This window comes from Meriones unguiculatus, chromosome 20, assembly GCF_030254825.1.
Source record: "Meriones unguiculatus strain TT.TT164.6M chromosome 20, Bangor_MerUng_6.1, whole genome shotgun sequence".
NCBI lineage: Eukaryota > Metazoa > Chordata > Mammalia > Rodentia > Muridae > Meriones > Meriones unguiculatus.
Window position 1 is genome coordinate 49,279,655 of NC_083367.1, and position 144,179 is coordinate 49,423,833.

Here is a 144,179-nt window from a genome sequence, read left to right on the forward strand (position 1 = left end):
ACCTAAAAATGGAAATAGAAACAATAAAGAAAATACAAACCAAGGAAATCCCAGAGAAGGAAAACTTAGTGAAGAAAGCAGAAACTACAGACATAAACATCAATAACAAGAGATGGAGGAAAGAATCTCAGGTATAGAAGACACAATTAAAGAAATTGATACATCTGTCAAAGAAAATGTTAAATCTAAAAAATTCCTGACACAAAATATCCAAAAAAAATCAAGGACACTATAAAAAGACAAAACCTAAAAATATCAGCAATAGGAAAAAAGAGAAAAAGAGAAGATTCCCAGCTCCAAGGCCCAGAAATATATTTTCAACAGAATCATAGAAGAAAATTTCCCCAACCTAAAGAAACAGATGCCTAGAAACATATGAAGCCTACAAAACACCACATAGATTAGACCGGAAAAGAAAATTCTTCTTCAACATAATAATCAAAATACTAAATATACAGAGCAAAGAGATAAGATTGAAAGCTGCAAGGAAAAAAAAAAAGACCAAGTTACATATAAAGGCAGACCTATTAGAATCACACCTGACTTCTCAACAAGAGACTATAAAAACCAGAAGGGCCCTGGGAAGAAGTCATGAAGACCCTAAGAGACCACAGATGTCAGCCTAGAAAAAGCTTTCCATCACCGTAGATGGAGAAAACAAGATATTCCATGACAAAAACAAATTTAAACAATATCTATGCACAAACCCAGCCCTACAGAAGGTAATACATTTGTAATCAGTTTGCAGGGCAATCTCTTTTGAGTCCATACAGGGGAACTGTTTAGCAATGTGTGCCTAGCTTTGACTTTCCGCAGTGTGGGTGTGCACGCATGTGTGTGTTTCTGTTAATCTTTCCTGGCAGTGATTGTTTCTCATAGCTTTCTTATCTCATTTTCTTTCTGTAGAGAGAATATATTGTATATTATGGATGTAACACCTGTCAATAAAATTAAAAACAAACAAACAAAAAAGACTTATGGCCTATAGGAAAGGGTAGAAAAGAAGGAGGTTCATCTGGTAGGCAGAAAGAATTCTGAATAGACCCAGGCCTGGGAGATTTGCCAGGGAAGATGTGAGGAGGATAGAGGCATGGTTCCTGAGCAGAGGTAACCAGTCATGTGGCAGAACATAGATTAGAATAAATGAGTTATTTTAAGTTATGAGTTAATCAGATAAGAGCCTAGCTATATGTCCTACGTATTTGTAAATATATTTTGAGCCTCCTGAGTCCTTATTCCAGGAGCTTGGGCCCAGGAGGAAAAACCACCACACATTTTTCTTCTGTTTTTTTCCTCCCCATTCTCCTATATTTCTAACTTTATAGCTGGTAATTTTGAACTGACAGTTTTCTCTTACTTGTTGTAAGTTCTCAGTTCTTAATTTTAAATAGCAGATGAATAGATGGTATCATTGTTCTCTATAAATAAACCAAGTTAATTTTACATGTGGTATCACACCTGAATTCTCTCCTAATAACAATAAAGAAAAGACTCTTCTTTTCCAAAGCACAAATCTTTCTTTCTTTCTTTGGAACTTCGTTAGAAATACCATAAAGTTTCACAAGCTGTTTCCTCTGCCCTCTTTAGTTATCTGGATTAAATTCAACCCTATGCTGTGTTTAACCAACCAGGGTTCGTAGAATGAGGTGCAAACATAGATGGCCATTTATTGCTCATATCTTTCAAAGACAGCTGAGGCCACATCGAAAGTTTACAGTTCAGAATGGTCAGACTAGGGATTCATCATGAAATATAGGTCTTCACTTGGCATCTAAAGTGTCCACGAAGGATTTGAAAACAGAGACAACTATGAAAATCACCTCCATCTGTCCATGACATAGGGGCAGCATTCCTCAGGGGAAATTTTACTAATTTACAGTCAGTTCCAAGGATCCTACATTCTGCAAGTTCACACACACGGTAGGTAGCTCTCACTTAGAATATGGTTTTTAATTTTATGAAACCACTGGACGCCAATTTCTTTTTTAGATCTGTATAAAAAAAATACTAACTCAAAGAAATTGAGGGAGCCCATTAGTGTAAGGCCTAAAAGAGAATCTTTTCCTTTCTACCACCATTTCGTACTTCCTAATAACTCTCACGCAGACTAGATTCATATAAATGCATGTGAATTTTCAATAATTGTCACACTGGAAAATACTTTACCTACATCTTTGCAGGAAGGTAGCCTGAAAGGAAGGTCTGCACTTCAAAGACTAGGTTAACTTCCTACAAGGAAAATTAAAGGTCAAATTAAAGGTGACTGATCCAGATGCTGAAACTGCTGTTTTGTACACAGATACAGAATATTTCTAAACTATTGCTGTTAGGTAAGCAATTGCTGGGGATGCTACCCACACACAGATGGCTTTAAATTTCCCCGCTGCCTCAGGGCCCACAGGCGAGATTTTAAATTTCCCATAGAATGCCTGCTGAGAGAGGCTGTCTTGCAGAGGAGGGGTTTCAGTCGTGTAGACTTCCAATCAGCTGTGCCATGTGCACACAGAGAGTTTCAAACCAGGCCAGAACAGCCTTCCCACTGTTATGCCTAGTTCGTGAGACCCCCAAAGACCACCAGGAATCTACTCCGTTGCAAATACATGAGGCTTTATTGGATATAAGGTCTAGCCTGGGGTAGCAAAACTTCCTGTGGATGCAGGAAAGGAATGCGACAGGACAGCCTAGGGGAACAGGGGTGAAAAACAAGGTGAAAACTACGAATTACATGCCTTGGTGTTACATGATTGGGTAAGAAAAATTGACTTTTGAAATTATTGGTTTACTCTTGGCACCAAGACCACAAACAGTTCTGGCCTGGCTATCTGGGCCAGTTTCCTAGCAACTGTATCTCTAATGAGCAGAAAAAGAATTTAGCAAAGCTGGCTCCTCCCTGCAGGTGGCTGGACATGCCTCCACCTGGCTGGCCTTCCCTCAGGCCTGTGCTCCAAATCCCAAACCCATACCAACCCCCCCCCCCCATACACACAAAAAAAACCAGTTTTCAATTCTTTGGTCTCTCACCACCAGCAAGCACCTGATCTCGCTGTGCCACCACAGTTGCACACCACACATGGCAAGCTGCCATGTTGATTTTAAAATAAAAAGCCACGCCGCGTGCTCGCCCCTCCCCCACACCTGCAAAACTCCAAGCTACACATTCTAAACACCGGCTCTTGATATTTCTGACCTACAGTGCTACTTCCAAGCTTTTAAAAATCTTTTCTTCCTGATTTCTGTACACTCTGCTCTTCATACATACATACATACATACATATTTTTTAATGCTGTAAATTCTTATCTAATGATTTATATAATTTTCTCATTGGGTTTACATTTATAAGGTCTTGTTTTCTAAAAATGGCAATATTATTAATCTATAGTATAGCCTTAGACTTTTATAAGCTATGAACTTTTTATATACTAAATCATACAGAAAACTGTTATGCTCTCACTTTAATGGACTATATTTATGACTTTTAAGGCTCCAACTTAACTGGGAGAAAACCTAAAGTCCTAATATTTGATGGTTAATGAATGCAAATTAACAGTCAATCATCTCATAGATGATCAAGTCTTCTAACCTTTCCAAAAATAAATTTATAGTCCTGCAGATGCAAACGTGATCTCACTGCCATCTTTAATAAACAGCTGAGGATGGTCTTTGAGTCACCACACAGGAGTTGCTAAAAATAATAAGAGAGGAGCCTTCCTGACAGGCTAATCTACAGCAAAAACTATGCTCCAGACCTTAGCTGCTGCTCTGAGGCTGTTGGCATTCCTGCACAGAAAACAAGAGGTCTGCAGTGCCCCATCCCACCGGGGTATAGCCAAAAGTCAACTCCGCCAAGTGACTGTTTCAAATGCAGCCAAAGGGGACGCTGGTATCCCAGCTGCCTCAACAAGCCATGGCTGCCTGCTGGTTTTGGAAGTCAAAATGCTCCCATGCAGGCTTATCCCCTGTGCCCAGCCATGGCAGCTCAACCAACACAAGAGCCATAGACACTTCCAGCCTTCCAGCTCCTTGGCCTGGTGGAGGACAAATGGTTCCTAGATTCAGTGACCTCCACCACCATCGCCCAGCCCAGGGTAACATTGCAGGTCTGTTTTGGCCTCACAATGGGGTCCCACAGACATATTGCCAACTTCTGTCTTGGGAGACTTCAGATGCCTTCTCAGTTCATATGCAGGAGACCAGGCTTTAAGCCTGAGTCTTAGAGTTGCTATTGTCAGGCCTAGACACAGTAAGCCTTGTTGTCAGACTCAAGAAACAGGTCTCAGATGTAACCTTTTACCATCCATTTAGCTAAAGGACAATAAATGTTCTTAGCAGTCTCACCTGTACCTCTTGGTAAATAACTAGATACAGGAGCCTAAGAAAAATGTTGTTTGAGGGTCTAAGAAAATGTTTTAAGGTTGGTAAATGCAAGTTATAAAGGTTGCAAGATCTAATGTGATTTAAGGTATCCTAAATACGTAAAAATGCTTAATGTTTCCTCCTGTAGCTATGTTGCTGTTATATGGACTGTCCAGAGCTTTTGCCTCTATCAATAGAGCTCTGATTTACTAATCTAAATTTAATACAAAAACATTCCACTATGCCACCCACTATCATGGTTCCAAGCTCAATATTTTAAATCTCCATAATATGTACTTACACTAAAGATTAAGATCAAGTGAGCTTCCCCTTCTACTTTATGAAAGGCTTCTGCCTTTTCAGAGCTCACCTTAAAGAATGCTTATGCTGTTAACACAAATATGTATGCCTACTGCCTTTTCTACAATGTATTATTTCAGTGCAAATTACACTTGTGATGCTAACATGTCTAAAGTTTTATCTCCTTTGTAAAACTTGAAAAGGTAATTCTTGTAAGCTGCAGGAAATCCACTTGAATCTATCTCTCAGGTCAATTTCTACATTTATTGCCTATCTCAGAGGGTGGGATTCCTCCCCGTTCCCTGGTTTTGGGACCTCCCTTTGCTGGCTACTTGATTGCTACATGCCTACATCCAACATCAGATGATTGATGAGTCTTCCCTTCTGGTTGGTATCAATTCCTGGCTACCGATTGCTACAGTCATACACCCAACACCAGCCATTTGGTGAGTCTTCACTGCTGGTTGGCACAAATGCTTCCTACGGCTCTCACCAACCTACATCCAAACCCTTCATCTAGGACCTCCTTCTCCCTTGGATAAGATCCTTCCCTCTACTGGCATGGTTTCTCTCCCTCCCTTTCTCGTGTGTCCACGAAAATCCTAGCTAGATAAACCGAGTGTGCTATGGGCAACTGTGCCCTTGGTCTCTGGCCAACACTGATGAGCTATTGAAACAGATTGTACCAATCTACTGAGTCAAACCTTGCTCTTGGGATGCCTTGACAGGTCACCGACTCCTACCTACCCAATGGGAATAGTCCATTCGTCCATTCCTCCATATTCTCCTCTGGGATGTCTTCTGGAGAATTTCAGATTTCTATACCAAGTACCCACTTTAAGGGCCTCTAAACTTACTACACACTTCTGTAACCAAATTTTGCCCCAATTTCCTTAGATGACAGATCCAAAGCAAAGCCTTCTTAATTACTACCAGTGATTGGGTAAATAGAGGTTTCCTCAGGTAAATGGAGGTTCCCATGTTCAAGTGTCTTTGATCCAAACCTTCCACCTGTTTGCTCTCCCAAAAGTTTTAAATATACACCTAAAGAAATTTTCTCTATAACCTACTTAACTTTGTCTTCTGCCTATAAATATGTTTCAGTATCCTGCCAGACACAGATGTTTCCTGTATCCACAGCAGTGCCAAAGCAGCTACCACAAGTTTTCTAGTCTGACCTCACAGACTTCCATCAAGCTGGACCTGCACTTTCCCTTCCAGCCATGGATGTTCTTACAGACCCTGGATAGCATCAAAACAGCCTGTTCTTTCTGGACTTGGCCAGCACCTCAGCCTTTTGACCTCCCTACAGTGCCCCCAGTGTCAGCAGGAAGTAGCCAGAAGAGAATCTATGCCCAATATTCATTTATAATTAACAAAAGGCTAGAATGGTGTGCTTCATGCCCAGGACAAGTAGCTGCAGGTTCTCCCAGCATTCCCCCTCAGTCTCTACCTGCTGCCTTGCCTGGCTGGCAACTCTCTACTGGCAACCCTCTACCCTGAACTTTCCAGGGCCCTGGCTTCCCCTCCTCCTCTTGACCATGTAATCTGGACAATTTGTTGCTATTATTTTTTTCTCTCTCTTACCCCCTTGCATGGCAACCAAGAGCTGCTTCCAATGAACCTAAATTTATATACTTTAACTTGCCTTGCACGAGAAACAGCCCAAGTTCCTAATTTTTTAATTATAGAAAAAGGGAGGAATGTTAGTATTTAAACAGCCTGCTTCTGGGTTGCCTAGCAAACTATGATGTCATCATGTGTCACCTGCCAGGTAGCCACACCAGGCAGGCATGGTTGAGTTTCTCTTTAAAAGGATCAACCCACCACTTTGTCTCTCTCTTGCCCTCCCATCTCTTGCCCTCTTCCCTTTCTCTGTCGGGCCTCCCCATCCCTTTCCCCTATGTCTCTCTCTCTTCATCTCCATCCAATAAACCTCTTTCATATAAAATCTGCTGTGCACATCATCATTTTATTTGGTACTACAACATCATTTCCTGTGAGAATCAGAAAAAAAAGTGTGCTTTTTCCTTGACAAGTACAGGCCCGAGAGAATAAAAAGATACGCCCTGTCTCAGGTGAGCACAGCCAGGGCCTATTGTGGAGTGGTAAGTGGTGGGGTGGATTGGGATGCCCTCCCCACTGTCTTCCTCTTTTAGAGACAGTGTGTGGGTGGGAGGAATACTTTGATAAGTAACTTGGGAAGATGCTGAGCAGCAAATCACTAGCCTGCCTCTTAGGGACCAAGTTCAAGGCAGTGCTGTAAAAAAGATGCTGCTGAAGGCTGCCTGGGAGGTCCTGCCATGGCTCTACCCATCACCATGGTAACAGAGGCACTGTGGTGTTTATTCTGGAGATAACGCCTCCACTTCTAAAACTGTCCAAATAATTCACTGTTAAGGGGCAAGTTGGACTTTAGAACCCATTGGAGAATGTGAACCTTGGCTCCATCCTAGCGTTGGGTGACTTAGGAGCTTGAAAGCCACTGAGATTCGATTTCTGCATGTGTTTAGCAGATTTTGTTACTGGAGTGAAAGGGCCAACACAGACCCAGCACTTGGAAAACGTAAGGCGTATACAATCAGGGAGTACTGATTTTCAGCTCTCAAGGTCCAAGCTGCTGGACCCTTGATTAGCTCAAAGGAAAGGAAGTGAATGACGCCTGGGCTTTAAAAGATGTCTAATATTAGTTATCAGCTTAACACAAGCGCGGGGAAGAACAATGGAAGAGTTTCTTCTATCAGATTGGCCTGTAGGCAGGTCTGTGGGGGCATTTTCTTGAACGCTATTTGACGTAGGAGGGCCTAGCCCTCTGTGGTTAGTACCATCCCTGAGCAGGTAGGCTTGGGCTATATAACAAAGAGCTATAAAGTGAGTCAGGCTGTAACCTGAAAGCAAAAATCAGCCATTTCCTCATGTTCGTTTTGGTCAGCGCGTTTATATCTCACACACACTCACTCACTCACTCACTCACTCACTCACTCACACAGGCTGCTACTGCACTTCTCAGGCTTTCTAAGCATAAGTCGTCCAACTCAAGTTTCTCCTGCTCAAGGAAGCCCTTGTAAACTTCAGACTGCATCTCTATGTGCTTTGGGGGAGGAGGGGAGGCATCAGACAGTTAGAAACGAATGTCTCTTCAAAGACTGAACCCTGCCTCTCCTTAGGCTCCACCCCCACTATTTGTGAAACTCTGTTATTGTACCAGTTTATCTCCAAGTGTAAAACTGGGACAATAACAGTTTTCAAATCGAAGTTTAGTGAGCCATCAAACGGTTATCTGGGGATTTTCTGGGTCAAGTGTCCTTGGGATAATCTTTAGGAAGCACTCACAGAGGGCAGGAGCTAGGACGCCTCGCCTGAGGTCCCTGCCGACTGGGTTCAGTAGTGCTGGCCTGCAAAGTGAGTCTTAACTCTTAAAAACCAAGGCTTAAGTATTCTCCCACAACGCAGGCCTTTTCTGATGGCCCTTTCTTTCCCACGGCTGGTAGGAAGGCAGGGACCATACACCCGCAATATTCCGAGGACTGGGGAGACAAAGCCTCTTCTGGATGGTCCACAGAGTGAGGCCAGGACACCAACCATCCATGTGGTGATTTGATCTTCACGGGTTTGAGGTCAGGCAGGTACCTTGACTCTTTCTAACGCAGGTACAGTGTTGCTCAAAATATAAAACCTGGATCAGCAGGGAGGAGCCCTAAGGTAAGGGGAAAAAAAGATAACCAGCAGCCCTCCCACCTAGCTCCCCGTCGGTCAGTAAATCACCGACAGGGGCTCAGCCATTGTCCTGGCCAAAGGACCTCCACAGCCTGGAGGCCGGGCTCCCCGGTCTCCATCAAGGGTTGGGGTGAAGTGAAAGTGCTTCCTTCCCGGTCACCGCGAAAGCGTTTCTTCCTCCAAGTGCAGAGCGGCAGGTGAGGAGGGAGAGCCGGCTCCGGCTAGGGAAGAGGCGAAGTTTGCCTCCCCGGCGGGGCGGGAGGACAGGCGGCGGGGCCCCGGTGCTGGGGAAGGCCGGTGGCGGAGCGGCGTGGCGCGGCGTCGGCGGCGTCGGCGTGCTCCTCCGTGCGCCCGGGCGGCGCGGGCGCGGCCGGCGCTCCTGCAGAGGGAGCTGTGCGCCCGCTCCGGCGCCCGCGCGGCGACTCCGCTCCCTCTTGCCGCCGCTTGGGCCCGCCCGCCGGGGAGGGGCTCCCGGCCTGGCCGACAGCGTCTTCCTGCTCGGCGCGCAGCCCCGCCGCCAGTCCGCCCGTGCGCGCCGGCCCGCCCGCTCGCCCGCCCGTCCGCCGCAGTCCGCGCCCAGCCTCGCCCGCAGCCCCCCGCAGCCCGCGCCCCGCTCCGGCCATGCTGTCCTTCCAGTACCCCGACGTGTACCGCGACGAGAACTCCGTGAGTACCCCGCCCCCGCCCGGCCCGCGCCGCCCGCGGCTCGCCTCCCGCGGCCCCCGCGCCCCCGCGCCCCCGCGCTCCTGCGCCCCGCGCCGGCTCCCCCGGCCTTTGTTTGCGGAGCCGGCCCGGGGTCGCCGGGACTCCTCCTAGCGCCGGGCGGGAAGGTGGCCGCGGCCCACGTGCCTGCGACTGTGGTCAGCGCCGCTCGGCCCCAAGGACGGACCCCGGGCAGGCACGGGCGCCTTGGGGGACCGTGGGCAGACCAAACGTACCCACCCCTGTGCTCCCAGGTGGAGAAGCCTCCTGCCTTAAATATGGTGGCAGGACAGAGTGTGTGCTGGTGTGTGCGCGTTGGAAATGATGCAAGATTTTAAAACAAAAAAGCAAACTTTGAGAACTTGGAATTTGCAAGTCCTTGGAGTTGGGAGCTCATTCATTCCACTTCAGGATTGCCCTGTCCCCGAGTCGGTTGCTGGGCGTTGGTTGCTGGAGTTCAGATAAGGAAACAGAGTGGTGGGGAAGGAGCAGCGGGCCCACAGTGTGCTGAGGCCATCCAAGTTTTCTTAAGGACGGAACTTAAGACGGGGTGGCTGGCCTTTTGCAAAAAAAAAAAAAAAAAAAAAAAAAGTTTTGCCCACTGGGAGTTAACTGTTTACCTTAAGCTTCAGGTGAACTCGAGGTAACGTCAGACCCAGTTAGTGAAATTCAGAATTTTGGGCAAACGTGTGTGTGTGTGTGTGTGTGTGTGTGTGTGTGTGTGTAAATTAAGATTAGTTTGGCATTTAAGAGGTGGATTGAATCCAAACATTATGGCCCTAATTCCTGTAGCCATAGCCCGATTTCTCAGGTTACTTAAAATGGAATCATAGTAAGAAATATTTTTGTATAATACCGTTGTAAAAAAATTTTTTTCTGTTTTACTTTGATCTGCTTCATGCCAGAAAGTGTACTCTGAAGCACATTCCAAGGTAAGGTAAAGGCTCAAGCGTTTAAAAACTGTACTGCTTTCAAATGACCTTCCGAGTATCTCCCCTGTGTTTACCAGGGACCATCTGGTAAGCATGTTTCTCGGTCTGTTCAGCAGCTTGCTTATTGAATGTGCCCTAGTCATTCACAAACCCCTCTTTAGTAAAGTGATCCCGCTGGAGTGAAGAAGGGCACTGGTTAATCCCCAGAAAACCTGAATGATGTTCTGTTGGTGGCCCTCACTGTCTGGGTGACGTCGGGCAAATCTCTTACCCGGTACAGGCCTCCTTTCTCACACATGGACTGTTTAGGGCTGACGTAGGACTTGACTTGCTAGTGGAAGACTTGTCATTCAGATGGCCTAGCTCTGCAGGGGGTCAGATGCAGAGATGTGGAATTGGCTTGACTCTGAATCTTGAGTGTCTTTTGGTTTTAAAGCTAGCATATATATATGCTATATATGTGTGTGTGTGTGTGTGTATGCATTATATGTGTGTACATATATATATCTACCATTTTGTGGTTTTGATCACTATTGTCTTAGAGTTTTTCCTTTCTCTCTCTTTTTTTTGAACCTGGGAGTGGAGTGAGGGTAGTGTTGGTTCTCGCTTAATTTTTTTTGTACTTCATTCTGTGCCAGTCTTGTAGTTTATCAATGTTTAACAGTCCCTGAAAGGGTCAACTAGGGGTTTTATGAGTTTTTTCTGAAAGTTCACACACAACTGTAAAAAGATTTAGAATTTAATACATTCCAGTTTCTTCTCTTGATACCCCCAAGCCTGCGGCCTTGGCTTAGGTGGGGCAGCGAGGTTCAGCCTGGTTTCCATGGAGTACTTCTGTTGGCCTGCTAACCTTCACAGGTGCCATTTTCCTGCAGCAGGGTTCTGATACCGACACCTAGGCTTGACTTCACGCATTTGCTCGATTGCAGCTTTTGGAGGGTGGGTTTGGTCCCACAGAATGTGCTGGGGATTTCTTTAGTTCTGTCTCCCATATGAGCATCCTTCAGCCATGCTTGTATGTTCCCCCTAAATGTGGAGTGGGAACATGAAGCCCATGTGTCTTCATGAGCACAAATTTGAAAGTGTGACCCTTTTTGTGCAATGCCATTTCGTGCAATGCCATTGGCCATTCTGCTTATCTAACAGGTCAGGAGATTTAGGCCTCCTACAGGACCCTCAAGCCCTCATAGGAGGGTGTTGGGTTGGAGGAGGACACAGAAAAGGATGGAGCTAATTTCTGTCCGAGGGAGAAAATCCTGTCCTAAGTGAGCCTGAGAGCTGGCTGTCTAAGGGAGAAGGACGTTCTTGACCCTGAGATTAAAAATAAAGCCATCATCGTGCAAGTCTGAACAGCTGTGAAGTTGAATTCGCTTGCTGGCTAGCAGGAAGACCTTCATGACTACACCATCCATGGACAGTCAAGCTTAGAGGCAGCTGGGGAAAGAAGCAGACCCAGGCTTGGTGGGTCCCCAGCCTGCACTTATTCTTAAAGGTCCAAGTGCATTAAGGGACAGCATTAAGCAGCCTTTTGGGGAGGTGAAGGGAGGTCTCCAGGCCTCCATCATAATGAATAAGATGTATGTATCTTCTAGTCAAGGCTCTGAGACCACTCTGTAAATTCTTATACAGTGGGTAAAAAAAAAAAAACCAATGAAGAAGACATTGTGGACTGTGGGATTGAGACTGGGGATTGAGAATGGGAATGTTCCAGAGAATCCATTCCTTGTTTTGGGTAGTGTCGTCATGACAACTAACATGTAGTGCAGGGTCTGGAAGACAGAGCTACTTGCATTCTGTTACAGACCATTTGGGAGCCAGTCTGGGATGTGAGGCACACTGGTTCTGAGTTCGAGCCCAGCCATGTATTTGCTGGGGTACATTTGGTCAGGCCTACTGTCTAGTACATAGCAGAATGTTAGATCCACAGACTTTGGGGTCAGGCATGGATGGGATGTACTCTGCTTAGTAGCCATCAGACTTAGATTGCTTTAAGCTCTTTCTGGCTTTAGTTTCCTCATCTCATAGCCAGGTTTGGATAAATTAATGTGGGTGATAAGGTGGCATAATACTATCTCACAGTCTTCTGTCTGTGCATAGTAAAATTCATTGACCTTTGTTCTTGTTAACCTCTGAACTGTATTTTGCAATTTGTAACATGGAAATATCAACAACTTTTTAAAATTTGTTTACTTTTATTTTATGTGCATTGGTGTTTTGCCTGCATGTATGTCTGTGTGAGGGTGTCAGGTCCCCTGAAACTAGCCATAGATCTTGTCCCCACGAGTTGGAGACACTGTGCATTGGTTTTTACATTGTGTCTTCAGGCATGATCTCATGGAGCGTGGTGAGGAGCAAGCCTGTTTGCTTCTTCTTCCAGACCCCTTCCCTGGTCCTTGAGGACAGGTCTTGGCTTTGAGTTCTCAGAAGCCTTTATTTCGGGAGCTCTAGAGGCTCCGCCCAGGCCCGGCTTCACCAGCTTGGAGCTTTCTGGGAGCAGTTTAGTTTCTTCAGGTGTCAGGGTAGTCTAAGTGGGTGATGGCATTTGTGCTGTGTTGTACATGATAAAAGACGATCTCTGTAACGTGGTTTAAGCATGTTCTGAGGTGTGTAGATCAGCCTCCATACCTGGCAGCAGAAACACGCTATGAATTAGAAACTCGCTTTTAGTAGTTCAGGCTCGAAAGCAAAACCATGCTGTCGGGAGCGGATTTCATCACTCAAGCTCAGCGCACGTGTGTGTGTGTGTGTGTGTGTGTGTGTGTGTGTGTGGTGGCTCCCTTTCAGATGTGTTCTTCTTGTGAGCCCCTGCATTGTGTCCCTCTGTGCTTCGCCCTAGCAACAGAGTTTTGAGTTTCTTTAGCCCAGCAGCCAGCCTTTGTTCCGTATTGTACAAACAGAGCCCTTTCCCATTCTGACCTTTCATCTTTCTTCCCTCTCTAGCTAAAACATTCTTATCAGGAAGAGTTGCTGACACCTTTGAGAACCTGCCAATTTTGGTTCATGTGGTAATTTGGGCTGACATGTTGCCAGTGAGCCGATTAGTATCTATCTGGCCCTTTCTAATTTCACTGTCACATATAAATATGGATATTTATGTATATGGATATTTATGTATATGCATATTTATGTATATGCACTTACGTATATATGCACTTATGTATATATGTAAAATTATATATATATATATATATTTCAACTGAGCTTGAGTACTAATTACTTAAGACCTCATTTTGTCTCTTGCAGGTACAGGATTATCATGGACATAAAATTTATGATCCTTATGCTTGGCTTGAAGACCCAGACAGCGAGCAGACAAAGGTAATCCTGGCTTAGAGTAATTGATAAGCCACCTTAGCGACCCACTCACCTGCAGGTGTCTGTAGCTGGAGGTTTTGCTTCCTGTGCCTACTTGTATTTCTGACTTAGAACAGAGTGCACCTGTGGGCACCCCAACTTTTTGTTAAATGTTTTGAGGAGGGAAAAAACAAGGAGAAAACACATCCAGTCCAGTCCCCAGAGTGAATAGATGTAAATAAATGTGGCTTGTTCTGACCCTGATGAAAAACATATCTGGAGTGAAAATACTAGAAGGAATGAAAGAAAACAGATTATGCTAGAGGAAAAAAAAATACGGCAACAAAGGAAAAATGTCTTAGTATATCTTGGGGTGGGGCAAAGAAATAAAAATCTCATATATTAGACAAACAGTAGTTCTGATAATTCAGTGCTGGTTTTAACACAACAAAGAAAAAAAAAGCTAAATTGTAAATATAAGAGCATTGTTAGGTTTTGTGAAAGTCCGGGCAGAGGGAAACTCTGAGAACATAAAACTTCCTTTTGTTTTGGAGAAACATTTCAGGGGCTTGGCTGACATCTTATTTCATTAGCAAGCGTGGGCTGTGGGACTGCTCTTCTGTACAGTGGAACTTGTCACTTATATATATGCTAAGTAGTTAGGCTCTCTTGGGGGGACTACTATGTCTGTAGACCAGGCTGGCCTAAAACTTAGGGACCAAAGGCATGTGCCGTCATACCTGGCTCTCAGATTCATCCTAAGTCCCTCTGCTCTTTGAAGTATAGCCACACATACTGCTTTGAACGTTGAGAACACGGGGAAATGGCTCATCAGTAAAGTGTTTGCCACACAAGCATAAGGACGTGGCTTCAGGTCACCCTTGCTCATGAAGCTAGGGGTAACCTGGAGTCCCAGTGCTAGGGAACTGCAGACAGCAGGATCCTGCGGTTTTGCTGGCCAGCCCATCGAAGAGAGGCAGTAGACACCCATCTGCATAGACATGAGCACACAGAGAGAACACAAAGAAGAACACACATACGTGGACTGTTCCTAATACGCCCTTTGTCCTGGTTAGTCTTCGTTAACTTGCCATATACTAGTCACTTAGGAAGAGAAAAAGAACCTCAGCTAGGAATTGCCTCCATCACGTTGGCCCATGGGCAAGCCTAGGGGACATTTTTCTTGATTGTTAATATGGGAGGGCGCAGCCCTTCATGGTTGGTCCCATCCTTAATCACTAGGGCCTGGGATGTATGAAAAAGGTAATGAGCAAGCCAGGAAGCAGTATCCTCATGGGCTGGGCTTTAGTTCCTGCCTCCACATTCCTGGCTTGAGTTCCTGCCCTGGCCTCCTTCAGTGAATACCGTGTGCAACCTGTAAGACAAATCTACCCTCTCCTCCCCACAAGCTGCTTTTTGCCACAGTGCTTATTTCAGCGGTGTAAAGCCAGCTAGGAAATGCCATTTCACAAAATTGAGTGTCTCCAGAATCCTAGCATATATTTTTTTTCCTTAAAAATATTTTTTAATTAAAAATAAGTGTCATGCCATATAGGACATTTTCAGGACAGTCTCCATATTCTGCATTTGTCTCATGGGCCCACAGCACTGTACGTACATCAGTGTTTCCTGGAGAACGGAATTCAGATTTCCAAATCTGCTTACATTCACTAGAGAGCCCCAGCTAGTGCAACGGGGGTCTCCTTGCTTCAGCAAGAAAGGAAATGGAGTAGACTCAACTAGGGAGCGTGGGGCATGGCAGAGAGGGAGATCTCTGACCAGAGTTCATGGCCGTCTGTCGTCTTCCCACAAACGGGTCTTGCCCAAGCCAGCTTCACCTGTGTGATTGTGCCTCTCTTCTCTGTTCACCTGGGTTCCTTCAGCCTCCTTTCTGCCCTTCATTCCTGGAGTAAGCACTCCTCTGTCGTGAGCTTTTTTGTCTGCAGTCCTCCATCCTTTTCCCAACTCCTTTCAAGGAAGACAAAATTCTCACGGTTGAGGATGAGTGACCTTGGACTTTCACGGTTTCCCCTAAGAATTTCCGGCACATCTTCCGGAAAACCACCCCCAATGAAGTGATGATTTCTTTGCCTGAAGCAGCAGGTCTACCGGGAGTTTCTCCAGGCTCTGATGCTGCTGGTTGTCTAAGTAACTTAGTGACCTCAGACTGACCAGATGCGCTTTGCGTGTTGATGAACCCAGGCTTCTGCTGTCCCTCCATTTCTAACGACTGGTCCTATGAACGATAAGCCACTTATTAGTGGATGCCAAGCTTCCAGTTAATAGGTGAAACTTTGCTAAGTAGTGGTGTTACAGTCAGCCCTTGATGGATGCTAATAATGAATTACTATTTTCACAGCTTAGATTTATTGTGCGCTTACTGCGCGTCAGACACGGAAAGCGTTGCCTACCCTCTGGTGTTTGATTCTTGGACTCTGAAATAGATCCCTCCCCCCGCCCCCGCATTTTACAGTAAAGAACTTGAAGTACTAAATGTGAATTAAGTGACTTGCCGAGGTCACCTTCTGGGATTTTCCCAGGAATGGATTCTGGCACTAGAATTGATTATCAAAAATAAAAGTTGATGCCAGGTGGTAGTGGCACAGACCTTTAATCCCAACACTTGTGAAGCAGAAACAGGCAGATCTCTGAGTTGGAGGGCAGCCTGGTCTACAGAGTGAATTCCAGGACAGCCAAGACTATAGAGAGAAAACAAACAAACAAACAAACCGAAACAAAAAAAGAAAGAAAGAAAGACTTACAAAAAAAAAATTACTGTTGGGTTGTATCAGCTGTGAGGATTCTGGCGGTGCCTACCAGCCTCCACCTCTACAGTCTGCTTAGACGGCAGCAGCAGCTACGCCTGCCTCTTCAGACACAGCTTCCTTGTTGCTCTCTAAAGAGGCTTGGTACCGACACAGTCTACTGTCTTTCTTGGAAATGAATGGGAAACCAATTGGAGCTTTGTTTTCTTTCTTTGGGGAAGGGGTTATAGCGGATGGGGCACAGGGTCACGTGTGTCTATCTGTCTTGCTGAATCTAATATTTATTGAGTTGGTTCGATTGCTTGGCCAACAAGCCCCAAGCATCCTCCCCTCTCCGCCTCCTCAGCACTGGGATTTGGGACTGTAGGGTCCATCACCACAGCCAGCCTTTTATGTGTGTGCCTGGATGCCTGTGTGGCCAGGACCTTACCAGCAGAGCCATCTCCGAAGCCCACGAAAACCAGGGGCCATCACCCGCTAAGCAGATGCTGCACCAGCTAGCTGCCTTGTCAGCCCCTCTGTGCATTTTAGAAAGGCAGCAGGAGTGTCTCCTCCTGCACAAAACAGCAGCAAAAGCCAGATCCTCTGATTTTCACTAAAAACGGTCAGAAACAAGAAGCGCTCGCAGCTTTTCTGCACTGAGTTCTGCAGTAGTATCAGTAGTCTGTGGTTTAATCTACTGTTTCACGTAGGTTGTCTAGTTCTGACTGTGCTGGGCACTAAGGCTTCACCCTTTCTAAAAGACTAAGCAGAACAGACTTATAATGTGGAAAACTCGGTAACCTGGTTGGGGTTTAGAGGAGGTTGTCCTGGGTGGCCACCTCTTGAGCTGTCAGTGCCGAGTACCTGTTTCATACAGGCGCTCTAGACTGTAGCTCACATACACTCAGTTCGTAGTCTACAGTGGAGGAGGGGAGGGGGGGCTGACTGGGCTCCTAGGAGGCCTCGCTTGGCCTGCTGGCCATGGGCCCTCCTAATCTGAGAGCAGACAGGTGCCTACCCTGGTGTTGTCACCTTAGCAGGTCAAAGGCTTTGGGGCCCAGTACTCTGTACAGATCCCGTTGGTGTGATAAGACATCAGGTTTTTGGGATGAAATGCCTGAGTCCCCCTGGAAGTTGGCAAGGAACTCCCCGGTGATTTGAAAATGAGAGTCAAATCCTCTCAGTGGCAGTGGTTCTCAGCAATCGGCAATCGGCAGTGGTTCTCAGCCTTTCTAGTGCTGAGACCCTTGACAGCCATAAGATTATTTTCATTGCTACTCTAATTTATTTCATTGCTAACTGTAGTTTTGCTGCTGTTGTGAGTCATGAGTACGCACACACATAAAATAGCCTGTGTTTCCAGTCACTCTTCTGCGCCGGCGCGCAAACCAATCTCCATGTTCCTGGATATGCTCGCCTTTCCCCTCTGTCACCCTGCCCAGTGCTCCTTGCTCAGTGTATAGACAGACCTTGATTCACAAGATGATACTACAGTAGGGAAAGCAGGATGCACCAAGTGGCAGCGGTAGTTGGGGTTTTCAGTGTAGCTTTTCCTCAGCTAGTGGTGGAGTGTAGTGCTCTGACCATGGCAACAGCCATGGCACCGAACTGCCCAGCCACAGTGAAAGGATGGTGGAAGTCAGCACCAAGAGTCTCCGATGCATCATGTTGCTAATACTGTGCTACTCAGTAAGCTGGGCCCAGGAAATGCAGTTTTGACTTAGTTTGTTTTAAACTTTCCGTGGGTTTACCAGGCGGTAACTAAGTCAGGGAGCCTCTGTAAACCACTGTCTTAAAGATCAGAGGCCAGTGCCTTCAGAAATCAGTATGCTGGATGCTTGCATATTCTGTAAAGGGCTCCTCCGTCCTTGGCTCTGCCTGGCCCCTCAGGCGTCTGGAGATTACATCCCTTGCTTTCATCATCTGTGAAGCATCTTGGGCTACTGCAGGAGTAGTAAACTTGTGTTTGTTCTCCAGGGAGCTGGTAGTAGTCCACAGGGCACCTTTTATTGCTCTCCCAGGTAGGGATAATTGTCTTAATCCTTGGGCTTGGCTTTATAGCCCTCAGGTCTAGATTAAAGCAGCGTCTGTAATCTCATTCCCTTGTGCATCTTATCATGTCTTCACCTTTCCAATCCACTTTCTGAAATTGATACTGAGATGTACCTAGGGAAAGGAAGCATTTACACCTTTCAAGGGATAGGCACTTAAATTCTGATTGTCAAACCAGTCTCTGATTGGGGACAGTCTCTGGGGGATTGGTTGCTGGAGGAACCAAATGTATAGTCAGCTCCGTATATCTGATGGCTTTTTTTTTCTCTTGAAAGCTGTTCCTGGCAAAATGAGGCTACGGGCTCCATTTCCCTTCTGTTTCTCAAGAGAATTCTTAATAGGAACCAGAAAAAAAAATCAATACAAAGTATTGTGTGTATAGTTATCCTTTCTAAACAAGATAGAACTGCCAATGTTTCAGGGAATGTGTAGTGCAGAGTTCCTTTCCTGGAGCACCATGTACTCCCTCTTCTCAGCCTCCTATTGAGTGAGCTGTTTGGGGTTGCCCCTTAAACTTGCTGGCAAGGGTCTGAACTAGGACAGACTGCCTTCCATCCTGGGGATGAGAAGCCTGTCATTGTCATTTCTTCTTTATTTTCTCTCTCCCTTCTCCTTTCCTTGTCTAGGACATTTAAATTATCCACAGTTTCTTTAGTTTTGCTCCCTAGTGGTAAACCTAGCAGGAGTTGCTGTTTGTGTCAGCCTGGCCTAGGTTTACCAGAACAAGAGCTTTTCCTAATGGGGTCCAGAGCCAGGTGAGCAGGGATCTCTCTGACCGCATCATCCCACCAGGCCTCTTGGTGTTAGGTTGCAGGAAAGGCAGTGGGCTGGAAGCCTGCAGCTTTAAACTACGAGGTAGGTGTGAGGCTGGCTGGGGGCATTGAGGCACACAGGAACTCAAAGCTGGAGGCTGGGTTTGATTTACTGTGCTCTTTGAAGACTTCATGACACATGGAGATGTTTGCTTTGTTCCTCCAGTCTGTGAGATGCTTCTGTGTGGTGGAACAGAATGTTTGCTAGATGACCTAGAAGTTGGCTGGCACAACTAAGCCCTTGGTTTTATTTGTACTTTTATGACCAAAGAAAGCTATTAAATTTAGCCATCATTTTTTTTATAACAACAAATAAATGAAGACTGGGGAGACAGTTCAAGGGTTGAAGCACTTGTGTACAAGCGTGAGGGTTGGAGTACAGATCCTCAAAACCCGTGTGAGAGCAGAGTAGATGTGGTGGCTTGTTTATCACCCCAGTGCACAGGAGGCAGAGGCAGGGAGTCCGTGCGGCAGTGGTTCTCAGCCTTTCTAGTGCTGAGACCCTTGACAGCCATAAGATTATTTTCATTGCTACTCTAATTTATTTCATTGCTAACTGTAATTTTGCTGCTGTTGTGAGTCGTGAGTACGCACACACATAAAATAGAAAAAAATAGAGAAAAATATGTTCATTTCATTTAGCTGCGAGGTAATGTCACCCGTGTGAGAAGGTGTGCATGAACCTCCATTTAACATACACAGCGAGTAAACTTAAGATGTTGGCAGCCGAGTACTGTAGCTTATGGGGTACGTGCCTCCCAGCCTTGCATTTCTTCACCGAGTCAGCGTTGAACTTTAATGACTAAATTTCAGCTGCAGAATCTAGCCAGAGTTTCCTTTCGAGCTCTAGATTTTTCACAAAAAGACACATTTTGTATGTCTTGATCTCCACCGTCGTAAACCCATTTGAAGACGCAGTGACGTTGTTTTAAAGTGTGGCGATTAAACTAGGCCAGTGGTCACCTCTGTCTGGTGCCTCCCTTTTAATTGGTACATTGTGAACCCCTCTGGCCATGCCGGCCTATGACATGTACCCATTCATTAATGTCTCGTGGCAGGATCTGGATGGGGAATCCACACTGTACGCTGCTTGCTACCCTTTCAAAGGGAGACGGAAAACGCCTTAGGTAAACATGTCCTCGCAGGCTCCCGGTCTTCTGTCTCAAATATCTCATTACCTCCTGTGGGAATGTGCCGCCTAAGTTCCGTTTGTAAGCACACTTTACCTAAATCCACACTTGAGATTATGTATTTAGGGTACAAATTTCTTTTGATCTCTTGCCGGCATAGTTGTCAAAAGTAGGAGGAGGTTGCTGGTACCCAGTGATCCCTTCCAAGTCCTCGCCTTCCCTGTTGGCTCCTTGCTGTCTCAGTTTCTGTACCAGCATTTTTTAGTTACTTGGTTTTGTGTGTTGTTATTGCATGTGTGAATGTGTGTTCTGGCCATCAGACGCAGGGCATCAGGATTCTCTGTGCCATCTCAGTGGCCTCGTGCCAGAGTTTGGGATGGAAGCGGTAGAAGCTGATTCTGGCTGAGTGCGGTGAAGGAGGAGTTAACAGCAAGGATTGGAAGGCAGCTACAGGGATGGATGGAGGGCCACACTTGGCTCGGGTAGACTTGATGTAGGAATTCTCACTTTACACCCACCACTGCTGGGGCTGTTTGCAGAGATTCAATCCTCTGCCTCTTGTTCAAGTAAATGAGCCCCCTGGTCAGACAAGCTCCAGACAAGCGCTTCTCTCTTGGCCGGTAGGAAAAAAGTGTGGTAGGAACCCAGGACACTGGTTCCTCTGCTGGCAGGACAGATACCCGGAATGTTTGTTTTTTTAGGAAGGAGGGGAAAGTGGGTGGCAAATGCTTCCAAGGCTCTCTGATCTCATTGTCTCAGCCTTCTCCACCCAGCCCCTCACCTTCCATTCCTCCGTCTTCAGCTCTTAGGTCACATATGCTGTGGTGTGGAGTGTACCAGTGGGGCATGTCCGTGCAAACTTGCACTGGAGAGAGACTGCCTTTGAGCCCTTAGAGGTCAGTGCTGAAGGGAAGCTGAGGCCTGTCTTGAGTGGAAGCTAGGACTCTAGTTCGGTTTGGTTTCCATCAGGCAAAGCTCCCTGGTAGAGAAACTGAGCCCAAGGCACTGGTAAGGAGTTTAAAGACATTGGCACATCGTTTTCCCTGTAGGCATGTATTCAAGGTTGGTTTGGATGATCTGATGTGTGCGTGTGTGTGGTGCTGTCATCAGGTAACACCTAGGGCTGGATTTGCAACTTAGTACTAATACATGTACTTAGCCACTCCTGTCACCCAAGGAAGAAGAACTAAAAAGTCAAGTGCAAAGATAACTGACTCTTTTTTTTTTCTCCTTCCATATTTAGTTGCTCTTAATCCATTCTCTGTCACCATGTTTATGGAGAACAGCTCTCGTTCATGGAGGTCACCAAAGCCGCTTCTGGAGCATCCAGCCTTGGTAGAAATATCAGTTCCCACGCCTACTTTTTAAGATCCAGAAAGCCTGGGAAACTGAGTCGGAGGATGCGGAGACGTGACTGGAGGAGGATAAATGGTGCCTTAGGTTCATGTAGGGCCCACTTGCCAGGCACAGCAGCTCCGCTCCTCCTAGCTCTTCTTTTATATATGGCGTCTTTGTAAATCACAGCCAGCGTAAGGGAGTGGGAGGGAGGGGGGAGGGTCTACTTTTTCTCACTGGGGAAGCCGAAGGATCGAAACACTTGTGGGACTTGGAGGTGACCTGAGCGTTCAGACGTGAGCTGTTTAATCACTGAGTCTCCGTCACTCAGGTGTGCCTCCTACAATCTTTGTTCTCTTCTGTGCTCACAATAGGCTGCTTGTGCATCCAGAAGCTTACGAGCTTCCCGCCTGGTCTTCCATTTCCTCCAGATTTTTCCTTCTATCCCATGCCCTTCAGCAACTCAAGAGCAGAACTCATACAGATCTTGGAATCTGGTTATTCGCGTGGTAAAGCGTAGTCATTAAATGAGCAACTTTAAAAATAAAAACCGGGTTGGATTCTAGCTCCACAATTTTAGTAGTTTGTGTGGTCATGTTTTTAGCCTTTTTAAGCTTCAAATTTCTTACCTTGCAATTTGAAGAAAGCCACCTCATGTAGTTGTGAAAAATTAAATGATTAAATGGTTTTGAGTCATTCATGAGAATCACAGGCACACAGCATGTGCTTAGCGAATGCTCAGCATTGTACTTACAGTGGGCGGCTTATACCAGCCTGGGAAGTATCCGTTTCTCAGTGATTTGAAAGACCTCTGCAGAGCTGTGTGGGACGGGTCCGAATAGTATGGTTAATTTAAGCTGAGCAGGCAAGCCTTCCTTTCCCTAGCTACAGGCCAGGTGGATTTCACACTGATCCTGCATCTGAGGAGTGGATACTCCGGTTGGCCAGCAGGGGTCAGGCGTTCTTTTCCAAGGCACCTAGAAGAAACGCGGTCCAGCCACATCTCATGAACTTTAATTTATAATCCTCCCCCTCTCTCACTCACTCATACACGTACACATGAGAGAAGAGGGGGAGGATGTTTCCATGCAGGTTGCATGCATGTGAATGTGGAGGTGAGGAGTTGTCACACGTGTTCAAGCTTTCCACCTTAGTTTTTGAGACAGTCTCTTACTCATCAGTTCAACGAGACTGGCTGGCCAGATGCAAGCCTTCGCCTTCCCAGCCCAGGTCCTTGCACAGCAATCACTTCACCGAGCCCTCTCTCCTGCTGCACATCTTTATTTTCCGTATATATGTACTGTATTTTAGGTTTGCTGTTGACATATCAGTCATTCAGGAGAGAATGGGTCTTTTGTGTCATCTTTTTTTAAGACAGGGTTTCTTTGTAGCCCTGACTGTCCTGGAACTCACTCTGTAGACCAGGCAGCCCTCACACTCACAGAGACCCACCTTGCTCTGCCTCCTGAGTGCTGGGATTAAAGGCCCGTGACACCACAACTGGCACTCTCTCATCTTTTAATAATTAGGTATTTAGGATTGAACTTTAAATGTATCAGACTTTTGGTCAGTAGAGCCTCAGAAATAAATGAGATTAAAATTTTAGCTTTGAATAGGCAACAAACGGTACTAAGGATGATGCTTGACTGTACAATCAAACAAGGGTTTCTCTTTACTCCCTCCTTGATTGACAGTAGCTAGCCCCAGGGAGGAAACAAGCTGATACACCTATTCAGAAACAAACAGAGCTCTGGAGGAGACCTGACTGGGCTGCTAGGAGGCCCCACTTGGCCTGCTGGCCATGGGCCCTCCTACTCTGAGAGCAGGAGACTGGGATTGTCATTTAGCAGGTCAAAGGCTTTGGGGACACTGCTTGGATCAGCTGCTGCTTAGGGAAGAGAGGGCTGTGGGCCCAGAGAGGAAAGGCATATCACGTAGTTGAAGACCATGACAACAGTCAGTGTCACAGGAGAACAAGCTTTGCTTCTTAGGGGCCAAGGCTTCCATGTGGTCTGACGCACGGCTCACTTGTGTTAGTGTTCAGCAAGGACGGAGAGTGAAAGATCCTTTTAGCGGAGTAGGCTTCTCACATTGTCTTGGCAGGTGCAGCAGTCTGTGCCTCCTGCTTCAGTCTCTAGATGTGTTTCCTGAAAAGCAGCTTGGCTTGGCCTACTTGCAGGCTTCTGTGACTGCCCTCAACCCCCACCCCCAGGTCCTGAGTCCCCTGGCCTTGGGGGGGGGCTCTGCCACCCCTTGACCTGTTTTTGTCTGAGTGTCCCTGCCCTAGGAGAGGAGCTGCTGGGCTCTGCTAGAGCAGATGGGATCCTGGACCCTCAGCTCTGCACTCTGGCTGGATTGTGGTTTCCTGCCAGGCCCTGCTGGGCAGCAGCCACTTCCTCCAGAAGCTTGCTAATTATGTTAATCACTGGGTATCTGCAGGATGGAGGCCTTCCACAAACACCAGGATCTTCAAATGCTCAGGTTCCTCGGGTGAAACGGCTGGTGTTGTGTTTGCACCTCACCTGCGCACGTCAGCCATTCCCAGATTAGTTAGGGGCCGTCATACAGAACTTTGTAAATATGTGTTGTGTTGTTTCAGGAATAATGACAGAGGGAGGGGAAAAAACCTTTTCTACTACAGATGCAGCTGTCTTCTCCAAATCCTTTTGCCTGGTGATTAATGGAGTCCAGGTGAGGGTGCGGAGGGCTGATTGTTTATACAGCATGATGCTCCGATCTATGGCATGAGAAGCGTCGTCCTCACTGGGCGGTGGCATTTGAAAAGTCAGGACTGACCCTTACGTGGAGGGCATGGCTCCAGGACCCCCTGGTGACTCAGTGGGCTGCAGGCTGCACCTGCACGGCCCACCACCCTGCTCTGGAGGTGGCTTCTCCTCCCCGAGCTCTTCTGTCCCAAGTCCTGTCCCTCTCTGTTGCACATCATGTTAGGTGGGGGCGGTTAGTTACCGAGTTACTGCGGTCATCATGCTGATTCACCGAAGTCAGAATTGTAGTGTGTCCTGAGTCTGTCTTATTTTAGTGAGCTGCATTTTTGCTTGTGCCTTGTCTGAGAAAGACAAAGTTAGAATGCATGAATTCAAATAAGGCGGTCAGTAAGTGATGGGATCAAGGTCTCTACTCCTTAACATGTCTTTTTAGTTGACAAGTAGAAAAATCACTTGTGTTTATAGTTTCCATTCTTATTTGTGTCTTTAGACCAGCATCGCCCCTGTACCACCACTGCCCACCACCCTGACCTCTGACCCCCGATAACCTCCATTTTTCTCCTGTCACTGAAGATTCCGTGTCTATGTGAGATGGTGGAGTGTTCGGCTCTTGGTCCGTCTTGATGAGTTTTTGTATGCACTCGCAGTGTGTTGGGAGACAGTTTGAAACACTCCCTCTGAAGGCAGGAATGGAAGCAGAGGCTTCAGCTCCCAAGCGCAGCCGCTCTTACTGAGGTAGCCATGCTGTCATTTAGTTAACGATGCCCATCACCAGCTCTACCGCAAGAAAGGGCGTATGTGCCTGATGTACTGTGAACTGTAGTCACGGTGTGTGTGGCAGATTCTAGAAATTAATCATCATGTGCAGCTTGTACTCCCTTCCTTCCTGTTTCTCTCTCCTCCCTCCCTTCCTCTCTTCCTTAGGGTCTCTTGTTTTTATTCCCTTTAGAGGTTCACCTGCACAGGCAGGCTGTGTTCAGGCCTGCTGAATCTCACTGCAGGCCTGCTGTCTCTCACTGACTTTAACACGTTCTGGCTTAACAGGGTTTGAACTCTCTTCACTCAGTCAAGTCAGTCAGTCATGTCATGACCTTTTTAGGGTTATTGTTTTCCTCTCCATATCCTCATCCATGGCCTCTCTTCCCCCAGCTTTGTTCGTATTTTCAGGCCGAGAAGCCGGAACTATTACGGCTGTACAGTATAACATGTGTAATTAAGATAGCAAAAGGACATCCCAGGGAAGCCGTCACAGAGCACTTGCACCCGCCCCCATGAGACTTAGGAAGAGGGCTGTGACGAAGAGCTTGGCAGCTTTAGCTTTTCAGCACTGTTGGGTTTTTGCATCTCCGCATTTGACTTGGAAGATGTCTTTAAAAATAGTGCTCTACTGAAAGTAACGGACCAACACGTGTGGGTGGGTGGAGGGGTGACCAAACTGGACTTACTTTAAAATTCCTTGTAGCATGGTTCGGCCTAGAGTACCAGTTGCAGTGTATGGAGAGTGTCATACACTCTTTCACAGTGGGGGCGTCTGTTCCAGTCATCACGGCAGGGGAGCGGGGCAGAGTGGAGCATCCCTGGTGGGAAGTCGGGCATGCGCCAGGATCCTCAGCCCGCTGGGAGCCCAGACTGTTTCCTTTCTTAGAATATCTTGGCAAGGCCCTCAAGAAAATTGCCTTCAACACCGCCAGCTAATGTATACTGTGCCCATTCTCTGTTTCCACTTGCAGGCTGGGCCTGCATCCATTCCTTTCAGAGTCCAGTTGTTCTACCTGGCTTTGCGTCTAACCTGGACCACTGCCTTGGTTGCCTGAATGGCTCTCTCTCTCTCTCTCTCTCTCTCTCTCTCTCTCCTTTTGCATTCCTATCGTGTGTTCCGTAGCAAGGAGGGTGATCTTTTCGAAAGGTAACACATTTCCTGTGTCCTTTGCCTACTCCGGGCTCATTTGTACTTGGATGAAAGGTCCCCCAGCCTTGGTTGCTGCCTCCTCTCCTGCTTGTCCCAGCCTGCTCACCTTTCTCTTCCTCATACCTATCAAGCACTTCTGTTGCAAGGACCTTGCCTGCTGTTGCCTTGGCCGCCACCTCTCCTGGACCTTGCCTGGCCCCTCCCCAGCTCTCGGACCTCAGTGGACAACATTCTGTCTTTCACCAAGAGCTTCCACACCTGGCCACCTGATTCAGTAAATGCCTTCTGTGGCTTCAAATTCTGTGACAAGTGTCTGTCCATTTCCAAACCAGGGTTGGTTTTGTTACAAAATACGACAAAGATGTCACAGCAGTGTTAGATCATCGTTCTGAAGATTCCAGTTTTTCAGTTCCAGCCCTTGTCTCATATCGAGCCTGCTGGTAGGCAGCAGGTCCATAGCCTTGAGCATCAGCCTTGCTCCACTAAGTACCTCTGTGTGGTTTTGGAGCTGAAGTCTGTGCAGCCCTAGGGCTGGTTTTGTGTCTATCCCTAATAGAATGTGCCCCCTGTGATGGCAAAAAGAATTTTGCGTCATCACCTATGCCTTCACAGTGCCAGGGTCTATGCTGGTATAGAGTAGGCCCTGAGGAGAGCCGCATGGATGGCAGAAAATCTCACAGTTGCCTCAGGCCATCTCTACATACAGTATGTGTCACTGTCACACATTTCTATCGTTAGTGTAAAGCAATCCCAGCCTCAACTATATTGTTATTGTAGTCAACTATATTATATCATATAATACTACATATTATAACATAACCTAATATAATGGTATATTATAATATAGTAAAAAATAATCAACTGTTGAGTCAAGTTGATGCTTGACTTTGCCAGGTGGCTTTACCGCCATGTGCTTCTGTCTCCCTGCCTTTGAAGCAGGCATGGTGTTCCCTTCCATAATTAAATGAGGTCATGTTCTTGGATGCACTCTGATCTCTAGACTGCTGCCGCTGTGTGGATTGTGTAGCCAAAAGCAACAACCAGTTTCCTCCTTCACACTGTTAGTGAGATCAGATGGGGTTAGCAAACTGTACCGTGCCGCTCAGTAACTGTTTAGTCATCACAGTCCTGCAGCCCTTTCCCCATCTCCAATTCACTCTTTCCCTGTCCTTTCTTTTTTTCCTTCTTTCCTTCCCCCTATTCCCTTTCTTTTCCCTCCCCTCCCTTTCCCTCTTTGTCCTGTTTTCTTTCTTTGAAGTACTGGATATCAAGCCCAGGGTCTCAAATGCTAGGCAAGTGCTCGACACGTGAGCTATGTCCACCTAGCCCTTAACCACTCCCCGCCCCCTGACCCTTTAAAAATGCCTCTAGGAACTGGAGAACTGCTCAGTGTGTAAAGTCTTGCCACACAACCGCAAATTCAGGTGTCCAGCACCTATATAGAAAAGCCAGTCGTGGAGGCTCACACCAGGAAGCCCAGCACTGGGGAGGTAGAGGCAGAAGGATCTCTGGGGCTTGCTGGCAGCAGGTCTAGCTGAATTGACAAGCTACAGATTCAGTGAGTGACCCTGTCTCAAAAAAAAAAAAGATGGAGCGCAATTGAGGAAGATACACAGTGTTGACCTCTACACAGACACTGTTGTGTGATAAAGCCAACAAACAGGCCCACTCACGACAGACCAAGCATGGACACCACCTTGATGAACCAGGAGTTTCATTGGGGTCACAGGAGCAGAAATGACTCAGTGACAGCTGCACCACCAAAGCCCACCCCTGCACAGGTGAAAATTCATACTGCTCAGCCTACAGGCAGCCCAACAGGTTGGAGAAGGTCCTTTCCAGGTGCCTCAGCTGGTCTAAACCTCTTCCAAGTAGCTTGGCTGGTTTCTGCTTCTTTCAGGCAGCTGGTCCTGGTCTGATCTTAGACTAAGTCTTTGCAGCTCATCCTATCTTGAATCCTTTTTTTTTTTTTTTTTTGAATTAGAGTTTCTCTGTGTAGCCCTGGCAGTTCTGGAACTGGCTCTGTAGTAATCTGCCTGCCTCTGCATCCAGAGGTCTGGGATTAAAGGCATATACCCCCACTGCCCAGCTTGCCTTGAGTCTTGGTCGCTGTGTTCCTCTGGGATTCTTCTTTGCAGCTTGGCCTTGCTTACTCTGACAGGGAGGAGCCTAGTAAATCTGGTCATTTTCAGGGACTTCCTGAAGATCCTGTTTGGTTGATGATTATTAATATTTAATATTGATTTTTCTTTTAGTTAAAGAACAGTTATTCCTAAACCAGCTGTACACCCAAATCACCACACAGAGACTTGGATTTATTTAATTAACCTAGAGCACAATGCTGGGCAATAATTACTCCATCCTAAGCCTCCAAGCCTACGTAGCTTCTTCCTAGTCAGATTTTCCACATTATACTTGTTATACTTGCTTTTTAGTCATAGCATAGATCCCATTCATCTCTCCTGGTGTTTCCAGGTCCTCTCCTATTAGATCTGTCTTCCACTCCTTTCTCCTCCCCCTGGACAGGATGTCCCACCCTATTCTCTCCATCGCTCAGCATTGGCTGGTTGTTTTTACTAGCAGTACAGAGAACAAATGGTGGCATGTTTACACAAAGATGAGACAGGTTATGCTTAGAATAAGCATCATAAGGCAATGTCCGATGGAGACCACATAGTAGGGTAGAGAAATCAGCATTTGAACGAACAAGGGTAAATTGTATACAGTCCACAAGAACATTATACCAACACCGTTTAGAGATTTCCTGCAGAATGGATTCTTTTAATCTAGGAAAAACTGTTAGACAATACATGAACATGTAGTACACGTATCTACACACTCATACCCACATACTTATCTACATATATGAATATGTATACACATATATACATATGCACATAAATACTTTCCTTAGTTCAAGGGTCTTCCAAAAACAGAGCAGTGCAAAATCAGTCTTTTATGAAGCAGCGTCTGATTCTTAGCCCAGAGAGCTGAGCAGGGTTTACTGGGATTAAATTGCCTCATTAGCAATAAACAGCTGAGAGTCATATTTTGAGGGACTCAGTTTTATTTTCTGTTTGAGTTATGTTTCTTGAATTGCATAAACCTTGCTAATCGCCACGTTCATATGCTGCATTCGCCTCCTCTGAAGTCATAAACATAATGAGCTTGGCACTGCTTCCCCCAGCATGAGATTGTAGTTCTCCAAAGCGCTGCTGCTGGTTTCCAGAGGGAACCCAGACTTATCTGTCCAAAATAGCACTTGACGCCTGGATGGGCCCCCACAGTTTGAGCCGCAGCCAGAAGTGACTGAAGGCGACTCGGTTGTGCCATCCAGCATATCACATGCTGAGTTCTTTCCTGGCCTTCCCCTAGCTGCTTACCTATGTGTAGACATCTGGTGAAACCCACTGAATATGGTGCCAGCACAGTCATACCTGCTTTATCTCAAACAACACTCACACATGAATTTTACGACCAAGACTTTCACAGTGTTCAAAACCACCTGTCTAGGGTAATGGGCTCAGTGACTGAATCAAAGTGCATTCTATGTATGTATGGAGAAGCCGTGGGGAACCCCATTTTCTGTACAATAAGTATACGCTGGCTAAAAACGGTAACGGTTACAGGATACAACTGAGTGTGAAAATGAAGCCCTTCTCCTGCCTCCATCCCCTGGGTCTCCTGACTTCCTGTGCTCCTTCTCCTCTCCTTATAAACCATGCTTGTGCGACTGGAGAGATGGCTCAGCGGTTAAGAGCACTGAATGCTCTTTCAGAGGATCAGCACCCATGTGGCAGCTCACAACTTGCTGTAACTCTAGAATCTGGCACCCTCACACAGACATACACGTAGGCAAAACGCCACTGCACATAAAGTGAAAATAAATTAAATAAAAGAAATGATTGTTGGCATTCTTAGTCACTGCCACTTCAGTATTTCTAAGTAGTTTTCAGTTGCACGTTTTGGTGGAGGTCTCTGATTGGAGCTGACACAGAGTGAGGTTTTAGATAGTATGAGAAAGCAAGGTCATTAAATAGTGCCTGCTTTTTTCCTTCTACATTTGAAACTGGACCCGTGGGGATTTATAAATATGTATTATTGATAGGATACGACTGATGTACAGTGTATTTTTTTAAGAACGTAGATTCAAAAGCCAGCTCCACCCCTTGCGTGTACAATGGTGGATAGCTTTTCAGAACACTTCAGGTGCAGTTTTCTTATATGTAAAATGGCCTCATGAGAGACTCTCCTTGGGCTGCAGAAATGGCTCAGTGGGCGGAGGCACTTGTCGCCAAGCCTGATAACCTGAGTGAGTCCCATCCCTAGGACCCATGTGATGTAAGGGGAGAAACATCTGCAGTTGTCCTCTGATATCCACACAGGTGCTGTGGGCTGAACACACACACACACACACACACACACACACACCTTGTCTAAAGACGAGGCTCTAATGAGTTAGTATTTGCCCTGTCCCATAAGCATTAGGTGAGCTGGTGCCATGAATAGTCTGTTCTTAATTGTCAAGAGGAAAGTTATTTTGTGTTTCTATCTTTGAAGTAGGGTCTCTACCTGAAGCCCATGCTGATAAAGCGTAGGACTCGGGGACACACACACACACACACACACACACACACACACACTAGCTTTGAAGGCACTGTGGTTCTCTTGCTGCAGTGTCCCGAACGCTGGAATTACAGACACAAGGCATCACACTCACCTTCAAAGATAGGCTTTTGCTGATGTACGCTAAAGAGTACTGTTTCTTGTGGGAAATGTTTTTATTTGATTTGACTTTTGTCCTTTTTCATCCTCTTCAGGCTTTCGTGGAGGCACAGAATAAGATCACGGTGCCATTTCTTGAGCAGTGCCCAATCAGAGGTCTATACAAGGAGAGAATGACAGAACTGTATGACTACCCCAAGTACAGCTGCCACTTCAAGAAAGGAAAGCGGTACGTGAGCCTGCTTGCATTCGTTTTCTTTTTACTCTGCAGCTTGATTTAAAAAACAAACAAACAAATAAAACCAAAAAAACCCTGTATATGTGTTTATATTTGTCTGTGTGTGAGAGAGAGAGAGGTGGAGAGACAATGCACATACATCAGAGGTTGATATTAGCTTTCTTCCTCTTTCACTTTTTATTCCCCCCCAGCCCCTCCCTTTTTTTTTTTTTTCCCTGTTTTTCATTGAGACAGGGTCTTTCTACTTAGCTCTGGCTGTCCTGGGATTCACTTGTGTGGGCTAGGCTAGCCTCAAGCTCACAGAGGTCCACCTGCTTCTGCATCCTGGGTGCTGGGATTAAAGATGTGTGCCACGGCTCCTAGCTTCTACTCCGTTTTTTGAGATAGGGTCTGTCTCAGAATCTGGAGCTTACCAGTGTTGAGGGTGTAACATGAACCACAGTGCCTAGCTTTTATGTCACTGTTGGGGATTCCAGTAAACACCTCATTGACTGAGCTGTCTCCACAGCTACCCTGAGTGCAAGTCAGGTATGGCAGCTCACACCTTTAATCCCAGCCCTAGGGAGGCAGAGGCAAGTGGGTCTTTGTCGGTTAAAGGCTAGCCTGGTCTACATAGTGAGACCCTGTGTCAAACAAATGAAGTACACATTTGAACTGGCCTGTTTATAAAACAGAAGTGATTGTTGTGTTTGAACACAAGAATAATTTTTTCCTGCCAAGTGCTGTCCATATTCATAAAATAATGGTTAAGAAATTTGGCAATGATACAGCCTGTGAAGGGAGGTTATGGTAAATCTTTGTTGCCTGTGGTTACTTGGTGAGCCTGCGATTCTTAAACAACAGGGAAGATTTGTTTCCACCTAATATTATCTTTGGCTTGTAGTACTTGAAAGCATTTTATTATAGGTGCTTTTCTCCTATCCAAGAGTGGGCTACAAAGCAGAGCCTGTGGATTTAGCCCTCCTCTTCATCTCTTTCTGTGCTTTGTCACTTGAGCATAATCTGCTGTTCTTTTTTTTTTTTTTTTTTTTAATTCTCTTTGGATACACCATTACACATTTACTTTGGAATTTCTTAGACCCTTTGCCACACCCTGCCCAGCACCTGTTTTCATGCGTTGAACTGGAACACAATCCTGCCCATTTGTTCGATTGTTCGCTGAGCATGGTGACTGTGGCCCTCAGAGCCTGTGCACACGCCCTTCTCTTTGCAGAAATGTGCTGACCTCCACACCTGGCAGCCAGCCAGGCTGTGGAAGCAGACCAGAATTTTACAGTAGAAGATCTGCTTTCTTCCTCATTTAGAAGAAATAGTCACTGCTTTATTTGACTGCCAGGGTTATTTTTAGCCAACTGATCTCTGTCTGTAGCTCTCATACCAAACTACAATAAACTACTTGCATACAGAAAGCAGTTCAAGTAGCAGATTGTCACAGAGGAAGCAAGGGACTTCCATGCTCATCCTCCTGTCTGCCTCAGTGTCATTGCAGCTGCTTCTTTCTGTGTGGATGTGCTGTGAAATTTGCTTCTTTGTGTGTCTGATTCTTCTCCACCAATAGAAAATGCCACAGCTAAATACAGGGAATTTCTGTCCCCAGGTATTTTTATTTTTACAATACAGGTTTGCAGAACCAACGTGTGTTATATGTGCAAGACTCCTTAGAGGGGGAAGCCAGAGTGTTCCTGGACCCCAACACTCTGTCGGATGATGGCACAGTAGCACTCCGAGGTAAGTGCTGTGCATCCTGGCCTGCGGGAGTCCTTGCATAGTCAGCCGCTTGACAGTCCAAGCAGGGTAGGGACCACATTGCAAAACAGATGCACATGCCGTGTTAGGAAAGCCAACTTTGTACACTGTATGTAGAACACATGAATAATCACATTCATCTTTCTCACTCTGATGGCATGAAGCAGAACTGGAGACCCAAGTTAAGTTCTGGGATTTGGAAGTGTTGCTGTTATTTCCCACCACATCTGAGACCTATCTGACTGTAAACACTTAACCCTCTTGCAAGAAACTTCAGCAATGCAAAGAATGTTCCAGTTATAAATGGGGAGGGTGATCAGAGTAGTAAAATCTAGGCCATTGACGGTCTGTTAGAACTAAAATCAAAACCCCTCAACCTTGTGGAATCGAAACACTTGGAACCCTGATCCTGAAGATGCTGCTATACTACCTGAGTCTAAACGCTATAAATTCTCATGTCTGTGTTAAATATGCTCCCTGTGTGGCTGCTTCTGTGGGCCATAGAGAAGATAAACCTTGGGTTGTGCTATGTAAGCAAGAAGGAGGTCATTCTCAAGTCTTGTGCCTTAGTAGTTATATAGTTAATTACTGCTTAGCATGCTGCTGTTCCTAATGGAAGCAGCTCAGCATCTCCTGTACTGTCCACAGGTCCATGCTAAAGCCCGATGCCCATTTGCTTCTCTAGAATTGTGAAACTGGAACAGTGATGTTTATTGCTCACAGGGCCCCATTTCATTGGATCTGTGTAAAGACCTTTTTGAAGACATCCATGCCATTTCTAGCTATGCCCTGCCCAAATAGGCTTAGTATATAAATGCTGGTATGTATGGAAGTACCAGCTGTCTTGATACAAGTAGAGTAGTATTTCCATGAACCTGAGCTCGTGGTTTACAGTGAATTCAACGCTAAGTTGCTGGCGCAGTCATGAATCCTGTTTAAGAGTCCACACCGTTTTCGCTCATACCTGTCTCTCAGCCCGTGCAGGAGGGCTGCAGCCAGTGCCTCTCCCCCTCTCTCACTGTGGTGCAGCGCAGTGATTTCTTTGGGTGTTCACTCAGACAGGGTCGCGACGGCCGCAAAGGCGAACTGCGCATGAGACCTGGCGTATGATTCCTTCCATATAGTTTTGATCAATAATGATAATGATTTGTTTCATTTTTTTTCCCTGAAAAAAATTTCAATTTATGTAGAAATGAGCCAAACAGTTCAGTGTTTTATATAATAAAAGGTGAATATTCTTCCTCTCTTTTAAGACTTTTATTCTACATAATCATGTACATACTCATAGTCATATAGATATGGTTGTGGATGTTATATAGGGCTTACAAGTGATTAGTGAGTATGTTAGCCAATTTTAAAATAATTTGCTACTAACTGAAGGTCAGTGGTAATTATTGAGCTTCTTACAAATTTTAGATTCCCAATAAGATTTAGCAAGCTTCCCGGGAAACCACCCGTGTCTGAATCTTGTCCTACTAGACAAGATTATTATAACTATAGAAGATATTATAACTATAGAAGCCAACACGAGAAACCTCCACAGGATGGGAATGTTGTTGGGTCCCCAAGGAGTCGGCCCTGGCATGGCAATCCACAGACCGGCTGCTTTCTTTCTCTTTTGGAACATGCACAATGCGAACCTTCCTTGCACGCCCTCAGGCCATATTTAGCTGGGCCTGTGATGTCATGGTGTGGCTATTAATCCCTGAGTGCCGGTAATGCACCGAGAATGAGGCCGTGAAGAGTGATCTCAAATGCTCTGGAGTCTATCCCAAAATGACTTAATGGCTACAGTTTAAATTCTGTTATATGCTACGTCTCATAATCCAGTCATTACTATAAAAGCAGATTTCCCATACTCACTCCCTTTACAGTGTAAATAGAATATGCTGCATGCCCCAAATGAGCTGTGCTTTTAACTGAGCTACCCATTGAGTTATATAAATATTTCAAAATGGACATCTTAATGGACAAGGCTTCATTTTATGAAGGAAGAAGTATGGCCTGAGGGGGTTACAGGAGCTTGGCATCATACTGGCACTTCCTTCCCCTTCGGCTGAGCCCAGGTTTCTCTCACTGCTAGCTTCGTATTTCCCCGTTGCCTCATTTGGTCTCCACGCTGTGACAGGCAGCTGTGACAGTGTGGATGACGACTGTGGGCAAGGTTAAGGGCTATATCCGATGGTCGCATCTGACCTTCTCCTGTGCCCCATAGGTTATGCCTTCAGTGAAGATGGTGAATATTTTGCCTACGGTCTGAGTGCCAGTGGCTCAGACTGGGTGACGATCAAGTTCATGAAAGTGGACGGTGCCAAGGAGCTTCCTGACGTGCTCGAGAGAGTCAAGTTCACCTGCATGGCCTGGACGCATGATGGGAAGGGCATGTTCTACAACTCGTACCCGCAGCAGGATGGGAAGAGCGATGGTACGTGAACACTTCCGTGAAGTGCTTCAGTGAGGCGCGTTCTTATAAAAGACTGCAGCTTCTTGAGACTAAAAGGGGGGCTGAATTGATTGGTGCTGCTGGCCGTACTGGACATGTCCAACCTTTCCCCACGGCGACACAAGTGCCGATGTCTGTAAACCCATCAATCAAGTTACAAAACGTATTTAAGAGAGAAAAACCTTACAGTGTCTCTCAGCTGTAATTTTGCCGCTTTTTGTTTTTCCAATTTTTTATTTTTTTGTGGTACATAAAAGCCTCTCAGACTGTAATGGAGGGATTTGTGATTGACATAAACAGTTCATACTGTGCTTCCTCCTGGCACTCCTGAAAAAAGTGAGTGTTCTTAAGCACCATAAAGTGTCTTTTTTTTTAACATTTTTGGCATTATCGTTTATTGCCCCAATAGCTCGGTACATTGTCACAATGAGAAAGTAAAGTTTTAGTCTCATTATAGTCTTCAAAATCAGCAAATATATGTGAATCGCTTGCTGGTGATGGGCAGCCGAGGCATAACGTTTGTAGAAATAAACAGAATTAGTAAAGGTACACATGCGTAATTAGCTAATCCACAGTGACCGTCACCATCCAGAGGCTGTAGTTTACATTGGGTTTACTCTTGCTGTTGCATATTCTGTGCACTTGGGGTGTTTTGTTTTGTTTTGTTTTCATTGTAAAACAAAGCCTTGCTGTGTAGACCTGCTAACCTTTAGGTTGGCTACAGTGCTGGAATGACGTGTGCATACCACCATCCCTGCTAGCAACAAGTCCTGATGTCAGTATCAGTCTTTCAGCTTTGTTCTTCAGCTTTGTGCTGTCAATTGTTCTGAGTCGTTTTGTCCTCCCTCCTTGAAAATTTTAGAACCAGTTTGCTTATGTTTTCGTTTGGCTTCTATTGCTGTGATAAAGACCATGACCAAAAGCAATTTGGGAAGGAAAGGGTTTGTTTCATCTTACACTTCCAGTAATACCCCGTCACTGGGGGAAGTCAGGGCAGGAACTCAGGGAGGAACTGAAGCAGAGACCATGGAGGAACACTGCTTACTGACTAGCTTGTTCCGCATGGCTTGTTCAGCTTGCTTTCTTACATACCAAGGACCACCTGCCACAGTGGGCTTGGCCCTCCTGCATCAGTCATCAATCAAAATCAGATTGCCTGTAGGCATTTTTGCAGTTAAGGTTCCTTTTCTGAAATAACTAGATTGTGACAAAACAAACAAACAAACAAACAGAAACCACCATGACAGTCCCTGTCCACAAACTAACATCCTGGCATCCTGGCATTGCATCTTAGGGTCAGGTTGAGAGAACTAACATGTTGATAGCACTGAGCTCTCCTTCCGTGTTCATGGAGTATCTCCATGTGTCAGTTACTTCATTTTTTTTTTTTTTTGGATGCTTTATAATTTTCCTTAAATACCATGTAGTACTTTGTTAGCTTTATGGTGAATTCTTTCACTTTGTTGGTTGCTAATGGCAACTTAATTCCTCTCCTTGTTTGTTGCTGGCGTGTAGGAGCATGATTGACTTTTTGTCTTTTAGCTTTGCGTTCTGCAACCATATACTTAACATCCGAAATGTTCTTAGGATTGTATAACGGAGGTAGAGATTCTTAAAATTGTCTGCTGCATCTCAGTAAGCATCTTTTGTTCTTCAGGCACAGAGACATCCACCAATCTCCACCAAAAGCTCTGTTACCACGTCTTGGGAACGGACCAGTCGGAAGATATTTTGTGTGCTGAGTTCCCCGATGAGCCTAAATGGATGGGGGGAGCCGAGGTATCGTATACTGTGAACTTTTGTCCTCAGGGACAAGTCTTATGGATGCAGCTGTTAATATTCCTGATGTGTGAGGTCAGTATAGTAGTCTTCTAGAACGTTCCCCGCTGCCCACAGGTGAGTGTGAGACAGAGAAGAGCTTCCTCTGTGTGCTTCCCCCATGTGATGACTGCTCCTAGGCATTAGACACTTCCCCACTTTGTAAGTATCCACACATCCCTCGGGAGGGTCTTAACAGTAATGACTGAAGTGCCGTGCTCCTGAAATCAGGTGGCCATGTCGCCTCCTGTGTCTTGAGAGTCAGCCGTGAAGGAACTTGGCGTTTGCATAGTAAGGTCGGAGCTCCTGCCTATGTACTAAGGCATGGGTGTTAAGGGTAGGAGACGAGCTGGGTGTTTTATTGAGAGTGGGATGTGACACCCCACTGTGGGCAGGGATCCACCGGGGCACCCCGAGGCACTTCCCTTTGCTGAAAGGCAGGTGGGACTTCAGCAGGAGAGGAATATTTGAAAATTTTAATTGTTATTTCCGAGTCCGGTTGGAGGGAGAGAAGAGCCATGACAGTGTTTTGTCCTTGTGTCTTCTTGTGTAGTAGTTTAAGTTGTCCTTCATTTCTATAGAGCAGGAGTCAGCAGATCGCTGCCTCTCAGCCTAACGCGGCCTGCTTTTGTATAGAAAACTTTCCTGGAACCAAGTCACGCCCAATGGCATTAGCCAGTGGTCACAGAAGTCCCTTGGCTAACCTGGAAATATTCCCCGTCTGGCCAGTCTCAGGAAAATTCTCCAGATTTTAAAGGAATATGAAATGTATCTAGAGGCCTTATTCTGTTTTCTTAAAATGCATTTTTTTCCCTGTGATTTTTCTTCTCCTAGCTCTTCACTATACCAGCTTTTCCTGTATAATTACTGTCATTTTTTTTTATGTTTGTTTTTTTATATCTCTCATCTCAGTAGACTTTCTGTCTTTGCTTCCTGTGTACTTATGTGTACAGATAAGGCACATTTTCCACCTTCATCTGAATGAAAGCAATTGGGAGGTTATATTACCAAAAAAATTGAAATGTTAAATCTCACATATCTCTCTTTACTTGGACAGCTGTTGATGAGGGAAACTTAAAATAGTGTATTTTCAGGTTCAAATTTTATTCCCCCTGGCTTTTTGTAAAGTAGAAAACTTACTGTCTTAGAGAAATTTGTGAACTAATAACTTCATTTTGCCTGTTTTTGTTCTGAGACAGTCTGGTGTAGCCCAGGCCGACTTTGAACTTGATTTGTGGCTCAGGATGAACCTGACTTCCTGAGCTTGCTGCCTCTCACTCCACAGTGCTTGGCTGATGGCTGTCTGGCTCTACAATAGACTTGTGTGGTCCTGAGGATCAAACCCAGGGCTTCATGCGGGCTAAAAAATCTCTCTACTTGCTGAGCTGCAGTTCAGCTCTCAGGTAATCTATTCTAATCAAGCTTATTTAGTTGCTATGATTGCAGGAACGTTGAAATTGAGTGCCAGCATACCTTAACCAAAGAATGGCAGAACTTGGCACTTAGCTGTTTGCACTGATCTCTACCTGCAACTGATAGAAGCAGCTAGGTTTGCACTGATTTATTTTAACTTCAAAATATATAGGATGATAAATATATAACACAGTTTCCATGGAATCAAGTATACATTTATATCAGTTTACAACGGTCACCAGTTTGCAATCATCTTGAGGACTTTTTCACCTCACAAGTTTGGAACTCAGTGCCCATGAAGCCCCCTCATCTATCTTTCACCACTGCCCAGCAGCTGCTCCTCTGTTTCCTGTCCCTTTGTATGTGACCGTTCTGTGCCCCTCTGTGTCCTTCCGTGTCTACCATGTGGCACTTACCTGGCCCTCAAAGTTCATTGTACTGAACACTTGCCTTACTTTCTGAAACCGAAAAGATTTGGCTTTGTGTATTTACATTTTTCTTCATTCATTCATTCATTCAGGGACACCCTGAGTGTTCCCTGTAGTTATTACCATGCTGCTGCTGTGAGCATCTAATGTTACAGAGGGGAAGTAGCTCATGTACACATTTAGCACATGTATGATTAATGCCATTAGCCAAGGAAAAAGAAAGCCAATCTTCAAGCCAACCTGACTGCATTCGCCTAAGACTTAACACAGTCTAGACCACAGCCTTGAGAGCGAGTGGCTGTCTCAATGCGTAGACAGCGTCAGGCACCATCAACACGCAAGCCGTGGATGGACGGATGACATCCCAAACTGTTTATATCCCTAGCACGCACCGTGCAGCTTGCCTCCCTCATCAGTAAGAAAGAGGCCATCCAAGAGTGGCAGTAAATGAAGGGTGTTTGTGTTCTGCACAGAAGCAATAAGCTGAAATAAGTATATAAATACATGGGCAAGTAGAGCCATTTTCCTTCCTGTCCTCGGGCTCTGAGAGTCTGGATGCTGCATTCAGCAGTGTCTCAGTGACCGGATGAGCTTGCTGGCCGAGAAGATGGTATGAGAGAAGTGGGGTACATTGTTCATCCTTGGGGATGAGGCTAGAAAATGCTGTAGGGCAGGCCGGAGCTGCCTCCACCCTCCTCCCTTTGGCCTGCTGTTGGAGAGTGTGGCTTACCTTCCTTCTTATGTTTGGGGCCTCTGCCTTGACTGCTTGGACGGGTCTTTATCGCCTTGTACGCAAGAGAGAACTTCACTTTATAGTCTAAGTCCCACTGGTCAGTAACCTTCCTTTTCCAGTGCTCCCTCTGCTTTTCCAAACAGGCCTCTCACCTGGAGCAGGGAAGGTGGATTCCCAGAGGGAAGTAGCCTGAGTGTCTGGCTGTTGTTGCCTTTAGCGACAGTCACTAAAGTCATTGCAGTCCAGATTGAAACCCAGTCTCCATGTGGGTTTTTCTGGCCCTGGGTCTTTAGGGTGTCAGGTGAGGTGAGGTCTGGAAGGCTGTGCTTCTAGTTTTAATATCTAAGGTAGCCATGAAGGAAGGAATTAGAGAAAAGGGTAGGGTATGGCTTGAGCCATCTGCTTGGGTTGGTTTGTCTCGGTTGTTCGGCATCCCTTTATGGCAGGGTTCCCGTTAGTTCCTGGGGGCTTAGCTGTTCTTCCCTAGCTATCCATTCATCTGCCCTGCCAAGCTTCTGTTTCTTCCCGGGGTATTTTTGTGAGGTTCACACCTCCACGCTTTTCAAAAGGGATCTTTCAAAGTGACAGACCAGCCACTCTCCTGATGCCTCCCAGCGCTGGGAAGCCTGGCCTGCTCACCTGCCTCCTCCTCACCTGCCTTCCAGGGACCTCGGGCCACCTCTCCTTCACAGTCCTGTGCACCTCAGACTGCAGTGCCAGTGGGGAAAACTTGAAGGGGGGTGGAGGTAGGGGGCTGGGGCATAGCACAAAACAGCTGTCATTTGACTAGATGGGAAGATGTCAGCTGTTCAGTATAGTTAAGGGACACATGGCTTTTTTAGGGTAGGTCAGACCACCCCCCCCAATTTAAAAAAAAAAAAACCTTCCTTATTTTGAAGTCATTTCTGAACATTTCAGGTTGAAACAACCACCAAAACCCAAACAAAAAAAATCTAAGAACGCAAACACACTGAGGTTGTGTTCCCAGCAGGGGGCGCTGCGGAGCGAGGATTGTGGAAATGGATGAAGTGGGAAGGATGCGGACAGCTGGGTCCTACACTAGGGAACTAACTCTGACACACCTTATTCTTGAAAGCTTTTTTTAAATCCTGAATCCTGATATTTATCACATTTCGCCATAAGCTATTTCTATACTTCAGGTCGTGTTTCTGCCCCACTTGTGGATCTGATATAAACCCTCAGCTCCTGCTCCAGTGTCATGCCTGTCTGCCGGCCTGCTGCCGTTATCCCTGCCGTGATGGTCATGGCCTCACCTTCTGAAACTATAAGCTAGCCCCCAGTTAAAGCTTTCTTTATAAACTGCCTTAGACACGACGTCTCTTCACAGCAATAGAACAGTATCTAAGGTACCTAGGGACACTCCAGTGGAGAAAGCCCTTTTTCCCTTTCCCAGCAGGTGTCAATTGCAAGTAAGTTTCTTGGTGGGACTTTTGTCTACTTCTCCTTTTTCATGCTAGGATTGTGTCTGGTTTCGCCTGTGAAGGTCTTGTGTCCTGTCACAGGCTGTAAGTGTTTCAGCCATCTTGTGTCACCCACCACCTCCAACTCTTAAAATCTTCCGACTTTTCTCTGTCTTCTTTTCTCTCTCTCTTTCTCTCTCTCTCTCCTTCCTTCCTTCCTTCTTTTTTGTTTGGTTTGGTGTGGTTTGGTTTGGTTTTTTGAGACGGGTTTCTCTGTGTAGCCTTGGCTGTCCTGGACTCACTTTGTGATGAGGCTGGCCTCGAATACTCTGAGATCCGCCTGCCTCTGCCTCCCTGAGTGCTGGGATTACAGGTGCGCTCCACCACACCCTGTTTTCTTTTTTCTTTCTTTTTGGAGAGAAAGAGATAAAGAACATGAAGTTGGTTGGTAGAGATGTGGGGGAAGGCTCTGGGAGGGATTGGGGAAGGGCAAAGAATATGATCAAAATATATTAAATAAAAAAGTTTGAATAAAAATAATCGCAATTTTAATTAATTTTGAGAACTCTATACATGCATTGATATATTTTGGTCACATTTACCCACTAATTACTTCCCCATCTTTCCCCCACTGCCTCCCCCAACAACTGCATGTCCTCCTTTTTTTAAAGTAGCTCACTGATTGAGATTTTTGCTGCCCATATGTTCATAGATGCGACATCCACCATCCACCAGAGTGTGGTCGACCTACTTAGGAATGCACCCTGAAAGAAAAGTGGCTTTCCTCCCTTGGAAGCTCTCAGTTGTCAGTAGTTCCTGAGTTAGGGGTAGGAACTTGATCTTATACTGGTTTTGTGCTGCTGTGAGGTCAGTGAGGTCATGAGTGCTGTTGTGAGTTCATGAGTGCTGTTGTGAGTTCATGGGTACAGCTGTGAGGTCATGAGTGCTGTTGTGAGGTCATGGGTGTTGCTGTGAGGTCATGGGTGCAGCAGTCAGCCGTGTCCAAAAGACACTGTTTTGGTCCAGTCCTCCACTACCTCTGCCTCCTCATCTTTCCACCCCTCTTCTGCAATGGCCCCTGAGCCTTAGGGAGGTAGTGTGATATAAATACTGCATTTGTGGCTAAGCATTCCGTTGAACTTATGCTTTAGACTTTGATCAGCTGTGACTTTTCGCATTAATCGCTATCTATCCACTGCATGCACACACACACAGACACACACACACACAGACAGACACACACACACACACAACCTCTGATGAGGTGATGAGGTCTGAGAGCTGCACTAATCTGTGGGGTTAGAGATAGGAATTTAGAGGGCAGTTTGACTGTGTCCATTTACCAAAATGTAAGTTCTCCTGTGAGTCCTATGAGTTTCCCAACCACTGCTTCTTAGAGTATCAGGCACGCATCTCTTCCTGAGGCATGACGTTAAATCCAGTCAGAAAATGCTTGTTCACCCCATATCATGCTTGCTGCTGTTGCACCATGTGCATTTCTCACCAAGCTGGCTGTTAGCGTAGCCCAGGGCGCGTGGCCCCGCAAGACTGTTAATGGCCTTTTTACCTAGCAGACTGCACAGCACCTTCCAATTACCTACTGATTACAAGGGGAAATCTCTGCAGGGTGACTGGGAAGACAGAAGACAGAAGGGCTCAGAAACTAGAGACCTACATGTCGGCAAGCAAGAGGGCCAGGCTGCACCTTACAAAGCAATTCCATTCCCTAATGGAGATTAAGTGTTGCCTTTCTGAAGTGCTTGGGGCCCGCATCCTTCAGATCGTATAATACTTGCACGTACCTAATGAGACACTGTGGAGATGGGACCGAGTCTGGTTTCTTTTCCTGCTGCTATAATAAACACCAAGACCCAAAGCAACTTGGGGGAGGAAAGGATTCATTTCATCTCCCTGGTTATAGCCAGTTGCCAAGGGAAGTTAGGGCAGAAACTCAAACAGGGACCTGGAGCACAAACCTTGGAGAGCCCACTTTCTGTCTTGCTCTCTGGCTCATATCCGGTTAGCCTTTCTCATACACGAGTTAGCAATCAAGAAAATGGCCCACAGTGCGCCAACAAGCCGACCTGGTCGAGGCAGTTCTTCGGTTGATGGCCCCTTTCCCTGATTTGCGAGGTTGATAGCCCTCTGAGGACGCCAGCTGATAGTAATGGTTTATAGCACTTGCACAGCTGAACGTTATTTTTTAATGTGCTTGCAACAGTCCCTTGAGCTCAGGTGTGGCATTTTCCTACTCAGGGTGTCATATGTCAGCAACCCCTATCGTACGTTTGCCACGGTGCACATGTGGAGCTCAGAGCACAACTATCAGGAGCTAGTTCAGGCCTCCCATTCCCAACCAAACTCAGGTTGTCGGGCTTGCTTCTCCACCTACTGAGCCGTCTTGCCAGCTCAGATTTTGGAGTTTTAAACTAAAGATGATCAACCTGTATTGTCGCTGGAGGGCTGGTTGCCCACCTTTCTCACTCAGGGAGGAAGGAGAACAAACGGGATTCTTGAATCACCACGCCTGTCTACCAGGAAAGAAAAAAACTAGGTGGATTAGTAACATAAGTGGCTATGGGCTGTCTTGGGCTGTATTGTTCTACTTTGTCTATTTTTTTTGTTTTGTTTTGTTTTGTTTATTTGTTTTTGCTCAGGATGTTCTGTTGTATCAGTTCTAACTTACCAGGCAACGTATGAAATGGTGTTTGGATGGACTGGTTTTTCTAGGCTGTACTGCACTGTCTGGGGAAAGGGAAGGCTGGCTAGTCTGACCTAAGACTGTCTACTTGAAATGTGTAGGTTGCTCGTGCACACTTGTAATCGTGGCTGCTTGTATGCCTGCCGCTTCCCCAGGAGTCCTGTCTGAACACTCACCCAGTGCATGTAGTTTGGCCTTTAGAAGTTTTCCTTAATTGAGTGTTGGAAACACACTCTACACCGAAGCGCTGATGTTATGATTCAGAGCTGCTGTGAGAAGAACCCGGTAAATTTGGTAAAGATTGCCGCCCTGAGAGGAACGTGATGAACTGTCAGCGCTGCTAAGATCCGCTTCCCTGCTTCTGACCACTTCCAGTTCCAGGCGCCACTGCTTTCCTGGCACGGTTTCCACGCACAGTTCTGTTATTGTGACACACAGAAGAAAGCACTGTCCTTCTCTTGACGAGATGCCCTGTATACTCAAGTTAAAAGTAAACTCACTTGCCCTCCTTTCTAAGCAGATCAGCTTTAGATTTTATGTCCATGTCTGGGCGCTAACACTGGGCTGTGTGACTTCTGGGGCCAGGAACTACACAGGTGCCTGTGTTCTTATCATGTGATGAACATGCCATGAATTAACGTATGGTGAATGCTCACAATGTTGAGTTTGCAGAAGTGGGGGGTTGGCCCTGTCATGTGAAGGCCAAGTAATTTTGTAGAAGAAATGATCAGGAGGCCAAAATGGTGAAGCATTTTCTGTTCACTTCTCCCTTTACTGTGAGGTTGTGCGGGAAGGCTTGCTGCTAGGCAGTTGGGAAAGCCCAGGTACCCTGATCGAGGTAGTGGTAAGACTGGTAACAGCAACATTCATCAGATTTCAGCTTTTCCTGATGCTGGTAGTCAGAAGCGAACAGATTGATTTTTAGAAATACACAAATGCCCCGTTCTCCAGACGCACTGCTCTTATTAGCATGTTCATAGTGATGGTTGTCTCTGTCGCCTCTATTCCTCAGTCCAGTCTTAAGGCAGGGCTGCTGTTCTCCACGTACAGCAGCTTGACTGAGAGTCTTGTCTAAACCACCCTTACCTCCCTGAGGCACTGACGGAAAGCATTTATAAAACTGTTTATTTGTCACTAGATGCCCCTGATAGGTGCTGATCTCTTTTAAGTCAGTGTGTTACCAGGTTGGGAGTTCCTGGGAGCCTTTGTGTGTGTTGGACCAACCTGTGAGAACCTGACAAAGTAAAGCAGGAGAGACGCGCTGTAGTAGCCTGAAGTGTTTCTCTGGTAACCTTTTCTAGCTGCGCTGGAGCATGGTAACAGTGTCCACAGTTACGTTTGTGAATAGATTTAGATTATTGTGGTTTTTGTTGGTGGTGGTTGGTTGGTTGGTTGGTTTGTTTGTTTTTCTTCCATTTTTAGGTTTCTTGAGATAGGGTTTCTCTATGTAGGCCAGGCTGACCTCGAATTCAGAGATCTGCCTGCCTCTGCCGCTCAAGCCCTGGAAATAAGTGCGTGTGCCACCACTGCCAGGCTCCTGTGCTTTTTAAGGACTCTCCAGACCTTCTGCCCTGGTTTTTGATGAATGTAAATGAGTTTGGCATTGGTAGCAGCCAAACTGTGAAGGATTCTCTGGTGTGCATAAAGCTTGCCGCTGGTAGGGAACCACAAAGGTGGAGGGAGGAGCATTTTCCCATCCTCTTGAGCCCTGTGCTGAGGGATGCTTGACTGTGGTATCCTGGTAGCTGCATAGCAGAGGTTGGGGGCTTGTGACATAGCTGCCTCACAATCCTTACTCAGCTTGAGTGTGTACTTTATTAGCGATTGATACCCTGGTTCTTTACCTGCTGGCTCTTATTTCCAGTTGATTCAGAACCCAGGGAGAAGTGACTAGATACCCAGACTGGGCAGAAGACCAGTGGCCATGGGCTTTCTTATTATACATACAGTATTTTCGGGGTGTTAATCAATGTCTAGCATGCTGCCAGATACTATATCCTATGCCACAAATTTAATGTGTATGTTTTCTAAACCCCTTCCTTCCTGGGGAGTGGAGATACCACGGGAAGGTGAGCTTTGGTGTTGCACTAAACAGGTCTTAACCAACCATTCAGAGAGCTCTCCATCAGGCTAGCCTTTCAGCCTTGCCCTAACTGGAGAGGAGGAGGAGTCAGTGTCAAGACCTTTATAACCTGTACTAGCCAGGCATTGTATCCTTTAAACACTTCTTAGTAGAGTGTTTGTCTTCCCAGTGATCTCTAAAAGAAAAAAAAAATCATCTTTAAAATTGCCTTAAAATAGTGTAAGAAGCTAAGCAACTGATGTACTGAATACTTATTAATGGAGAAAGGTGTCTTTTTTCTAATCTGTACATTCTGAGGAAAATAACGTATACCTGATTTTGAGACTGCCAGTTTGAACATTGAAAACACAGAGGTGTTTCCCGTTAGGCGAAGTGTTTGACTGAATTGTGATGATCACGAGGAGGAAGAAGCCTGACTGAACAGGTGACCGCGGTGTGCCCTGGGACTTCTGCCTTGGGTTAAATATGAACTGCTGAGAGTATTAGTCTGTTGGTGCTGGGGACAGCTCTTGGGACGTGCTAGCAGCAGCTGCTGGCCAAGGTCTGGTGCTCTTGCGCGGATGTGGCTGTGTTGACTTTCAGTTGACTGAGGCACTGCAGCTGGAGTAGATGTCATCTGTGATTGATGTGGCGTGGCTTGAAGCAGCTGCGCAGAGTCTGGATGTGTTAAAAGGACAAGAGCGCAAAAGCGTGAACTAATGTTGAAGAGGCTGCTTTGGATGATATTTGATAAAATTATAATTGTGGATTACCGAGACTTTCAGTATAGGATGGTTTTAAAAGGTGGGACTAAAATCGTTAACATTAGTTTCTTAGCTTCCTTTATTAAAAGCTGAGGAGAAATAAAATCTATCCCTGTCACATAAATATGAAATGAAAAAGAGAGGCTCATAAGGAAATTGATTTTGAGTTGTCATAGTGAGTCGTAGCACTCAGTAAGTGGAGGCAGGAGGATCAGGAAGGAATTGAAGGACATCTGGTTGCATAGTGAGTTCAAGGCCAGCCTAAGCCACATGAAGTATATTCTATATGTATAGTAGTATATTATGTATAATATACTCTATAATATAGAATATATTATAGTATCTATTATATATGTATTATATATAATATATATTAATACAGGCTAGGAGTGTTGCTGATTGGTGGGAACATGCTTAGCCTTGTGAAGCCTTAGGTTCAGTTTCCAGAAGGACAGAGAAAAAAAAAAGGAAAAGGCAAGATGAATAGAACGCTAGAAAGAATTGATAGTAGTAGTGGTTTTTAAAACTGCAGATTCTCAGATTGGATATTGAAAAATAAATTATGTTCCATTTAGTTTCAACAGGCCCACTGGACAGTAGGCTATTTTTCACTGTCCACACCGGTGTGTGTGGTACTGGCCTCAGCTCCTGCCCTGCACAGCTAGAAAGCTGAATGGAAGAGAAGAAGTAAGACAGCAGTTTGCAGAACTTGTTATCAGATGGTTGGGAGTGATGCACGAGAGAGGTTATTCCTCCAGTTGCCCAGCCTTCTGCCTCGAGGTGTTTTAGGGAGCCCAGCACAAGGATGAAGAACTCTGAGCATTTCATTCTCACAGAAGTAAGGTTCCAAAGAGACTGAAGCTACTGGAATTTGTAGAGCAAAGTGTTGAAGGTGGGAATTTCCTATGAAGTGTCCCAGCGATTTGCTTCAGGGTCTTTTTGTGGCTTCAGCTGTTTATCAAGAACTGTATGCATTGAATGAGGTTTCCTAAGTCAGGCTCAACACGACACCCAGGAGCTGTTAACTACTAAAAGCTCGACAAGGAGGAGTGACTCACGCTGTGACAAAAGTAGCCAGGCCTTATGAGCACCTATGTTATTCAGTGGAGTCCCTAGAGAGCTCATGTTTTTGCAGTCAGGCTGCAGTCGCTAGCCAGCAAGCCTGGATGGAGCTGGTTTGCCAAGAAATTAATTGATTCAAAACATTTTACAGGCAGATTAGAAAGAGAAAAAGAAAATCCGGCCAATGTTCCAAGTGCCCTGAGTCCAATTCAGAAGTCACTACATGTTTAATGAAGCAGAATGATGTGACTGAAAGCCAGCACAGTTCTTAATCATAGGAATAGATTCAGAAATGGCAAATGAGTTAGCAAAGATTTTTTTTTTTTTAAGTTATAGAAATGATGTACAAAGGCTTTTAGAAAATGTTAGGCAGGACCAAGTGAAGCTCGTTGTCTATTTGAAATGCCAGGATAGAGATGAGGGTGTTCTTAAAATGTAAATGAGGAAAAATGCAAAAGAAAGTTATGTTTAATAAAATATCTAAACCCTCAGATCCAAGAAGCGCAGCAAATCCCAGGCACATTATTATAGTAGAGTCTGTTGTAATCAACCTGCAAATAAGTGAAAGTGACGAAAAGAAATATTAAAGCCTCCAGATTAAAAACCGAACACTTGACATATGGACAAAGTCAAATAAAATGACAGCTCCGAAGCAGGGGCCTACCCCAGTGTTCATTTTAAAACTACAGGCCTTCACCACGTGTCCTGTCTTCACTGCTAAGAGCCCTTCATGTCATTCATGGCGTGTGTGTATGTGCGTGTGCGTGTGTGTGTGTAATATATGGCATAATCTGATACTCATATGTTTAACTCCTTTTTAGTTGTGACACTTTTCTGAGTGATATATCTTTAACATACAGAAACAAAACTTAGGCTTGAGCTTGTACATAGATCTTTAGACTATGTCTGTGGAATGACCAAATTAAAGAATAAGAGTTGGAAAAAGTAGCAGGGTTCTTTTCGGGACCAAGAGCCAACAGTGTTTGTATGTGTTCATAAAGACAAAGCGTTTTAAGCAGTTGTCCCGTGACTATGGCATCCTGCCAGTTCTTTAGCCAGCATAGTGAGCTAATGGGTTGGAAACTCTGCAAAGGGTTATACTTGAGTGCTGAGCCCTGAGCTGTCTCCTGTTCTCTTGAGGCCTGTAGCTGGTTGAACAAGGCGCAGCTTCAATATGGAGGGAGGTGTGCTCTGCCCCGTGTCCGCTCATTTAAACACAACCATACACTGCAGGCAGGAAATGGCATAAGTTGGTACAACCATCTAATAAAGTTGAGTATATACACATCCAAGGACTGATTACTTCTGTTTTAGATCTATCACCTGGGAAGCACTGTAGGTTAGATGTATTTAAACTTTTTTCTAAAGCATTGCTTGTAGTGTGAAGAAAACTGAAACAATCTAAATATTTAGGAGTAGGTAGGGAGAAGGCTCAGTTGTATGGTATCCCCAGATTGCACATATCGTATGCAGCAGCTAAAATGTATCAAGTAGATTTATATAGGTCAATGCAAGCTCCTTGCCGAAAAGGTATTAGTTATGGAAGGACATACTCATACCAGGCCCGACAACTCAGAAACACTCTATCACTTGTTGAAGTAGATTTTTATCATGATCCTTTTCACTACCTATGGGCATGTTTGTTCATACTTGAAATTTCCAGAAGTCAGGGCTCTTCACCTCTGAGATCGTGTGGTAGAGTGGACTAAGGCAGCATATAAAGAGCCATTCGGTAGAAATGTGCAAATGTAGCCCCGGACTTGATATTCTACATACACTCTGCTAACCCTTATTCATTTAGAGCCATAACTGGGCAACCCATGAGCAGACCTAGCTGTCAGATGTGTTAGTGTTGGGGATGTCACATTCTTAGACAGTACATGAGATATTTCAATAAAAAATATCTACTTTTCTACTTACCCACGTTCTTTTTTTAAAGTAACTTTATTCTCAAGTCCTGTGTTTGGAGTAAAGGCAATGCGTTTGAAGTTTACTTTTTTCCTCAGTGTGTGCTGTAGTTGGACATAAAATGTCCTCTGCAGCCTCTTGAACATGTGGTCCCCAGTTAGTCATTGCTGTTTTGAGAGGTTGTGGGTCCTTGAATGGATGTGGCCTATCTGGAGGAAGTATGTTACTGCGTCATGGACCTTGAGGTTTGTAGTGTTTCCTGATCCACTCAGATGTAAAGAAGCTTCTGGAGCCAAGACTTCTTTGTCATGGTAGCCTGTATGTAGCCTCTTAAACCGTGAGCCCCAATTAAATCCCTTTCTCCTTCAAGGTGATTTTTTCCAGCTCTTTGGTCACAATGATAAGGATAGTAATTAATGCGTACTTAACAGTCTGCTAAGGCTTATGCACTGTTTTTGCCTCTTCGTAGTTATCCGATGATGGGCGCTACGTCTTGCTATCAATCTGGGAAGGATGTGATCCAGTAAACCGACTGTGGTACTGTGATCTCCAGCAGGAATCCAATGGTATCACTGGTAAGTTATTTTTAGACCTATACAATTATCCCAGGATACTCCATTAAAAGGGTGGTATTTTTAGTCTGCCAGTTGACTCTCAAGAAGCCTTCCTTTCTATCACATCATCTCAGTTCATACAGATTTTCCTTTTTGTGCTTTGCCATGTAAATAAAGACAAATGAGATGAAGCTGGCCCTTAACTTTGCATTTTCTGAGCGGATTGAGCATAAGCATGTCTTCTGCATTTGCTTGTGATGAGATTCTTTGTGTTAGGGAGAGGCTGGACTATTGGTCTGTACTGGTTTAGAGTCATACAGCTTAAAGTCATATAGAATGCAAACTGCCCCGGGCAGGTGGTTAATACAGATTAACTAGTAATCATCTGATGATCCTTCCTGAGTTGTGTACACAGAAGCAGGGTGATTTTGCTTTCTGAAGCCACATTTGTCATCATAGTGAGCACAGAACCAGTCTCTTAAAAATTGAGGGCAGCCGCCAGGTGGGTAGTATAGGCCTTTAACCCCAGGACCGGGGAGGCAGAGGCAGGTGGATGTCTGTATCTGAGACCAGCTTGGGCTCCTTAAAAGGTGGTCTCTTGAGCTGACATCAGACATTAAAGCTTTTCAACTCCATAATGTTGATGTTTGACCAGCCCTGAAAATCTGTCACCTAAGCCGGTAGCCAAATGAGGATGCCTAATGAACTCATTAGGGTAAAATAATGATATCTCAGAGACACTTCACATGGGTTTTCAAAATTCTGTAATAATTTACTTACCTCGTTAACAGTACCCAGTGTTCTGATGCAAAGATACTTCCTTTTGATTTAAACTTCTGAGCAAGGTCCACATGCTGTCATTCTAGCTGTCACAGCACATTTCGCCATGTGGCAGGATGGTCGGGAATTTATTATACTGTTGCCATGCATTTAAAAAGGTAGTGGCATTTATTTTGGTCTCAAAACTACAGCTATCCATCAGTGTTCACTTTCTCTGTAAGGAAAAGCACTGCGGCAGTTTTGGAGTCTCTGAATAGTGGAACAAGCCTCTTTAGATTGAGCCCACATGAAACAGTGTTGCTGTCCTGGAGCTCCACCCAGGTGGAAAGGATTTGGGCTTCCCCTGCCTTATTAAAATTCCCAGTTACAGTGTTCCTTCTCAAGAGAGAGCTGCTGTTTACAACTTCATCATGTCCAAATTACTAAGTAGGCTGATGCTGTTAAAGGATGCAAGCTAACAAATTAAAAAAATACAAATCGCTTATCTTAGGTAAAGAAATTCCATGTCCACACATGAGTACGCTGAGCTGCCATTGCTAGCCCCGCCTTACTGCCAGAGAGCAGTAAGGTAGAGATGGCTTGTGAGGTAGATGGTTCATGGGTGTGTGTAGGATAGAAGAGAGGTGGGGTTGGGAGAGTACTGTTGCAGGGAGTTGGCTTGTATGATTGTGGGAAGCATTCTTGCAGATGCGGGCTCTGCGGGGCCAGCTGTCAGGAAGAACAGGCAGGCTGATGCCATAGTCCCCAAATGCAGCTTCTTCTCCGGCGAAGTCTCCCCTCTAACCTTTTGACTTTTCAGTTGTTGATCAGGGCCCACCCATAGTCAAGACCTGTGTCCCTCGCCTTATTACAGTCACAGCTACAGTGCACCATGGCTGAAACTCTTAAGTTACTATGTCTGATTAGCTGGCCAGGTCAACAGTCCTTGCTCCTGGGAAGCCACATAAACAGCAGTCGTGCAAATGGGTCTTACGACACTGACCTGAGTTCACGGTTGTCATAAGGTTACTGAGCTGGTCGGTTCGGAGGTCACTGCAAGCAGCTCATCATTCCCGTATGAGCTCCAGAAGCAAGCCGACCTCCAAGTGAACATCAGGGCGGGTGATCTGAAGCTTCAAGCTACTTACCAGTGAGCCTTCTGCAGTGACAGCTGCCAGTTCCTGAGCACTGCAGGGCCTAGCGTCCTTTTTGTTGTGTTTAGGTAGTTTTTTTGAGATTTAGTGTTTTAGATGTTTGGGGGTATTTTTATGTGTCTGTTGCATCCCCAGAACTGGACTTCTGGATGGTTGTGAGCCACCAAGTAGTTAACTGGGAAGCAAACTGCAGCTCTCTGGTATAAGAATGCTCTTTACTGCTGAGCATTTCTCCATCCTCTTTTTTTTTTTTTTTTTTTCTTAATTACTGTTTCACTAGCCTCACATTTGTAGATAACAGAAACCACAGTAGTTGGGATTGGCCCACTGGACCACTCAATTTCATGCGTAAGTTCAAAAGTCAGTTGCAGAGGACACTTCTAGAGGCATCTCGTTTGTTATTTCCTTAGTAGTCACCGGTTCACCGTGAATCAGTCATATGATTGCAGCTATTTAAAGAAGCAATACAGTTGTTCCCTGACATCCCCGTGACATGGATTCCAGGACTCCTGGCAGCCACCAGAATCCACCCACCTGTTATGTAAAACGATAGCGTTCTCCTGGAACCTCCCACAGCTATCTGTCTGTTTCACCTCATTTCTAGACTACTAATAAGAACTAAGGCAGTAAGAATGCTATGTAAGCAGTTGCTGCTCTGTCTTGTCTAAGGGTTTAGTGACAGAGTCTTTCAGTACAGATGCATATTTTTTTTCTTTAGTGTCTGTTCAGTCTGGCTTACCTACAGCAGTTAAGAGGTGGCTGCAGTATGTGTGCTCAGCCCCTGAAGTGATTAAGTCAGTGTAGGCTCTAAAAAGAAGACTCGGTAGATGAGATAGTGATTGTTAAGTTACTTACATAATTTGTTTTAATTATAACTGAGTATCTTGATTTTCTCTCTCAAGATATCCATGTCTCCAAATGGAAAAATAATACCTGTTTCACAAGGTATTATAAATAGTGAAAATGGAGAGAATGGGGCTGAACAGGGTTTGGGTTCCTGCGATACAGAGGGCTCTGTCCTTTCTCCTCCTTTTCCTTGACAGAAGTGGGTCTTTGACATAGCAACGCTTTGGCTTTAGATAACAGAATAGTAGGACAAGGACACACTTTGAGGTGTTTTACTTGTTTGTTTTTAACTCCTAATTATCAAAGTTACCGTAAATACAGGTTTTGGTTATTAATGCGTTTACTACAAACCCAGATAATTCGTTTAGTACACAGTCAGAAGAGCTGTGTCTCTGCCGGAAGTGGTGGAAATGGTCTCTGGCTGATGTTCAAGCTTGTGCCAGCTGGCAGGAACGAATACCACCCTCTAGCTCTTGATCTGCTCCCCCACCTTTGCCATCCTGTTTAAAAGGAAGAACAGATATTGAACTTGAATGTCCTGTTTACCTTAAATATTGGTGAATTAGTCAAGACTATATGATGACTAAAAAGCACATGGGATGTTAAAAATCCCCTACTTCTGTGTTAGGGAAACCTATATTCCTCTTGATGCACTTAATGCCCTTTCGCTCTGATTTTAACCTTTCCCCTTCAAGGGCAGGAAGAACTATTAAAATTAATTTTTTTATTAAGACACTACAAAATTGCCTTTCTAAAGAATGAGTACCACCCGGGCCTTTAATCCCCGCACTCAGGAGGAGGCAGAGGCAGGTGGAGCTCTATGAGTTTGAGGCCAGCCAGGGCTACACAAAGAAACCCTGTCTCAAAAAAAAACTTAAAAAAAAAAAAAGTGAGTAATTTAGCTGGGCAGTAGTGGTGGAACACCAGCACTCAAGAGGCAAAGGCAGCCAGATCTCTGAGTTCTAGGACAGCCTGAACTATGCAGAGAAGTCCTGTCTCAAAAAATAAAAAATAAGTAAGTTCACTTCAGTGATCTCCCTGAGCCTAGACCTTGCTGTCTTCTGCCCCTTTATTTGTCTGTGCATGGCAGGGTTTGGGGTCAGGGCCTGAACAGTGCTTGATGGTCTTGTAATAGCTGTGCACCAGCTTGTGGAAGATGACAAGATCCTTTTATAGGCCCTATGCCCAAATAACCTGTATGATAGGCCTTCCTCCCTCTGTACCGCCAATACAATTTACATTTGTTCTAGGTTTGTTTTTTAACTTTCAAACCCCTTTATTATGTCATAAAAATTGTGTGTTAATGCATATAACCCAATCAATGGTTTGGGGGAAGCCATCATTTTTAAATTATTGGTTATAAAGCCTTTTTCTAGGAAAATGGCTGTATGCCACAGTAGAGGCAAATCAGATTTTAAAAGATCATTGTTAATAAGGCGTTCTGTTCAGAGGCTGCCACATTCCGTTTTCATCACTTGAAGAATGGTGGGGTAATCAGGGTATCAAGTACTGTATTTGTCATGTTTCCCGGGGCCAGGTTCAGAATTACAAATACAGATCCCTCCTTTAGTCAAATCAGGCCCTCATCCCCCAGTAGCACACTGTGTTTGCTCTACCCAAGGACACAGCTTACAGGCCCGATTTGCTTCACAGCACCCTTTAAAGACAGAGATGTATTTTGAGGAAGAGGGGTGGTGGAGGAGGGATAAATAGCGCTAAGCATGTTTTTAAAAGCCATAGAAATTATGTTATCTTATCTAAAATAATGTGTGTGCAGCTTAAATGAAATTGCACCACGGGGTAATAATGCCATGTCCACAAAAATCGTAGACTGTCTAACAAAAATCCTAATAAGAGCCATGAAAAACCTCCCTTTGAGTTGTTGGCCAGAGAAGTCCACAGGATTCCCAAAACAATATCTCGACCATGGCTGTTGCCCACGGTTGCCTCCCCGAATTTTAAGGTAAGTACTTATGGATATAGGACTTGGAGGAGCAGCGCTGGCCCTGACTCAGAAGCTTCTTCCCTGAGGACTAGCTCTCGTAACCCTGGAAGATGCTGTATAAACTGTCAAGGGAGAAAGCAATAGTCCCACCCGGTTTTTTATAGCTTTTTTATATCTTTGAGCCACAACGATGATCCATATGGTAAGGTGTCCCCAAGGATGCAAAAGTGTTACTTATGTCTTAGCAGTAACCGACAGCCATCTGATTGGATTTAGGGGTTGGGCCACTCGATAGGCCCATGTCTGGTACTGTAACCTTAGGCAACTTTCCATGGCTAGTGAGGCCCTGGGACCGAGAGGAGAACTTACGGCTGCCACTTTATCAAACCAGTGTGATTTCCAGCTGCATTCTAAATAACCCTACATTCGGAGAGTAGTGTGGCTCTTACACCTCATTAAAGAAGCTTATTTTTGCAGCCAACAGACCATTACAGAAAACCACAACTGGTCAGAATGCAGAGGATTGCTAGCTGTAGGGTGCCTAGCTCCAATTGATAGATCTACAACACAACCCCTACATTTAAGGCTCAGGGAACATTATCAAAGAAGAGGAAAAACGACATTTGCCTTGAGATTGTGTCTTCTGTATATGACAGAGAAGGTATACCCAAGAAATCTCAACAGTGTGGCTTCTTAAATAAAACCTAAACAGTGACAGTAGCTGACATGACCATGCTGGGAATCTCTGGGCCCCACCCTAGATGAAAAGCTTTAGGCAGTTAATTACTGGTGAGAGACGGGGAGTCAGTCTTCCCGGGGACGAACCCATACGTGGTTATAAAATACCAACTAGTGAGCCTTAAAAAGATATGCATGCAAATGACTAGACTCAGCAGGATATGTTTATGTGTTTGTACAACAATAATAATTAAAGAAAAAGAGGCCATGACTTGAGTAGGAGCACTGCAAGGCTTAGAGGAAGGAGGGGGCAGCATGTAAGTACAACAGACATATATGAGATTAAATGAACTAAGACCTGGGTTGAGGCTAGCATAAGGAAGTCCTTCACACCCAGGCATCTGAAACTTCTCCCCCTCAGCTACAGTATAAGATATCACCTCACTCCGTTATCCTTGGGACGTGGCAAGCTTTTATAGTTTGCATAAAGTGTAGAAGCATCTTAGTTCCTATTAGAGATTTTCACACATTTTTCCATGAGATGTAGTTAGTATCACTAATGCCTTATTTTTTTTTAAAAAAGAAACTGAAGTGTGTCCATAAGAGGATTTGTTTTAAGTTACTCTCCACCCAGTAAACAAATCAGTCCTCAGCAAGAAGGAGGCTTTACAAAAAGCAAAGTTAACTTTATGGTGGAGAGGTTTGGGAATTGACTTCTAGTGGCCTCAGGGTGAATAATGGGCAAAACTGAAAGGGTTAAAGAATTAAGCCATGTTTCTTTTGAAAAAGTAACTTTCCTGTTGTCCGTGTTTAAATCAACAGGGTTCTTACTTGTAAGTAGCAAAAATGAATGAGCCCCCTTGGGGCAGGCAAAATCCACCCCCCCCCCCCTTTTTTTTTCTTGTTTGCAAATTGCTATTTATTTTTTCTGTCAAAGCCCTGGAGCACAAAGGGATTTCACAGGCCTCCTTTTGAAATGTTCTGCCTGGTAAGGCCCTGACCCTCAAACTGTTGTCTCAGCAGCCTTTCATAGTGATATTTGCACCTCGTGTTTATTGCTGCTTTTTTATTCACTGTAACAAAGAACTAGGATCAACCTAGATGCCCAATTTGATAATGGTATATTTATCAAATGGAAAACTCTACAGCTCTAAAGAAAAATATAGTCACAAAGCATGCAGAAAGTGGGTGGACTTTGTATATTTGTACAGTCTCTGCTACAGGAACCTAGCCAGTTACGGTATGTACATACTATGTGTACATGGACATGGATACACTATAACATGCAGAAAAGCGAGTAAGAAGGGCTGAATATTAGGGGATGGTGTAATGGACACAAATAAGAAAGAGGGTGTAAAGCTAATTGTTTTGCTAGTTCTAACTCTGTCGTGGATTTCTGGTTTGGGTGGTTTGGTTAAATATATATATAAGATACATTGATGGCCACAGTGTAAAATAATTGTGAAGCCTCACAGCTACAGCGTGGCTGTTCTGACAGCATAGAAGTTCACTGTGATATATAGCCTTCGGGCCTGGGTAATTCTGTGTGTGATGCTTTTTATTCAGCCTTATTCTGAGGAGCCGCAGACTCACAGTAGACATTTACAGCTGGAGTCAGCTCTTCACAAGGTGAGGACATGCGCAGGCTCATCTGAGGTTTCAGCATGCAGCAGAGCCTGGTTACTTGAGTAACTGTTGCCTCTCTGCTGGCTTACCTGTGTGCACCACAGAGCCAGAGGATTTTCCTGCAGTGTCTTGGATCTGGCTCATACTCCAGTGATGTTGAGCAGGTTGGGGCTGATATAAATGCCACTGTCCCAATGACTTTTTCAAGCAGAAACCATACAAAGGTTATGCTGTAAAATAAATGTTTCGCATCAGAAAATGCTTTACTGTCAGGGGGATATTTTAAAATCTGACATTTCGCTGGACCAAGATTTTTGTGTTAACAAATGTCATAGTCTAAGAAATAGTGTTTTATTATCACTCTTACTATGAACAAATGAAGCTTTCTGATTATCTTCAAATGTCTGATTGGCAGCTAATTACTTTGCTTACATTGTTGTTCTAAGGCTTGAGTAGTGTGTGTGTGTGTGTGTGTGTGTGTGTGTGTGTGTGTGTAAAACATCGTTTTATGTGAACAAGCTATGGTTATACAGTGGATCGCTTACTGAGCACTCATTTGAGGGGGGCAATTTTCCACTTAAAAAGTTAAGAAGTGTAATTGTGCGTCATATGCAGAGTGTAAGCGCCTATGAAGTGTGATTGTAAGGTCTCTGGTCTGAGAGTCTGTATGATTATGTACCCTGAGTAACCACTGAACTGAAACACTTGAAGTACTGCGAACAATCATGTGGAGCTCTCCAAACACGTTGTTTCGGCAGAAAGGGAACATTACTCATATAGGACAGTCCACCTTAGCGTTCGTGAAGGAGCTATCGACAAGATAAGAATTTTCCCCAGATGCATGAGAGACACCGACCTTCAAATGGAATCAACATTGATGCCTCTGAGGTCTAGAACGCCAAGAATTTAAAATGTTCCTATGTTGATTGTATTTGAAGAGGGCAAGTGAAAGAAAGTACAGGCCTTTCCTGAAAGGTTGCCGCTTCAGTCTGGGCTCCACGGGCTCCCACGGACAAGATTTTGAAGGATATTAGCATCCCACAGTTAGAAACATCATACGGAGACGTCTGCCGGAGTGCAAGGTAGAGCCAAGTTACACCAGAGTGGGATTATCAGATTCCAGTGTGAATTGTGTTAAACACGCTTTTTGTTGTTGTTGTTGTTGTTTGTTTGTTTGTTTTGTTTTTTGAGACAGGGTTTCTCTGTGTAGGACTGGCTGTTCTAGAACTCACTCTGTAGAACAGGCTGGCCTTGCACTCAGAGATCCCCTGGCCTCTCTCTCTGAGAGTGAGATTAAGGGTGTGTGTCACTACCACCCAGTCTATTAAATACACTTACCAAAAAAATAAACAGTTTAAAGAAGAAAAAACAATTAGCATAATGTTGCTGTTTAAACAACACAACAACAAATCTTGCAAGCGTATGCAAGAAATAGACTATAAATGACCGACCGTCAGGTTTAGAAAACAGCTCAGGCTTCTATTAGTAGAGCGCATGTGCATTACAGTTAGGAAAGAGAAGATTAAACACAGCAACAGGGAGAGTTAGTGAAAGAGAATCTAAGTATAAGGAAATTCCTAAAGCGCAGCCCCCCAAAAAGTGGAAAAACACGAGTTACTGGGCACGAAGACCAAACGTCTGTACAAATGATAGACTGCAGGTTGGGAGCAGAAGGCGGCTTAGGGAGGCTGACAAGGTGAAGGATGGCTGAGAGTGATGTAGCTATCTCAACAAACAGCAGAGCATACTTTAAAGCAAAGCCTGTCGCTGGAGATAAAGCTTCATGAGCACAACCACCTCCAGGAAGTTTTATTTAAGTACTGTAGTTCTAGGGCTAGTGGCTTCCCCTCTAACAGCATGCAAACACACACATGTGGAAGACAGGACGAATGGCAGAACTGCCTCAGATGCACAGCTGAATACTATGGGTGGGGATTATTTGACATACCATTCCCAATGAGTTCAGAGGCTTCTTCTTCAGTTATTTACAGAATAGTTTTTAAGTCAAAAGGCTGTCCTAATTAAATTGAAAAGTATTAAAAAATACGACCAGATACATTCTTTGACCGTAGCAAGGTTTAGACAAAAGTCAATAACCAAATACTGCACAGACCTCGCCAAGATAACGTCTTGTGAAAGATGTGAGCGGCAAAGGAATGCTTGTGTGGTGACAGTTCGAAGACAGTTGTAAACGGAGGCACAGCTCCAGTGTTTGCTGAGGAAGGTGGACAAGGTGCACATAAGGGCACAGTCGAATGGCTCAGCTCCTGTGTGGGCTGCTGCATTGCTGGCCTTATGCTTTGTTTTTCCAGATGAATTTTAGAATAACAGCACAGTGCCTGCAAACCTTACTGTGTTACATTTATCTGTTTCTAATGGGATTTGTTGTCTCTTTGAAATACTGATTCTTCACATGTAGGGCTGTTGTATATTTTTATCTTGGTGTTTCCTTAGAAAACCTGGGAGGTTTTGTGTGCTTGTTTGCTTTGGTGTAGTCCTCACATTTCGTGCTAGGTCCATTCCTAAATGTTTTACTAAGCTTGTCTCACTTTGTTTGTGTTTTTAACTGATTATTGCCAACCTATCGCGATGCCTTAGATTTTTATTTTTACTGCTAGTTTTATTGGTCTTAATTGAAATTACTCTTAAAAATAATTTTACTATAGACTCGATGCTGACAGTCACTTTAAAGATAATTTTCATGTATCCTGTGATTCTTAGTCAAAGGTTGAGGAAATAAGGCTAAACAGGATAAAGCGATCATTCATAGCCACACAGCTAAACAGTGGGAGAGCTGGGATTTTGATCCAAATATGTGTGACCACAGGACTGGGTCTCCCTTGTGGGGATTGCGCTTTCCTTGACATGTTTAATTCAACACGTTATGCAGAGAGATTCTGTGGGTGCAAATAGGACCTGGGTGTAAATTACTTACAGCAAACAGTGGGATTGCGCATGAGAAGCTGTGGAATTGACGTCAGGAGATGTTTAGCGCTCTTCCGTATACATTTTCTAAGATGGTCCCTGAGCCTCTGTGTCAGGTATGTCAGGGTGAGCTTTTGATCATTACAGATGATTTACAGGATGATGGCAAATGTGGTTAGGAGTTTGGTGGTGACCACTCCATACCAGTTCTCAGGAATAAAGGATTGTTCTAACTTGGCTCAGTACAGCTTGTGTGTCCTTAAAGTACCTGCAAGATGAGTGTGAAGTAGCAAATAAAACCCATAAGTTTTATTTATGCATAGCTCTATCTTGAAAGAAACTTCAATAGGTGAGTGCCTGATGGCCACTTGAGAGTAGGCCAAGCAGAGGACACCGCCCGTAGCGTGCCTGAGCACCACTAGCGCTCACGGGGTGAGGCAAGACTTGGAACGAGTGAAGTTGGGAAAGGACTGTTGTGTAGGGACTTACCTCGGGGTGTCATGGGAAAGTCCCTGGAAGGTTCAAAGGTGCCTCATGAACCAGGTTAGGGCATTAAGGGATTGTGCTGGCTGGAACAGAGTATACCAAGAGTGGCCGTGGGAAAACCAGGCAGGAGGCTAATGCTACAGGCCAGGGCTTCTCAGACTTGGCACTGTTGTCTTTTAGCTGGCTGCCACTTTGCCATGGTGGCCCATTTAGCAGCATCTCTGAACTCTGCCGCTAGGTGGCAGCAGCATTCCTCACTTCCTAAGTTAGACCTAGAGGCTGCTTGGAGAAGGGTCTGTTGACCCTGCTTGAGGGCCACTGCTATGAGCCAGGTGGTGGGGGATGAGGACATTGTAGGGTGGCAGGAAAGGTGGAGAGCAGGGTTTGATTTGAGGCTCGCTCAGGTGGAAGAGGATTATTTAGCAGGTGTGTGGAATGGTAGGCCAGGAGATGCGGTCCTGCAGGCTCCCCTCAGCACCGGGGTTTTCCTTGGCACCAACCCACAGCTAGCGCTTGCCCTTTCTTGTGTGCTGGAGTTCCCAGTGCCGTCTGTGCTTTGTGCTTTGTAGAAAGAAAAGAAGCCCTCACCTACAGAGATAGCTATATCATTTCTTCCAATATCAGAGAGGTGACGGGAATGCTTTGTCTCCTCATCCCAGGAATCCTGAAGTGGGTAAAACTGATAGACAACTTCGAAGGAGAATATGACTACATAACCAACGAGGGAACGGTGTTCACATTCAAGACGAACCGCAATTCTCCCAATTATCGTCTGATCAACATTGACTTCACGGACCCTGACGAGTCCAAGTGGAAAGTGCTTGTTCCGGAACACGAGAAGGATGTCTTAGGTGAGACGGGCCCTAGGGAGCTGTGCTCGGGAGAACATCAGCAGTTGGGCCTTCAGGTCTGCTGACTAGTTAGCTACTCAGTGCAGAGCCTTTGGCTTGTAATTATTAGGACTTCCGTGATTAACCAGCGCGCACAGTCTGATAAAAGTGTGACAGATAGCTCTCAGCTTTAAACATTTGTATCACCCTTGGCTGTTTGTTTCTACCTGTTGTAGAAGTAAGGGTGGAATTCCGGCCTTCTTTCTGTTAAGGAGAAGAGACTGAAATTTAACTGAAAGCTACCTCAGGTGCTTACTCATTTTTGTAAAAAAGTGACATGCTGATTTACAAATGAGTGTGTGAAAACCGAACTTGTCTGGAAGGCTCCCTAGTCTGGGGAGAGGTTTTTACATAAAAGAGGAGTTCAGCACTTCCAACCAATGAAGGAAGATTTTGCTTGTGGGAAGTGAGCTTCTGTGGTGAGGTCAGTGAGGAATCTCAGGCCATTCAGAAATAGATCGTATGCAGTGGAGAACCTCGGCCAGGCTGCCGGGTGCCTTCTCAGCCAGAGCACGCCTGCAGTGCGTTCTCCAGGGCGTTCTTTAAGGCGCATATGTGCAGCTCTGCAGATCCAGGTTCTCATCTGGACCTGTAGGAAACTCCTCCCTGTCCGCTGTGCTTTGCCGGGACTTAAGCCTGGTATTGCTGGGGTGGAAAGAGAGCTGATCTTGAGATCACAGGTTCCCACGGGCACTTCCTGCTGTGTCTCTTTTCTATAGTTCCTGTAGTTCTTGAGGAAGATGAGTTTGCTTGGATTTCTCTCCAGCCCTGCCCCCCCCCATCTTGTATTAAGATCCCTACCTTCAGCCCACAAGCCAGTATCAGAAAAGCCCCCAAGACAGCCCTACCTGCCCTTCCCTGCGAAATTCATGCCTACAGCTCCAGGGCCCAGCTCAGCAAGGTTTCCCACTAAGGTAGCAGCTGGTCCTGCTTCCAGATCCCATCCAGTGAGGGCGTGTCAGGCTGCTGCCGAGTAGTGCTGTGTCTGTCCCCGGCCTCAGTGAGTAGAACCCTGCTCCTTAGTGAGGAGAGACCCAGAGCAGGAGGAGCACCTTCCCACCCTCCTCAAAACCATCTGCTCGGACTGTCGGTTGTAGAGCAGGCTCTGCGCCATTTCATCTCCTCCAACGTCTTCAGGCCAAAACCCTTTCAGTGTCAGTGTGAGAGCCTGATGACTCTTGTTTACGCTGAGGCAGAGCTACCCCACGAGGTGGGTATACCCAGAAGCAGTGCCAAGGCGCCATGCCCGGCCCTACTCCCGTTTAAATGCTGTAAGTGACATCCTGTCTCATTTATGGAGAAATGCAAGTAATGGCTGGCAACTGGGGCTGGCAGACTTCCTTCCGAAAAGCTGAAGGCTCTTTAGCCGGGAAATCAGTGTTCACCACGCTCGTCACTTCTAAAGAAGCAAAGCTCGCAGTACCTGTCGGTGCAGAATGCCCTACTGCAGCTTCAGCCCAGAGGCGGCTCACAGAGGGCAGCTGTAGAGCAGCGCTTTTGTTTATGACGCTTTACAGATCTCCTGTCCTTCCGATTCGCTCTGTCTGTCTCATAGTTTGGGTGATTCTCCGACAGCCTCGGTCTGCTCCACACTCCCCCGCCCCATGCTTCTCTCATGAGCACACGAGCTGAACCGCTGGGCTGAGCCAATCCTGAGCAGGTTTACTTGTGGATGTACGAATTCTTGGTCTCCTTGTATGTGTGGTGATCAGAGCTACCCAAGATGGATGCCCTGGGGATCCTCCCTGGGGCCAGTGCCCTGATATTCTCAAGGATATTCACATTTTGCGTGTGAGTTTCCAGTTTTGGGGTTATTCAGTAAGCGATGACAAGAATCCCTCACGAGACCCAAGGAAAGCCTGGCCTTTGGGTACATCTGGCCCGTGGCTTGCTGTGCTGCCATTTCACCCCTCCCTCTGGGTGGTCTGTCCCCGCTTCAGGCTGGCGTCGCTGTCTGCTATTCTCTTTCTTCCCTTCCTCATGCTCTCTTCTTGTACCTCTGCCACTGAGCACTGTGAGCTTTCTACCTGGGCCATGAGAGGATCTCACATCTTCTTACCTCACCCTGCACATCCTTATAGCTTTGGTTGTCATTTTGACACTGTTGGAAAGAGAGAGCCAAAATCGGGGACTTGTAAAAATTAAATAAATAAAATAAAAATTGAGGAATTGTCCCCACTGGCATGAGGGCACGTCGACAGGACATGTTCTTGATTGCTGACTGATAGAGGGAAGTCTGGCCCATCCCTAGACAGGTGGGTCAGGGCTCTGCAGACAGATCTGTCTGCCCCTGGTTTCCTGTAGGGACAGACTATAACCTGCAAGCCAAGGAAAACCTCGCCTTCCTAAGGTGGTTTTGGTCATAGCGTTTATCACAGCCACTGTAACCAAATCAGGACGCCATGCTACAGCAAGTCCTGGCAGTTCTTCTTGAGATGTGTCTTCGCTTGGATTCTGGGCTTTATGCCCAGGGCTCTTCCCAGTGTATTACAGTGATGTTCACTCTTCATTTCCTTCTTCTGCAGACTCCCCCTGTTTTGTATTTACTGGTCCCATACTGGTGTCCCAACTTACACCAACCTTCCACTCAACTGCCTGCTCAGTAGTGGGTAACTGAGCCCTATACACCAGCGTCACCATCTCCCAAAACTAAATGGCTTTTTTCTGAGTCTTCAAAATGCCTCTCCTTGTCTTGACAGGATTGCTTTCCACCTCTTGGTCCTCACTCATCCGGGCTTGCACTGCAGGGTCCTTTCCTCATCTTCACTCAGGCCTTCCTTCCTGAGTCGCTGCCCTTTCTAACACCTTGCCCCCTGGAAATCCTCCCAACGTCTCCACCCCATTTCCTCACCTCTACCCTCCAGACAAAACTCATTCCTGCCTTAAGGACTCTCACCTGTTTGGGGCCTTCAACCAACAGCACGTATGTCCACATTTGTCCATCGTGTGCTCACCGGTGTGTGCCGGTATGCTCTCCCTCCCCTACTGGTCTCTCCCAGACCTTGCAGCAAGGACTTAATATATTTTGGTGAAATAAGTCCTCTTGTTTGCATGGATTAAGATTGGGTTTTGTCTTTCCTCTCTATATCCCCTATAGCATGATATCAAATATCAACTGTGTTTGTAGCTATCTTCATTACTTCCTATTACTTTGGCAAAATACCTGATCTAATCAACTGTAAAAAGGAAAGGTTTATTCTGATGAATAGTTTTAGAGGATCAAATCCTTGGCTGATTTGCTCTGTTGCTTCTGAGCCAGTGGTGAGACATAGTGGGAATCCTTACCTACCTCAGGACAGTCAGAAGTAAAGCAAGAGGAAGAGAGAGGGCTAGGGGCCTCACATCTTCAAGGAAACAGTCTCTTCTAACTGATTCCCTTCCACCAGCCCCATGGGCTGAGGGCCAAGCCTTCAACACGTGGGCCTTCAGAATGCACTGCTGCAAGCTAGAGCAGCAGGAATATTTGCAGTTCATACATCTAGGGTCCAGTCTGCAGGACTCATGCAGAAAAAAGTAGCCATGAATGAGACCTAAAATACTATGAAATGGGTTTTTTTTGTAACCTGCAGTTGTCAAGGCTGAACTTTCTGGGTGGTGTTGTGTTTCAGTGAGTGTCAGGAGGTTGTGCACTCTTGCTTGAGCATCAGCCAGGTGGAGCCTGCTTTATTTCCTGAACATAGCCGCTGCCATCAGTTATTAAAGAATGCTGCTGGAGTCTAGGTATGGGATTAAAACGGATCGTTAAATGACTTTGCAAGTGTCGTGACGGCACGCACAGTAGGGCTTTAGCGCGTTGTCCAGTTAAGCGAGTGTCACGTTCTCTGATTTCTCTCTCCTTGTCGTTTCAGAGTGGGTGGCTTGTGTCAGGTCCAACTTCCTGGTCTTGTGCTACCTCCACGACGTGAAGAACATCCTGCAGCTTCATGACCTGACTACTGGTGCTCTCCTCAAGACCTTCCCGCTGGATGTGGGCAGCGTGGTGGGGTACAGTGGGCGCAAGAAGGATTCTGAGATCTTCTACCAGTTCACATCCTTCCTGTCTCCAGGTGAGAGGCCCTTCACCGTGGTGGTGATGTGGAGCTTCTGGGAAATGGCAGCGCGGTGCTATGTCTGTGCCCGCCACAGGCTGCACTATAGAATCAGAACAAAGGGAAATAAAAACTCTTCTCACTAACTCCTCTGCTGGGGGCGGGAACAGCCCTTGTTCTCAATGCTAACAGATGTAACTGTCTCAGTTAGGTCTTGACTGCTGTGAAGAGACACCGGGACCATGGCAACTCTTATAAAGGAAAACGTTTAATTGGGGCTGGCTTAGAGTTCAGAGATTTAGTCCATTATCCTCACCCTGGGTAACATGGCGGTGTGCAGTCAGGCCTTGTGCTAGAGAGGGAGCTGAGAGTTCTGTCTCTGGACCGGCCATCCACAGCAAGCAAACTGGGTTGAGCTTTTGAGACCTCAAAAACCTCCTGGTGATGCATTTCCTCCAGCAAGGCCGCACTTACTGTAACAAGGCCTTCCTATGAACCTATGGCAGCCTTTTTCATTCCAATCTCCACAGTAACTCGTAGTCTAGGCCTTGATCTGTACAAAGATTCTCAGTACAGGTAACAACAACAAACCCCATGAACAGCTGTTCACCCAGAGTAAAGAATTCCTTTTAGAATAAACTTTGATTCCAAAACTGAAGACTTAACTCTCGTGGGCGGGAAAAATGTGTTGTGTTATCCTGGATCTATCATGGAAGGAAAATACTTCTAAGATGATATTTTATATTTCCTGGTATGAATGAATTAATTTTTTTCCAAAAGTACAATAATTCCATTTTATACTTTCTGCAAAGCTGGTCGTGTTCATCTTTGTTGTCTCCTGTCCATTGGGACATTATGCTGTGCTTTACCCAGGAGTCTGCTCAGTTGTAGCTAACCAGGAAGACCTGTTCTTCAAAGTGTCTGGCTAGAAAAGCTCCCACGCTTGTCTCGATCATTTGCCAGTCTCCTCTGGAACACTTTCTGTCCCTCCAAATTTGCTGCCATTATTTGTTGGTAGATGAAGCGGTCTTTGGGGAGAGTTTGGCAGGTGATGAAGTGAGCGTCTTCCTCTTGGCATTTGACCATATTGCAGTGATGCCTCATCCGGATGCAGTTCTCTTTGAGCCTCAAAGTCAGTAAGGAATCTTACTGTCGTGACAGCCTCCTGACAGAGCTGTTGGAACTGAGAGAGTGATGTTGTTGGTAGGTCTGGGGTGCTCAAGGCCTTACTTCCCCAAGTGTCTTTCAAGGGATTGAGAGAACTAGGGAAAGAGTCCACGAGAGAGGAAGCCAGCCCAGAGCCAGAAGTCAGGAGCCAGCAGTAAGGGGACATCAGGTACCCTGCCCCTTCCCCACCTTTTCTCAAAGCCTGGAGCTCAGCGATAGCCAGTGAATAGAAGGAGGTGATCTAATCCTTAATGTCCTGGGGCCCGCATTGCATGCTTAAGCTTTCATAGGTTCTAGTCATTTTATTTTAAACATCTCATATCTTCAATATTTTAAATGCATGAGGACATAGAGTAGGGGTGACCCATCAGCTCTTAATAAAAGCCAGGGTCCCCAAAGGCTCATAATCTCCCTCACTAACCCCATGTGACCATTTATTTCAGGAACTGGCTCATCTTTATCTGGGCTTGTTGTCCTAGTGGGAAATGATGGTTCTGTGCCAAGTGATGAAATACTGCCGTGGCTTTGGAGGTCAGGAGAAAACTGTTCCTAGTGGTATGCCACCAGCTGCTTCTGAGGAAGCTTTAACTTGTTACTGTAATGCTTTGTTTGTGTGCCTGTCTCCTCTCATTCATTCTCCCCCATCTTTCCCTTCTCTCTTAATGCAATTGGATACCTAAAACCAGAGAGTGGTGTTCCCAGACTCAGGCCTTCTAAAGCCAAGTGCAAAGCAGCCACCGAATAATTAAGTTCTCAAAAAAGCAAGAGCTTCCTGTGCATACACACATTCAGACACAGTCACATCGCTCAAAAGATGTCCTGTGTCAGCCTACCGGTCAGTAGCAGAGGCAGGAGATGAAAAATAAAGCCTCAGAGTCACCAATACGAACAGCCCCAGCTTCCCACTGTGAGCATTGGTGCCTCTCTCAAGGACACCAGCTGACTTCATATCCCATGGAGTTTCATGGTAAGGACATACCATGAGCCCAGACAGTTTGTGACTTTTCCAGCTCAAGTCCCATCGGGAAGGCAGGTGGCCAGGGCAGTCTAGAATAGGATGCAATGATTCCCTGTGACACAAACCACTTAGTCTTTGAACTGCTTAGCTTTGTGCTCGTGGAAGCTTAGGGCTTGCCTGAGGTTAGCTTCAGCCAGACTTGAGCTATGTAACAAGCCAAGATAGCAGCTTCCAGGCCTGACTCTGGGAGGCAGAGAGGAGAAAGCCTTTCACACGTGGTTGGCTTTGGTGCTTTGTTTTCCTTTCTAATAGCCTTAAATCCTGCCCTCAAGTAGAGCAGACAAGGTAGCATACCTGAGCTACAGAACGCCATTGCCTTCTCTTCGTGTGTCTTTCCCAGCTTTTCCCAGAATGCTCTCTTCTCTAAGGCCCTCTTCTCGTTTCTAAGTGCACACCAGCTGGTCTCTGCCTCCATCCTGCTTTGTTCATCAGGGAACATCTTAAGGCCAGACACTCCTTTTGACCTTAAGGGACTTCCATAACCAAGTTCTACTTTAAATCTTTAATTCATTTCCTAGAGAGCCTTCTGCTGTTTGTGATTCAGCAAGTTTTCTTCAAGCCCACTTTCCTGGCCTTTCCCTACATGGCCCCTGATCGCTTGGGACATGATGTATCCATAGGTTACAGTGGTTCATCTTATACTATTAAGAATGTGCAGTGGACTAACCTGGGCTATACTATACTTAGAAAATATTGATAAAATACATTTATTATTGAAAACATCAAGCTTACCCCTACCTGCTTCATGGAACCATTTGTGTGCCCCTTATACAGAATGGAGGGAATCTTTAATGGCAACAATCTTTAATGGCAGCCAGCTTCTGTTCTCTATCTCTTTTATTCTGCTATTAGAATTGCATCTCAGCCTTCCTGTATAAACGGGAATGTGGAATGTCTCCTCTTCTTCGTCTTCTTATTGGGGAATTTAATTCCAGTTTATTGGTGGCTTGTCTGAGTTCCCTGGGCTCTTAATTCTAGCTCCTAAGTCCTTCATTATTTGCATTGACATCATGTTGAACCAGATGATCACATGGGACACGCTTGTTCTTTATTACATCTTACTGTTTTCTTATTTGTTCTCTCATACAGCACATTCAGACCAAAGCCTCCCCTAACTCCATTCCCCACCCTCTACCCTGAGCCCCAGATCTACTGCTCACCATTTTCCTTCAGAAAGGAGCATTGGATCATCTTTTTTCCCCAAGGAGTCACACTCTTTCTGTGTGTTTGTGGTGGGTACCCTGTAGTGACTTTAAAAAACAAAACAAGCAAACAAACAAAGAAAGCCCCTCATTACCTTGTTATGTGGTTATATAGATACATACGGAATATTGTTTCTCAGCTCCTAAGAAAATAACCTACACAGTGGGCATTGGGAGGACAGAGAGCTGCTGTTTTAACCCATGATCAGTCTGTTGCGCTGTGTCCTGTGGGAGTCCTATTTGGCTCCTGGTTTTCCAGCAAGCACTGAGGTCCCAGGATCACTTTTTCTTACACATGACAGTGTATGTTTAAAGTAGATGAGGTGCCATTTCCACACCAGCCTCTCCGGCTCGTTCTCTCAACCACAACCTTGTACTGCCTCGTTTCTTTGACTTGATTCTTAAAATATTAAGAGAATAGCATGAAGTCCCGGAGGTAGAATTTTCATGCGTGGTTACATAAGCTGGAATTCTTGGTATACAGTGGTCATTTTGCAATGTGCACAATTGCTGGGACAGAGTGGAAAGTCTGACTCTGAAATGTCTTGTGACGGATCACCTTGGGTTCCCGAATGCTACTTCCATGAGCGTCCATGGCTGGGTGTGTCTCAGGTAGCAGAAACTCCAAAGGGACTGCTCAGGAGACCCCTGACTGGCTATAGGTCTTGGGAATTTCCTGTCAGTGTCCTCTCAGGTAAACGACTCCCGATGAGCTCTCCATCTTTCATTGGCAGGGGGTGCGGGCCTTCCATGCCTATATGACCTGGCGTGGAAAAAACTTAGTTAGCTTTCAGGCCACTATGACAACATACTTAACAAAAGGGAAGGAAGGGAGGAAAGGTTTATTTTGGCTCACAGCTTATTGTGTGTGTGTGATCCATCGTTGTGCATGTGGTGAGTTGAGTGAGAATGGCTCCCAGAGGCCCATTTATTTGTATACTTGGTCCCATTGGTGGAACCGTTTGGGAAGGGTTGGGAGTTGTGGTCTTATTGGAGGATATGGGTCACAAGGGGCTGGCTTTGGGGCTTCAAAGGACTCATGGGATCGATTCCCAGTCTCCCTCTGTCTAGTGGTTGTAGATCAAAATGTGAGCTCTGTCTGGGTTGTTCCATCATTCCGCCATCATGGACTCTAGCCCTCTGAAACCGTAAGGCAGATTACATGCTTTGCCTTGGTCATGGTGTTTTAGCACAGCACTCTAACAGTAGCCAGACAGTGGGGAAGGCCTGGTAGTTAGCTCCTGCCTCTCACTCAGTCAGACCAGGGAGCGGAGAGAACCGAATGCTGCTGCTCAGCTGCCTTCCTCCTTTTTCACTTGTATTCAGTCCATGACCACAGTCTGTGGGGCGGGCCTTTCTCCCTCTCCAGAAACACGCTCCACAAACACCCAGGGCTTGGCTCTTGGGTTACTGCAGATGCAATCAAGTTGACAGTAAGTACTAACATCACAGTGTTGTAGGAGGGGAGGCAGTAGGTGGTGGTCCCGGCGACGCTGCCACCACTCCTCCAGGGACTGCTAGTGTCTCGCTCTCCTCATCATGCTGGACGCAGCCACCTGAGTGGTAATGGGCTAGGCGAGGCTGCTAGCCCCAGTGAGGACCTAGCATCCTTGTGGTCTTCATGTTTCGTGAGACCCGGAGGTTGACCGGAGGCTTTCTTCCCTTCCAGGTGTCATTTACCACTGTGATCTTACCAAAGAGGAACTGGAACCCAGGGTTTTCCGGGAGGTGACAGTGAAGGGCATCGACGCCTCTGATTACCAGACGATCCAGGTATGGAGAAACCGATCTCTTTAACAGGAGAGTTGGGAAATCTGTCACTCCGGCTGCGGTTCACATTCCACCTTGTCAAAAGCCACAGAGCTAACCCACGGTAATACGGAGGCCAGATATTTTTGGCACCTCTGCTGTTGCCAGGCGTTGAGCCAGGCATTGAGCTCGGCAGTGGTCCCTGTGGTTGCTGCCCTCGTAGCCTTTGTGTTCTGCTGCTGTGGCTGCTGCTCTTGACAGGAAACCAGCAGCATTTGCCTGTGTCTGTCTGCATGAAGCAGAGGAGACTGCCAAGCTCAGGTCTTCAAGAGATTTACTCTGTGTAAAGCATCTCCCTCTTTGGTCTGAAGTTTGTGTGTGTGTTTCTGCCTGGAGCACATCTGAATGAAGGGATGAGCTAAAAACTTGTTAAGACAGCACACGGTCAGTCCCTGATCCTTCTTTTCAGGCTAATACTCCCCTTTTGGCTGGTGGAGCTCTCTGAGGGTTTTGAGGCTTCCAGAAAATGAATTGCTGTTTGATTGCCAATGGTGGAGAGTGACTGTTCCTTTGCAGTGAGAGATTGCCCATTGAGTGCCAGGCTAGACACAACAGGACGGATACACATATGAACTCACAGAGACCATGGCAGCATGCACAAGGCCCTCACAACACGCAGAGCCCCAGCACTGAGGAGAGAAAGTAGCCATGGGGTCGCAACCCTAGCCAAGAAGCTGTCTGTAAGTGGTGCCCACTGGCAAAGGGAAAAGCAGTTTTTGCCAGTGGCCTTTCCCTGGCATATCCCCGGGTAAGCCTCATGCCCAGGAGTAGCTCAATGTAGACATTTCGCCTCATTTTGTTTTGTTTGGGAATTTTTGTTTGTCATGCTCGTCCTTCACTTGTTTATTTTGATTTCTTTGTGTGTGTGTTTTTGTGGAGGTTTTTCTTTTCTTTTTTTTTTTGTTTTTGTTTGAAAGAAAGAGAAAAAAGAACATAAAACTGAGCGGTTAGGGCGGTGGGGAAGATCTGGGAGGAAGCAGTACAAGAGGGGAAAACAAATCAAAATTGTATGATAAAATTCAGTAAAAATTGTTTCAATGAGTTTTTTTTTTAAAATAATAAACTTTTAAAAGAAGCACACATACAAAAAACGTGGACACTCCCACCTGGAAAGCTGAATCACACAGGCTATACAGATAAGGAACCAGAACATTGAAAAGACTAGCCGGGTGGTCGTGATTCACACCTTTAATCCCAGCACTTGGGAGACAAAATCGGGTGCATTTCTGTGAGTTAGAGGCCAGCCTGCTCTACGGAACCTCGCTTCAGGACAGCCAAAACTTGATTTGCCAGTTGAGCATCTGGGAGGGTTTCTGTATGGGGTTGCTGCCCCGTGTGTGTATAACGTGGCTCTGTAGATGAGGTATCCCTATCAGCTGTTGCATTTGACTTTCTTAGGGCCTTCTTCTAGCCCTTCCTGGGCATCCCTCCTGAGGATGGGGTGTGTGCTCTTCTCAGCCCCAAATGGGGGGATAAAGCTTTGGAGCTCAGCAAGTGCTTGTGTGGAGTATAAATCTCTGAGCTGGGAACAGAGCAGCTGAAGTTTCCAGGTGGCAGTGTGCCTGGTCGCACTAGGTTCCTGTGTCGCTTCAAAACACAGAGAGTCCCCCTGTCCCTGGCGTTCCATGTCTCAGAGCTGCTCTGACGTTGAGCTTCTCAAGCACCTAGAACTTTTCATTTGGGGGAAGAAGATTTGTGGTGAACACAACGAATTTTCTACTTGCCATATGGAACCCAGAGCCTCGGGAATGCTGGACAAGTACCTCACACCGCCGAGCCACGCACTATCCCCTGTGGTAAACGTTTAAGGAGAGCCTCGGCTAGCACACCGGCTCACAGAGGGCAGCGTGCTGCTCTTTGTGTTCCGTGCCTGCCACAGGCATCTGACTCATTGTGTCATCACACCGTGGAGCCCTGCCGTCTCCGGCCTATTGGCAGGAGTCTGGGTTTACACTCAAGCAGCACAATGGACGCAGGTGTGCTCAGGGTTCGATGAGGCATCTGCCCCGTTCCTGACAGTCACTTCCCATTGTCAGAGCGAGCGCTTTGTGCGTGAATGAAAAGCAGCCCCACAGTGTGTTATAAAATGAAGAAGTAAACACAGTAGTTTTGGAACAACTCGTTCTATGTTCGGTTCAGACTTGACACTTTCAGTCTTGCGTGACTGACATGTATGTCTTCCATGTGTGATTGGAACAGGCTTCCCCGGCTGCTTCTCTGTGTGTTACCATGTAGAAGCACAGATTAGCCTGCAGGGTCAGCAGCCACTAATAGTGTTCATGACCTCCTACATCTAGAGGTGCCTTCTTCCTGAAGGCATAGCAGACAAAAGGACTAAACCAAGGAGAGGGGGAGGGGAAGAGCAAGTTAGCACATGGTAAAGCTCTCTCCTACCGAAGGCAGGGGATGTTTGTTAAGGAGTCTGTATTTCACTAGACCTGTGCGTTTTGCCTGGGAAGGTGAAGGGCTTGGTGCCGAGTTTTACCAGCAGCCGCTGAACAAAGCCAGTGTCTGTGTACTTTTTAATCCATCCTGGCAGCAGACTGCGTCAGAAACGCTTTTTGTTAACTGTCTGAGTTGCTGTTACTGTTCAAAGCAACAGGAGGAGCAAGTCTCTGAAAGTCAGATCCAAGAAAATTCACCGTCATCATAAGAATTTGTTTTAGGTGGATCTATTAAATCCTTAGCTGGTTATTATTTTCTTCTCTTTATTACTGTGAAACAGCCGCATCAGGTTTAATTAGAACCTGTGTAAGTGTTTTCAAAAGAAGCTAAGGTATATTAGCAGTGCTATCTTACCAGACAGATTTGGGAACTTGGCTAAGAAATCTAGGTACACGTATCGCCAGCAATACCTCTCTTCCTTTTTAACAAAATGGAAGAATAGAGAAGTTTAGTCTATCAGTAGCCACAGATTTATAACACTGCCAGTGACTGTTTGAATGCAAAAGTTTCATATGTTGGGCACTGTTTCCTGGAAAAGGTCGTCAGGCCCAGGCATTGAAACACAAAGATCTGAGACAACCTGAGGACGCCAGGGCCACATCAGGGAAAGATGTATTGTTTGGAGATGTTCCCGGCTAGGGGCTAGAAGAAGCCCTCTCGTGGCTGGAGACTGGGGAGGGGCGTGAGGTGTGAGTGTTTTTATAATCCCAACCTTCTTACCGCCTCCTGCCATTCCAAGTATGCTTCTGCTTTTTCACTGCTGTGAGATTCCTTAATTTCACAGTCAATTCAAGAAGCTAAGCCTCGCATCCTTGGTATTCTGCGTGATGACGGCGCCTCTGGGCCATGTCATCAGCGGATGGAATTGTGTGCTGTGGTTGAGCGGGCATAACAAAGAAATGGAGCGTCACCAGAATGCACTTTCTGGCTTCTCAGACTCTCATTGTGGTTCAGCCAGCTGAGAGATTGGTTTTTTTTCCCCTCAGACTAAAATAAAAGGAAAAAAAAAAATCATAGACCTGAAAATGGACCAGTGGCTGAATATACCCTAACTATTCTCTTTCCTCAACAGTTTCACATTTTATAAAAGACAAAATAAATTAGAAGAAGCCAAATATCCATATTCAATGAGCAGGTGCAGCCTTGCGTGGTGAGGATCTTAAGCATCCAGCCATGCTGTTACTGCCTGCACCGTCCTGCGCCCTGTCCTTTCTGCGGTGGTACTCACTTTCCCTTTCATGTCTGAAACACATCACTTCTTATCACACTGGAAACACAGAGCCCTCAGTGTGTACATACCAAGGTAGCCTTCAGAATTTAGCCAGCCCTCTTGGATAACCATGTTTATTCTGTAGCAGTGGAGAACCTTCTGTGGCATGTAATGCCCGCCACTGGCATTTCCTCCTAGCCAGTTTGATAATTAGGTTTTAAAAGCGAGCTAAGGTGGCGTCAGCACTCAGACAAGAGTGCTGTTTGAGGCTAGCCTTCATCCTTTCTCAACAGCATCAACACAACAAACAACAAAATATCCCCAACTGTTTTTCAGTCTAAACGAAGCTCTCAGCACCAGGAAAAGTAAATCAAAATGATCACGGCTTGAAGGCCACAGGAGAGCATACCGGGGGCCTAATCTTGTCAAGGATTCCCACCTCTTCTGTTGGACAGCCAGCATGACTTCATGGTCTCGTGGCTGTTGGGCATTTGGCCACATTATAGCCATTCTTTAGCCCATCCCAGCTAGGGCTGTGTGCTAGAACGAGGCACATGTTACATCTGTCAGCATGTTATGGGTGAAGAGTAAGGCCTACTTGCAAGGAGGTTTGAGATGTAGTTTAAATCCTAGGCGGAGATATGTGAAGACACCTAATAGCAGCTTTCCACAAAAGACAAAGTAGGAGTCAACTAGGTATTTGATATAAGCCCTGAAAAAAAAGGACTGCACACCTCCTGGTGGCCAGGTACATAAATCTTTCCTTTGGAGTTGGGGAAAAAGACTCACAGAAAATTGAAATTTTCTTGGTTTCTTTGACCCACTCATCATTCAATAATGAATTGCTTATTAAGTACTGGGTTTGTGTACTTCCTAGAAATATTTTTGGGCTGTTGTTTTAAGTTTTATTATATTGTAATCAGGTAGGATGCACAGAGCTAAATTTAAGGGTTGTGTGTGTGTGTGTGTGTGTGTGTGTGTGTGTGTGTGTGTGTCCCAGAGGAACTTCCAGTGTCCTGCCAAGTAGAATGTGGATTCTTTGACGTTTTGGTGGAATATTCCATAGATAGCTATTAGGTGTACTTGATTTATGGCGATAATTTAACTCTGACATTTCTCTCTCTGTTTTTGTCCAGATGACCTGTTTAGTGGGGTGTTAGCATCACCTGCTGGCACTGAGTTGGACTTGGGCTGTGTCTTTAATCTCAGTAGCATGTTTTTTTGTATGGAAGTGGACACTCCAGAGTTTGGGACCCTTCTGTTTAGGATTGCAATGTCTTCTTGGTTAATTGTCCAAGGGATCAGGATGAATTTCCTTTATCTCTTCTGATTAGTTTTGGTACTTTGTTAGGTATTAGAATAGCGGTGCCTGCTTGCTTCCTGGTCTCCTTGGAGTGCTTTTTGTTTTATTTTGCTTTGTTTTTTTTCCTTAAGGTTGTATCTGGTTTTGAAAGTAGGATCATTGACATCAGTGATCACACACTACAAAGTCAAAAGCACTCTGTGTGCATATGTATATGTTCGTGTTTGTGTTGGGTGTGTGCATACGAGTGACATGCGAATGTATATATGTGTGGAGGCCAGACACCAGGGAGCAGTCACATTCCACGTTAGCCTTGAGGCGGGGTTTTCCCATGAACCTGGAGCTCATCGATTCAGCTAGGCTAGCCCACCAGTGTCTCATGGATTCGCTGACTGCCGCCCCAATCCCACCTCAGCGCTGGAATTAGATACAGGACAGCGTCTGGCTTTTAGGGGGGTGTTGGCAATGGAAACTGAGATCCTCATGCTTACATAGCAGGCACTTTCAAGTGAGTCATCTCCCCATGGGAGTTTCTGAGGTTAGAGATGAGTTCTGAAGCATTGTCTGGGTCAGTGAGGAGGCAAGGGAAGCCAGTGCCCAGAGGGTTCTTTGGGCATCTGACTTTGTGCCAGAACCTGATTCTTGCCTAAGATAACCAACTCCGACTTTCCCTCTAGCCTGTGAAGGGTGTGGACATGGTCCCTTCTTGGAGGGGGGCCTACGGCACATGAGCCTGCAGACTGAGGCTGAGCCTCTAGTTTCACAGCTGCCCCTTTGGTTTTCCCTGCATAGTATGTGTGTTTCCTTGTGGGGTCTGGCCCTCAGGACAGAGCTATGGCTTTTTTGTCAGGGTGTGGTTTGACAGTCACAGTGTGGAGGATCTCAGTCTCTGAATGGCTGTGCTGAGAGGAGGTGGTGCCTGGTGAAGGCCTGAGAGTGAGGAAGCTGCCTGCCTTGGGAAGGGATTAAGGCGGCACTCCTGAGGGGTCCCCACACATGCTCTTGTCACTGTGGTGAGTCTGTCATAGGCTGAAGCAAGGAGGCTTCTCTGGCTTGGGCTTCTAGCCTCTGAGGCTGAGAGAAACAAGCTTCTTATTTTACTGCCTCTGATATTTTGTTGCAACAGGGAGAGCTATAGATGCTTTCTAGTTACCTGTGTTTAGAGTTGGTCTGAAGGTGCCAGCTCCTCACATGAGAGGAGATTAAAGCCCAGTCTGTATAAGCACCTTAACCAAGGCAACATCAGGGCTCGAAGCTGCAGACCTGTGCAAATCCTTCATCGGCGTCATTGTAAGTTAGCTGTTTTCTCAAAACGCACCTTTGGTGTTTGTTTCTTCACCTCTCCAATAATTCAGAGGGGGGAAGAGGACCAATGGGAGTCTCCTAAATTGTCACTCTTGCCTCTATGCCTCTAAAACTCTTTCTGTGCTCAGGATCTGATAAGTACTTCATAAATTCTTATGGAACTTACTAAATAATAGAAATACTCTGTGTGTGCAGGGTGCAGAACCCTATAAATTTACATTCGTAAATACATTTTTTATGACATAAACCATTTTAAGTGACAGATACTTTGTGGTATTTTCTTTCTTCTTCTGTGTGTGTATATGTGTGTGTGTGTATGGAATTCTCCATTTAATACTTCGGAGCCTTGGCTGCCTGTGAGTGGAGACCCCTGTAGAAATGAGCGCGCATTTTCTATCTTCTGGGGGGCACACTTGGGGACGGCTGGAGTCAGCAGCACCGGCTTCAGTGCTGCCCTGGGGGGTGCTCCAGTGCTGCTGTGATCCGCAGGCTTAGACCCTGCTCCTGGGGCGGCTGCCAGGGCAGCTTGTTCCCGTCGCTCATAGACAGGTGTTGGCTGAGGATGGAGGCCTCTGCTCTTCAACACGTGGGTGTCTTCCTTGGTCTACTCGATTATTTTCCACCTCAAAGCACAGGCTTTAGTATTACAGGTATAACAAAGCCAATATGCCAAAAGCTGATTGCCCATGAAAACATAGGCTTTACCCTTTAGTAGAGCAGTTGCCTGGCATGCACGAGGCTTGGAGCTTGATTCCTAGTGAGTTTCAGAGGTTTGGTCCATTATCTTTATGGTGGGGACCATCAGCATACAGGCAGACCCGGGGCTGGAAAAGGAGCTGAGAGTTCTACATCCTGAGCTGAATGTTCATGTGAACAGAGACTTCACTGGCTTGCTGTTTGTATATGTGTGGCTTGCACAGCACACTCACACTTGTGGAGAGTTTTATTTACGTTTTTAAATCTTGATCACCACATGGAAGCTTGCACCAGTTTAAAATATGTTCAAGAATGAAAGGAAATGGTGTGTGACTTTTGTCATTTTTCTCTCTGTTCATGTTGAGGTACAGAAAAAATAATGGGCACAGGTTGTGGACACTAACCCGGGACATTGGCTCCTGGCACAGTGAGTGTGGGGAGCAACTTCTGCAGGCAGACAGACGGCCTCTCTGCCTCCACCTTGCAGGCAGGTATCCACCCTGGTGTCTGTCCCCATAGCTCTGCCTTCTAATAAGTGACATCAGGCAAAGCATTAAGAAGAACACAGGCCATCTAGAAACAGGATCTGACTGACAGAACCTCAGGTCTTCTCTTCATTGAGAAGGCTGGTCTGGAGCCGCTGGGGTGGCCCTGCCTGCCTTCCTGTCAGGATTCCCAGGAGGACACTGTGGTGGCCATCTGTGCACCTGCCTTTGGCCTCCTATTGCACTCTGTCTTTTCGGGTAAGATGAGAGAAGAGATGACAGGAGCCTGATGTGGGTTCCTAAGCCACTGTGTAGTTCCTCCCCTCTCTCTCCTTCCTCTCTGCCTTGCCTGAAGTTACGTGGATGGTGATGGCTGGATGGCAGGCTGAGTGTAAATATCCCCAGTGTCGGGGGTACCCCATTACCTCCCTGGAGGAAGAACCGTGACAAACATAACCGACATTGGGCTGTGACGAGGGGTGAAGTTTCCGCCTCCAGACTCGTAATGCTTTGATTATGTTGCGTACTCTGTGCTTAGAGAAGCAGACTTGCTCATGCCAGCTCGTGCCTGGTGGTGAGCATAACATACACGGCAGCACAGATGTCCTGTCCCGGCTGTACGCGTGGAAGGCCGTGTGAGAGCCCTTGCCGGGCACTCCGTGTCTTCCATGGGTTTGCATTTTGTTCTTAGAGCCTCGGCTTTTGATATTTATGAACAATGGAGTATGAGCTGTATGCTCAGCGCCTGTCTTCCCCTCACCATAACCACGTGTCATTTTCCTGCCATGGTTCATGCTCACTTTCAGCACAAGCCATGTGACTTCATTCCACTATAAAAGTTCTCTCATTATTCCCGCCCTTGGGAGAGCATTCCTGAGCAAAAGACAGGCAAAAGGCATCAGCTGTCATTTGCAATACAGTGTGGGTGGTGCACGTGTGCCAGTCTCTGTGCCCATGGGCTCTGCATTGTCTCATTTCTTTGGAGGAGCGCCTCAGGGTGAGTTCTTCTGAGACACGGGGCCACCTCCTCTAATCAGTCTCTCACAATCAACTCTTGGATGCCTTGGCATGGTTCTTTTAGATCATCATGTTGTTGTTGATGACAAACTTATTAAGACCCTAGAGACAGTTTCTTTTTTGCCTCGGTTGATGTTTCAAAAGAAAGACTCGTTCATCATGTACTCGGGCTGCACTGGTAAGTATGCCTATGTTGATTCTGAACAGCAGGAGATCATCTCTCTACTAGAGCCTGCTCAGTTAAGTCAGAAATGACACCAAGTCCTCCCCACCTCAGCTGGATACATCTATAAGTTTGTGTGTTGGAGTATGTATGAGTGTGCTTGGAAGCATGTTTTAAAATAGGGTATGATTTTGATCTTAGTTTAAGTAGTAGATGATTCTGAGGTTGTACTTTTAAAGGAAAATCATTTAGGATACAAGTGGAAAAATCATTTTATGCATGCATGCCATGTGAACATGGACCCTCAACTTGTCTATGTTTTATATTATATAAAAGCCATGTCTATCCATTCCAAAGTTTAGTGTATGTATAGCTGATTTAAATATTTGTGATAATGCACATATAATATGAATTGTTGGTGGCATGATCCTTGCGGATCTGTGGGTTTGGTTGTGTTGGAAATGCTGGCTCTGCAACTTGCTCCAAAGCCTCAAAGGTAGGAGCAATGGCAGAGTATTCCAGGCATTGCTGAAATCTATAGCAGTAGGCTAGGTAATAGGGAAGACTGCTGAAGGAGAACAGTAGAGTTACAATCACATTGCAGGGAAGATTGTAAGGCATGGAGAAGCCTCAGGACTGAGCCCCCAGTATGGATACCTATCATAGTTTGAATGAGAATGGTCTCCTTAGGCTCCTATTTGAAAGCATGGACCCAGTTAGTGGAACTATTTGGGAAGGATTAGCAGGTATAGCCTTGTGGGAGGAGGTGTGTCACTGGGAATGGGCATTGCGGTTTCTGCTTAGCTCTCTCTCTCTCTCTCTCTCTCTCTCTCTTTCTCTCTCTCTCTCTCTCTCTCTCTCTCTCTCTCTCTCTCTCTCTCTGCCTCGTGGTTGCTGTCTCAGCGTGGAAGTCCTCAGCTGATGCTCCAAGACACGGCCTGGCTACCTGCTGCCATGTTCCCCACCATGATTGTCGTGAACTCTAACCCTCTGGAACTGGGAGACCCAAGTCAAACAGTTTCTTTTATGTTGCCTTGACCATAGTGTTTTATAGTGTTTTGTCAGGGCAATAGGAAAGTAACTAAGACAACTGGGTTGATTGGATGAGGAAAGGGCAGCGAAGGAAGAGAGGGAGGGAAGGAAAATGCTGACTTGGTGGATGAAGAGGCAGAAGAACGAAGAGAGTGGCAGAGCGCACTCTCCGCTCTTAAGTGCAGAGCTGGAGGAAGATGGGTTTAGTGGAGCTTGTGGCCTCGGCTCCTAATGGGCAGGAGTTGGCATCGCTGTCAGCACTTCTGCTCCGCCTCATTTCTAACAGTTCTGTAGTAACGCTGCAGGAGGAAAAGCTTAACAGTTTTTAAGAAAAACCCCCTTTGGTAGCCGTGCCCTACAGCAGATTTCTGGTCTTCATACTCTTATTTCTCCAGGTTCTCTTCAAATGCGTCATTTGTTCCTGAAGAATAATTGGCATAGCTGTGCCAAGAAAACTTATTTATAAATGAGATAACTTTTTTTCTTCTCACAAGGTTTTCTGTAGCCAGTGGTCTGAGTTCAAAGTTAAGGAGACGTGTGAGAAATATTATACTGAGACTCCAGCCAGCAACTACTTGTTCATTACAAGCCACTCCAGGATGTCAGGGCCTTAAAGCTAGAGACTATTTATTTTGGCAGCACCGGGCACTGAGCCCGGGGCCTTGTGCATCTTAAGCAAGTACACTTCCCTAAGGAGCTGCCCATGCTTATGTATGTCCATCCTGCTGTCAGACCTCATCTCCGCAGCCCCGCATGCTAAGAGCTGTGTGCAGGGCCTTACCACCCAAGCATTGCTTCTCCCTGTGGCACCGAGGCGTAGGGTTTGGGCTTCACGGTGGCCTTTAATCCTTTTGTCCAGGAGTGACATTTCCCACGTGTCACATACAGCACACATATAACACAGGCTCAGACCTTAAGAATGGGCAGAATGGAGAGCCAGTCCTATGCTGTTTCGTAGGATGTGATGACTTCCTAAATAGTAGCCTGTCTCTTACAGTTGTGTTCCAGCCTTGTTCCAGCTAGTTTTCCAGCCTTGAGTGTCCACAGGCCCCCACAAGGCTCTGCTTCTCTCTCTGCCACCCTCCCTCTCATCCATTAGAGTGCAGCCATCCTGACCACCTTGTTTTGCTCTTACATGCATGCCACCTCCACACCACGCTTCCCTGGCCACTCAGTCACTTCCTTTGTCAGTGTGTCCACAGCAGCCCTTCTTCCCTGGGTCCCGTTTTCATCATCTCTTCAAAGCCCTCACTGTGAGCTGACTTCGCATTTTCACACTTCTTTCCTCCCTGTGGAATGAAGTTTCACCCACTGCTGCATGCTCAGAACACAGAACAGATGTGTGTAGATGCTTGGCTAAATGAAAACAGCCATGACAGGTGATGGGCTGTAAAATAGGCTCATTGCCAGCAACCTGGAAACCTAGGGCTGTTCTCATCTGCAAGATCTCTCTTGTATCAAATCCCTGTTCTGGTCTTGTCCGCTCGGAACAGACTGAAGACCGAATCAAGCATTTGCTGCAGTTTTACTGTAGAATTGTTTTTGTAAGATCTAGTCTTTAGGAATTATTTCTGTTGTACCCTATTACCAAAGCAGGAAAAGCACTGCCTCACTTTAAGAGAATGAGAGCAAGATTTTCTTTATGATTCTAGGCATTGTTTGTGTTTCTTCAAAAATGCCCTTCTTTGTGGCTTTATTCTAAACGAGGCCCCAGGGTCACCCCATGAAAGGACCTGAAGGGTACTGAGGCATCCCATGTGAATAATGAGGAACTGTAAAGGAACTCCCCAATTCAAGTGGGTGAGTGGGAATGGTGGAAGAGCTGCTAAAGCAGATAATCCTTTCAGAGACCCTTTTTAAGCACTGAGCCTTTACCTGGCAGCGTTGGTCATGCAGAGTTGTCTAGCAGTTTAATGGGAGTGAGAAGGTGTTATCAGGTAGTTCCTAAGGAGCCCAGAGGAGAATTATCGAGGACTGCTTTGGAAGGGAGCATCCTAGGAAGTTGTTCCAAAGAGAGCAGCCTGCCTAGCAGGGAAGCAAGAATACAGCCAGCACCAGTGATAGGGAAGCAGCCTCGGTCCAGGCCCCACAGGCTGCCTCTGCCCCTGCAAAGCAGCAGGACTCACAGGGCCTGTGTGGGATGCAAATGGGGTCATCTACCTTCCAGGTGCTCAGATAGCTGCAGAGTTGTGAAGGCTGGCATGGGCATGGTGGTCACTGAACCCATGGGCACAGTTGCAGTTGTGCATAAGGAAGGAAGGGAGGGAAGTCTCAAGGGGCACCAGTATTTAAGGTACCGGGAAGAAAGAGGAACCAGGAGAACTTGCATTGTGGAAGCCAGAGAGAAGAGGTTCAAGGTGGGGTGGTCTGATGGAGGAGAGCAGTGACAGAGACAGCAGTTACTTCACTCCTTGCCAGCCTGGCCATGAGTATTTGGCCACACGAGGAACCATTGAGTGTTGGGAAGCAGAGGATGGGAGGAGCACTGTAGGTGGGGTTGCTGAGCCACTTGCTTCCAGTGGAGCCCAGGCTTTGTGCGATAACTGTCAGGAATGTTCTATGAAACTCACTCAGTGGGATTTTTGGTACAGTGTGTGCTATCTTTACAGACAGCTTTTCTGCACATCCCTGATGCTCTGTCTGTCATCAGTACAGCGTTCGATGTTCCATTCATGACTCCCATGAATACACTTACATTATTCATCTTCTGCTTTTCATTTCCTTGATTACCGCTGATGATAAAAAAAAAAAAAGGCTGTGTGATTAAAAGTATATTTTTCGGTGCTTAGGAACATTTCAAAGCAATACACAAACCTTTTCATCATGCTGGCTCTCAGGGTAAGAGTACAGTTTCACTCGTGACATCTCCAGGCACAGATACAAAGGGACACTTCACACAGCCCAATTTAGAATATAAATCAGAAAGGATTTGTTCCCGTATCCTCCCAGCAGGAATTCTGGACTTTGTGGTCTGCTGAGCTCCTCCAGACACCTTCTTTCTCCTCCCCCCTGGTGAGCTGCCTCTGCATCTCTAGACAGTCCCTCCTAATTGACAACAGCTCTGCAGACTGCCCCCATTTCTCACTGGGGGACTGCACAGCACAGTTTCACCCCTGGGCTCCCGAGGTGCTTCCTTGAGTAACTCGAGGCCATCCATCATGGACTCCTCTCCTCTGGACTCACCTGGAGAATCGATTCTGATGGTTTGTGTCATCCAAGAGATTCAGATCAGAAGATCATAGCAGCCTTAGGTTTGTCCAGCACCAGATGCACCTGGCCATTTGTTTTCTGCAGGGAAAACTACTTTGTGTATACTTGCCCCGCCCCTCGGGGTCTCACGCTAAGTATGAAGTTTATGTTGAATGTGCAAATAAAATAATAGTCTTTGGACATTACGCTGGGCTTAGATCTCTAGTACGTTTGACAGAGCCATAGTCCTTTTTAATCCCCCCCCATGCCGCCTTGAGTTACATAGACCCTGTTCCCTTTTCCTCACCAACATCTGCTCCCTTCAACAGTTCCCCCTCTTAACTACCACCCACAAAAATTTAAAGCCACACATTTCCCTCTAGTCTGTAATTGAACATTCTAGTCAGGGCATTTGGGTATTTATTTTATTTTTCTAATATAGTAAATAAGTGTTCTGCTACAGTTCTGAGTTAATGAGAATTTGAACTGAATTTCAATATCTTTGTTGAGCTTTTATGACACAGGTGCAGTCTCTTGCAATAAGTTACCAGAGTTAAACAGTTTAAGATTCATAAAGCTCTCTGCCCTGGCGTTGCTAAATTAATAGGTTAACAGCTACACATAAGGAAAATGTCAGATGTTAAATATTTTTTACTAGTAATAGGCTGGGAATGTGTGACCTTAAAAAGCTTATATAATCTCTTACGTCCCTCAGCCAGAGCTAATTTTATTACTTTCCAGGCTGTAAAGCATTATGTGGCCAGATTCTAGGCTACTGTTTGTGTGTGGGGTGTGTGTGTGTGTGTGTGTGTGTGTGTGTGTGTATTTAATGAAAGGCCATTTAAAATACTTAATTGAATATAGGGCCCAGTTGGGAAACTCATCTCTGCATTTACCTAGTGTGTGGTTTCTAAGCACAGACTCTTCTACGTACGCGCTGAATGCAGAGGCACAGAGACACACAGCCTTGGAAAAGGCACAGGACCACCACCAAGGTCTCGGGAGCAGCCCCTTGAGTGTCCAGGGGATGGCCGATTCGCTGTTTACAGTAGCTAAGATCATGGAGTATGGGCCAGAAACCCCATCTAGACTTCAGCCCCATCATTTACAGGATGTGTGGCTTGGGCCAGTTCATTTTCTTGTCCATTTGCTTTTGCTTTTCTCTTGTAGTCCTTTCCTTGTTCTTTGAGACAGAATCGTGCTGTGTAGCACAGGCTGTTCTTAAACTGACACTCTTCCTCTCTGACCTGGGATTACAGGCGTTAGTTACCTTTTACCTCTATGGGTCAGAATAGCCAAACTGGAATGGGCAGATCCATAGCATAGACCTCCTGTGGCTTAAAAGGAGAGCATCCGGTAAGCCAGTGTACATTTTAACAGAATTACAAATGAAGGAAAGCCTGTTAGGAAAAACAGAAACTGGTGGGCAGTCTGGTGTTGCCTTTTATTTTGTGGTGTGTATGGGCCGAGCAGGTGACAGAGAACAACTTGTAGGAGTTGTCTCTTTAGCTTGTCTCATATTGACATAAAACCATCTAACACAACGTGGGTCCCGGGCATTGAACTCAGGTCATCAGGATTGGCAGCAGGCGCTTTACCTGCTGAGCCATCTTGGGTTTGATTAGCTTGCATAAGAATGCACTGTCACTAGGTTCTGATTTGTCTGTTGTCTTACGGTCTTGGGTAAGGAATAGCCTTCTAACAAGCTCCAAAACCGAGTGAATGGTCGTTGCAGTATTTGAAGTTTCTGTCTCTGGTTTATTAGAAATATTCAAGCAAAGAATACCCCTGCCTGATCGGTAGCTTTGAAGTGCCCGCAGCTGGATGGGGGGGAGGGGCGGAGATCAATAAAATGAGCTGCGGGGGGTGGACGAGTGTTTGGTCAGTTGTAATTTCCTTTGTAAAGGAATGTGGCATTGGATTCGGCTTTGAAGGTATGAATTAGCTGCTTTTCTAGACAGGGCATTGATGCCAGGAGGGCTTCACCAAGGGCAAAAGCAGACTAGTCTTGGCTCTGGAGGAGATTGGAAATATGTCTGTAATGGGAAGTCACCCACATTAAAGGGGAGGCTGGGGGGGGGCTGGAGAGATGGTTCAGTGGTTACGTGCACCTGCTGCTCTTCCAAGGGGCCAAGTCTGATTCCTGACACCTATATCAGTTAGCTCACAACTACCTATGACTCTAGCTTGGTGGGCAGGGAATCCAGCTCCCTCCTCTCTCTCAAATTAAAAAAAAAAATAAAATTAAGGAGGAGCCTCAGAGGTAAATCCAGGTATAGGTCCTCAGAGTCTGAAAGTAGGCGTCCCGTTGGAAGGCCAGGCTGCCATGCCAAGGGGCAGAATGGTTTGAGCCCCAGGAACAAGCTGGCCTGGGTGGTTTTAGATTAGAACATTCATTCGGTGTACAATTCTCCCTCTGTTGTTCCCTCAGCAGATACTGATTGATGGCAAATGGTGCCCGGCTCACAACCCTGGATGTTGGATGGGTGCAGCCTCTGATCTCACACACGAGCAGACGGCATACCTGCACTCAGTGAGCAGAATAAACCCCATCCCAGTGGCAGGATCCTGACAATGTCTGTCTGTTCCCCGTAGAAGGTGTTTCCTTTGGCCTCTGCTTAGAGGTGGGGACATCCCTGCCCTTGATGAAAGTGTCTGGTCACGCTCTCGCTGATCACAGTGAGATGGCGGCAGTGGGACTCAAAGTGGCTCTTTCTGTTCTATAATTGTGTCACATAGTCATTGTCGTCTTCCTGGGCTTTTAAACCCAACTGCCTCTGAGATCCAGGTGACCCACAAAGGTGCCACCCGCTAGGTGGAGGTTGCCTCCGCACCACGTTTCTCTCCTGTGCTAAGAGTTTGCCTTCTGCTTCAGGGCTTACCCCACAAAATGAAACAGGAAGAGACTCACCACTATTCCTAGAAATCTGTGGCCGCCTAACGGAGGTGATGAGTGTAGCACCTACGTACACATCATTGGCGCCTCATGATGAAAATAGTCTGTTATATAGCCCGACACTGCTGTATTGAGGTTTCCTGCAGGAATTAAAATGCCTCCCATGTTGTGAGAATGCCCGTTCACCCTTTAAAACCCCAGGGCAGCCTTTGCCTGGATATCTTTTGCCCTAGGGTGACTCTTAAACTCCACCCCCTTCCCCAAAAGCAAATACTTGAAGAACAGATAGGATTACACCCTTCTAGTGCAGGCTAGTATTTTCATGGTATTAAATATACAGCTACTTTTCAGAACATGGTTTTAAGCATGCAGAATTGGAAATTATTTTCAATTTAATTCTCATCTGCTTAGTCTGTTTTCTGTAACTGAAACAAAATACCTAAGGTTGGCTTATTCAGCCCATGCTTCTAGAAGGTAGCTAGGAAGCCTGAGGCCTGGCTCTAGCTAGGGTTTTCTTGCTGTGTCATAACATGGCAGAGGGTGGACAGACAAGACAGCAGGCAGGTGTCTGTCCCATCTCTTCTGAAGCCAGTAGTTCACCTCTGGTGACCTATTTAATGACAGCCTCTCCCTTACCCCTCCCTAGGCATCACCTTCAGATCCCATCAACATAGGAATCTGGGAGCTGAGCATGGTGATGCACGCCTTTAGCCCCAGCACTTGGGAGGCGGATCTCTGAGCTTGAGGCCAGCATGGTCTACAGAGTGAGTTCCAGGACAGCCAGGCTACACAGAAACCCTGTCTCAAACAACCGGATGGATGGATGGATGGATGGATGGATGGACAGATAGAATAAAGCCTTAATTGTTTTTTTTTTTTTTTAATACTATTGAAACTTACTGGAAGGACGTGGCCATATCCTGTGGTGTTTTCCTTGTTTAATAATTGGCTGTCTGGAGCAGGGTGCTTCCTGGGAGTCACTCTACCTCAGTGATCACCATCTCCCTGTCAGATACAGCTTTTAAAGTGCTTCATCGAGTCTCCGCTTCCAGGGTATAATGACAACAAAGCAAGCATGAGCATCTCTACACAGGGACATGTGTGCTAGGAGTGCCCCAGAGGCTGCCAGTCACTATGTTGAAAGGAGAGAGATGCTTTGGTCCAGCCCACACCTGTTTAGACATTTGCAGCGTTGGCATAGCTGTATCCAGTGAGACGTTTACAGGCATGAACAGGTTGGAAGGGCTTGGTGAGGGGATCAAGGAAGCTGTGGGCAGAGGTGAGAGGCTGACAGCCGGTGGTGATGCTTAACAGCAGTCTGTTTTCTTGGATTTCCCCTTGGTGCTTGTCAGATGAGGGGATGAAGTGCTGTGCTGACTTCAGAGGCCTGACGCACTTTAAAGTCCCAGGATTATCTAGTCAGATTCCTTGACCTTTGCCCTGTGAGGCTTCCGTCACAGAGTTTGGAGCCAGTATGGAGCCTCCTCCTGGGATGTGGCTGATCTTCATGTTTGTCATTGTAACTGGTCCTGGCTACTTCCACCAGCTGGGCTCCTTTGATTTCTATGTCAGCTTTTGTGGAGGTGACAGTCACACAGGTCCTCTATGGCCTACATGGCCAGGGTCTGGTCCTCCACCGAGTACAGTAGTAAACCCCATCTTTTCTCACCTCAGCATTAGCCACTGCTCAAAGGACAGGTGGCTTCTCACTAGGAACATTATCTTTGTGAAGTTATTTTTTCAACCCTGTCTAAGAGCACCTGCTGTTTCTCTGCTATGTCTTGTCTTGGCACTGAGAACAAGCCCAGGCAGCTTGTGGAGGGACATCTGGGTTGTTTCCAGGTTCTGGCTATTATGAATAAAGCTACTATGAACATGGTTGAACAAATGTCCTTCTTGTGTACTTGAGCATATTTTAGATATATGCCTAGGAGTGGTATAGCTGGATCTTGAGGAAGCGCTATTCCTAGTTGTCTGAGAAAGCACCAGATTGATTTCCAAAGTGGTTGTACAAGTTTACATTCCCACCAGCAATGGAGGGGGGTCCGTGGACTTGGAGAGGGGCATAGGAGGAGATGAGGGAGGGAGAGAGGGTGGATTTGAGAGGGTATGAGGGAGGGGGCTACAGCTGGGATACAAAATGAATAAGCTGTAGTTAATATAAGAAATAAAAATTTAATTAAAAAAAAAACAGTCTCTACTCAAGGTCTGAATAAACTAGATACTTATTCCTGGGCCAGGGTGAGCTGTGTACTCTGTGCTGGATAATCAGTTCTGGGTCTGGGTAAGCTGGGTACTCATTCCTGGGTACTCACTCACTCCAGGGTCTGGGTGAGCTGGTTGGTCACAGGTGATACATTTTGCTGTTAATTGAGTCTAGTTCTTTACATGGCACCTTGATAAAAACAGGGTTGACTAGGAGTCCTAGACTGGGCAAGAAAAACAAGGATAGCTGGCAGCTAAAGACGGTAGACAATTGCGTGTCCTGAGAGCTTTAGAAATGATAACAGTTGCCTAGGAGAGTATCTGAGAAATGTACCAAGCCTGCAGGTCTAGGGACTCCTTAAAACATAAAATGCTTCTTAGATGCTTAGACCCAGCCAAGGAGGATCATAAAATCACAGGTATATAGACTTAATGCAGAGTGTTTTGGTGGAGTTTGTGAAGGGAGTCTGTTGACTTCTCCTAGTCTAGCAAAGTGGCCTCAAAAAGAACCCAACATATGATGGGAAATGCCTAGACTACCTCTTTCGTTCTGTTTTCATTTGGATTTTTCTGTTTTGTTTGTTTTGTTGTTGTTTGCTGTATTTTTTATTGTAGATGTTTTACTTGTAAGTATGACTGTTCTGTGTGTGTGCCTGGTGCCCTCAGAGGCCAGAAGAGGTTATCAGATCTGGAGCTGGACTTAAAGGCATTGCGAGCTACCACATGGGTGCTGGAAATCAAACCCAGGCTCTCTGGAAGAGCAGCCAGTGTTCTTAACCACTGAGCCATCTTTCCAGCCCTGACTCCTTTTAATGACAATTTCCAAAATGTTCACAGAGTGAATTGGGCTTCAGTTAAGGCTCGGTTATCAGAAGAAAAGGTGCAGTGTGTGTATTTTAAGATAAAAATGGCCTTTTCGTGGGGTGTTTTCTTGCCCTTAGACTTTTGGACAGCTTAATATACTGTGATTATAGTTGGAACCATGATTAAGCTGAAACCACCCCAGCTTAAGTCATGGTCAAGTGTCTTCACTGGAAGACTTGGGGGTTCGGGGTTTTCATAGCACTGTGGAGGTATGCTTTGGTCCCGGAGCCAGCTGAGATTGAGCTTGGGGGAGGGGAAGCTGAGCAGGGACTTGGGACAGTGCATGCACATGTCCGTAGCTGCGGGGAACACTAGGTTTCGCACAGCTGTTTGCTTTGTGGCGCGACAGGACTTTTCCCTTGTCCTGTAGCTGTCATTCTTCTAAGGTGGCTCTTACCCTGTATTTACCGTTTCCTGACACACAGTCACCCTCTACTAGTGATGCCCGGCGTAGCTTCACACAGAACTGTTCCCCCTGATCAATTTGAACCTGCAGAGCCCCCCGTGATTTCCAAACTGCCAGACTTATTCCACGTCTCGGCGGCATTTCTTTCTATAGTCAGAAACCATAGTTGTTTCTTTTTTTGTTTTGTTTGGGTTTTTTTTGTTGTTGTTTGTTTTTTTTTTTAATACTTAAAAACAAGATGCGTGCTCGCCACTGCCCTAGCTGCTTTCAGTTGCTGTGATAAAGACACCATGACCAAAAGCAGCTTGCGGGTAGAAGGGTTTATTTGGCCTCCGCATCATGTTTTGTTACTGAGGGAAACCAGCACAGGAGCTCAGGACTGGAACGGAAATAGAACCATGGAGGAGGGCCACTTAGCAGTTTGGCCCTTGTGGCTTGCTCAGCCTTTCTTATACCGTCCAGGACCACCCAGCAGTAGCACCACCCATGGTGAGCTGGGCCGCACAATCGTGAATCTAGAAAATGCACTGCAGACCACCTACAGGCAGTCTAGTGGAGGTATTTTCTTCAGAGGACCCTAACTTGTAGCAAGTGGGGGGAGTGGGGAGATGAGATCCAACCAGGACAGCCACTCCCCTGTAACACCTGTTCCTAAATCCATTCTGCCCACATTCTCCTCCCTGCTCCCTCTGTTTCCAAGAACTTTGGGGCAGCTTTCTGGTGCAGAGCTGAACCCCCAAAACTTTCTGGTGCAGTGTAACTCTAAATTCAGAGCGTAGAAACTCGGTTCTCTCTCTCTTGTGACCTAGGTCAACAGGATGCTTCAAGCCCAGCTGAGCCAGGCCTCTTCCCAGTGTCAGTAGGGGTAAAAATACATTTGCTCACAGAAAAAGCTATTTGCAGTATTCTGTTTATCTGCTGTTTGTAGCTTATCACTTAGTCTGTGGCTTATCTCCGGAGCAGCATTTAGCGTTCCCTTCCTTATCCTTTTCTTTTAATCCTTTATCCCAAAAGTAATGAATATGGAAATGTTGACTGAACTTACCCAAGATGGCCCAGATTTAGAAAAGGTTTATGAGCCTTGATTACCCACACTGAGAAAGTGCTTTGTTTAGCCAAGAATAATAGGATTCCATGATGTCCCTCATCAATTCTCTAAGCTAATCTTTTTTGTTCTCACTAACATTTGTTTAATAGTTGGACAGAGAAAAATGAAGACATATTGAGTGTCTTGACCTTTAGAGAGGAAGTTGAACGCGAAATTTGTCTTCAAGACAAGAAGTCTTCTTAGATTAAATTGATTGGCAAATCACTGAATGAATGCCTATTCTCTTTTGTGGCTCCATGAAGGCCCTGAGATGAGCATGCTGGGCACATTGGGTGATTAAAAACTGAGGCTGAGGGAAGAAAAACAGCCTGCCCAAAAGCACCTAGCTAGAGATGGGTCAAGAATTCAGGCTCCTCTCTCAGTTTCCAGATTCATGTTAACGGCTCTCAGCCATCTCTGTGAAATGAAAACATGGTCTCTCTGTTACCTGAGCCCTTTGGCAGAATTAGATTTTCACCGTGATGCTGTCTTCCTTGAGCAGAGAATTCAGTAACTTTTCTTTCTTCACCTTTAAAACCATGCACATATTTCCCACATCCTGCTGTAACTAAGGATTCTGTTTTCCTTCCTTGTAGGTTTTCTACCCTAGCAAGGATGGCACAAAGATTCCTATGTTTATTGTGCATAAAAAAGGCATAAAGTTGGATGGCTCGCATCCTGCTTTCTTATATGGCTATGGTGGCTTCAACATCTCCATCACACCCAACTACAGGTAAGCACGGGACACTTGACGTGTCTTCTGCACATAGTGGGGATCTGCTAAATCACCTGTTTCTTGCCTGCTTGGTGTTCCACAGAGGGGCAGGACTTTAGATAACTGCTTGCATTTTTACTTAGTAACTGTAGGGCCATCACAAGCCAGTTTCATTATCACTATTATCATTATTCGATGCCCCCAGTAGGATAGATTGTTCGAGAAGTAGCTGCCGAGTCTACAGCTGCCTGGCGGTAAAAGATAGCAATCCCTTGCAGTCTTACGAAGACGCTCCTGTTCTCAGTGCTTGCCACTGGCATCTGCGTCTCTTCAGAGGAACGCTGTCATGGCTAATGATTGTATTTTCTCAGCAGAGGCCTCAAATGCACTGTGTTAATACTAAGCCATGAATATATTTTCTGAACACTCTAATGCCTCATTCATTTTAAACTGTTCTGTGACTATTTCCCAGATAACGAATGCTTATATCTTCATATGTGCATTGCTATTGTTTGTTTAAGTAGTTCATCGGGTTCTTTTTTTATTTTTTTTTAATTTTCAACCTCAATATTTTATTCCTAGTATGAAATGGAATTTGCTTTGAGTGTTTTTCATAAAAGGATTTTCATGCTTGAAGCATCGCCATTAAGCTTACTTCTGAATAGTACCTCATTTGAAATCTGGTTCACAGATTCACCCAGGATCTTTTCTATTTGTGAAGAGATTGTGGACTGATGATGACTGGGACATACTAGTTCATATCCATCAACCAGCTGTCCTAAACGTGACTACAAGAAAGCTGTTGCCTTGTTTTGGACATTCAATAACTGTAACTGCTCGTTATTTTAGATTTAATGAAGTTGAAAGGTGGCCCATGCCCTCAGAATCCTGTAAATGAGACTGGACTATGCCAAAGAGTTGGTTGTTTGTTTTGGTTAGCAGAACAAAGGGAGCTCTTGTATGAAATCATGGTAGAGCAGTATTTCATGATGAGGGTTCCAGTGGAGTGTCGCTGTGGTGACACTGCCCAGGGCACAGCCTGAAGTCAGGCTGAAAGGTAGCAGGGTCTTACTGCTTGGGTCCTTCTCCTGGAAGCTGTCGAATTAGTTCAGCTGTATCTCTATGGTCTAATCACAGGTCACACTGGTTCTGAGACACTCAGGCTAGTGTCTGTTAGATGAGCCTAAATATGGCATTGTTTGCTACTCTTTTTATAGCTTCCAGTGAGAGCGCTGTTTAAGAGCAGGGGCAGTGACACATTCCAGCCAATGAGTGACAAGAGGCGTGTCCACTGTTCCCAGTTCCTTTCATCCCAGTAGGACCGAGGCCACAGTGACCCCTGAGTGGGTCTACTGTGTCTAAAGCTAGCAGTCTGTCCATTTGCACAGGAAGTTCTTTTTTAGACCTCTAGGCTAGGAATCAAGAGATGATCCCTAGACCCTTTGATCCCAACAGCGGATGCCATAGTTTCAAGAAAGACCCTCAGAGATGCATGAAAATGTGAAGGACCAAATCATTAAGTCATTTCGGCTAATTGGGCATGGTTAGTTTGAGTTTATCGACCTTGTTCTGACTGCTTTTCATCTCCTCAGTGATCCCAAGTCTCACCTCTAACAAAAAGAAGGACAACACCAGAGGTAGTGTTCCAAACAAAATAATTTTCATAATAGAAAGGTTGCCACTGCACATGTTTAGGGTCAGAATAAAAAGAAAAAGGAAAGAAAATCCAGTTTCCAAAAGGCTTAATATTTTTCTTTTCTGGACACTCTGTGCTATAGTGTCTTTTATTTCCAGAACACACTGTCCAGCCTCAAAGCTTATTCCTCTCCAGTTCCGTGTGCTCTCCCATCCTTTTACATCCCATATTGTCTGAGTGTCATCTAAATTTCCTTACAAGTGGAAATGTGCATGGCGAGTCCTTGTTCCAGAAGGAGCTTGTTTTTTTTTTTCTAAGTTGGTCAGTGCAGACAGAATTACCCGTTGACGGGTCCACTGTCAGGAGTGACTGGGAACCCCGCATCGCTTCTGCCTGGCCCGACATTGTTCTGTTGGCCATGATAGCCATTGCACAGGTAGACAGGCGTGAAATGGGGGCCCTTGGCTATTCCTGTATCTGCATTATGAGTTGCGCAGTGAACTGTTTCCCAGTGTAGGAAAGTGAAGTGCACGGTTTATGAAGACACATGAGCTTTGCAGGTAAACAGCAATCCGGGGTTGCATGCTTTTCAGTTCAATCAGTGTAGAAATATTGGGCTCCTATTTGGATGTACGCTGTTCTGCTTGGGGTGTTCTTGGGATACGTTTTTGCTTTGATAAGGAGGGAGGAGTCTTGGTGCTTGCTAGGCAGTTGCTGGAGGATTAAACTGTCTTCACTGTCTTGCAGCGTGTCCAGGCTCATTTTTGTGAGACACATGGGAGGCGTCCTCGCAGTGGCTAACATCAGAGGCGGCGGTGAATATGGAGAGACGTGGCATAAAGGTGAGGTGTTTTCTTTGCAAAAGCCAGAGAGTCTGGCCTGCTCAGGCCCAGGCTGTGCTGATCTTCCTGTTGGAACGAGCTGGGACAGAGAGATGTGAGAGCTTTCTAGCGGAATGAGGCCCTTTTCAGACACCTTGCATGCATCACTCCCCCGTTAAAAACAGCTCTTTTCATGTCGTTTTCCTTTGTAGTCTAGGATAATGAAGTACAGTTTTCCAGACATTTTCCTCCTAAGATCATAGTGGAATTTTGGTTTTGGGTTTTTTTGTTGTTGTTGTTGTTGGTTTGGTTTGGTTTGGTTTGGGTTTGGGGGGGTTGTTTGTTTGTTTCTTTTGGGGGCCAATACCTGAGTTGCTATAGGAGGTGAGGGTTCCTGGTGCCTGGTTCTCCTCCTTGCTTTCCAGTTTGGCATTACCTGGCTATCTCTAAAGAGGCTTCAAAGCAGGCAATGTCTGCTAAGGGAAAGGAACCTCCTATAGCTGCCCTGTTCCCGGTATGGCCCTATCCTGGCCCCCAGCATTTGGAGATAGTATGCCTGCCTAGCACTGTGCTGAGAAGACTAAGTATGTAGCTTTTAGACACAAGATTTTAGCCCCTAGTCTCTTCTGGTTTTTCTATATCTGTTTGCTGGGCTTACAAAGCATGGTTACGACTTCCAGCTTCATCGTCTAGAGGGCCAGGGTTTGGGGTTTTGCTGATGGTCATACACGTAAAGCTCTGTCTCTTCATTCTTTCTATATGGAGCCACTTACACCCTTGTCCAGACTTTTATGCAACCAGGATTGCTCTTCGCTTGCTGTTGTGTAATTCCTTGTGATGCAGAACATAGACTGCTTTCCCTCCAGCCTTACACTTCCCAAACTCTGCCATCATTTACAGCATGGCCGAGTGGCCATTAGTGCTAGGGGCTTGTCATCAGCACCAACCGACATGGTCTCCTCTTGCTTGCAGGAACATGTCAGACCATTCTTCTCTGCCCTCCCAGGCCTAAGGCTCTGCTTCCCACATCAATTCAGCTCCAAGAGGGAACCTATAAAAAGATTCCAAAGTGCCTAGTAGGGACTAAGTGCCTCAGAGGCCAAGACCTGATCTTGCTGTCCAGCACATACTCATGACCCACCTGACGTCAACCAAACTGCAAGAACATCACAGTTGTCACCGTATTTGAAACAACACAGAAGTGACTGTGATTGTTGACCTGATAGAAGGTGGATCTCAGTTATCATGCATACTGTGATATGAAAAGATGGTTGAAGAAAGGAAAAGAAAGTGTATACGTAGCATAAATTTGATGTACATCCCAAATTCATAGGCTAAGACTGTCTTGGTTCATCTGATTTTGTGTATAGTTACTCATAAACACACATATCCTGACCACAGATCATGATCCTAAGGCCAGTCCTGAACCAGAGCCTACCTCTGGGAAAATGGACCTCGTCTAATAGGGAAGATGCCCTTGGTCCTGGTCTACTTTCTGCATTCATTAATTAGACCAACCGTTGTAAAGCCTTGGGAATAGGCAGGTTGGAGCTGGACTGAGGCTAAATTATTTTTTGACTGCTTTAAAATGTTAGTGAAAGGACCAGAAGGGGACCTTTTCCAGTTATAGCCTGGTATGCAGAACATTGATGAGTCTAATTCTCATTCTGTTCATTGAGCTTAAAATGTAATGCTCTTTAAAAAATAGGCATATACACCAAATGGTATTGTTCCTGGAAACTAAGTAATCCTAGCTGTTCTAATTCACCAGTAATTGCTTATTAAAATCTTAATAACATTTGTTTTGATGTTAAAAAAATTTCTTTCAGTAGCACTGCTTCATGTTTAATTGAATTTTTGTGCAAGTGCTTAATCTTGAATATCTAATTAGATCTGGGTCTGCTCTCTGCTCATTCAGAGGCAGTTACTTCCAAGCATCTGTTCCTTTGAGGCCTTTCCTTTTAGTATTCCGAGCCCCTGTAACTGTTTCCTTCTGAGTGATTTCTTTGGCTTCATGGATAGGAAGGGACTACATACAAGTGACAGGTGGTGATGCCCAGATGGTCCCTGGGGAGACGTCTGATGGTCAGAAATTCCCACTCTGGCCTGCTGCAGCACTACCTAACGGCCAGTCCCACCTTCCCTTTAAATTAGTAGCTGAGCACAGCTGGACCATTTCTCCAAACTACTGCCGAGAAGGACGGGTTCTGCGAGGCAGGACACATGCACAGCCCATGCCAGCAGCTTCTGGTAGCGTGTGCTGGGGGAGCTCAGGGCTGGTGGCCACAGGAGTCCTTGTTTTGTTTCTCATTCAGCATCTCAAAGTCACAGTCCTTTTTATGTCTCGTTTCTCTTACATGATAGATGATCCTTTCCTCTTGGTACAGTTCGTAAATCAAATACAGATTCGCCATATGGGTTCCCAGTGGTGGTACTAGTGAGATTTCCATAGTCCATAAAATTTAAATTGAGGCATTTCTGTCAGCAAGGCTTAAGGAACCTTGTTGATACTGGCAAGTGCAAACCTGGCCCTCTCCTCATTTACAATCTATGCAGTTCTTACTTACTTCTTGGATGTGTTGTCTTTAATTGTCTTTTCCTTTGTAGGCGGTATCTTGGCCAACAAGCAGAACTGCTTTGATGATTTTCAGTGTGCTGCTGAGTACCTCATCAAGGAAGGCTACACGTCTCCCAAGAGGCTCACGATCAACGGAGGGTCCAACGGAGGCCTCTTAGTGGGTGAGAACTGGGTCTTGTTCATTGCGATCACTAGCTGACCCTCTCAGGGTTTTCAGACAGCTCCTGTTTCCTTCGGGGTTCACAGATGGGAGCAGTAGCACAGAGAGAGTAAAACTCACTGGCATTTGCGTATCTGAAAACTGACAAAGAAGGACGTCTGAACCTACATCAGACTGAGCAAACTCAGCCTGTTCTGATGACTTCACACTCCACAAGCTAAAACCACAGACGGGCAGCATCCAGCCGGCACAGAACTGAACCTGACCGGCCCCCAATTGTGCCTCAGACCTAGTCAGCTGTGAGCCCATTTGTTCAGAGCTGTGCTGTGTGATGATAAATGTGGTGGGCGCAGAGAGGGGTACACCAGGGAAGCCCGTACATCAGTGGTGATGCAGAAGTGAAGGGAGTAGTTGACGAATACTTCACACTTGCTGAGCACCCGGCGAGGTGGATAAACTGTCAGCGTCCACATCTCAACAAACACTGAGCTCTTGGGAGCAGAAAATAGTGGTGCTGGGGTTTAGGCCTGGCACTCTTTCTAATGTTGGTGGCTCGTGAAACTTTACTCTTTGCTCCCTCAGCAGCACTGGCAATGTCTTGAACACATGCAGGGCAGGCCTGCATTTTGTTTTTGTTTTTTGCTGAATCCTCACCCAGTGATATTTAGGGTGTGAGGGGCTGTTTCCTGGTACATGTGTAAACAGTACAGATGCATGAGAGTTTTCAGCCCATTGTTTCTGGGATCTTTGTAACATGTTGAGCGTGTCAAAGCTTGGATTTTTGTGCTTAAACTTTTCCGCAGTAGAACAGTGTTTACCCAAGTGCTTGTAGGTTGGTAGTAGTAAAGTGCTTGCCTAAAACACGGGAACCTGAGTATAATCCCCGAGCAGTGCTGAACAAGTGCACAGCTAGCCCATGAATGTAAAAATATAGTTGTCCAAAGTATTTGTTTGAACTTGGAAAGGGTGGGGCTGGAAGCGACGACTCAGCTGTTAAGAGCACTTCCTAAACTTCCAGAGGGGTTGGATTCTTAGGACCCACATTACGTAGCTCACAAGACATCAGGCAATGCCAGGCATGTTTTCAGGTGTTGGGCATAGGTGGGTCAGCAAAACAGGTGCCTCTACCTTCACGGAGCGTTATCTCTGGCCAGACAGGTGAGACGTAAGCCAAGACCCCCAGACGAACAGAGTGGTGAGAGACGCTCGTGTCCTCAGAGGGCCAAGCAGGTGCCCCAAGGTTAAGCCAGAGGAGAGGCTCTGAATGCAGCCTGGAGGTCCCACTCGAGCCTGGGAGACAGCAAACCTTTGGGATTCTTTCGCAGATGAGCAGGTCAGGGCCAAGAAGTTGAGCAGCCGAGAGGCATCCCTGGCTCAGCCTAAGGTCGTCCCTGGAAGTAATAAGTAGTCCATTTCTGATGGGTTCCGAACTACAAATAAGGGATTCAGCAGAACTAAGGACGAGTCCGAGGCTTGGTGGGAGAGGACATTGCCAACGCTGTGTCACCAGTGTTGTAATGTCCTGGGTCATCCACTGACTGCTATACCTTTAGTTTATGCCCTTTAAGCCAAGTCCTTTGAGAAACCCACAGAGACAGAGCTGCATCAGGATGCTGGCATGCCTGTCCTAGGCGTGCTCCTCCTAACCCTCCCACCCCCAAAGAAAGTCAGGGGTTTTAAGAGAATAGCTGGGACTTCTGCACTGTTTATTAGAAAGTGATGAACTCAAAATAGGGTGTGAGCTATGTTGTTTGTTTGTTTGTTTTTTGATTCCCAGAGACAGGAAGAGTCCAGATCTTGTGACTGACTCCTAGTCGTGCAACTTTGATACACTCCTGATCAGCTTCCTTGGCTGTTGTTCACTGGACTAGGGCCTCTACCCTGCTTCATAGCACCTGACCTTCCTTAGCAGCAGTGATTGTCATGCTTCGTTGTAATGGGTTGCAAGAATATTTGATCCCACTGTGAACCCAAAAATTGTGAACTGTAAAACCCTGTTTCTTGTTGGGTGTGGTTGAGCCCTATCACACAACTTTAATCCAAGAACTTTGTTTATTATAAACAGGTGACTATGATGTGGTAGTGATTATGGTGGTGGCAGTGATTATGGTGTGATGATTCAGCCAGCCTAGCACAGACTTTTAATCCTAGAGCTTCCTGTGCACAGGATTTAATAAGGTTAACCCTAGGTCAAGAGGTGGAACAAGTAGCCAGCTGACAGGGATTAACAGAAAGGAGGGACTTTGAGAGAAGGGTATTTAAGACAGCATGGAGAAGTAGAAGGAGCTTTAGCTTTCTAGCTCTCTGGCTTTTGGGGCTTTTGAGCTAGCAAGCCTTTGACTTTGCATTTTTGGGGCTTTTTCCATCTAGATGTGAGCTGAGAAGGAAGGTCAGCTGGGTGCTTTTTCAGCCTCTCTGAGGTAGCAGGTTTTCACCCAGCATCTGGCTCCTGAGTCTTTATTGATAAAATAGAACGGTTGGGATTTCCCTCCATTTAAAACAACAGGAATGGCTCATTAAGTTGTCTTTCCTAGTGAATTTAGTTTTATTTACTGGAAAATTATTGGAGATAATTTAAAAGTGTGGTCTAATAATGTTTATTATTATTCCTATAATTATTACGGTGGTATTATCTAACCCACTATTATAATCAATGAAAGTCACAAACACTTGGCAGATTTTAAAATAGCCTTATTTCACCTGGGACAGGGCAGGTATTACCTCCTAAGCTACCTTTCCCTCCCAACCCCTCATCCATACTGTCAATATCCTTCCTAATGCTCTTCATCTGGGCTGCTTTCTTCCATCCATGACTGTCAGGAAATGTACTCTTCCCCATGATATCCTCTCTCCTTCCTTCCTCTCCAGTACCGGTTTCCTTCCCATGATCCTTCTGTCCCAATGCCCACATACTTTCCCTCTGCCCCACTTCTGCCCTGTCCACATGTAGGCCCTTTAATCAGCCAGTCGGGAATAGTTCTTAGACAAGGTTACAAACGTCATTTGGGGGTACGTGAGTGTTTGCTCGTAAAAGACAACAAGCAGACCCCGGGAGCAACATAGTTAGCAACCAAATACAAAGCATCAGACCATGATGTTACAGGAAATATTACTTGGCAAGTATTCAGTAGACCGTCTGTTAAAAAGCATCAGCAAAACATGGAAAGAAAGGGTAGACTGTACCAGCCTTGGTTAGAGCCACATTTCAGCCCTTCTTCTCCCCCAGAGATCTGAGTAAGTTCTTTCATATCCCCATCACCTGTGAAAGCAAGTTGGGTAGGAGAAGGGACATCAGTTATCAGGTCATCATCCCCCATGACACTCATGTTGGGGAGTAAACATTCCATTACTGGTAAGACGCCCCATTTTTTCTCCTCTTGATCTTGCTGGACACTCAAGATGGCTGAATTCTGAATTCTGCCAAGAACTGGGAGTAGTTCTTTTCTGGAGTTTCCCAATAGAAGCGCTGACAGCCCATGCCTTGACTGACTTGGCCTTGAGAGACTTAGAGTTGAGATGAAGCAGTCCAGACTGCTGATGAACACCTCTCTTCCAAGGATGGAACAACCAGCATCCTGAAGATACAAAGTACTGGGTTTGTCTAGGTGTGTAATGATAAACAACTTCCCTTCTTCTTTCTTGGTTTTTCAGCTGCTTGTGCAAATCAGCGTCCAGACCTCTTTGGCTGTGTTATTGCCCAGGTTGGAGTAATGGACATGTTGAAGTTCCACAAATTTACTATTGGTCATGCCTGGACAACTGACTACGGCTGCTCCGACAGTAAACAACACTTCGAATGGCTTCTCAAGTATGTTTTCCTTAATACTTCTGTATTAGTGACCATGGACAACAAGATTAGTGTTTGGTGTTTTGGCTGCGTGTAGTTTAAAGCAAAGTCACAGATATGGTGGTGGTGCCCTTCTCTCTTCCTTGGGTTTTGTTTGTTTGAAGTGCTAGGACTTGAATTCAGGACCTTGCAAGTGCTAGGCAAGTATTCTACCACTGACTCACAACTAAAACCCCAGATTCACATTTTCACAAAGATAGCCGTCTAACATTCCTGTCAAACACTGATCTATGATCTAGGTCATGCCTGTGAAGGGAGGCTTTCTGGGAACAAAGGTGTCCTTGAGAACCTGAGACCCCCTCTAACTCACAGCCATGAAGAAATGGAGACCTCAGCCCTCAGCCACATGAGACTGAATTCTGCCAAGAACTGGCAGTAGTTCTTTTCTGGAGTTTCCCAATAGAAGCGCTGACAGCTCATGCCTTGACTGACTTGGCCTTGAGAGACTTGGAGCTGAGATGAAGCAGTCCAGACTGCTGATTACAAAACGACATGAGTCTATGCTGGTAGTCATTTGTTACTGCAGGAACCAGGAATTAATATAAAATGGTATAAAGCCGTATATCAATAAAGAAGACTGCCTTTCTTAAACAAGGACATGGATATAGTTATGCCAATTTTTATGCACAGTATACCCACATATATCTGAACTTAATTGCATTAGTTTGTACACTTCCTTTATTTATCCTCAACAGCTTTGGTGATAACAGTGAATAAATGAGATATTTGCCTTCTCTTCTCATGTCCCACATGAAACATTAGTAGATTATTTATCAGCTGTATTTCCCATTGCAGTCTTCTCAGAAAATCATAAATTTTGATTCAATTTGTCAAGTTTTTGTGTTTTATAACTAAGCTTCATTCCTTATATCCTCATGTAAACTGTCATATTAAATGCTTTGAAACAACTAAATTTTATTCTCAAAAGGGAAAAAAAGCTACCTCTGAATCCTGTCGTTATTCACTCATGTTCAGTGGTATATATAACTGTCCAAAGAAACTGTAATTCATATTAACTGGAGATTTATACCTGGGGACAAAGATCTTTGAACCTTAATGAACTTGAATTATATGTCAGAGACATCAAAATATCCACAACATCTGATGGCCTGTAAATCCATTCAAAATCGGAAAAAAGTTCCAAAAGAATGTATGGCATTCCTACTTCAGATTCTGTTTCTCTGGTCTTCTCACTCAGGACTGGGCCTCCCTTTTGTGCTAGTGAATGAGCATAGAGCTCAGTCCTCCCTGTCAGCTAGAGGGGCCCTACAGGGGCTTCTCTGAATTTTGATAGACAGGGTTTCCACAATGTGCGGAGAATTAACCCATATGCAGTGGTTGGTCAGGCAGACCCATCGCTGTTACGCCTAGAGACCACCAGGAACACGAGTCTGATGGAAAACACACGAGGGTCTTTATTCAAGCTCGAGCTTGGGTCACAATCCTTCCTGACACAGTAGGTTGGGAGAGCCTGCTCCAAGGGAACAGGGTTTTTAAAGGGAAAACCCGGAAGCAGGGGCTTCTAAGCCTTAGCGTTGGACAAAAGGTAAAGGAATGAAATGCACTTTGACCTAGTTGGTTAACAGCACCTGGCCAAACCACAGAGAGGAATAGCTTGCCAAGAGGAGCACTGTGACCCTGGGAACAACTTACATGTTCTTAACCGACCCCGTCTTTATGGCCCTCCCTCAGTTGCTGTGTCTAGCTGCAAGCTGCTGAGAACATTCTGTGTGTTTGTTTTTGTTTTTGTTTTTCCTGAGAACTTAAGGGTAGGAACCAAGGTACTCCAGGGACAAGCTAACCTTGGATGGAGTCTGAGAAACAACAGTTAATTCTGCTAATTTAAACCTTTCAGTGCCATCCACCACCTTACACAGTGACAAACTCAGCCTCAGACTCCCATTACTTCAGGTGGTAAATTGAGCAGAATTCATACTCTTCCTGTACTTTTGCTTCAAAAACTGAAACAAATTATTATGTCCATTAGTGCAAAACTTAGAAAACTGAGACATTAGTAATGGGCAGAATGTAAAGAAAAGATGTGTAGATGTTCTTCTCAAGAACTCTTTAATTCGGTTCTCTTAAAACCCTTCTTAATCAACTTACTTGTTAAACTTGCCTTCTGCTTCAAAGTGCCTCCTGCTACTTTCTCTGGCCAAATGTCCAGGGGCTAGTCCGAGAGGACAGGTGTGTCCTTCCCAGAGCAACAGCCTTTAGCCTGAGATATAATCAGGAGAGCTGTTCAAGGACAGAGAACCAGTACAGGGCAGGTTCCAAATCCTTTAGCAATAGATAAGCAGCTAAATAGATAATACAAAATGTTAAACTCAAAACAGTCGTTATTTCATTGATCCTGTGACTTCCTTTCTTATACAGCCTCCCAAGGTTAGAGCTAAGTAAATGACTCAGATCCCCTTAAAGGATGTGCCTTAAAGGATGGCGGCGCAGGCTGCCGGGGCCCTCCTGTGCGTCAGCTGCGGTCCTCCCAAGTGAAGTTAGGCCGGTAGAGAGGTCCCAGCGTGGCACTGGCCTCCTTGCCTGTTGTCAGGAGTGGCTCTGCTCTCGGTATCCGCCCTCATGGAAGTACCTTTTCCTCCTAGATACTCCCCGCTGCACAACGTGAAGCTCCCGGAGGCAGACGACATCCAGTACCCTTCCATGCTTCTCCTCACCGCCGACCACGACGACCGCGTGGTCCCGCTGCACTCCCTGAAGTTCATTGCCACGCTTCAGTACATCGTGGGCCGCAGCCGGAAGCAAAGCAACCCCTTGCTCATCCACGTGGACACCAAGGCTGGCCACGGGGCCGGGAAACCCACTGCCAAAGTGATAGAAGAAGTCTCAGATATGTTTGCTTTTATAGCGAGGTGCCTGAACATCGAGTGGATCCAGTAAAAATCGGGACCTTCGGCTCCTCCCGCCAGTTGCAGGAAACCTCAAGGGCTTTCACACCATCCCCACCAAGAAACCACCGGGCAGGGCGCCGCCCCGCGTGAGCACCGTGCTTCTGCTCACAGCCAGCGGCTGAGCAGAACTGCCGTGGGGATTTTATCTTTTCTAGGCTTCTCCTTTCTAGCAAGCCCTTGATGTTTTAGTTTTTATTTTTACTTTTTTTCCCCCACTCTATCCAGGTACATATTTTGAAAGGGGGCGAAGGGGGGCATGTTTGGGTAGACCGGCAGTGAACATGTTGTGAATGTTAGATCCCTGAATTAGTGAGGGGTCTGAGAGAGGGTCACACTTGGGTATCCTCACATATATCCTCAATGAAGTTACTTCTCTAAGCATAGCATATAACCTTAAATAAATGGGAGCCCTCAAGGGGACTCCACTGCAATACTAATAAATGCTATTTAAGAGTGGGAGGCTTTAGTTTTGGTTCCTTTGCAATGAGAGGGAGCCCTCAAAATGCAGATGGCTACCAGAATGAAGAGTGTAACTACTGTGCAAACAGTTGGAATACTAGGACCACTGAAAAGAGGCGGACTCCATCCACCTTGTCTCACTTTGATGGACGCAGCCATAGGAGATGGCTGGCCGTCACTGCTGTTACCCACACAGGTAAACATATGATCGGGCTCTTTTGGTTTGGATGCCACTTTAAAAATAAAAAATCTCAGCTGGGATTGGGGAGATGGCTTCGTGGACAACAGTGCTTGCTCTGAGAGCCTGAGGACCTGCTGAGGTTGACTGAGTGGTGCCTATCCTATATAAAATGCCTGGCGAAGGCCAACCAGATTAGCCAGAAATGGTGAGCTTCTGGTTCATTGAGAGACTGTGTCTCAAGGCAGTAAGGTGGGTGGATGGTGACAAAGAGAGACAGCGGACATCCTCAGGCCTCCGTGTGCACCTGCACAGGCAGACACACCTGCATACACACATGCTTGCCCCATACACAGGAACCACACATAGACATGCAAGAACTGTGGAGGGGGGGAGTTAAGATTATTCACCCGTTTGCCCATGCACTGCCTTGGTTACAAAATGTTTGCGGAAATGAGACAACACAAGTGAATTGCGCAAATAGAGGCATTGAGCCAGTCTCCTCTCACACACTGGAACCTGCGGCATTTCCCAAGCTCTCCCTCACAGACTACTTTCCAGGAATGCAGTTATACTGTATTGAACATTTCCATCTGCTCTACCTGACACCAGCCGTGTGTGAGGAAACAATACAGATTACTCAGACTTGGGCTTTAGGATAATGCTCTGGATGTGCTCTAACGTCCTTTGTCTATCGGATGTTGATGTCCAGTTTATAAGAAAAAGGATCTTTGTGTTGCTTCCTCGGGCGTGATTAAAAGAAATAGCTTAACTTACACAAAGCTACTCAGCACAGATCATCCCAGTGACTGTGTCCAGATCACGTAAATCACATACCTGCCCTCTCAGTGTTGTTGCTCTTTGAATTCGTATCAAATTCTGATCAAAGATTAGATGACAGCATTTTCTTTCATGCCTGCTAATACACACCAAACTGCTTAAAAATGGGACCAGGTTTGTTTTCCGTATTCCAGAATGATGCTGTCTGCTAAGCATTTGTTTGTGTGAGAACTATGCATAGCGCAGCCAGCACTGAACATGGACTCTGACCCATGGAGAAAAAAGACGTGCCACCAGCCTGCAGGTCGTTCTGGTACTCAGAGCAGCAGCATTCATCTAGAGGAATGCTAACTAGTCAGCAGAGCAGCCCAGGGCCAGCATGGCGGTGAGAACAGGAAGTTTGCCCAGGGAAGCAGAGGCAGCCTCTGCTGGGCGGCATAAGTCATTTGAGAGGAAGAAGCTGAGCTGTCCCCTCCCAGGCGGAATCCGACTGAACCTTCCCAGTGAGGTCTCCTAGACAGCTGAAAGTGGAATGCAGCGTGCCGGGCCTGCTGCAGCGTCAGTCTGTGTCCAAAGTCCAGCTCTCACCGGCACTAATGACCAGGAATAGAAAAAGCAGTGTCGAGAGTATGTTACCTCTCTTTTCCAACCTGATTGTCATATCTGAATTTTAGAGGGGTACTGCATCTGCATGCTGAAAAATGGCTCTGGGTACAAGCCAAGCCAGACAGCCAGAGTTCAACCCCTGGACCCCACGTGGTGGAAGGAGAGAATTGACTCCTGCAACTTGTCCTCTGGCTTAATACATGTATCCACAGGAAATAAGTGCTAAAGCAGTTTTAACTAGGAACGGGAACTAAAACGGGAGGCCAGGCCTTTGCAGAGCTATCAGGGAATCTTCCCCACTCATCAAAACCTTCCTGTCCCTGCTCTGCCTTACATTGCCTTCACCTGCCTTACATTGCCTCAGGCATTTGCTGGTGTGTGTGTGTGTGTGTGTGTGTGTGTGTGTGTGTGTGTGTGTGTGTGTTTGTGCCGCCTCAGAGCACCTTAACCCTAGTAAGGCAGCCACATTTATGGCATTTACGTGTTCATACATGAAACATTGTGAAATGAGGCGGCTGCATCCAAATGGTGGTACTAGTTTGGAAAGGAAGCCTGGCAGTCTCTCCACAGTTTGGTGATGGTTTTTGACACCACAGGGAGCTTTCCAGGGAAGACCACATAACCAATACTCAGAAAAGGATGCAGACACCCAAGGGCAGGTTAATGGTGAGCTAGAAAGCCAGGGGTAGGGGGTGGCCAGAAAGCAGCCAAGAGAAAATTTGTCAAGATGTTCAGGCAAAAGGAATGAGGACCAAGGCTGATGGAGCACAGCCAACATCCAGATCCTGTAGGTTTGGAGAGAACCTTTTCTCATCAAGTAGATCCTCCCAGGGAGGATGATGTCTCTCTGGTGTTTCCCCTGTCCCACTGTGCACTTCTGCCCTGTGTCTGAACGTTTGTCCTCATTCGGCCCTGTGAAGCATGTGCTACACCCTTACTCCGTTTATTTAGCAGAAGCTCAGGGTTTCCCAGCCAGGAGGTACCAGAACCATAACCCTAGGGATTGGAACCTTAGGGCCTGTTAGGATCTGAATGACTGTTTCCCCCCCCCCCTGAAACTTAGATATGGAAATCCCAGCTCTCAAAAGTGGTAGAATTAGGTGTAGCCTCTGGGGTAATTAGGTCATGAAAGGGATGGGTGCCTCTCTGATGGTCAGGTCCTCATCCCTTCCACAGCTTCCTGGGCACAGTGCAAACTGCTGCCAGGAGCAGGAAGCTGGCCCTCTCCAGAGACTTATTTTTTTTCAGCACCTTATTCTTGGACAGCCTCCAGAGCTATCCTTTCTGAATGTGAGACACCCAGTGTGTGGTGTTTTGTTACAACAGCCCAAACAGATGAAGACACTCGCCCTTCTTCTGTTAAGAAGTCAGTGTCCAGCCGGGCACAGTGGTGCACACCTGTAATACCAGCACTTGGGCAGAGCAGACAGCTCTCCGAGTTCAAGGTCAGGCAAGTCTGCAAAGCGAGTCCAGGAGAGCCAGGGCTGCCTAGAGATACTCTGTCTTAAAAAACAAAGTCAATGTCCAAGAAATATCATTTCAGGAACTAGGAGCACCAAAGAGACAAAGCAGGACAGATGCATAGTTCATGACAGGAAATGATATTTCAGCTGGAGTAAAGAGGCAGCATTTCAACAAAGCCTTGGACAGAATGCAGGGACAAACTGAGCAGTAGTGTGGGGGCAGGGCAGGATTGCAGAGAGCAAGGTGGAGGTGGTGGACAGGCTGCAGAGAGTAGAATCAGCCCAAGAAGGGGGTGGGACTGAGAAGTGACCCCCAGAGGAGCCTGGGGGAAGCAAGAAGGCCTCTTGAAGCAGGTGGTCCTAACTCCTTGAAGGGAACTCAGGGCTATGAGCCCAGGAACCCACAAATAACTGGCATGCTGCATCATAGAGGAACCTCAGCGACGTGCTAAGAACAGGCTCAAGTGACCACAGGAAGCATATTCCATTTAGGTGCAACCCAGTAGTATTGGGTTGAGGTGGAAATAGAGGTCAACTGCTTAGAGATAAAGGATGTTACTTGGGTCCATGAAACTTCCAACGCTGTTAAGGTGAAGGTTGCTCCACCCAGCACACTTACAACATTGAATCATATGCTTCATGAGAGTGTGTTTCGTGCTATGGAAATTGTGCTTCAATAAAGATGTCAAACTTTGGTGATGAAAGAGAAAAGCAGCAATAAGTCTTTCTGGATGATGTCATCCTGGATGCACTGCAGTATCAAGAAAGGCTGGGACAGGGAGCAGTTGAGATAAAAGCTTGCATACCACTCCTGCTAAGAGCATAGGATATTTTAAGCAGGGTCCTTACATCAGAGTTCACATCTCACAACAAAGCTGTCCAGCTTCCTGATTGCTCCTTAGACCAAGTCAGCCTGCTGCTCCCTTTATTAGCTTTAATGCTTGGCCATTCCATGTTTCTGCAGACTGCTGAGGGGCAGAGGCAGCCAGGAAGCTCCAGGGTGGGACAGGCCCACTCCTGACTGGCTCTGTTAAGGCTGGGTTAATGTCCAGGCTCTTGTTTTATCAAGGGAGCAGGGGGAAATGGGTGGCCATTTGTAGAAGTTCTCAGTATCAAGTAACCCTTGGGATTGTAAACAAATACCTTAATGGTAGCAAATGAGTTAGCGAATTTTTCACATGGATTGGCAATGGAAACAAAATTTCTTTGGTTCCTGAGGTTTTATATTAAATAGCTAGAGGAACCCCCTTGTCACTACAACAAGGTGAGCCAAGGTTTAACCTGAAAACAAGGTCGGCATTGAGCATAGCCACCCAGATAAATTACAGGGGGAAAGGCTAGGAGTCAACTCAATACCTGGACATGGGAATGGAAAGTGGCTTAGCATTAGCTGGCCCTGGGCACAGACCCTTGCAAACTGTTTCTCCAGGAATGCAAGATACAGAACATGTGGCTCCCTGAAGCCAGCTGTGTCACCGCTCCTTCCCACCACAGTGGGAAATTCCATGATCCATCCAAGACACACTTAAGATCTAAGATCTGAGAGGGTGATGGCTGAGGACCTCACCACCTGGTACCCACTGCACTTTAGAGATGCTTTTTTGCTATTCCTTATGATAAGAAATCACAGCACTCAAGTAAAGCTGACTTAAGGTTGGCTTGGTAAAGGAGTGAGCGGTAGTGTAGGGAGAGAGGTCCCGGGAAGGTGCGGTTTCCTGAGCAGACTTCAAGAAAAAGATGCAAGGAAAATGGCCTACCTCCTACTCCTGCTGCACAAGGCCAAGAGCCCCATGGTGCAGGCTCAACCAGCCAGGAGTGGTGTGGAGGTAGAACCAGAGTGGATTCCCAGGACCCTGGCCACACCGTATGCCAGTATCACATGCCTGGACCAGACCTCAGAAGCTGCACAGTTTTAGGAAACCACCTTTCATTATTCCATGGCCATAAAGTAAATATATGTATATATACATATATACACATATATACATACAGGAAAGTTGCTTTTTGAGTACAGATTACATCACTCCACCATCCACATCTCCCCCAAGTTGATATATCCAAGGTTATCAGACTATATAATGTCATTAAATTATCCCCCGCCTTATTTAAATTTAAACCTTCTTCCCCAAGAGCCTCTTTTGCACTTAGTTACCATGGCTCCTTAGTCTCCAGTCTGGAACAATGCCTCTATCTTCCCTTGCTTTTTAGTGACTTTTTTGAAAACTGTCGTTTACTTTGAGTTATCTATTAGTTAGACGTGAACGGTGGAACCGGGTCAAGGGAATCCTATAGATAGCCCAAGTCCTGTTTCTTGTTACGTAGTTGGGCAGTTTGTTGTAAAACTCTGGCCCTTGCCTTTAGTATAAAACATCAATTTAAAAATCTAACAAAACATCTTAAGTGACAGACGGTCATTAGCTCAATCATGGACTGTGAGTATTCTCAAAAGGGATTTAGATGAGAAGTAACCAGGAAACTGGTGGCATCATGGCACACATCTGTAATCCCGGGCACTCAGGGAGGCAGAGGTAGCTGGATCTCTGTGAGGTCAAGGGTCTACCAAGAGAGTCCAGGACAGTCAAGGCTACACAGAAAAACCCTGTCTCGGGGTGGTGGGGAGGGTAGTAGCCAGGAAAACTATATTGGTAGCTATGTCTCCCACTAAGCAGAATGCCCCAAGTCTTCCTCAAGACTGCAGAGATGCAATTTCCAGTAAATCAAAAAACAATACCACCAGGACATTTTGCTATACATGCGCCTTAGCAAGGGTCTGCCTTCTTCCTCACCCTCTGCCTCAGCAACCACCTTTTGGGTTTTTCTAGAACATGAGAAGAAAAAATACACTAAAAGGACTAACTAGTCCATCACGACTTAGAGGGAAGACTATGCTGCCAGCCCCCAAATACTCATTTAGTTCCTAAGACTTGTTAAATTTAATTCCTCAGTGCCACAGGATCCTTTAGGGGATCATTTTACAGGACTCTGTTGTCTTATCTTAATGATGCAGGGCCCTGTTGTCTTACTTTAAAGATCCTAATCACTGACTGCAAAGCTGTTTGCTAGGCTCCGGCCCTTAGAGCAGGAGCAGTAGGCAGGACTGTCTGCATCAGAGTGACTCCCAACGCTTAAAAACAAAGATCATCTCCTGATACATGGGTTTTAACTCATTTTCAAATAAAAATTAAAAATCAATTCACGAAATCTAAGCTAGCAGTTGTTTTGTTTGTTTGTTTGTATCAACATCATTCTTACGGGAGTAAGGTTTTCCGTGTCAGACTCAGAAAAGCCTCAGCATAGTTTTGCATCATGGCCCTTAATTCCTTAATCTCCACCCATCAACCCTGTCCCAGGCAGTGGGCTACAATCCCATTCCCAGCTCCCATAGCTGCCTTAGAAATGAAGCTGAGGGAGCCTGGTACGGTGGTGTATGCCTATAATTCCAGTACTTGGGAACCTGTGGGGACTGAGGCAGAACATTGCAAGTTCAAGGACACACTGGGATACATAACAAAAATCTATGTAATGGGAGAGATGGCTCAGTGATTAAGATCACTGGCTACTCTTCCAGAGAACCCAGGGTTCAATTCCCATGGCAGCCCACTCCTGTTACAAGGGATCTGTCACACTCACACAGACATACATGTAGGGAAAACACCAACACACATAAAGTAAAAATTAATTAATTTTAAAAAGGAAAAACCTATCTAATAGGGGTAAAACACCACCACCAACAACAAAACCTGGGCCTGGGGCAGGGTTGGTGGGTGGATGCAGAAAAAGCATGCAGCAAGATTCACTATCTCTTTGTGAGTAAAAGTTCTGTACAGGTTAGGCACAGGAAGGACAGACATACCTCAAAACACTGAATGTTACCCACATACTGTGTGCATGTGTGCACACCCACACATACCTGTATCTACACTTGCAACTACATCCTCTCTATCTGAAATAAGACAGGGATATTAACCTCCACTACTCTCATTTCACTTGTGTGGGCTGCAGAATGAATGGCTCAGCAGATTAAGGCATGTGCCACAAAGCCTGGTGACCTGAGTTCATCTCAAACACCCACGTGGTTGAAGAAGAAAGCCAATTCCTGCAAGTTGGCCTCGGACCTAAATACACACACACTCACACAGGCTCACACACACACACAAATAAATAAAGAAATTTTAAAACTTATTTTAATAAAGAGTAGCTAAGTAAACAAAGGACAAACAAATCAGAAAGTTTATATATCAATTTTTTAATATTATACATATGAAACCTGAACACTCTTTCAAAAAAAAATAAACTTTTAAGAAATTAAGTAAAGCGGCAGAATGAAAAATCAACACATTAAAAAGTGGTACATTTAGCATATGAGGTGGTGCATACCTGTAATCACAGCTACTAGGGGAGTGAAGGGAAGCCTCTTTCCAAACCCGAATCCAACACAAAAACTACAGCCAAACTCAACTCTAGCATATTTGTACACCAGTAATGAACTTGCTGAAGAAAAAAACTGGAAGAAATTAAAGAATAGATTATTAAATTTATCAGCAAAGAAAAATCTCTATACTATGAAGACCATAAAAGACACTGGTGAAGTTATAGAAGACATCAAACATGGGGAAACAGCCCTTATTAATGGATAAGAATTAATATTGTTAAAATGACTATACTTCCCAAGGTGACCTTTATGCTCACTGCAGTCCCCATTGAAATACTGTGACTTTCTTCAGAGATATAGAAAGGGCACTCCTAAAGCTCACATGTCACCACAACAGCCCTAAAATAGCCAAAGCTATCCCCATGTGGAAGATGGCTGGAGGCATCACAGTCCCTAACTTCAAAACACACTACAAGGCTATATAGTAAGGGATACAGCCAAAACCACGTGACACTGGTGTACAAAACGGACACGAGGACAGCCAGGACAGAGCAGACATCCATCCGCGTTCACACAGCCTGCTGATTTTCCCTGAAGGTGCCAGGGTTGCCTTCAGTTGGTGCTGCTAGCAGAAGAACTTTGTTCTGCGTGCAGAAGACTGAAACCAGAGCCCTCTCAGTGCGCACTCAGCTCAACCAAGCATGGAGAAAAGGCCCTAACCATAAAATGAACAGCACTTCAAGGGGCTGGCATAGAAAATTGTTTTTTTCTTTTTCAGAGAAAGAACCTGAAAGCACGGGAGACAATAAAAACAGGAAAATGCATTATCTCAAACTAAGAGTTTTCGATATAGGAAAACAGTGTTAAGAGGCAAATTAAAGAATGGGAAAATTATCAAACTGCCATCCAGCAGGAGATTAATGTTTACAATGTTAGGTGCTCAAGAGACTGACCACTAAAAACTCATAAATAAGCTTTTAAAAATTGTTTAGAGATCGTAACAGACATCCCTTAAGAGGAGACATACAGATATACAGATGTAGATTTTAAAATTTTAATTTTGCTAATGACCAAGGAGAACCACAATCCAGTAAGTATTATATCATCCCAGTTAGAATGGCTGTTATCAAAAGGGCAGAGGCTCAGGCATCACTTCTGACCGCCATTATGGAAAACAGAATGGCAAATCCTCAAAACAAAACCAGAACAATCACACACCCCATAAATTCTACTGCTAAGAATATACACTAAGGAGTTAAAATCATTATGTTAAAAATATATTTGTGAGCCGGGCGTGGTAGTGAATGTGGTTAACGCTTGGGAGGCAGAGACAGGCAGATCTCTGGTGAGTTCAAGGTCTGCCTGGTCTACAGAGCAAGTTCCAGAACATCCTGGATTGTTACACAAAGAAACCCTGTCTCAGAAAATAAACAAGCAAAAATATTAATTAATATTAATTAATCAATTAATTAAAAATAAAAGAGATATTTGTACACCCACATCTTTTGGTAGAGTATGCACATGAAACCAGCCTGTCAGTGGGTGGATGGACAATGACTTTTATATACACAATAAAATACTATTCAGATGTTCAATGAAGGAAGTCCTGTCATTTGCAGCAATGACAATGAAAACTGGAAACCAACATATTAAGTAAAATAAGCTGGACACACGGGAAGACAAGTACTACACACTCTCACCTTTAAAAGTGAGTGCTAAAAGTCAGAAAGATGGCATAGAACAGTGGTCACTAGAACAGAGAAGGGCACTGTGGAGAGAGGCAGGAGAACAAACAGACTGGTGCTGTGGCACTTAGTGGAGTAACAATTGCTTTAAACAATCTAACGTGGTTCCAAATTTCTAGAGAGACATCAAATCCTCAACACATAAGAATGAACGTTCCAGGACTAGACGTATTTACTTATTCAGTTGTCATAACTCTTTGTAGAAAGCACTGTTATGGTTTATCAATTGTTTGAATGAGTAAATATCAACTGATGTTACATAATAATATTAACAATCTCATTAGTTACTAAGAGTTAATTTGTTATAGCTATAGTTTGACTTCTCACCTATTTTTCAAAATAATAAAGGTCAAATGTTTCTTCTCCAAAAACTTTTCTTTTTGAAAAAATAAAGATTATTATGTGATGTTTACTTTTGTCAATGAAAATAAAAGAAATATTGAAAATGTTATTTGTACTGTTACGTGTTAAGCTATGTCCCTCAATAAACATTATAAGACCTAAAAAATAAAATTAAATTAATGTTTGACAAGACAGAAATGCTTAGATTCATAGATCCTCCAAGACTGCTTCTCTTCAGTGTGATCTGACCATAGACCTGGCTGCTGTTACCCATGTTTCCTAGATTTGCAATTTTGATTTTGATATCTGACATTAATTTGTACAGATTCTCAGCCGTTATTTGGTTTAAGCCTTTCTGTTTCTTATTTCTTCTTCCATCCCTATTCTGAATGTTACGCCATTGGTAGTTGCTTCACAGTCATTTCTGCTATCTTGTTTGTTGTGTGTATTTTTTTTCAGTCTTGTTTTCTTCACTTCTCAGTTGTTGTTGTTTTTACTGTTGAGTGTTTCTTTTTTTTTTAAATTTTATTTATTATTTATACAGTATTCTGCCTGCATGTGTGCCTCAGGGCAGCAGAGCGCATCAGATCAGATGGTTGTGAGCCACCATGTGGTTGCTGGGAATTGAACTCAGGACCTTTGGAAGAGCAGATAGTGCTCTTAACTGCTGAGCCATCTCTTCAGCCCCACTTCTCGGTTTTTTAAGTTTCTGTTAACATATCCCCAAGCTCAGAACATCTTTCCTCAGCTGACTTCAGTCTTTCAGCAAGCCCGCAAAAGTTGCCCTTCATGTCTTGCAATGGTTTTAGTCCCTGCCATTTATAATTGGTCTTTTTTTTTTTTTTAGGTTTGAACTCTTCTTGCTGACACAGCCCATCTGTTGTTTTATATGATGTCTACTTGATTCATTACAGCTCCTTTAGCACACCCATCATAGTCTCCAGACTGAATCGCAGCATCCTTGTTATGCCTGACTCTGACGCTTGCTCCAGCTCTTCCAGTTATGCTTTTGTGCTTCAGTGTGCTTTGTAATCTTCCATCTTCCTGGTTATTGATTGGGTAAGAGGGAACACCATAATTTGGCTTTTACAAATGATGTAGTTCAGGCGTGGAGTGTGGGGCAATGTTCTGCAGCCCTTGATGAGGTCCAGTGTTTCCTGAGTCTAGACCTCTGCACTCTGAGCTCCTGAGAGACCAAAGAATTTTGGGTATTGGTTTGAAGTTTAAAGCACAAGCCTGAATGAAGGCTAGCTAGGTGGAGAAATGTCCAGCCACCTGTGGGGGGTGGGGGAGACCAGCCTTACTACATTCTTTTCCTGCCCACTAGAGATTCAGTTGCTAGGAAACTGGCCCTTCTCCCCTAGGACAGCCAAACAAGGGAAGCCAGACCATTAATGGTTTGGGGGCCTTCCTATAGCCAATCAACTCAAAATGCAACATCCTCTTTTGTATTTCGACCAATAGACGCTTGCCAGGCAGGAATCCCCCTGCTTTGGGCACACTGAAAGGGACCAGACTCTTTAAAAATCACCCACCTAACCTGAACACAAGGCTCTTGGCTCTCAACCGCTTCAGCGGTGAGAGCGTGTGAGCCCCAGCTAGCTTGTAATAAAAAGATCCTCATGTATTTTGCTACGAGCTTGGCTTCTCGTAGTCTTTTGGGGTCTCGAGAATTGGGCACAACACTCCACAGCTGCTTTCTCTCGGCTTGCTTCCCACTTAGGTGGTACAGATGCAGGGTGATGCTCGGCTGACTGAAGCCAACTGTCTACTTCCCCAAGCCAGGTAGGTTCTGATTAACTACTTCATCCCAAGCACGAGTTTTGTTATGGACAAAACTTGTAGCGTAAGAGGATTCCTTTCCCCTCGTTATTAGTTCCTTTTCTCATTGCCACAGCAAATACCTGACAAAGAGTAACTTAAAGAACAAAGAGTTTTTATCTTGCCACAGAGTCTGAGAGAAAACATTCTGGTCAGGAAGTGAGGCAGCTGGTCACGCCTCATTTACAGCCAATCAGAAGTAGTGCTCAGTGGGTGCTGGTGGTCACCTTCGTTTCTCTTTTCCCCTTTTCATTCACTTGGTGATGCCAACCAATAGTGTAGTATTGATTACATTCAGGGTGAGTCTTCATCTTCAGCTAAATCTCTGGAAACACACACACACATATGTATTATTTGTGTGTCATATATATAGGAGAAAGATATATATGTACACACACACACATATATGTGGAATTTTGGGGTGTATATATCCAAAGTCTTGACTTCATGGTAATTCTAAATTTAGTCAATTAATGAAGATTAATGCCTTTGTGGCCAAAACAAAGGAGGGTTTGCTCCTAAAACTTGCTCTGAGAACCTGGGCAATCGTTTTGGTGGTCAGTCTCACGGTGTTGGAGGATTCCATAGGTAAGCGCTCTGTTTTAACTCTCCAAGGTGTCACAGTGCCCTTCCATCTACCTTCAGTTCCAGCGTGACTTGTCCACACCTAGGCCAGTTTTTATGGTGGCTCCTAACTGTGTTTAATTTTGTGCTGTGAACCATGATTGCCTCATTTGCCTGCCAATCTCACCAGCCTTGGGAGCAGCAGTAAACCCACGATTCACCACTCTCTTACAGACCAAAGAAGAGGTCTTGGTTTTTCAGATTTTGGTGCAAAATACTGCTTAGAACATAATAAGGACTTCCAGATTCCTTTACATGTAAAATAAAAACTAGAAAGTCCACAAATACATGAAAACTGAACTTTTAAGAAAAGTTAGAAGACTTAAATAATGACAAAAATCATAAATGAGACATAAAGATTCTCACAGGTCATTTTATTATTATTATTATTATTGGTAACCAGTTTAAAAAAGATCTCAAGTGTGGAAATAAGATCTTCATCACAGATTCTGGCCAAATGCAAAAAAAATAAAAATAAAAATAAAAATAAAAAAAAGATTTGAAAAATGAACAAAGTGTAATGAATTTGAAAATGTAATTCTTTGAGCTCAGAGTCTCAGTTGTAAATGCAATAAGCTCCAAATGAATGAGCTGTTAAGTCATCCAGGGGAGCTAATCAGGGATCCCCTGGCAGCCCTTTTACCTTGTGTGGGAGTTTTCACGGGGATCACTGTGGCTTTTTATTAAAAGGTGACTGATTGGGTTATTATGGCCCAGAGCCAAGTCACACTACATTCTGTGTGTTTGTCACGTTAAGCTCCTGAGTGAAACGCTGAAGGTAACCCTGAGTCTAACTCCTGATGAACTCGGTTGAATTACACTCAACTCCAGGAGCCTGGGCTCCTTAGCACTGGGCAGAGAGATTAGACACCTCACGGTGCTGCGACATTACAATGGGGGAAGTGGGTAGATAGTTTCCCTGGGTAAAAACAGCTCTCTTCTGAAGCTGGCCTCTCTCCTTCCTCTTGGTTCTAGCCTTAACTATACAGTCAGGTCGGGTCTGTCTGTGCTTTATCTAGTGATGGCCAAGGTTCAGTAGGCACAACGGTCCACCGGCTGGCAGTGTTCGGTCACCACCTCAGCTGTCCACCAACTGGCCATTTCCTTTCTTACCCTACGGCATATTTTACCGCACAAAGGCCTTTAAGTTATATTTATATCCTAAGACAACTGGACCCGAGAAATAGATCATTTCTTATTCATCAGGTTTTTATTAGCTGATAATTTACACAATGTATTTTGGTCACGTGTACCCCCTCTGCTACTTATACCAGATCCATGCCCCCCGACACTCCGTTTTGTGTCCTCATCTTCTTTTTTTTAAATTTTATTTTTCTTATTAATTGCATTTTGTTAACTCTGTGTCCCAGCTGTATCCCGCTCCCTCATTCCCTCCCCAACCCCACACTCCCTCCCTGGTCTCCTCCCTGCCCCTTTCCAAGTCCACTGATAGGGGAGGACCTCCTCCCCTTTCATTTGACCCCGTTTTATCAGGTATCTTCAGGGCTGGCTGCACTCATCTTTTTTAATAACCCATCAGGTACAGCTGGTGCTGTCCGTATCCTTTTAAATATGTGGCCTTTCACTGGCGCATGATCAGCCCAGCAGCGCCTTAAAGAAAATTGACTCTCTGAACCCAGCCAGGTGAGTGTGCCTGAACGTCCTCTCCAAATGCCCCGATTTAGACTGTGCCCCGCATCCGGTGCGCTGCAGTGCCTAGTACAAACCTGCCCATTTTCCACCCTCAGCTCCCATGCTTTCACCGGGAAACTCATGCTGCGCACAGCTCTGATCCCACTCCGACAACCCTCATTCCATAACAGGTTTTCAAGCCCCTCAGAGCTACAGAAATCCCTTTTGCTAGCTTCACAGTTATTTGCCATTCCAAAAATGGTCCCATTCTCGACCACTATTCCACTCTTCTGTGCAATTATTCAGACATCTTTTTAAATTCCTACCAGGGTGAAGTGCCGTTGACAATGTGAAGATGGATAGGAAAGGCCTCTCCCCCCACTTCCACTCCAGGAGAGCACAGTCCCGTGAGGCACAGACAAGGAGATAACGAACCACACAATTAGCTATAAGTAATCAGAAACTGGACCAGTACAAACTGTGATATGTGTGCCATCAGTGAAAAGAGGCTCTTCTCACATATAATATCGTATCAACATCACTAAGCCACGTTCTAGGAAATGCTCCATGAAACTGGCTTCTCCTAGAGATTACTGCCTTGAATCAAACCATCAGAGTTCAAATCCAACAGCTCCTGATCAAGGCAAGGAGATTGAAGTGCTGGCAAGTCTCTCAAATGAGAAGGCATGCTCTGTGTCAGTCTTTGCTGGAAGCCAGATCCAGGAGGGAGCGAGTGTGGCCATCTTCCGCACTTACTTGGTGTTCTGAAACCCTGACTGTTGTGGGCACAGGCTCTGGAAGCCAGGGAAGTGGGAGATGAGGTTTCTGCTGTAGCACGGGACTTCAAAACACGCTTTTCGTCCGCAGGATTTTCCTCTGGCAGACAAGTGTGTGACTGGAAGAGGGGTGTCAAAGTGAGGCAAGGATGGGTGAGAGTTAGCAGTACAAGCACATAGGAGTAATATTAAAAAACAGATGTCTCTAGTATTAACATCCAGGCCAGAAATATGTGTGTTTTGGTAAACCCAGGATGGGGGAATCAAAAGCAGGGAGCTAAGAAGAGAAAAAGACCCCTTTGGAAGGATACTAACAAATGTATAAGGAGAAATCAAGCAATGGAGAAAAAGCAACCCCAATCCTCAATGGAAAAGTGCTGCTGGGATGCTGAAAACGAAAATAGATGCCTTTAAGTAAACACTCGCAGGTCTCTTATTTCGCATCATGTGCTGAGAGCTGGCAAGGCTCTATCAGAGAAAGGGCACGGCTCTAGGCCTGGGTAACAGCCAAAGAATTCCAGGCTACTTACTTCATCCTATCATAATCTGACAGCAGGAGATATACACTTAAGAAAATACTGTCCAGCCTAACAGCTAGGAAAAAAAGTCAGTGGTCAGAAATGCAAGGCTCAGCCAGGCCTGCAGGAAAGGGATGCTTAATTCTGGGTATCGTGTGTTTCTATGCAAGCTTAGAAGTTGGTGTTCTCGAGACCTGATAACTCAGGAAATTTGAACCAAGCGTCAACACAGCAGAGTGCAAAATTGTAAAAGGTAAAGAAATGATATTTTATTGGATATGAATGCGTAGAAGCTTAATCAGTGATAAATCTTGTCCTGATCTTTTTGACTAAAATGAAAAAAAAATTGTAAGACAAAAGTAGGGAAAACAAAATTCAGATGTAAGCCAGGAACAGTGGCATATGTGTGTGACTCTAGCATTCAGAAAGTTGAGGCAGGAGGATGGTGAGTGCGACCAGCTGGGGCAACATAGTGGGACAGTTATCTCCTTCAAAACATGAAAGCGAATTGGACTTTGGCTGAAGGAAAAACAAACCGAGTCAGAACTTACACCGAGCAGTTCCTTGGCATCTGTTTCTGTGATTTCATTGTACATGACTCGCAGAGCAGGGTACTCAGAGTTGATGGACATGATGACACGAAGACAGAAGAGTCTGAAAACATGTGCCCGAGCCAACAAGTTTAATGAGGTATTCTTTAGGGCAAAAAAATAAGATCCGGAGGTCAAACCACATCCTTGACAGAATGATGGCTCTGCAGCCATGCCATGGAGTGTGAAGAAGGTATGAATCAGCCCAGACACATCCAACAGAAGAATCACCTTAAGTGAAGCAATGTAGTTATCATCCAGATCAAGGATCTGGGGACAGACAGCAAAGTCTTATCCCATGGGAAAGAACTGCTGAGGGAGACACTGAGGAAGCAGCAACGAAGCTGAGGATAGCATCTGCCACCTGCCTAGACCCTTAGTCACTCGGCTCAAAACTAAGGAACTAGAGTAAATGAGCCCTGAGGACAAACGAAGCTTAAAATATTCAACATCAACTGATGTTGAAAACAAAACAGAACTAGGCGAAATTGAAGTTACCTATTGAAGCATTTTCTTAATAGCTGATAAACTACGCTACTCAGTTGAAGAGCCACCACCCTAACTTAGAATTTGGACATAGCACATGAGTTAGTTCTAGGGTAGAATTTAACGTCTTTCTACTTGCAATTCCCTTTCACCCAAGAAATTATGTGATTCCAGCTATACATTAAACATCTACTGGTAATAAGTCACAAAGAAATTTAGTTAAAAATAATTCTTTTGTACACATAGTATATTTTTACTTATTTTAGACAAAAGCAAAATTGAGTACTAATGAGATGGATGCGTTTTTGCTTTTGGTTTTGTTTTTGTTTTTTTTGTTTTTTTTTTTTTTGTAAAGAATTAGATCTTGCCTGGATATTGGAGATTCCAGGATGTAGAGTGCCTTCAACATTTTTCAGATTTCCCAGATATTTTGACTTATAAGCAGCAGTGCTGAGAATGTGGTTTCACATTAATAGCACAAATGGCAGAAGTACATAAAACTTTAGAAATTGTTGGAATTTTGTTCTAATTCCAAGTCACAAATAATTGAATGATTTACGAAACTCAAGGCAATAACTCAAACAGCAATTTAAAAAAAAATCAAACGTTTTTAACATAATACAATGCAAAGATATACAAATTTGACATGTACATGCTTATGAACGATGAAAGGAAACTGTCCTTGATTTCCACATTGGACCGTTGTGTTTCTGTAAGAGTGGAAAACTTTCTATGCACAGGAAAAGAAAACATTGCAATTCAAAACATACAAATATCTCAAGTCTGCACTGAGGAGTCTCTGGCTATGATGCTGGTATGATACATGTGTGTGGCGCATGCTCCGAGTTAGGTGCGCGTGTGTGGTCAAAACCAAGGCCGCAGTGAAGCTCCGCGGCACAACTCAGCAAGCACTTGCTGGAAGCACCTCATATCCAGTCCGTGTTTGATTTCGCATTAATTTCTGGTCATGTGCATTCAGAATCCTTTCAGTGTTGCTAATTCTTTGTTACATTCAGCTATGGAAGCTCATGAACCACTGTTGAAGAAGCTGGACCTGGCAGATCCTGAGGAGGAAGTCATGACGCAAGAGAAGACTTGTGGAGAGCAGGAAGAGAAATGGAGGGCAAACAGCAAGTCAAAAGGTAAAGTTAAAATGAACTAGTATTTTGTAATTTCATTACACACGTTAATAAGCGCTAAGGAAGCCCATGGAGAGGTGACAACTCCTGGTTCTAATATAAGATGAAAAGACACATTGACGACGACGGGAAGGAAAGATTTGTCAACGTCATTCTCTCCCCAGATCGAGCAGTGTCAAAATAGTTTCTTTCTCCTTGGGACAAGGAGAAGAAACTAAGTCCAGATCTTAAACGTCAAAGCTAGTACCAGGTCCATCATGGTGAGCTACAACCAAAAAGAAACACCTAGAGCCAATGGACTCGCCTGGCAGAGCTGGCGTTATCAGGGTGCATGACTCACTCCTCCAAATGTGGATGGCAGAATGAAGGCAAGGCTCTGTTCTATGGGGATTGGGGTACAAAAGCTAGCATAGGAGTTTGCTTTGGATCTCTAAGTTCTGTGTGAAGATTCTGGTACCAGGAAGAATCCTAGCACCATCCCAAAGCTCACAAGTGGAGCTCCTAGACTTGCCTTGGTATCAAGCAGACACATGCCAGTAGGATGAACTTGAATTTTCATCTCCATCATTGCCCACACTGGATCGGGCTTAGGATGCCCTCCTTGCAGATTCTACACGTTCTTGCAGTTATAAAATTTGGGTGCTACCCAGTCAGCCTAGGTAACAAAGGGACTGCTTTCACCAATGCTATCTCAATCTTAGACAGCGTTGCATACATAGAACTAGATTCTAATTGCTGAAAGTAGAACAGGGTTTAGCGCAGGAATTTGTCTTGGATCTCAGTGTCACGATAGGAAAACTAACCCCAGATGCATCCTAACAGTACTCATGTCCAAGCCAGTCCACAAATGTGTCCTCAGGTACAACCCACATACCAACAACCATACGGCTTGAGTGCGTTAGACTTTAATTTGGCCAACATCACCTGTGGCTGCTTATAATGTACTTGGAAAAAAATCCACCTCAACCATAGGCTCCCTATAGCAGTGTGGACATTGGCCCTTCCCAGTGCTGTGCTCATTTGGAGGCCTAGTGTGACAGAGTCTTATAGGATTGGTGGACAACAAGGTAGACTATGAAAGGTGTGGATGGTTGTTCCATAGTGATTGTATCTGGAGCTGAGCCAGACAGAAAAATCACAGTTCCCTGTTACAGGCCTGTGACTGGAAAGGTACCTGAAAGTTTTCCCTAGCCAAGGGAAAGGCTCGAGGGATGGAATTCTCCCTGGCTCATGCTGTATAACTCAACACAACAAACTGGGGCTTGGCTCACCCTCTAGTGCTGAAAGAGGACACACAGCAAGCCCGAATTCACTGCAAACCTGGATGCGGGTTTCCATCTAGTGTTGACCTCAGAGCAATGACTACAGGTTGAGAGGAAATAAGATGAAGAATGTCTGCAAAGAGAAGCCCAAAGATAGATTAAGAATATGAAAACGGGGCTACAGAGATGGCTCAGCGGTTAAGAGCACTGTCTGCTCTTCCAGAGGTCCTGAGTTCAATTCCCAGAACCATGTGGTGCCTCGCAACCACCTATAAAAGGATCTGGTGCTCTCTTCTGCCATATAGGCATACATGCAAACAAATAGAGTGCTCATATGTATGAAGAATTAAAAAAAAAAGAACATGGAAACAGTCCTGTCTGCCTTCCTGGGCTACTTGTACACACCCATTTCAAGTCGGGAGCCCCAGCTCCCCAACTCAATAAAGTGACTCCTAATAAGTATACTACTATACCTGTAGATCGGTACCTCACTCAACCCACATCAGAGAAGATTCTTCTGGGAGTAGATGAAAGTTAACACAGGCCAGCAACTGGACAAGTTGCAGAGGGTGAAAGACTTTGGAACACTCATTTCTACATGGAATGTTTTCATCGAACTCCTTGCCTAAAGGAAATCTATGCGGAAGAGGAGGCAGATGGAGCGTAAGGTGATGGATGGCCCCAAGGAAACCATGCCTTCCAGACACAACAGGACTGATGCGCGTATGAACTCACAGAGTCTGTGGTGGTTTTCACGAGACCTGCCTAAGCCAGAGATGGTCCTAGCACTGAGAGGGGAAAGTAGGCATAGGGTCCTACCCTAGCCAAGAAGCTGTTTGCAATTGATAGCTGCTAACAAACAAAATCAGGTTTTCCCAATGGAATTTCACTAGATATATCAACCATACTCCACACGAGTAGGTGGCCAACAGAAAATGAACTCAATGCTATTTTTTGTGGACTTTTTGTTCATTTTGCTTTTTGGGGCTTTTTTTTTTTTTTTTTGGTCTTATCAGGCTTCTGCTTGCTTATTTTTCGTTTTGTTTCTTGCTTGTTTTGAGAGAGGATATATGGTTGGGTGGAGAAGTGGGAAGCTCTGAGAGGCATTGTGGGAGGGGAAACATGATCAAAATATAGTGCATACAATTTTTAAATTAAAAAAAATGAAATTCTCAGCTGAATGGATGGTGCTGGAAATAATTATGTTGAGTGAAGTAACCCAGACCCAGCAAGACAAACATTACATGTTTTCTCTCCTCCATGGATGTTAGCTTTGAACACTAAAATATGTGTGTTTCAATTGGAATCCCCAGAGGCTCAGGAAATAAAGGATGACAGAGAAGGGCTCTTGGGGAGGGAGATATAAATGCACAGTCTAAAGGGTTTACTAGGAAGGTAAAAAGGGAGCCATACAATGAAAGAAGAGCTCTAAAGAGGGTAATAGCAGGATGCAAGTGATTTGAAGGGGGAATTAGGTAAGATGGGGGGAGGGGCTTTAAAGGAGATGGAGGTCAATACAGAATGAGTAGGAGGGAGGGTCCTAAGGAGTCTAAAAAGGCCATGATGAGTCATATTATTTACCTAAAAATAATACAAGTCTGTGCATATACACACATACATATCTATTAAAAGAAATTGTTCCACTTGGGCTGATGATGCTCTTCTCAAAGCTGTAGACTATCTAACAATAACTCTAACACCAGGCATTAGATATTCCCTTTTGAGTTGCTGGTCAGAGGAATCTAAGAGACTCTTGAAACAATATAGACCACTGCTGTTGTCCTTGGTTATCTCCCAGAAGTTGATGGTAAGTCCCTATTGCTGAAGATATTATTCATTTTGGACTCAAGACCTGGAGGACTCAATCTGGGTTTTACTTGAAAGACTCTTCCATGAGGACTGGCTTTCATAGCATCAGAAGGTGCTGTGCAATGTTCTCCAAAAGGACACAACCAAGAGCACTACTCAGCTGTGATGCCTATGAGCCACAACCACAACCACCATAGCAAGATATTCTTAAGGCTGAAATAGTGGCACTCATGCCTAGGATGTAACCAAAAGCTGTCTAATTAGACTTAAGGCCCCTCAACTGGAGGGAAATTACGCCTGGTACAGCACTGTAAGGTCACATGTGTTCGAGGAGAACCTGCCACAACTACTTTAAAAAACCAGCACGTTTCTTAACTGCATTCTACTTATCATCATACACAGGTAATTGTAGCTTTGACTCCTGATCAAAGAAACCTTTCTTTGCAACAGACAGAACCCATTACAGAAAACGACAACTGATCAACATGCAGAAAACAAGTCGGGTACCCAGCCCTGTAAGAAGCTGGTTAAATCTCCTGATTGATGCTGAAAAATCGAAATGGGAAACTAGGGGGCTCAAGGCAAGAGGATGTAAAGTACAAACTATCACCAGGCTCATATTTATTGTATGTCTCCTTTGATAACAGAGTTACAAGTTTACATTTAATCAAGGAAGCTTTATTCATAGGTCAGCATTTTCAAAGTTAGATAAAGCACGACAGTGTTATATTTCTTCAGAAAAACATCTGAGCTATGGGAACATTATATGCCCTAACTATTATCAGTATGGTGGTTCCTTAGAAAAATAGAAATCAATCTGCCTCAAGAGCCAGCTATACCATTCTTGGATATAAACCCGAAGGACGCTTGGGCATGTTCAGCAGTAGCTAGAAACTGGAAACAACCTAGATGTCCCTCAACAAAAGGATGGATTTAAAAAACGTGATATAATTACACAATGGAGCATTACTCAGCTTTTAAAATAGATGATAACACAAAATTTGCAGACAAATGGATAGAACTAGAAAAAAAAAACATCCTCAGTGAGGTAACCCACACCCAGAAAGATAAACACGGTATGCATTTGCTTATATGTGCATGTTAGCTATTAAATAAATGGTAACCAAGCAACAATCTATAGACCTTGCGAGGTTAGTTATAGAGGAACGGACTGGAGGAAAAGCATGAATCTCCCTGGGAAGTGAAAATAGAATAGATTTTATGGGTAGATTTGGGTTGGAGGAGACAGGAATCATGTTGTCACTATTATTTCAAATTACAACAACAGCAACAAAGATGAAAAGAGACAAAACGTTAAGCAAGGAATCAAAAGGACTGAAGCTAAGCAGGACAGTGTGCAACAAGGAAAGAGACTTCTCAAACAAAGTGGAAGTCAGGGACCCTCATCCAGGGATGCCTTCTGATTTCCACACATACACTGTTCAGTGTGTCCTCTCTCTCATACACACACACACACACACACACACACACACACACACACACACACATCATATACACAAAAAAGTTTCTAAGACAAATTGAGACATTTCTCTAAAGATGACATGAAAATAGGCAAAAAGAGGCCTGAAAAAGTACTCAACACCTGTGATCATCAAGGAAATGCAAATTGAAAGCTCAATGAGAAAACACCTCACTTCAGTAAGAAATATCAAAAAGCGCAAAAATAGCAAGTACTGGCAAATATGTAAGAAATATCATTAGCAGGAATAGCAGCCATTAAAGCCATTATGGAAAACAGTGTAGATTCTCTTCATTAAAAGTAAAAATAGACAGCCGTATAATCCAGGAAATTTGCTCCTGGGCACATATGTAAGACAAATAAAATCAGTTCATCAAGGAGACATCTGCGCCCCTATGCCCTCAGCATGTCCACTCACTGCAGTACTAGTCAAATAGGCAAGACACGGAAACAGCCTACGTGCCCGTTAGCTGATGAACAAAGGAAATGTGGTGCGTGCACAAAATGAAATGTGATTCGGGCATTAAGAAATGAAATCGTGTGATTTGTAACAACATGGGTGGTAACAGTTGTAAGTGAAATAAGCTAAGCATAGACAAGTCCCGCGTGGTCTCAAGCATATGCAGAAACGTAGAAGAGTCGATCTCACAGAAGCTGAGCATAGGATGGGGGTTGTTAGAGGCTGAGAGAGCAGAGGAGCTGGGATGGTAGGAGAAAGCTGGTTAGTGGCTACTATGTCACCAAGAAAGGAGGGAGATGTTCTAGTGCGCTATCGCACAGTGGGGCAGTTGTGCCTAGGGATTGTGCATTGTATATAACTAAAACCTGGAAGAAAGGAGCTTGGATGCCTTTGCTATGAAGTTGAAGATTTGAGAAGCTATGTTTAACTTGATTTAAACATTGCATGTGGTATACATGCATTGACGCATGTGCGATTTTATGTTTGACAAGTCAGTTAAAATAAGTGTAAGTGGCTGGGGAAATGGCTCAGTAAGCAAAGTATCTCTGCATACACCTGACGACCAGGTTTCAGATCCCTAGGATTCATGTAGAAACATTAACACAAGCATCTCTCCCAGCATTCCCTGCCAGGAGATGAGAGGCAGAGACGGGAGAGGCTGTGCAAGCTCACAGGCCAGTGGCGAAGCCAGCATATGCAGAGGAAAGCAAGAGCCCTGTCCCAGACGAGGCAGAAGCAGAAGCTTGAGCCTGTCCCCTGACTACTACACATTCACTGTGATGCACTCACACATGCCCTCGAGCACACGCGCATCATAGATACACAAGACTCCACTAAAAAAGTAAATATTAAAAGTAAGTATCTCTGTGAGACGCACCATGGCAGGTGGCCACAGCAGTCGCCTTACTGCAGGTTGGTCTGATTTGAAAGCGCCTGCGATGAGTGAGAGACAGTACTGAGGCAGCGCTAGCCAAGAAGACTCAAGGAACCCAAGCAGCATGTGATGGCCAGGGACTCGTGCTTGAGGTGAACCTTCCTCGTCTGCAGAACGACTCACCCGCTTTTAGAGGACGCGGATGTTCAGGAGAAACCTGCACGACTTCCATGGCGTGCGGCTAACCCTTGACAAGGCATCCCATACACAAAAACTGGCAGAGAATAACTGAGGGGGGAATTAGGGTTCAACTTATCAGTGGACATTTATTTCATCTATTCTGTGTTAGCTTTAATCAAAAAATGTGACAGCCACATCGGGAAGACCTGTTATACTCAGCATCAACACATTGGCCAGATCTGGAACAAGTGATGACAGTCATGACTCAATAATCTGAGAGCCGGGTGTGGTGGTGCACACCTGTGATCCCAGCAGTGGCAGGCAGATCTCTGAGTTCAAGGCCAGCCTGGTCTACAAAGCAAGTCCTGGACAGCTGAGGCTACACAGAGAAATGCTATCTTGAAAATCCAATAATAATAATATAACAACAACAACAATAATAACAATAACAACAAAAACGACAATGACAACCCGGAAAAGTGATCAATAAATGGACTACTGCCCAGCCCTGGAGAAGCCTTGCCAACCTCTTTATCCTCTTCGTGGTCGTCTGCAAGAAAGTGAAAAGACACAGCGCTCATTCTGAACTGAGGGACCTACTAGAGATGTTAAAGTGGAACAAGAAGGTCGAAGTGTGTGAATGCATATTGTGTGTGTTCTTTTGTGAGTGAGAGAGTGTGTGTGTGTGCGTGCGCGTGCGCAAAGGTCAGATGTTTTTGCCCCCCCCCCCCCAGGCTCAGTCCACCATCGTTTGTTTTTAAATTTTTAAACTGTATTTACTTGTGTGGGTAGGTGGATGGGCATTATGCCACTGCATGTGGGGGGGGGCTCAGAGGGCAACTTACACACTTCCGTCCTCTCCTTCCATCATGTGGGTCCCAAGGAAAGAATTCAAGTTGGCGGGATTGGAGCAAGCACCATATCCTGTGGGCTGTATCACCAGCTCCACCTTGTTTTATGAAACAGGGTCTTTCCCTGGCCTGGAGCTCACCAAATAGGCTAGACCGACTGGCCGGTGTCTCCAGCCAGTCTTCCTGCCTCTACATCCCAGCCCGGTGTCTCCAGCCAGTCTTCCTGCCTCTACATCCCAGCTCTGAGATCAGACACATTGGGCATCCATCAGGCTCTTTGATGTGGGTTCTGGGCATCAAAGCCTGAACCTCATGCTTGTGTGGTAATCACCTCACTGATAGAGCATCTCCCCAGTCCTCTAACGTGAATGTATTTATTATTTCAGATGTGTATGGATGCCTTGCCTGCATGTGTGTCTGTATAGCATATGCATGCAGTGCCTGCTGAAGCCAGAAATGTTGGCTTCCATTGGACTGGGATTACAGATGATTGGGAGCCACCGAGTGGCTGCTGGGAAATGAACCTGGCTCTTCTGCAATTGCTCTTAACTTAACCACTTAGCCACCCCGTGTCCCCCTAAAATTTACATTTTGAATGGTGATTAAAAAGTTTTATCTGTAAAAATATTTTAAACTTGTGAATGTATCATAACCTCAACATCTTGGAGGTTAAAGAAGGAAGACCCTGAATTTAAGGCCAGCCTGGCCTACACACGGAGACTTTGTCTCAGAACAAACAGCAGACCAAACAAACAACTTGCCAGCATAATTTCAAAGCACTTCACAAAGCACCAATAGCTGATGTTTTCATTGTCATTTAACTCTTATCAGTTGAGTCCCAGTTCTTTCAATCCCCAGTACAGTCAGCTCTGACCTTAGAGTATTTCAATGTATGCTTAAAAAACAGAGGCTGAAGCTAGGCATGGTACTTCCTGCCTTTAATCTTAGCATTTGGAAAATGCCATGAGGCTAGCCTGGTTGATATATTGAGTTCCAAGCCAGTCAAGGTTATAAAGTTAGACCCACCCAACCTAAAACCAACCATCCAAACAAACAAAAACCCAACAAACAACCCCCCAAAACTATAACCTTCCCAAAACAACAATAACAATGACAAAAAAACGGAAGTTGGTAACAAACATCATATATGCCATTGAGACAATTATTTTGACTAAATAAAAACTTCAAATAATGATATTGCAAATAGAGGCAGGTCAAATAACCCCTAAAAGATACAGCAAGAACACGTGGTTTTGGCACCTTTTGAATCGTTACTGTGACTGTTTGTTCAGGTTTACAAATGATTTCAACTGAGCCCTTAGAAATTGATGTTTTCATCAACTCCAAAGCAAGAGGAAATGTAATCCAAAACTGAAATAAAGGTCATAATGCCATTGCGAATCATCAGACATTTTTGGATTCCCCGACATGTATTTCTGGACAATATATGCCAGTTTTATGTGATTAGAGTAATCCTTTTCCTAGCTTTTGTCACCTTCCCAAAGATCGTCTTCCTCCCTTCACTCCCCTGCACTAAGAAGGAAGTCTGCGAGGCTGTACTCTGCCGTTTCGATGACAGACACCTGCGTGAGCCAAGAAGTAGCCTAAATGTTTAATGAGGCAGGAAAGTCATTCTCTGGCTGCTATGTGGAGCCGCTGACAATCTGAAAAGATCACCTCCGCTTGTTTTAAACTGGGAAGAGGTTGATGAATATTTAATGCATGCCTAGCGTTGTGCTCGGTGAGGGGCCAAGCAAGGGTCAGGTTGGGGCTGCCTGCTGTTCCTGGGAGGCATCAAGGTGAAACTGAGTCTTCGGCAGCACTCTGGACAGCATTATGTACATGGGTATTTAAGATGGGAAGCCACACGCTTCCTCTGGCAGAACATTATCACAAGTCAGGAGCAAGCTCTCAGAACAAATGAGGAGCGGGCCTTGGCATTGCCACTATTCCCAAAGGTATTAGGAAAGGGGCCATCAATAATCCTTATTTTGATTGTGCTGAGGGAAAAGACATTGCATCTAGTTGTTTCCATGGCTTATTGGTGGCATTAAATCACTTAAGCCCAAGAAAGGATCCCTTTGTGAACAATATCCTCATAGCCAAATTCACTCAACTGATTTAGAGTCTGTTTCAGTTAAATGGATGAGAGTCAACAGAGGCTCGGAAAGCAGCAGAAGTAAAACCATGAAATGTTGGCTGACAAAATGCATCATGGGTGACTCCAAGGCTTTTGGCCAAAGCATGCAGAATGGGCATGTCACTCACTAAAGAATAAAAAGGCAAGAGAGAAGTGGGGTGAGAGAAAAATAAAAACTTTAATTTCAGAGAATGTTAAATTTGAGATACCCACTAAATAATCAAGTTTGGATGTATATCAGACAGTGGGGAATGCTATCGTTCTGGTGGAGACTTTTTGCGTGCAAATATATGAACCCAGTTAAACCAAACTGCTTGGGGGATGTAAGGTAGAAGTGTGCTGAACACTGAATGCCAGCCGATGGGAAGAGAACTAGAAGAGAGGACACAGTGAGAACTCAGTGCATCCCACCGCCTCTACCAGGGAGCAGAGGTTATGTAGAAAGCACCTGGAGTTTCTGTGAAATAAACACTGCTCATTGGACTGGGCATGTGGAGGTCACTGATGCCTCCAGTGAATGTCTGTCTGTAATGTTTAGCAGAGAAAAAAAAAGCTGTGAACACATTGGGTCAAGAGAGAATTCTGAGGAGGGTAGGTGGAGAACGTAAAGGACAGAGAAGAATTTTGCTGTGATGGCTAGCAAGCAAAGGGGGTTAGTGACGGGGCTAGCAGAGGGAGGCAAGGGATGGATTGTCTGTTTCCTGTGCATTTTGAGTGAGAATTGTTACCCTGCATTTGCAAGGTGGTAGGGGCAACCCAGATGACAGGAAAAATGCCAGCAAGAAATAGAGTACCATCCTTGATAGGCAGAAGAGGGCAGAGCCTGCACAGATAGCATCAGAACAGGCATCATTCATCTCAGGTTCAGGAAGAGAGCAGATGCAGGCACACAGAAGGACATTAATAACAGAATGAGGGTATGCGGAAATAATTTTCCTGATTGTTTCTATTGAGCTTATCTATTTTTAATGTCTTGAATTACATAAACTGGATTATATTGGGCTGGTAAACATCAAAAGAAATTCCCAGATTTCTTGTTGTTCAGTGAATTGGGAAACATAATGATCTAAACCATCTCTCTCTCTCTCTCTCTCTCTCTCTCTCTCTCTCTATATATATATATATATATATATATATATATATTTCTTATATACCAATATATTGGTTCTTATAAACCAATATATATATTGGTTTCTTAAAACAGGGTTTGTGTGTGTGTGTGTGTGTGTGTGTGTGTGTGTGTGTGTGTGTGTGTAGCCTTGGCTGTTCTAGAACTCTCTCTTTGTAGGCCAGGCTGGCCTCCAACTAAAGATCTGCCTGCTTCTACCTTGCTGAGTGCTGGGATTAAAGGCGTGCACCACCATGCCTGGCCTACATTTTTACCTGAAATGGTCAGTGTTAGCTCTGTCATTCCAGTTTATCCCCACATAACTGCAAGATGTTTGCTGCAGGCAAAATAACATCTCACCTAGCAGGGATAGCATAGACGAATGTTACCCAGAATGCTTTAGAAGTGAAAAATAAATAAGATATGGAGACATATATATATGAATTGATTTGTGCAACTGTAGAGGTTGACAAGTCCCAAAATCTACCATCTACCAGCTGGAGGCCCAAGAAAGCTGGCAGAAAATTCCAGCCCAGAGCCCTGATCAGGGAAACTGGAGCAGAATCCAGCAAACACCTGAAAGCTTCAGAACCGGAGTGCCCAACGGAGGGGCTGATGTCGACTCCAAGAGTTAGTCAAAGGCAGGTGGTCTCTGTCCATGCAGGTCCTCAAGAGATTCAATGATGACCAGCCATATCAGGGGTCCATCCCTCTGCTTCACTGAAGTCACCGATGCCAGTAAAAAGCCATCCAAATGCCGGTCTCATCCAGAAATGCATGACAGACACACCAGAAATGAGATTCAATGGGGTACCTGTGGCAGTTAAGTTGGTACATGTTAACTGTCACTCCTCACATGATTTTCCAGGGAGGAAAATTCTTGCCATGCAGCAAGAGTCCCCTGTGGATGAGATTTTTCACACGCCTATCTTCTAGGGGAATCTGGCTGGCAAGGTGAACATTTGAAAAGTGTTTTCTGACTATACATCTAGAACATGATATATAAGAAAAATACGAAACTAATAATAAGTAAGAAATTAAATAATACAATAATAAGATAAAGGATGGACAGTTGCTGAAAGATGAATTATAAATGGCCAATAAATAGGTAAAAATGTTTAATTCACTATCAGAGAAATGTAAATCAAAATGACATTAAAATTCAATCTTGCCCCAATCAGAATGTCAGTCATTACTAAAAAAAAAAAAAATTACCCAAATTATTTTTAAAAGTAGAAAGATAAAAAGCTCTTTCCAGACTCCTTCTACAAATCCAATAATATTCTAATACCAAAAGGAAAGACACAATAACAACAGCAGGAACAAAACTGCAGGCCTATATTCCTGATGAGCATAGATACAAAAATCCTCAATAAAATACTTTAAAATTGTACCAATACATTTTTCTGAAAATATTTCAGTTTTTACAAGGCAATCATTTAAAACTCTGTACTTAACCCGCTGTCCTCCTGTGTACTCGGTCTGTTTAAGTTTTTCCTGCCTTAAAGAGAACAGTGTAAGCAACCTTACTAGTTCCTATGCAATCAGTTCTACAGACTAAGCCAAAGGCATAGGTTTAATTTATGCACCTTTCCATGCCCCTGACCCAGAATAATGTATTGTGTATGTTGTGGTAATCATTTGCTGAAAGCACACAGAAGTTTGAATGTTCTGAAACTCACTCTGTAGACCAGGCTGGCCTCTAACTCAGGGATCCACAAGCCTCTGCCTCATGAGTGATGGGATTAAAGGCGTGTACCACCACTCTCTGGCAATTAAAAGCAATCTTAAACAAAACAAACACCACATAAATGTTGAAGCAATTTATGCATATAGGTTGATAGCATGTTTGTGGCTTTAAACGCAGTTCTTGGACAATTGGGTTAATAAAGTAATTACTTCCCTTATAAACCTATGTTTAAAATCTCTGTTAAAAAAAAAAAGTCCCAGGGGTTGGAGAGATGGTGCAGAGGTTAAGAGCACTGGCTGCTCTTTCAACCATCCTGAGTTCAATTCCCAGCAACCATAGGGTGGCTCACAACCATCTATAATGAGATCTGTTGCCCTCTTCTGACCTGCAAGCACACATGCAAGCAGAATACTGTAAAAATAATAAATAAATAACTACATGGATAAATAATAAATCTTTTAAAAAAAGTCCCTAGTTTCTTAACCATGCCTGTTCAATAGATATAGAGCAAAACCCTTTGTAAGGGACAAGCACAGACAGAAATACACATAGACAGAGATTCAGACTCATATACAGGCAGATACAGAGCAGACACAGGCACAACAGACACACAGGCACAACACATCAGACACAGAAATAGAGAGATCAGACACACACAACAGACAAGAAACAAGAAGACCAGTAACCACAGAGTAAAAAAAGAAAAATGACACGGGAAAAACTGGAGAATTCAAAATTTGGCTTATATTTGTCAGACAACTACAAGAGGAAGTCTGTGATTTCAGTCTTAATTCAACATTGCTGCAGCAACTCCAGTACTGACACAGCAAAAAGATTATACACCATTGTTGTTGTAAAAAAAAAAAAAAGAAAAGAAAAAGGTGTTTGGCTATATTGTATTTTTTATTAGCCATAAGATAATCATGGTGGTATTATTTAACCTCTCATCACAAATAATGAGACACAGATACCTGTTAGATTAATAATTGCTTTATTTACCTTGGGCTGGGCAGATATCCCTACCTACACTATCTGAATCACTTCACCATCCGTCTTCCAGCCCCTATCCAATGCCATCTTCCTTAATCATCCCATCTTCCATCCATAATCTTTTAAATACTCCATCTGGCCCTTTCCATGCCATTATTAGAGTCCTTCCTTGGCCCACATAGTGTTTTCTCCAGGCTAACCCATCCTGGTGTCCTCCTTCTTCCTCTCTTCCCATCCTTTTCTCCTTCCCATGAACCCTGTGTGATTCTCCAAAGCCCAGAGACCATAGGCACACCTACCCCACTTTGCCCTGCCCAGGTATAGACTATTTAATTATTCAGTCAGGTATAATGACTTAGGCAGGTTTACACAGAGGGCCAGTAATTAGCACCAGACCAACCTCCAAAACACCGTGATAAAGTAGGCATTATTCTGTAAATGCAGGGTGGTTCAACATATACTCATTAAAAAGTCTAATATATTGATGAGTTTAAAGAAAAAAAAAATCACATGATCTTCTCAACAAATTCAAAAAAGGCTGTGACAAAATCCAACATGCCTTCATGAAAAAAGTCCTACAGAGAAGAGGACTAGAGGAAACTTGTCTCAATACATCAAGGGCTATGCAAGATAAAACCACAGCTAACAGTATTCTAAATGAAGACAAATGCAAAGTCATATTATTGAAATCAGGAACCAGACAAGGCTGTGCACTATCCTCAATCCTGTCCAATGCAGAGTCTGAAATGCCAGCTAAAGCAATAAGGCAAGAGAAGAAAATGAAAAGGAATATAAATAGGAAAAGAAGTCAACTTACCTCTACTTGCATATGATATTATACATAAGAGATTCTAAAACTTCTACCAAAAAACATCCAGAAGCAATCAACAATTATGGCAAAGTAGCAGCATACAAAATCAACTCAGAAAACCAGTAGCATTTCTCTTCAGTAACAACAAACATGCTGAGAAGGAGATCATGGACATGTTCCCGTTTATGACAGCATCAAAGAAAAATGCAGTATCTTGGAATGAACCTAACCAAGGAGCTGAAAGACCTCCACAATGATAACTTTGAATCTCTGAAGACATAACTTAAGAAAGGTACTAAAATGGAAAGATGTACCATGTTCATGGATTGATAGACTTAATCGTGAAAATTACCAGTCCATCAAAATCTTTTTACAGATTCAATGCAATCTTAATCAAAATACTCATTTTATTTTTCATAGAAAAAAATTGTAGAATTAATATAGAACCACAAAAGAGCCTAAATCAGTGGTTTTCAACCTTTCTAATGTTGTGACTGTTTAATACAATTCCTCATTTTGTGGTACTGCCCCAACCATAAAATAATTTTTGTTGCTACTTCATAATGGTAATTTTGTTACTGTTATGAATTATAATGTAAATATCTGACATGCAGGTTATCTGATATGAGAATCTCCCAAGGGGTTGCTACCCACAGGTTAAGAAACACTGCCCTAATAACCAAGACAATTCAGAGCACAAAAAACAATGATGTAGGGATTGCCATTCTAAATTTCATGATGTATTACAGAACTATAGTAATAAAAATAATATGTTACTGGCACAAAAGAGCATGTAAGCTAATGAAACAAAACTAATATAATTACAAAACTAATAAAAAGAAAACTAACGTAACTACACATATCTATAGACATCTGATATTCAACAAACATGCCAAAAATTAGACAAGAGAAAAGACATCTTCAACAAATGGTTCTGGGAAAATTGGATGTTCCTGTGTGGAATAATGAATTTAGACCTATATCAATCATCCTATACAAAATATAACTCCAAACGGATCAAAGACCTCGATCTGAAACCTGGAACTGCTAGGAGAAAAGACACATGACACTCTATGAGATATGGGGGTAGGAAATACTACTTCCTGAATATTACTCCATTTGTCCAAGAATTAAAGCCAACAATTGACAGGTGAAACCAAAAGGCTTCTGCACATCTAAGGAAACACTCAGTTGAGACCAAGTGAAGAAGAAGCCCATGGAATGGGAGAGAACCTTGATAGCTACACATCAGACAGAGAATTACTATCCAGAATATATAAAAATGTCAAAAAAACGGAGTCAAGGAAACCCAATAAAAAATGAGCTGTGCTTTCAAACATAGGATTCTCAAAAGAAGAAATAAAAGTAGCCAAGAAAGATTTCAAAAAGTGCATCCTTAGTAATTAAAGAAATGCAAATTAATACAATTTTGAGATTTTATCCTACCCTAATCATAATGGATAATATCAACAAAACAGCTGACAACAAATGCCAATGAGGTTGTGGGAAAGTGGGAACTCTCTGTCACTGTTAGTAGGATTGCAAACAGGTGTAGCCATTCTGGAAATCAATATGGAGAATTCTCAAAAAGTTAACAGTGAGTCTATCAGATGATCCAGAGATACTGCTCCTTGGCATATGTCCAAGAACGTAATGTCCTTTTCCACAGATACTTTCTCAGCCACATTCTTTAACACTGTATTCACAATACCTAGGAAATGGAAACAGCCTAAATATCCTTCAGCTGATATTTGGATAATGTCAAGGTAGTACACTTTATACTATAGAATACTATTCACCTGTAAAGAAAAGTGAAATTTGCAGTAAATGGTTGGAACTAGAAAATATTATATTGCCTAGAAAGACAACTGCCTTGTGTACTCTCATTTGGGTTCCTAGCTCCAAATCATCAGATGTCAGCATATAGCCTGGAGTAACTAAAGGAACCAAGAAAGCAAAAAGGATCATGATGGTAGTCTAGAAAGGGGAATATCAGAATACAGAAAAAAAAAAAAAAAAGGAAAAAAAAACAAAACAAAACAAAAAAAATGGGTTCAGAGACTGTGGTAGTTTGAATAAGAATGGTCCCCATAGGCTCATATATTTGAGTGCTTAGTCATCAGGGAGTGGCACTACTTGAAACAGACTAGAGGGTGTGGCCTTGTGGAGGAAGTGTTGTCACTGGGGGTGGGCTTTGATATTTCTAAAGCTCAAGCCAGGCCCAGTGTCTCTCTCCTCCTGCTGCCTGTGAATCCAGATCTCAGCTATTTCTCCAGCACCATGTCTGCCTGTGGGCCGCCATGCTTCCCGCTGTGATGATAATGGACTAACTCTTTGAAATTGTAAGCAAGTCCCAATTAAATGCTCTTATAAGAGTTGCCTTGGTCATGGTGTCCCTTCACACCATGGAACACTGAATAGGACAGGGATTAATTCTGGAGTCCTTAGGGAAGGACAATACAGAAAGAGAGGGGAAAATGAGTGATAAATAAAACTAAGAATACTTGGAAATGTTCAATACAGGAAATCATTTTATATTTATCTAAAATTACATATAATATGTGCAAGTGTATACGTCTATGTACATAAGGCAATAATAAAGTGTTAAGAGAAGGAAGCAATAACTATTCCTACCCAACTATAATACTTATGAATCAAAATAATGAACAATAGCAAGATAGTCCTAATGCTGTAATTGTAGTATTATATCTTAGTAGTAACACCTGCCTTATCGGGCTTGAGGCCCACTTAACAGGAGGAAAATAATGCCTGACACTATAAACCTAGCCAACTACAGGTGACTAGGGATGTCATGGAGCTTGGATAAAGTACTACCACCACTTTGTTAAACCAGAATAATTCCTAACTGGTCTATAAATGCTTATCATTAAGCCCACAGACAAGTGTAGATCTCACTTCTCTCAAAGAAGGTTCTTTTTTTTGCAGCAGAAGTAGACCATTACAGAAGCCGTAACTCATCAAAATGCAGCAAACAACTGACTGTGGGGTTCCCAGCCCAGTGGATCCATGAACAACACAACCACACCCAATAGGCATGGAAACGGTAGAGCCACTATGAAAATCAATGTGCATCCACCAAACCACTCTGGAGTATTTACTAAATCCAAATTCGTAACACAGTACAGAGATGCTTGCTTGTCAATTCACAACTATTCACAACAGCCTATAGTGGAAGTTTTGATTTCTTTAAAAACTCAGTTATGCTATGTAAGCAGGTTTTTGTTTTAATCCCAGGTGTGGGAGATAGGGCTGCCTTAGTTTGTAGACAGCTGATAATTGCCTTGTGTGACTGGGAGAGGGGAGTGGTCTTTGCTAGCTGGAGTTGGGGAATTCTGAGGACTCTGGGAGAGTATATATATGAGAGCCCAGAGACATGAACCTGGGAGTGGCAGCTTGGAGGGGATGGACTGAGAGAACACTTTGATAATGCTTCAGAGAAAGAAGACTGCTTGCTGCAATTGCTGCTTTGCTGTTGCTGGACTGAGACTGGTATTTTTCCAGAGAATCCAAAGACCCTAACCAGCCCTAAGTCTAAAGAGGGCTACGTCCCCTTTCCATTCTCTAACCTTTCTCTCCTATCGAAGGTTGGGGGTTGGAAGGGAGGTAGAGGCTTTAGAACTTCCAAATAAAATAGAGCTTAAAAATAGTACTTGCAACAGCCCAACTATATACCCACGCTGGGTACCCAGACAGAGGAGAAGAATAGATAAAAGAAATGTGGAGTAAGGTTCTTCCCTAGGGTCCTCCTTGTTGTTTAGCTTCTTTAGGACTATAGATTTTAGTATGCTTATCCTTTATTATATGGTTAATATCCACTTATAAGTGAGTATATACCATGTGTGTCTTTCTGCTTCTGGGATACCTCACTCAGGAGGATCTTTTCTAGTTCCCACCATTTGCCTGCAAATTTGGTGACTTTCTTATTTTTAATAGGTGAGTAGTATTCCATTGTGTAGATATACTACAATTTCTGTATCTATTCCTCTGTTGAGGGACATCTAGGTTGTTTCCAGATTCTAGCTATTACAAATAAAGCTGCTGTGAACATAATTGAGCAAATGTCCTTATTGAATGGTGGAACTTCTTTAGGGTATATACCCAGGAGTGGTATAGCTGGAGTAACTAACACTTCTTAGTTAACACTTCTCAGTTACGACCTTTGATAAGCCCTTCCATTTCCCAACATCACCTTCATTTTCCGCTCATTTCTTCTGAAGCTGTCATGCAATACAGCAAGCTTTATCCACAAAACTAAGATTTTTTTTAAAAAAATATTGCATAAAAGATATCTGGATCATTTCCTCAACTGATATATACTCCAACAAATCTCCCCTCACATGAGAATAAAAAATTTAAGCATGTTAATGTCTATTTGTATGTGTTTCTATGTGTGTGCTGGTATGTGTGAGAGAGAGAGAGTGTGTGTGTATGTGTATGGTCATGCAGAGGCTGAGGTTAACAGAGAGCATCTCAGTCATTCTCCACCTTTTATTTATTTATTTATTTATTCATTTTTGAGACAGGGTCTTGTGCTGAAGGTGGAACTCACTGATTGGCTAGACTGGTTGGCCCATGAGCTCCAGTGATCTCTCTGTTGCCCAGGGATGGATGTCACAGCTATGCACAGCTATCCGTAGTCTTTAAGTGGTGTTTAGGTATCCAGACTCAGGTCCTCATGGGTGTGAGGCTGGCACTAGATCAACTGAGCCATATCTCCAATCCGATAATATCTGTTTTTATAACATGTATTTGAAAAACACTTTTATAGACATAAACTCACGCATATAAAACTCAAGGCAAGTAAAGTGCTAATATGATAGAAAAGAAGTCAGGATGGTGAGACATCAGCAGCAGTAGGTAGAAAATAGAAAAAAAATCTGTGGTCACAGGATAGAGGGACTAAAGTCAGGAAGAGAAGGCGTGGGTTGTGTTGACACCAAGGAAGAAAACTTTGCCTAGGTACTTTTTTCTCATGTTACTGTAGGAACCACACAGAATTCAGCCTTCTAGAAACCTGACCAGGCACCAGCTTAGACAACTGGAGAAGTGGTTCCTAATGATCACACTCAATTTTCTTTTCTTTCCTTTCTGGATTTGGAGACTGAAGCAAAGGCCTTGTAGATGCCACACCAAGCGTAAGCTCTCCCGCTGAGCCACACTTCCTGCCCCTCCAAAGTGACTTATTCAAGGCGGATTGTCAGCCAGACAGTCTACTTTCAAGCTCTGGATCCACCTCCAGGGAGGACCTGAGTAGCCCCTGAATGCCACAAACTCCTAGAGGAGCTTATATCTTTCTTGGTAGGCCAAGAAAGATGTTTCTGGTGGATGGAATGATTTATGGATCAAGGCTCCTGCCACCTGAGGCTCCATCCCCAGGGGCCGCTTGTAGTCCATATGCAACAGGCAGAAAGAAGGTAAACATGTAATGGGCACTTCTGAAGTTTTATCTCATCTTCTAGCGCTGCTCCTTGGGGTACTCCCTACAGCTTACCATAAGAAAGGCTGGGAAAGGCCTCTCAGCGGTGCATCCAGGAATACAAAACAGATCCTGTATGAACCGCCTGCCAAGTTAGATGGATTTCCTTGAGAGTGGTTTTTTGGCGTCTTTCTGTCTCGTTGTTTCCTCAACTATAAAAGGCAGCTTTTGGACTGTGAGTATACCTCAGTGGTAGAGTGCTTGTCTGCATGTGTGAGGTCCTGGGTTCACTCTCTAGCACTGGGTTGAAGAAGAAAGAGAACACTAACAGTGCTACCTGGCTCAAAGCGTTCTCCAAGGACCACATGGGAAACACGGAAGATTCTTGAACAGTGTCAGGGTCTCAGGGAACCATCTATAGATGCTGGCCATTGGCACTGCTATCATCCTTGTCCTCGCTTTTCTCATCACCATGATTATCTGAAAGTCAAGTAGCAGGGACATCATCTACATCCTTTGAGTTGGAGTCCAGAGAGAGCTTACCCTACTTTCCCACAAGGCTGCTACCTTCATCTGAAGCAGCTACGTGGAATGACTCCATCTTCAGCTTTCCTCCCAAACTACTAATGTTTCTCTAAAAAGCAGAAATGGTAAAATCTGCTTGGGCTCAGAGGAAGCAACGGTTGGGCTAATGGAAGAATATGAAAGGCTTAATTTCACGTTATAGTCCAGGCTTATCTTACATTCAAATTCTTCATTTCAATGAAAGCATAAAAAGTCCATGCTGAGCAAACTTTCAACGGAAAGGTCATCAACCCCTAAATCCATACAGAGAGGGAGAATAAGCACATTTAATTATTTCAGAGAGCCTCCTCATATCTCTCCCTTCATATGTATTTATTAGGCACACACTGAAACACAATGTTTTCTTGATGACTCCTTTCCCTTCTATCCCTTTGGCTAAAGCAGACATTATCATTTTAGTTTAAGTAAATTGTGTTTTATTTGCTTGACTATTGAGAAGAATTTTGGGAAATGGAATTTTCCTTCAGTGAATAAGCCACACATTTTCAATCAGGTAAATAAAAATGGTTCGGCAAATATCAGTCAAGAACTGTAAGGTTTCACTCACTCTTCTCAAGCTATTTGACCACCTAATGCTGCTATTTGTCTGCGTAATAAACTGGGGCTTTATCGTAAATGTGCTGTGATCATTATTCAGCTCCCAGACTGCCTGTGGGCCTGGCTGGCTGGCTGCACCCCTTTATTATACTGACTCACTTATCAGACCGGAGAATCTTCAGGGCAGCTGATCCAGCCCAGAAGGACACGTAACTGAGTTAGAGGCATTAATCTGTTCTCACCCAGACAGACAGCATTAACCAAGTAGACTTTAAAGCAACATAATCTAGTCACTTCGTCCACTTCCAAAGTCAGAAAAAATGGAAAGTCTGCGACAGCCCATGAACTAGGCCACCACCCCTGTGCTCAGGAATTTCAAGTGTTCTCTGAAGGAAAGAATGCTGTGAAGTTTGGGTCTGGAAAGCCTCCTGGACACTTCTGAGTGCATGGCCCCTGATTGGGTGACACTAGAGGTCCCCCAGGGGCATGTGAGGAGGTTCAGGAAGATTAACCTGCAGGAGCTGTGGTGTGTCTGCCAACATCTGCCTCTCACTCCTGATAGTAGCAGACTGTGGCTGTGTCCACCGCTGCCCGGGGAGATGACGTTTCCCAGATGCCCCTGCATTTTGATGTGGTCTTGGAAGTTTTACAGGCACGATGTGAGCAAATGTGATTCCCGCCACCTTCAGGAGCAAGGTGAACAAAGGCAATGTCTGCCACCTTTGGATCTGGATCGAAGACATCAAGAGGAAAGCCCCACCTTCACTCCCCGTTCCTGAAGGCCAGAACCTAAATGTGACAGCCCTAACTATGACAACACAGAAGATGGGAACACCTTAGGGTCTCACTACTCCAGGATCCATCTGGGAAACATTAGAACTACACAATCAAGAAGTCCTACTCAGGACCTACTAAAATAATCTGTGTCTTTAGGTCCTTCGTGGGATCCAGCATATATTAAATTTTGAGGCACTTTGGCCAGAGGGGGGCAGAGGTGAGATCTGGCATGACCCTGGGTGTCCTTGGGAGCAGAGCCATGCCACTGACCTGTAATGCTTACTCCAGAACCGAACGCATGAGAAAGGGCACTGACTTTATGCTTGCAGCCACCGTAGATAGAATGCCGTTGCTGCCGGTGCTTGGATTTATGTGAAACCAAGCAGTGTGGCACAATTCACAGTGTCTGGCTTATCAGAGCACACTATCAGCTTTCTCATTGGGAAGCTCCTACCCCACAGCTAACCAGTCTGAAAAAGCTGTCACGGATCTTCAGTCAGAGCAGTTTGAGGATATACCACCTCTACCTGCAAGACCTAAGGGTAGTTCCTACTCTTAGGAGGATTCTAGAAGGTTCAGCTATCTGAGGTCATTGGTAAGGGGAGGGGCGGGGCTGGGAAGGGGAAGAGAGTTTCTAATGAGTACATGCTTGACTTCAGGCTAGAAAGCTAGAGGGGCTGAAATAACTGAGGATCAGTTGACGTGGGCAGAATGTACCAGGCCTTCCTGGCTGCTGCAACGAGCTTCAGGTTGCATTCCCCAGACCTCTCAGGCAGCAGCCATCCTTATGGTTCACTGGCCTCATCAGAGCTCTGCCACCCCTGCCCTGCCCTGGAGCTGTTTTAAGGTTAGCATCTATTCTCTGAAGGAAATGAGGAACTTACATTCTAAAATGATACTTCTCAAAAGCTTAGTTCCTGGGGAGATGCGTGAGCTAGTCCATCAGACATCTGCAGACACACTCCCTTCTACTCTCCTCACCTAGGCCTGTCCATGTAGCCTATCCTCTGTCTCTCTCTACCACATAGAACATTGCCGTTCCAAAAGAATACTACCTTTTCTGTCTTCCTGTTTTGTTTCTTGTTCTTTTTAACACATGCCTTTTCCTTATGCGTTAGTCAAATTTTTACCATTGAAAACATAATTTTTTTTTTTTTTTTTTTTTTTTTGGGAACTTCACTTGATGACACTTTTTGTCTTACACACGAATTTTCCTTCGGTGTTCCCTTGGCAAACCTTACTGCCTAGATTCTGGCTCTGAACACCACTCTGCCAAGGTGAGCCGAGGTTCTCACAGACATGCCGGTTTCTGCCCTAGGGCCAGAGATGTACACGATCCCTTCCCCTGTCAGAAAGCAAGGGCGCTCTCCAAGGCATGTAACATCATGTCAGTGACAGACATGGATGGCCCCTGATGGCGATGCAGAGAACAAAGCAAATACTTATTATGAAGACAGATTTATGTGCAAGATAAATCTCAGTGGAGTGAAATCAATTAAGCTTTCACAAGTCATGGGTTTAGCCAGGCGTGGTCGCACACTCTGAAAGGTAGAGTCAGGTGGATATCTGAGTTTGAAGCAGCCTGGTGTACAAGTGAGTCCAGGACAGCCAAGGCTATGCAGAGAAAGCCTGTCTTGAGAAAACAAACAAAAAGAAATGTGGATTGTGTGTGTGTGTGTGTGTGTTGCATGTTTGCTGAATGGAGGTGAAAGCTGGTATCTTTCCTCAGGTACTGTCCCCTTTGGCTTTTGAGACAAGGTCTCTTATTGGCCTGAGGCTCACTGATTTGGCTCGACTGGCCCAATGTTAGGATTACGAGTGTGTGCCACCATGCTGCTTTTTGTTTTTTTAATGTGGGTTCTGGGGTTTCAAAGTTGGGTCCTCATTCATGTACAGCAAATACTTTACTGACTGGGCCATCCCCTGAGCCCCGAATCCATGAATTTGTGATACCATGCCCAACTCCCCGTAAAACAAAAGCATTCTTATTTACCAGCCTCTAAAGATCAAAGGCAGCAACTTGCTATTCTTTTAAAAATTGATCTCTGATGTTTTTATCTTCTGCAAACTGATTTATGAATCAACTTTTAATCTTCAAATGTTTCAAATGACAAAAGAGGTTATAGGAGGAA

The 144,179-nt window shown here is 44.9% G+C and overlaps 1 protein-coding gene across 1 annotated transcript; it reads left to right on the plus strand.

Annotated features, from left to right (window-relative positions):
• The first annotated feature begins 8,847 nt into the window (after positions 1 to 8,847).
• Prep (prolyl endopeptidase) lies at positions 8,848 to 103,984 on the plus strand. Its single transcript, XM_021648448.2, has 15 exons — positions 8,848 to 9,037; positions 13,249 to 13,323; positions 30,831 to 30,964; positions 32,571 to 32,701; positions 34,935 to 35,144; positions 36,820 to 36,941; positions 49,942 to 50,047; positions 61,105 to 61,296; positions 65,184 to 65,381; positions 70,420 to 70,523; positions 91,459 to 91,595; positions 93,961 to 94,055; positions 96,642 to 96,773; positions 100,424 to 100,580; positions 103,220 to 103,984. Exons 1-15 carry the CDS (start codon positions 8,993 to 8,995, stop codon positions 103,512 to 103,514), a joined length of 2,133 nt encoding a protein of 710 aa, XP_021504123.1. The 5' UTR covers positions 8,848 to 8,992; the 3' UTR covers positions 103,515 to 103,984.
• Positions 103,985 to 144,179: the final 40,195 nt, after the last annotated feature.

Excerpts from the sequence above, each read along its gene's own strand:
- Prep (XM_021648448.2), top strand. The coding sequence starts at position 8,993 with ATGCTGTCCTTCCAGTACCCCGACGTGTACCGCGACGAGAACTCC. Across the intron at positions 9,038-13,248 it reads TGTACCGCGACGAGAACTCC|GTACAGGATTATCATGGACA; the intron begins GTGAGTACCCCG and ends TGTCTCTTGCAG. Across the intron at positions 65,382-70,419 it reads CACATCCTTCCTGTCTCCAG|GTGTCATTTACCACTGTGAT; the intron begins GTGAGAGGCCCT and ends CTTCCCTTCCAG.